The following is a 123090-nucleotide window of genomic DNA, read 5'->3' on the forward strand; positions in this document are numbered from 1 at the left end:
AAGCTTTATCGAGTGATGGAGTCAGTCATGGATTCTCTGTGTGTGCTCACATCGCTATAAAACTCACTTTCCTGTACTTTTCAGCTGCATAAAATTCATGATTCATAGTCATTACGGTTAAGATTTCAAAATATGTGGAGAAATAAGCATGAGCTTGTCAAAAGCCTTGGTGGGCCAAAACAAAAAGGAGCCCCAAATTGGGAAGCCCTGTTCTGGAGGAGCGCCCACCCAGTCCTGCTGGAACATAGTACTGTTTTAAATGTAGCCCCTAAAACATTATTTTGAGTTTCAGGAGCTCTCAAATCTTGGTGTATGCTGTATGATGAATTTAATACTGAAGAGTAATGCTAAAGAAGAAAATCCCTGTTTTTATTGTTCCTTCAAAAAAGGAGAAAAATGTATCTAATAACAAATGATAGAGGTATGTAATTATGATGCTGCTCTAAATAGGGTGATTAAACTAATTTCTGCCATGTAACCCTGTTCCTAGTTTATTCCTGAGCACAGCTGAGGTTATGCATCCTGCCCGTCTGTTTTCTCTGTTGTTTCTGTGGCACGTCACGTAAAGGTCTCATCAGACACTTCAACTCTGACAAGCAACCAGAAAACAAAAAGTCGATTCAACTTTGATGAAATCTCAGTTAAAAAAAAAAAAAAGAAGAAAAGAAAAAAGAAACCCTCAATTTGATCCAGATTGTGTGTGCGTGTGTATATATGTGTGTGTGTGTGTGTGTGTGTGTGTGTGTGTGTGTGTGTGTGTGTGTGTGTGTGTGTGTGTGTGTGTGTGCTTTGACCTTGTGCACGGCTGTGTATTAGCCAGTTAGTCTAGGTGTTTGAACAGTATCTTGATATAGCACAGTTATGCTGAAGATCGACTGGGCACAAACTTCTTGAGTCAAGCCATTGAGCAGATCGATATTTCTTTAGCACAAACACACAAAATGAAAGCACTTTTAAAGGCTGAGGCGACTGCTCTGCCACAGCAATCTGCATCGAATGCAGGATTGACTGTTCCACCGGCTTTAGTATGTGGGTAATCAATGAGGGTAGGGGTTGGGATGTAATGATTAACTCTATATGGGGGTTCCTTAGGCTGCCCAGAGAATGACTGGGGACATTGTGAAGCCGAGGAAGACGAAGGATCCATACCTACATTAGTCGCCTTTTAACATATTAGAATATACCACTAAATGGTCCGCAGTCATTTCATTGCTGTAAGACCTAAACATAAAGATACTGTACTATTAAAGGGGAGTGATGACACACAGAAACACCAGCACACACTGTAAGAAATGATAATAATTCATATAGTGCACATTAGGTTGTGGTATTTTGCAAGATTTTTAACATCAGCTGCACATATTCACCGGTGTGCCCGCTGAGCCTCTTGTCAGGTCTGCAGCATTAATGTGCCACCGGTGGCCTTCTGTTGACAAAAGCTAACTGATGACAGCCAAGGAGACACAGCAGTCAGCCATATTGGGGAAAAAACACTGTTGACCCTGCTTAGATTGGATTTACCGCAAGGCTGGATCCAACCACTGGTAGACATGATGGATTATTGTAATGGCCACCTCAATGGCCTCTTTGTCATGTTTAAATGGCAATACATTTTAGCAGGAAGGAGGAAATTTAACAACTTAAGGCCGGGGAGGCAAATTATCTGTTTGAGGTGTAAATAAAAATGTGTCACATTACTGATGCACAGGTTAACTTTGTGTTGACGTGCTGCAAGGTGGGAGGGTGTACATATCTAACTCAATTCAAGCACACTGGTCCTGCCACTCAGGTCACCACAGGTTACTGCTTCCGATTTCCTTTCATCATTTACATTAATCCAACTCTGACAACCATTCTTTTGGGAGGTCAGGTATTGAAGGACTATATCAGTGATTCTGAATGTTTGGCCCATTTACTACAACTTAGCCACATTTTACATTGCAGCAAGCTGTTTTGCAAATCACACAGGGGTACAAAAGATTTCACAGCATATAATCAAAATCCCTTCATTTTCAAATATGAATTTTTGGTTGAAACAGCCACCTTATAATGTTCTGCTTCTTTGGCTAACAATGTTGTGTCCATTTATAAACCACAGAACTGATACTTCTCTGTGTGAAGCAAATGTTTCCCCTGGGACCATTCTCCAGTGGAGCAAGTGTTTCACTAATTTCAAGTCATCAAAACACAACAGTGCCGCTGCTTTTAGGAAAACTAATATGGACGACTTTATTATAGTGCTGGAATACTGCTGTGAAGAAAGTTTGAAGTCTCAAAAACGTTCATTTTCATATCGTAGCGGAATGAATGGAAACCAATGGCTGGATAAAAGGGTAGGCAAAATGTATAGGAGTTCAGCAGATATTCAGCAGAAAAATTCAGTATATATACATGTTTGGCATTTTCTGTTCCACTTTATCATTTTTTCCACCTTTCCAACACAGTCACCACCTTACTGAGCTTCCTTCAAATGTTAGTTTGGTGAGAAACACTGCACTTGTTGTTGGTAAAGATACAGACTCACTCTCCCCTAATCCAAGCCGTGGGTTTCCAGCTGCATTATCTGCCACCCCTTCTCACCAGCTAGTGATTAAGTGTCTGACTCTTTAAACTCACGGGGCAATCATCACAGCTTTATCATTACAAGCTCTGCCCATGATGTTCAGTTCCCATGCAAAACTTGCACAATGCATAATCGCATGTTCTGCCAAGACACATAACCACCGAGCTGGGTGGTTTTTAGACGTGCTGCCATCTTTTGTTTGCGCAAACCAGCTCATAAACACCTCGCAGCGCCGAGATCCCATTACTTAGGATTGCAACCTCGGATTTAGCACAATAGGATGGTGCAACAGAGAGCTTTGAAGAGTTTTCTTGCAAGGCAAAATGACTAGATGACATGGAAAAGGAGTGAGCAAGACAGGTTCATCTATTTGGAAATAGAAAGAGCTCCCACGCTGGGGCAAACAGTCTATAACAGAATGTAAATGAAGTAGCCTGTGCCAACAAACCAGTACTTTCTCTCTATCATGAATAAATATTAGTGGTTCTCACTCTCCAGCCTGGCCGCTTGTTCTCCCACAAAGCCATGTGTGTGGCGTCACATTCCATGCTTCCTGTTGCTACACCAAGTGTCTTCATTGCAGCAGTGGAAACACAGAGCGAGGAAAGCTGTCTTGTTATCAAAGAGCCCGTTGGATGGTAAACACAAAGTCATTAACCTCCGACCTGGCTGGATCACAGGCCGGGGGATGGTGATCTGACTGTTTGGAGAGGAGATTCCCTTGAGCCTCGGGAGGTGTCAAGCAGAGACGGGCTCATCAAATTGGCTTTACCGTCAGAGCAATGCTGAAAGTCGTTAACCTGTATAAATCTCCATTCATGTTTCTAATGTCCTCTGGAGAGATGGCTCTCGGAGCAAATACAACCAAAACCCAGAGGGAGAAGCACAGGAAATTGGAGAAATTATCAGAATATAGAAGAATATATCAGGTTAATCATAATGACAGATTCCTAGTAATTATAGAGAGGACATGGAGAAAGAGAGGGACGGGGAGCGTGGTGATGTATGGCCTGCAGAGAACAAGGAGAGCGAGGCCCGGTGAAAGTCGGAGCGCCACCACGGCTCAGCGATGTAGCATCTGAAGAGTTGATTTGAGCGGTGTCTCTGGTGACAGACTGCTGTCTCCTTGGCGGTGAGCTTTAAATGGTTTCTCTGTCAGGGAGAATGGAGGGGATAAACTGCACTCTCCAATCCCCAGACCCATTTAGGGAGCAGATGAAAAGGCAGACGGACAGGCTATACATGTTCCTCCACTTTTATTCAGCGCCAGCCGGCTGATAAACAAAACAGCAAATATCCACTGCATTTTTTGACAGCCACTTTTCACCTGCCACTCCACATAAAGAAACCGCTGCCCACTTTGCACGTCTTTTTTTTTCCTTCTCTCTCTCTCTCTCCTTTTCTCTCTCTCTATCGCTGTCAATCACAAAAACTACTCGACGGCTGCCTCGGCGCATGCGTCTGCGGTTCATGCCTCCCTTTTTCACTGTGATTGCACTTTGACAGATGATTAATTCAAATCAGCTGCTGAAAATAATTATTGCATTATGGGAACAGTAGTCATCATTTCGAACATGATTAAATGTATCTGTTTCTATTGACTTAGGCGTGTGTGATTTATGTATTTGTTTAGTCAATAGTGTAGTTGAAATGATGTCATTAATTATGTATGGGGAGACCAGGAGCCGCTGAAAGAGCGAGGCCCTCCTCCTCCACCCCCTCCTGCTGCTCATCGGCTGACAGATGTAAGAGGAGGAATCATCGGAGTTTAGGGAATTCCTCAGTCCCACAATCTATCTCCCGCTCTATCTTTACACTCTTTATCTCCCCTTTGTATTCCCTCTCTCCTCTCCTCTCCCTCTCCGCTCTTTTCTTCCCCCTACCCCTTGTGTAATGAACTTTAAGTCCTCAGCTCCACATTTTCGCTCTTCATTCATCCTGTGTGACTTGTTAATAGGGTAGAAACATGCTTACAAGGTTTGTTAAGACGCTGGAGTGACTTTCTCGTTTAGCAGATGACTTAGCCTCCCGAGTCGGACCCACCACCTGCTCATGTGCCCGCAATGTATTCAAACAAACAGTGTTGCCAGGTAGATATAATCCAGAGAGTGTTATTGCAATCATGAAGCGCACTTTTGCTCTTAATGTTACAGGCTCTTAAGTCTCGATTCATTTGCCGCCCCCGCCCCTTCCTGTCAGCCCATCTCTCTGAGGGATTGCACAGTCAGTCTGTGGTCTTACCGGGAGGTCAAAGGTTGGCCATCGTCCCTTGTCAAGTCTCCCTCAAGTAATTTCCATTTTAATGTCACACTTCTAATCTATCAAAGGTATGATGAACATCATACAAAGGGTTTAAGTGCTCCTCGCCGGCTTTCCGGTGACTGGCAAAACCACGTCTCCCTATTTATTTCATGTCTCACGTTCTGTTGCCTGTGCTGTTGAACTGACAGCCACACAATATTTCCTTTCACTCTTGAAATAGAAAAGCTCTTTGTTTAAGATTTCATTCTTATTCCTTTTCCGAGAAGAGCTCACTTAATCAAGTGTGGTGTTATACATACACTATCCTATCAATATATCTGCAATAAGGTCATCTTCTTATTTCAATCACAAATATAAACCTTCATTTATAAAGCACCTGAATACGACTGAATGCTTCACAAAGTGCTTCACAAACAAGAATAGTAAAACATAGTGAAACATAGTAAAAACAAATAAGACACACTCTTTAATTAAATAGAAAATAATATATTTAAAAAACAAGAGTGAATGGAGATAGATTATGCATGTGACAATGACAAAACATTTTATATATTACAATAGAAGCAGAAAAGGACAGAACAAATACTCCACAGCGTCCCGGCTACTATATATTTTATCATAAATTTGGTATGTAAGTTAATGAGATATCATGCTTATCCACACAAACCCAAATTCTAATATCCTAAAAAACATCAGAGTATAAATTTGCATGTTTGTGGACATGAACAACTAAAAACAAAATTACTAAGCAGTGATGAAGTGATGAGTTTATTCTCAAAGCAGCACTAAAATAGTACTGCAATACTAAAATAGTACTGTTTTGAGCAAGTACAGCACAACAGAAAATATTTCTATGTCTCTGGAGAATAAATTCAGACTCATGGTCACCTTTCCTACTAGTTTCAGGAGGTTCTGTGTGTCTGTTTGACATTACATTCTTTGGTTATAGGAGTATAGCCAATAATGTTGGATAGCACAATAATGGACATCGCAAAAGCATTTTCTGAAATTCAGCTCTTTCCTTCACAAAATAGGATGCAAAACAATAGTTTTGCCCACTTGCTAGACCAACAATTTTCAGCCGCTCTGCCAGCTCTGCTGATAATTTCACTTGATAAAATCAGAAATGTCCATGTGTGATATCTTTATCACAATCATGATGGTAATCAATATTATTTTTTATTTAAGGTCATTAAAATTTTAATTACTTTACATTGGGAATAAGATGAGTCACTCACAGAATGTGTGTGTGTGTGTGTGTGTGTGTGTGTGTGTGTGTATGTTGGAAGGGGTGGGGGCTGTTATGTGCAGCAGTGAGCCCATATGGTCGGCGGTCAGGCTGACTTGCTACCTTCCACAGTGCTTTGTGCTCAGTGTCGGGTGACCTGGTGACTGGTGGTCTGCTCCTGTACGCACCATCATTTTTCCCTGTCACCGTGCCAACTGCAGTGGGGGGGGGGCAACCTTAGCATGTAATGTTGATATTTCACAAACAAAATGATGTTTTCAACATTGTGAGAGATGGGTGGTTCCAGTCGCTGCATTTCCCTCATGCCTGACTTGGGATATTAATGCGCTCCAGTAACTGTTAATTTCACTTTGGAGAAGTGATTTATGGGTAGACGGAGAGGAGAGGCATAATCTAATTGAGATCAGAATGGCTGTTTCTCACATAGTCACGCCTGCACCTTCCAGATGGGGCACAATGATTAATGCATAATGAGCAAATAATCCATGAAATTAATAAAAAACAATTCTTCAACTACTCGGCTCTCTTCATGGGGAGAGGAATAAATACAAATAGTAATGAAAGTGTTTTTGTCATTTTTTCCCCCTGAATACATTTCTCTTTTTTACACACTTCAAGAGAAAGCAGCAGGCAGCACAATCAATGGAGAGAAGCGGCATAATCAATCTGAGATTGGACTGTCTGTCTGTACGCTTGGTTTATAAAACAATAAGGAGGAGGAAAGAGGTTGCTGGACCATTAATGTCTTCATCCAAACACCCGCATCCTTCAAATTATATGACAGAAAAGATCCTCGCAACATATAAAGATGCCAAACACTATCATGAGCTGCCAAATGAGAGCTGCAAATCTAATTTGCAGGTACTGAACAGCCTGGCTGCATGGGAGGATGTTTTTTCCCCCCTTCACTGTGTGAAACAGACTATCAAGTAGACACAACAATCTGTGATTTTCAGTGAGTCTCACCAGCAGACAAATTTTATGAGGCTCACAGATCAATAAACTGGGATGAACCAGAAGACCACCAGATCATCTGTTGCCAACCATTTTTATGGAAAGGCCCAGAGACTGAGAGTGCCTGCTTTCTCTTAGGGGGAGAAAAAGTGGACAACTGCAAAGTGAAGTGGCGTATTAAGGGTATGAAATTGCTTAGATACCCACAATTAGCAAAAAATGGGTGATTGTGATTTAGAATTACCATTAGAATATCTTGGGAATTGGATATAACCCATTTAAGGATACTTAAAAAGATGGATGTTGCATGAAAAGGGAAGATGGTAAAAGAAGTGGCCCGTTTATCGATTGACAAAACTATAACATTTTCGTCTTAAAATAGCTGCCGCTTCACTGTCAAAATGATCCATAACGCTAAACGCTGACACCTTTCTAGAGGATGTATCGATTTTTACATAAGGATTCATCTTTCTGCATTAGAACACAGTGCGGCGCACATTTTGAACAAAGACTAATCAAGTATATTTATCATTATTTGATTTATGCATCATCATGGAGCAGGGGCACAAGGCCATTAGAGTTGTCCATGGGGTTAAAGTGCCCCGGTGGTAATGAACTATGTGTTTAATCCAGAGCTGCAGAAAAAAAGGAGGAGAAAAAAAAAGTATGCCTGCGCTATTACGTCACACTATTTATTTGCTTGGCATGACTCCTGCCCGCGCTGACCTGCATAGCTTACATTTCACACATGACCCATTTACACAGCTGGAGCCGAGGGCCATGAAACCGTGTGCTCCCATCAACTGAATAAGTGTCAACAGTTTTGAAAGGTTGAAAGTCCCTCTTATCAGTCATGTGGGAAGTGTCCCATATCTTCACCAAGTTATCTACCCCTCTGCAGAACACAGGGTCCACAGTGTATCGCCAAATTTATCTGGCCATCCTGCAATAAGACACGCATTTGCTGAAAGGAAAAAATAGGAATACCATCATGGGTGCAGATTTCATGCATGTCATGCATGTACAAAAATGAATAAAAATAAACACATCAGGTTAATCCATTTGCATGTTGTTATTTGATCTATGAGGAATTGTTAAATTAAAAAAATTATATAAAACAAGAAAAGAAATACTGAATGAGTGATGGAACATAAATAGGTCATGTTTTATGCAGCTAACTAGTTAGAAATGATATGATAGTGTACGTTAGAGATGATAAGAGACAGTATTAATATTTATTTGCAAATAGTTCATAAATTGAGTGTAAATCTGTGGGTGAGGCAGCTTCAGATTAAGGTGTCACAGGCACTTCCGGGGCTTGGCGATCACTGGGAATGGACTTTTCAGAAATATTACATTATTATTTGCACTTTCGGAAATAACATTTGCAAGCAAGCCATCGCTAGGAAGATTTTATGGGTGAAAAACAAACACACAATTATATAAAGTCATACTTTGTTGCAATTTGCATTTTATTTGCTATAGTCAGACATGATTTGTCAATTATTAAACTTTAAGAATAGATTAAAGAGATCAAGGAAGGAACAGCGTGGGGCTTTGATTACACTGAAAGCCCTGATTTCCATAATCAGTGATGTATAAATGTGTTCATGTTCAACAATAATAACCGTGATCGTGGCCACTGGGCTTTTCGAGTTGCCTCCATGGCGGCAGATCCAGGTGAAATGAAACCCCCACGGGAGAAGACAGATTTCAATTTACTTAGAGAGCGGGTCTGCACTTCTCTCTCAATAAATACCTGAGGATTGGATTGGACACACTTAAAGTCATTGGCTGTAAATGAGAGAGACCGTGAGGTCAGCGGACTTTATAGACCCATTATAATCTGCCTCAGAGTGACCCAGTGGAGAAATTGCTGGGAAAGTGTGAAGTATCACTTTGCCTGCGGATTGCTTAGCTGTAACAGTGTTCCCAGCGTTGACTGTAAACATATTCACCAAATTGAATTATTTAAGGTTATTGTCACATTATTTATCACGTGGCAGGTCAGTAGTATTGAACCAGCCACCACAGCCTCCTTTTGGCAGCTCTGGATGACCAATTGATGGATTGATCGCTCCAGCTACACAATTCCTTACACATGTTCTACAAACAAGTGTGTGTGTACGTGTGTCTTTGTGTGTGTGCGTATGTATGCTTCCTTATTTGGAAACAGGGCAAAACACTGTAGTAGAGAATTTTCCCCAAAATTTAGTTGCAACATGCCATTTCTCTACTAGGACATGATTGTCAATGTAAATGCTTTGATTATAAAAGGCCATCTTTGTTAGTAAAACTCCATTTTGCATTTCAGTTTAATTTCTCAGATTTAAACGTTAGGAAAAACCAGTGGATCCGGGGATCAACACTAAATGAAACAGGTAAAAACAATTAAAACCATTTCCTAACTTAATTAAGAAGAGCCTAACAACACTGAACCGGGTGTCTGAAAAGTAACTTCCAGACAAGCTGAGAGTCATAAGGGGAGGCTGGTAGGACCCAAACGCAGGAGCAGGGTGTAGAGAAGCAAAATAACGTAATAACTGAAAACCGCAAAAGAACATAAGGAACTCAAGGAGCACTAGGAGTAAACGCAGGGAAACACTGGAAGCACACATGGCAGCAAAGACAACGAACACACAGGGAACAGAACTGAACACAGGACTTAAATACACAAGGCACTAATAAGATAACAAGACACACCTGGGGAAGAGGCTGCAGCACAAGACAGGAGAACACAGAGGAGAGGCTGAGGGAAACACTGGGAGGGAAAAGGACCACCAGGGATAATCACACAGACTCAGGGCAGGTGTGGAACTGGGAGGGGCAAACAAGACGAACCCGACACACACAGGTGAAACTACTGACGGGAGTGACAAAGGAAATGACATCAAAACAAACAGGAGAACAGAGAAACAAGAGTCCAATCCGAAAGTCCAAAAGCACAAGAAACTAACAACCTTGACAGTGAGAGCTAAAAGATTCAATCAAATCTTCTCTGTCAACTCAACATAGCAAAATATAGCAGATGCAGTATGTTTGGCGTTTATTTTGGGGATTAGTTGAATCCAATCCAATCCAATCCTATTTAACTCAATATAGAAACTGATTTTTTTTTTTTAAAGCATCGTGTAATTTCTTAAGAAAATTAATTAAGAGTGATTTCATAATTTAAATATGCTTTCTCAGGCTCAGAGATGTTTTTTTTTTCTTTTTAGTAGTCAAAAACACGTTTTACTCACTTCCCTGGAGCTCGTAGGGATTTTGTGTCTTGCTCATGAGCACTTCGGCAGGACAGATATTAGCAAGCACCGGACTTGAAGACAGAAATTGGGGGCTCTAGCATAATATTTGCAAGCCCTCACAATTTTGAAAAGAATATTGCATTAAGTCTTGCTAAAATACACTGAAAGGACCTGAAAACAGATTTATTGACAAGAAAGATGGAAGTGGAACAATTTGGAAAACACCGGCCAACCCCCTCACCCCACAGCTAAAGCTCAAGATGAAATATTACATCAAAACACAAAAGAAATAAAATAGAAACTCAGTGCCTCTTGTGCATTAATTATATTTTCAAATTTATAAAACACAAAGAAAATATTTCAAATTCTCAAAGTGACAATAACAAGAATAGTTATTTTAAGACATTGTGGACAAATAACTTTATGTTTATACTTAATATAAAACCCTAATATATTTTTTGAAACACAACAAAATGTATAAATTATGTATAAATTATGTATTTCTTTAACGTAGAATGGGTGCTGGAGGTTGGATGGGAGTGATTTTAAATTAGCAAAATTACAAAACTGCAAAACATTAGTTAAGGTCTTCTTATTCAAGGAATCTTTTTCATAACTGAATAAATACTAGGACCAGTTGTGGCCACTACATAACATTATCATTGTCAAATTATGATTTTCAAAGCTCATACGGGGGTTTTCTTATAACTGTACCTCTCATTATCATTTTACATTGTCTAGTTGATTGTTACAAAGCAAACAGATATTTTTATTCCATGTTTAAAAAAAATTTTGAGAAAAAAATGTATCATTAAAAAATAATAATAGTAATTATCATGCTAACATTACTCACAATAACTTTACTTCATATTCTTTTTTGGATTTATAATAATTAAACTGACTACAGTGGTGGTTTAAAACCATAATATTCTTCTGTAAGAACACCACAAACTTTTTATCTGTTTATGAAAATAAATTCTTGATGTCTGCACTGTACTGTTCACCCAGCAATTTTATCAATCAATCAGTCTATTTATATTTTATATAGCACATTTCATGCAGAGGCTGTAGCCTAAAGTGCTGCACATGACCAAAAGACTAAAAACCAAAAAACTAAAGCGAACAGACAATGGTGTTCAAAGGCAAGAAAAGCAAAACAACCAATAAGAGGAATGCAGCAACACCGGAGATTTAGAGGATTTCAGATTTCAGATTTTCCTCCACATGTCACTGGCTGGCAGCTTGGAGTATTTCTGAGGCCCAGAGACCAATGAAAGGCTGTTTATTTCCATGAGTCAGCAGCAGCCGGCTCCTCCAGGCAGCTGCTGTTGGACGCATCGCTCAAACTTTTGATCTTTCCGCTGATCAATAAGTCGACAGCACCGCTCCAATAACACTGGAAAGCTCATTTTGTATTAGATTCTGCACTATTAATTATTTGTGTCCCTTGTGCCTTTATGTGAACCCTGCAGAGCAGTAACTTATGCTCAGTGTGTGTGTGTGTGTGTGTGTGTGTGTGTGCGGGTGTGAGTGACAGGGCAGGAGAGAGAGAGGTAGCCATGTTTGATACTGGGTCGCCTGGAAGGGAGATGGATCGATCTATAAGTATCTAATTCTATAATGGTTTGCTTTAAGAATGTCTAGCTTGTTGCTCTCTGTGCCATTATCATTATAATTTGTTTATCATTATATTATAAATTCCTCATCTGTCCTTAAGATGATCCAGTAATCAAATTTCCTATTCTACAAATGCAGTCCAGCTGTGTGTACTTGGTACTGCAGACCTTTTTCCTGCTGACTTACACTGTGTCCTGTTTCAGAAGACTGCAGTTTAGCGCAGCAAAGAAAACTGGAGGAAAATGCTGTATCACAAAAACAAAAACATGCCTGCCTAAAATTTGAGCTTCACTGTTGTATATTTCTTTTAAACGGCTCCTGATCATTTGTCTGGATATGGACGTGCAGCGGGGACGACGTCCTGCTGGGCTCCTGTCATGGGGCTGGTAAAGAGAGGGGGGGACCACAGTGCTCTTTAACACCAAACACTGCTGTGAGACAAATTGTTACAAATTGGTATTTTTCCACTTTATAGGATTACAAAGGGGCCCCTATGGGGCATCTCCATGGGCCAGAGACAGAAGCAGTGGGAGGGAGACATGGGGCTCTAATGAACAAAGAGGCTCTGGGAATTAGCTGCCAGCCACTGTCAGGGTCAGTCCCAGGCTCTGAACACAAACCCCAGAGCCCTAACATGCAGGAAACAACCGACTCCAGCGCGGCTAAAGGGGGTTCGTGAGTGTTTTGACACTTACTTTTGACACAGACTGTTACACATGGTAAATGGTAGCACCGCAGAAAGACACACAATAATAGTCTGATGCACTGCAAAATTCTCCATTTTAAGAAGTCATTTAGTCTCATAGTCAGGGTTAAAGTCTTGTGTTTCTATAAAAAAAAAAAAAAAAAAAGGAAAAAAAGAGAGGGAAAAAATCTGCTAGTGGGATGTGATAATCCCAGTAGTTCCCAATGCAATTCACATATTTCATGATTTTTTTTTTTTTTTTTTTTTTTTTTTTTGAGGAAATCGTTATGTTCACACCATATTGGAAAGATCACAAGCCTGATTTGACATCTTAAGAGTGTAGGCAGCATGTTTATTCAGACTGTTGCAGAACTGTCAACAACAAGATGGTGTGTAGGCTGATAAAAGTGTCGAGAAGCTTGTCTGAGGAGCTGCAGTATAACAAGTTGAGGATGTCAAGTGACAAAGTGGGAGAAATCATTCTGAAGAACCAAATCCAAAGTTTCCAAATCCCAGTTTTAGGGAAAAGATGTGAATAGTTTCTCTGAGTGTAAGATTGTATTTATAGCTATAGCAATATGGCGTTTGTTTGAGGATTTTTTTTCAGGGAACAAGTATAAATATCTTAAAATAAAGCCGATAAACCCAGAGGCATCAAGAAAATGACACCTAATTTTCTAATTTGCATCAGGAACAAGTTAGATTATTTCATCCTGCTGGCAGATTATTTACCTTGTTTGAAGAAAAACAATAAAAAAAAATAAAAAAAAAACTGACTATGAGACTAAATGACTGGTTAAGATGGAGATTTTGGCACTGTGTTGGTCTGAAATCATGAAACCTGTGAAATGTGCATTTGTACTTTCTAATATGGTTTTGATCTACAGTTGGTGTCCAAGCAAAGAAACACATTCTCAGCACTTTCAGAAATACTCAAGTTGTAAAAACATTTAAACACTATTGCCTATGAAGTACAGCTTTAGATAACGCTATTGTATTATCTCTGTCTTTCTCCTGCGAAGATGTTGACTTCAGTGGGACACGATAGCAGGACATAACAAACAGGGGAAACAAACTAAAAAACAATATACGGGAGAAGGCATTCCTTTGTTTTGGTTTTGTTTTGGTTTGTTTTGTTTTATTAATCTATTTAAATCTTTAGGGAAAGGTCTTTCTTTTTATTCTCAATGGAAAATGTTGAGATGAAATTAAAATGTTACTGTAAATGAAAAAATTAGTTTTAAAAAATCGAAGAGAAGGCAACAAAATGGTTGTGTCCATAAACTCACCATAGTCCCCCTTTCAGCTTTTTATAAATACAAAATGATGCCAGCGATTCTTAAGTGTGTTGGTATCTGTAATTTACTCGCTTGTGTGATTTATTTGTTTGTAATTGGTAATGGACACTGAGCATCATTTGACCCTTAGCAGTAAGTCTAAAGTTTATCAGATATATGCCACAGAGTTGAGAGAGCCGGCCGGGTGTCTGAGAACAGACGGGACCAGTGTCTGCACGCTGCGTCTACCGCGAGAGAGGTGGGAGAGAGGCAAGACCCTGCCACCCTGATTTATGACCTCAGATGCAGGAAAGGGCCCTTTTATGGACCTGATCCTGCCTGGGAAAGTTAGTATACATGATAGAAAGTTGTCAGGTCCATGCAGATAGGGTAGAGACGGGGTGTGCAGCACAAGGCTCAGATTGTGCCTTATTTTCCCGGTCAATTCACTCCAGGACTATAATGCTATTTTCCCATGCTCGGCAAGGCCCTGGCGTTTGTTTAGCGATGTCGCAACTGGCTGTTAATGCCTCTTTAGTTATGTCACCCTAAACAGCTGAGGAGGTGCACAGGCGCCTCTGTCTCTCCACTTAGAACCCAAAGGATCCTGTTAACCCTTGTTGAGCCGTCCAGCATGCAGCAAATGAAAACGCAGCTCAGTCATAAAAGTTATTAGAGCAGCTGTAAATCATCCGTATCTACTCTTATAAATAATAAACAAACCAGTGATGCCAGGTTTGATATGCAGCACCAGTGAGAGCAGGTCTTTAAGGAAAGCGAAGGTGCAAGTAGTACCAAATCCCGATTCCACTCACATACTATGAGGTAAACAGCCCAGTCCCCATTAGTGCAAATTCCTCAGAGAGTGTGATTAGGAGCACGGCCAAGTCAAGTCTTTGGTTTCTCTGTCTATATGAGAGAACAATTCCTATTGTTCTTCATTAATGAAGAACAGAGGGGCAGCAGTTGATTTACAAAAATGTACAAGCTGAATAAACCTCCTCAGTCTCCCTGGCAAGAACACCAGCACACACACACACACATCCTGGAGTACTTTGCATCACTTGTTTGAAGGAAATTAGAATATTAATTATCAAGTATTTATGAAGTCCTTGCTTCATGAGTCAATCCAAAAGTTGCAACAAGCCAAGAGGAGGTCATCCTTGTGGCGTTCACTATAACAAATAACCCATGGAAAGGAAAACATATTGATATTTAAATTGGATTGTTCTTTGTGTCTGTTGAGGCTTTTCGTTCCGATTTCTTCGATGACCTTGTTGTTTCCACTGGAGGCTTGCACAGCCTGATCCGACCTGCCCAGCCTCTTGTTTGGTTTATTGACTGACCGCAGACACACTGCTGCACCTCCATTGGCTTAAATGGGTTTTCATTTTTTATTGGCAGGCCGGTGACGGGGATGTTTTGTTGAGGCTCTTTACTCTTTAACAGCTCAGGGTATCAAAATGTGTTTTACTAGCTCTTGTAAAATCAAACAAAATGAAATAAAATCAAAAGTAGAGGCCCAGAGAAAACAGGCAAAGGAGTGATTTGGAGGAAACGGTGGATATACAATGCTGACATGCTGAGCAAACCAGCGTGTTTCCACTGTTGTACCAAACCTGACCGGACAAGGGCTAAATAACAAGCTTAATGGACCATACCAGTGATTTTACATGTTTAGTTTGATATGAAAAATGTATACACTTCACATTTCTACTAATTGCAGTCATATTTTTGAACTCCCATAACATTTCTCCTACCTTTTATGCAGCAATTGGTTTCCATTCATTCCCCTAGGATATGAAAATGAACTTTCAGAGACTTCAAACTTTCTTCACACCAGTATTCATCACCATAATAAAGTCGTCCACATTAGTTTTCCGAAAAGCAGCAGCACTGTGGTGTTTTGAAGACTTGAAATTGGGCGGAGGGAAATGGTCCCTCCTCAAAAAAATAGTCCCTGGGGAAACATTTGCTTTACACAGCTAATTATTAGTTTTGTGTTTTATGAATGGTGACGTCTTTGTTAGCCACAGAAGCAGAACATTATAAAGTGGGTGTTTCAACCCAGAACTCAAATTTGAAAATGGAGGTATATTGATTACATGTTGTGATATCTTTAGCTCCCCCATATCATTTGCAAAATGGTTTGTTGCAATGCAAAATGTGGCTAGATTGTAGTAAATGGGCCAAACATTGAAAATCACTGCTCTGGTCCTTTAACTTGGGGTTATTAGCGCACCAAACACAATGTTCTTTCTCCTTTTAATGTAAATATGCCTGACCGAGCTGCTGTCTCACTGAAATGGCAGGTCGTACCACTGTGAGGGGGTCACCGATGTGCCCTGACAGACAGGTTCACCACAAGTCCACCAAAAAAAGCATCTGGGTCAGGTCAAGCCAGAACCAAAGTCCGTTGCAGCACCGACCCAACGGTGACCTCCAATGGAAAAGGGCCACACAGACTGAGTGGTTTGACCAGGAAAATGGCACAGCTGAGTGTCCTCTGCTGTAGCTCCTGGGCTCCTGCACTATTTCCACTGTCTGACAGACACCCTGACAATAAATAACTCTATGAAAAATGAGGAGCGAGTGAGAGCACAATAACCCGCTGAACTTGAAAACCTCTTCCCATTGATTATGGAAATCTCTCTGTGGGTGACCTGGGGTATTATGAGTCTTAAGTATTGATTAAATACACAGAGAAAATACTTTGGCAGTTAAATCAGAGTTTCATTTGATTAGCTCTCCCTGTTTGCTGTTCAAAATCAGCCGCTATTTAAAAGGATTTCATTTTTGTGTATAAGCTCTGTTGTCTGAAAATTAAATTAACTCCTTCGCAATGTTAATGCGGAGTGACCTTGGGTGGGTTAATGACCTCCGGCCTCTGACCTTGGGAAGCGTCTGGTCATAAGGGCAGTGAGAGGGAGGAGAGCGAGGGGGTCAGACCCCATGCACTTAAGTCCCTCTCTCTTCTCGGTCCGCTCTGATTTGGCACAGACACATCCAATGATTTGGCATTCAGATCAATAGATTCTCTAAGGTTGACTTCATAAGTAGGTCATAAGAAGCATTTCAGATATTAGCGCTTGGCAAAATGAGGCTGACTGGAGTTCATGCTCATGCCTCTGGATTAAAGGGGAAAAGATGCACTAAAACAGAACTCACATACATTATCGAAATTATTTTGGACAGTTCAATCAATAATTACGAAGGCTGACAACTTTTCTCAAATCTGTTGGGAGAGTTGGGGTGTTGGGAGAAAACCTCAGTATTCCAGTTTTGGTGATTTTGATGTGCAGACTTCATTTGAAGGATTATATGTTTCTCTGTGAGTTTTAATTGATGATAATTCAACAGACCTTTTCAAAACTAATTAGAAAAATTCAAAAAAAAATGGTCACTGGTTGATGTGGAAACAGGGCTGTTTTTCTTAGTTTCGGGAAAAAGTGACATTTTGGGATCAGTAATTACACAAGCAATCTGATTGGCCAGTAACATGATCTTGTCATGCTGATAATAGATCATTTTAACAGCAGCCATTTTGACATGAAACAGCAAGTAAAGACAGGTGTTACTGATGATATTAATTAAGGTTTTGTTCATTGAACTCTAACAGAGCCAGAATCCTGATGTTGTTCATGCAGGTTCAGTAGAAAGACTCTGTTAAACTTAAATGGAACAGAACCTTAATTAATGTCATTAGTAACTCTGTGTTTTACCTGCTGTTTCATGTCACAATGGCTGCTGTGAAAAAGGTCCATTCCTACAAAGTGCAGTCGGCCATCTTGACTAACTTGTAACCAAGAAGCCAATTAGCAGTCTTTCTTTGTTTTCCCCTGAATATATGCCACTTTCCCATATTGCGGAGGACACATTCATTGGAAATACAAGCTATAATCCTCTAGCATGTTCTTTACTGTGCTTACAATGCACAGCAGTAACACTTCCTCTTAGTGCGCTACAAATTTCATGGCAAGTAGGTGATAATTAGTCAGTAAAGTTTTTGAAATTTCTTTGAAATTACCCCCAAATTACATCATCATTTTACCTCAAAAGGCATTGAAAACCAAAATTTTTACCTTTACTGTGTCACCAAACTCATTCTAGATTTCAAATCATGAAAATGAAACCGGGGTTGCCACATGTCACAGGATTTCTGGATCATCATGAAATCATCTGTCTGTCTCTACATGTGCAACTTCCATGCAGCTTCAGTTCTGTGTCTGTGAGTTTGGTGACACAGTAAAAGTAAAAGTTTTGGTTTTCAATGAATTTTGAGGTAAATGTTGATGTAAATATATTACTTGCTTATTACCTGTTCAACATGAAATTCACAGTCCACTAAAATAAGTGTTACTTGTACAGCCAAATAATTATGCCCAAGAAGACCAAGTAGACTAATACAATGCATGTGCTTGGCTCTCAAGATCCTAAAGAGGATACATAAAATGAGTAATATACACAAGATTTTTTCTTAGTCTTGTTCCAGGGTGGATTGTCTATATTTTTCAGCCCAGCCTTCAATAATTTTCAGGCCATTAAACATTGAGTTGTTATGTTTTGATTTGATCCTCTAAAAAGCCTTAAGCCCTTATTAACCCGAAAACTAATTTTCACACTGAGTATGCCAGTGCTATTTTTTTCATTTGCATCATTTCACTGTATTTACCACTCCCTAGAATAAGTACCCTCTGCATAACATCACTCTGAGGACGAATTCAAACTCATTAACTCTCAATGACTCTCAAACTAAATAAACAGGGGCAAGACCGTGTGCTGTCTCGGCATATGTGTGAGATTGTGGGGAAAATTAATCAACTTTGTTATTTTGCTTAAGTGCCCTTTTTAAAATTAGGGAAATGATATCTACAATGGGTCACTAATGTAGTGCAGATGTGTAGTTGCAATTGATGCAATTTCCCCCTGATAGTTGTGATTTATCCCTCACGATAAAAGGGACTATAACACTGAAGAATTTTCTAAAACGAAAGGAAATGAGAGCTAAGTTTTATAAGACGATGTTTTTCTCAATCATTTTGTAAGTAACTGAAATGAACAAGCAGTACGTCAAAAATACACTGAAAATGATATGCGCTTTTTCAACTCAGTGCCTCTTAACGTTGGTTGTTTTTTCCACCCACAGACTACCATGGGTCCCTGTTAAAAGATGTGATATTTCTGTGTGAGATGATGTTCACCTTTACCTCATTTTTCATCTCTGTGTCTAATATTTAATGTTGTTTTCCCCAAATGCACCAACAATCACACCGGAAAGCTTGTCAGTGGTTACATGCGTCATATGGTTGCTACTGAGTGAGCAGTCTCTGTAATGGAGTGACGGGCCTGAGCAGAGACACCCCCTGAAACACATTTGGGTAATGTGACGGGGCACTCCCTGTTTATCATGTGATGCATTCGGCGGTAGGCCGCTGGCAGCCTAAGGAAGCACATTGTGTGCATAATTCACCAGCTGCATTTGTCAAAACAGGGATCTGTATGGAGGCTAATGATCCACATGAAATTAATGACTCCATAAAATAGAAAAATTCACCGTTCACACAAGCATGACAGGATCCTCTGACTTTGATAAACCGTTAAATGACAGATAATCAGGAGGGTGGGGGCTCATCAGTCCCCGCAGCGCTGCAAGTCGTCCCTGCAGCCCCTCAAGAGAAACAGGGGCACCGAGGCTGCGGCTACAGGGGCTGGTTGGCAAAGTGGTTTTAACAGCCACACCATAAGGCCTCTGTTTTAATATTTATACCAAAAAGTTGCCCTCTTGCCCAGATTCTCTCCATGTGGTCATTTCTCTGGTCATACATAAAACCTCCAGGCGAGACTGATTTCTGTATTTTTTACATGTCTGAGTATATTTTTTTCTTTTTAAAATTTGTTTAATAAAAGCTATAGCCTGTTTTATATACACACAAACAGTTAATGACAAGACTTTCTTTGGATGTTCTCCAATAGGTTATTAAAAGGGCACCAATTGCTATAGAGGTTAAATATCAACAAGAGCTCAGTAGAACATCAATAAGCTATAATTTATATTTCAACATGTCTGCAAAGTGTTATTATGGATCCCACAAGAATTCTGAGCAAAACACACCCACCAGCGCTGTGATTGGTCATAAATTTCATTGGCCTGTTGCCTATTCGCTAACACAGAGTTAGCATAAGCCATCAGCCAACCAGAAACCTAACTGTAACCCTGTGGGTGGATCTCACCCAGAACTCTGGTGGGTTTCACAATAATGCAGCAGGCATGCAGCAATACTGTTAACTAGGTGTACATGTTTGTTAAAATTCAGCAGACACATACAACAGAATGTCAATAAATATGTCAATATGTTGTTGACCACCCCACCCCCCATCCTACACACACACACACACACACACACACACACACACACACATCATACACATATATTTTTTACTATTACTGTTCCTACCCTGTTAAAAATCTTTAATGCATAAATTGAAGGAACTGGGAGGATTACATTTAACTGTGATTGTACCTTACATGATTACATGTGCCAGAAAAACCTAGCTAATAGCTGGCTACCACATGGACTAGGCTAGCAACTCAAAATCAGTCCTGAATTTAAAATATCACTATGTATTTCACACATAAGTTAACTTGATTACACTGTCTTTGGATCGCCCCCTACAGACACTCAACAGAGTGCCAACATCTGAATTATATCAAACAAAGAGGCCTAGTTGACATTATTATTGGACACTGGCTGCATTTTTATGAAACCCACCAGAGTTCTGGGCAAGCTCCACCCACAGGGTTTAGGCTAGGGTTCTGGTTGGCTGAGGGCTTCTCTCTGCTTATGCCTGTTTTAGCGAAAGGGCAACAGGCTGATGAATTTTATGGCCAATCACAGCGCTGGCGGGTGTGTTTTGCCCAGAATTCATGTGGGATCCATAATAATGCTTTGCAGATATGTAGTTGAAATGTAATTTATAACTTATTGATATTCTGCTGAGCTCTTGTTGATATGTAACTTATGTATCAATTGATGTTGTGTCAAATATCTATAGGGTATAGCTTCTTTATTTGTTGACTAATGATGGTGCCTTGTCATCCCATGTGGGATGGGCAAAATAACCTGGAATGACACACACACACACACACAAAAAAAAACAAAAAAACATCCATTCATTCACTCATTCATTGGCACTACATCTGTGAATCACACGCTCCAAACACAAAATCTCAGCATTATTGGACAAATGTAGCTATATGTGTAAGATGCTGCAGTCTATATCGCCGTCAGTGAATGAAACTGTCCCTGTTGTTTTAATGTAATTAAAGGCATAATGCAGTTTATCACCTTTTTACTGTCTTCTTAATTCATTACACGGGAAGACTCTTGCGATGGCAGTAATTCCAGCCTGTGGAGTGGGGTGGGGAGGGTGGCGCATCTTGCTGGGGGTCCTGGACCCAAATGAATATATAATCAGGCTTTGATTTCCATGGCAGACCAGGGCTCCTTAGACAGCCAGGGCAGAATCTATTACTTCACTGCCATTTCCTAAGTGTTTGCACCCCACCCTGACCCTGCCACTTTATCTGTTGGTTTTTATTTTCAGAGTGCATGCTGTCCATATGTTACCCTAATAGTTGCTATAATTCTTGTGGAACAGGGCTCGTGTTTTATTAGTCCTGAGTAAAAAGAGAGTGGGGAAGAATGCATTTTAATAAAACCCCTTAGCAACACACTAATGGGCTGACACTGAGGTATTTGCATAGAGATGAATTACGCCGGGCCGACTTGACGTGACTTTTAAAATATGATTGAGGAGGTTATTATTGCTGCACTATGATACGTGTTAACAGGTTATTTTAGCGTGGCTAGTGCTAATAAAATTCAGAACAAAAGACTCGGGTGATGAGGGCAGTTTTTTCATTGCCAGAGTCTACTGAAGGTGCTCATTTTGTCATTACTTAGCGCTGGCCTACCCTTGCCTTCCCCCCTCATTCCCAAGCAGAAGAAATAACAGAGCATTTCACCAGCGTCCATCCTTGAATAAGGCCACGTCAGACCTCAGCCCCCTAATTAATCACAATACTTTGTCTCTTTTTTTTCAGCGACAGATGGAAGAATGATGGAAAAAGGTAAAGCTGTTCTGTAAGCAGTTTGGAGAAACAATGAGCCATGTAACGAGTCATCCATACACCTCCACTGCACTGTCACTTGTGGAGGGATTACCAAAGGTGAAAGTAACTAATTATATTTACTCATGTTACTGTAACTGAGTCGCTTTTTTGAGTGCTTGTACTTTTTCAAAACCAGCAATTTTACCTCTACTTAGGTTTTTGCATAATTGTTTTACAGTTTAAATCCCAGCCATTGCAGGGTACAAATTTTGTAGACTCCCCATAAGCATTAAAAACTGGACCATCACGGATTAATAGATTGTAGAATTATCCACAATGAATGGTCAGTCATCAAAGATGGGAAAATAATATGGTTTTATCTTGTTTCTTTACTTCTGTCATCTCCAAATTCCAAGAAAAGGTGCACAATGAAAAATTGCAGAGAGTCAATGGAAGTGAGGACCCAACCATTATTTTAGCCCTAACCCCTATCCCTCACTTCAATCAACCCTGCCTTGCACAGTGCACCTTTAAAGGACCATCCCAGTGGTTTTGACTGGTTGGCCTGTTTGCTATAATTTACCCACATTTTACATTGCAACAAACCATTTTGCAAATCATGTGGGGAGACTAAAGATTTCACAACAAATCCCTCCATTTCCAAATTTGAATTTTTGGTTGAAAAACCCACTTCATAACATTCTGCCTATGTGGCTAAAAAAAATTCTCCATTCTCCATTCATAAACCACAGAACTGATAATTGGCTGTGTAAAGCAAATGTTTTCACTGGGGGCTATTTTTTGGGCTGGTTAAAAGGTAGGAAAATTATATCAGAGTTCCAAAATATGACTGTTTGCCTCAGGAAAAAACCTTGGCAGAAACATGAAGTCTATACATTTTGTAGATATTACGCAAAATATGCAGGGCCACTCCTTTTAAAAGAATGTAAAATGGACGGAAAAGATCATACCAAGTAATAATTTGGAAAAAGTAACTCAGTATCTTTGACTCTGCATTTTAAATAAGATGCTTTTTACTCTTACTTAACTAGATTTTTGCAGAAGTACATCTACTTCCACTTAAGTAAAATATCAGCATAGTAACAATCCTTCAGCATCAGCAGCACTTTCGAGTATCTTTCCACCACTGGGGATTAGGTATTAATATGTAGTTATGTGTTTACTTATAAGTGGCTGTTCATGCAAGGACACCTGTTCATAAGCCACTACAAGATGAGTTCCTCTGACAGAGGGAGAGAGGTGAAACATCATTAAAGGAGATTATCTCAGAATAAATACATGAATGAGGCTGCCACCCAGGGCTCTGCCTAACACTGAGCTAAGGGACACGGTGATAACACCGCCAAAGGCAAAGGCTCAAGATTATATCTCAACCATCAGATCCACATTCATAAGTATGCGCTCAAACACCAAGACAGCAGGTGAGATCTTCCTCTGGAGGAGCACCTGCTCTAAAATCTCACACACCCTGGGATTCAGTTAATGATTGACATAAGTTGTCATTAACTTGCTCAAGCAGACAGAGCAATTAACATTGACTTTATTTCCATACCCTATGGGCCGGTGATTATTGCGCTCAGTGAGCAGCGTAATGCCAGAGGAATGAATTACATTCTTTTAGAACATGGTACACTTGGAGCGGTGGGTCACACAATGTTTTCACTCAACCATGAATATGCGGTTAAAGGGAAGAAATGAGAGCGGCATCAAAGCAATGAGTGAGGAGGCTGCTGCTGTGTGGCCTGTTAGCTTTTCATAATGGGGGATCCCAAGGCGCTCCTTATCAGAAGGCTCCAAGCGGGGGGTTAGAGGGAGATAAGGCTGCAGGCAAATGTGAGCCACAATTCATGCTATGGGATCCACAGCCCCCCGTGACACATGTCCTTGTGTGTAATCTCTTGTAGTACATGGTCAACTGAGAGCCTGTCAATGGGCTCTTTATAAAGATTGGCTAACACTAACACATTAGTCACACCAGCAAACACACAACGATTTAGCAGCGAGTCAACAGGTAGGGCTGCACAGCAAAACACCGCCATCAGTTTTCATTCAATATCTGTCTCCTGTTTGCCCTACAAATACAACTCACTGGAATAAAAGGCATCTAACCCCTGTGCCCTATTCCTACGTTATTTCGTTACTCTTGAGCTGGGTGTCATTTTCCCCTCCCTTCTTCCTCATCGTCCTCCTGCAGTAGAGGTTAGACTGGTGCAGAAGACTGTGGCAGGCGTGCAAACTCTGCAAGACAGTGGTGGCTGGCTGGCAGAGTGGCATAAGCAGGCAGTGTGAGAGGAGAGTGCAGACAGGCTGGCAGGCTGGCAGAGCAGTCAGTCAACAGATGCTGCAGCCAGTCCCTGAGGGCCAGAGCCCATGTTCACTACACCTGGAACACATAAAACCAATGTTCCCCACACCTGGAGTGAACAGAAACCTTGTTAACTCCACCTGGAGCTCGCAGACGTGGCTTTAGATGGAGGCCACAAAAAAAATCAGCAGAATCAGAATCATGCCTCACGAGGCACCTGAAGGCGTTGGGTTCATCACAAAGGTTAATCTGGGAATACGCTCGATGGGTTAATGGCAAAAACAGAAACTTTAGACAACTGTTGTTCTCACCCGTTCTTAATTTGTCATTCAAAATTCCATTAGATGAGGTGGCCTGTGCCGACTGCTCCTCACACTGATATTAAACACTAATGGTATTAAAAAAGAAAATTGAAATGTAGCGGCAGCAGCGAGAATGACAAGCACCATCCACTGGACTGACCCTGGTGACCGTGAGAGATACCACTGGAGCGCATCTTTTCAATGCCAATAACCTGATCCTGCTTCACACTGAATGTGGACAGGACTTGTTAGATCAGGCTCCATGTTATAGCAACAGACAAGGTACATTAAGTATCATCTTTTCCAACTCATTCGTGGTGGATGCCAGCTTGCAGGTCTCATGAGTTTGGCGGATTTGGTTCTTGTGCATTAAACACTGAACTGGTCCCTCTAGGATCTGATAACAGGTTGAATAAATTCCTCTCCATGGCCAGTGTGAATGGTAAACATCTAGACTCCCATTACTGAATTGTAAAATAATCTTTAGAATTATGCATATGAGGATGTCATGCCATAAAAATTACACTCCGAAAGATAAATTAGTAAATAAAACAGTTGACAAGCTGCGGGAAAAAAACAACAACAACAACATATTTTTGAGTTCATAATCATAGGTCATAAACCAATAATAAGACCAATGGCATTTACTATAATCCCAAATGTCTAATATGCAGCTACTATAAATTAATTGGCCTTGATTTATTTATTAGTTGCAATTTATTCAAATTAAATAAGAATGAAATAGTATTAATATCATTTAATTCTTATTTAATTCTTATTTAATTTTACTTAAATTTTAATTTAATCTTTCCCCTTCTCTTTTTACTAATTAGTAAAAAGAGAAGGGGAAAGATTTGCCATGATTGCATGGTTTGAAATTGAAACCTATTTGCCATTCGGAACCGCCATCTTCTGACACACACGCACACACACAGACACACACCCAAACTCACACACACGTATACACACACACACACACACACACACACACACACACACACAAGCTTTGAGGCCTACCTAAAAACTGACCCTGCACGCTTTTAGGTTCACGACCTGTGACGCTGGAGCTTGTAAACTGACTGTCGGTCCTGCTGCTTACACTCTAATAGTCTGTGTGGGCTGTTGTTCAAATGTTAGTCAAATGGTGGGCAGATGCATGTGCACCTTCTCAACTTGTTGTTTTCACTAAATATTTGAAGATAGAAACTGAGCAGCTAGAGATGCACATGCAACTTTTTTCGATGCACACTGCAGATAATGGCCAGTTAAAGCATCTCAGTTTTGCACAGTCGAGACACAATGTAACTTTTGCACATAAGGTGGTATAATGTGTAGTGTGGCCAGTAGCCTAATTGTTGCCATAGTATCCACTGACATAAGGCAGAGAAATGATAAATGATTGGCCGATGGGGACCTGTCATTAAAAAAAAGAAGAAGTAGAAACAGAAAAAGTAAAGACCTGCAGATATTTATTCTAGCCAGTAATCTGACTGCCATTAGGGTTCATCTTTTCGTTATGTTTTTGCATTGCAGAGTCAATCGCAGCTGGCCTTTCACCTACTTTACGATTAGACACAAATCCTTCAGCAGCAGCAGCGGAGAGAGATCCCGCAGTACTTGGCCGAAATTACATCTGGATCCACAGCTGATAAATTAAATATGACTAAAAACTGCCTGCAAATCGGTTGACTGATTTCCAATTTCGAAGAGGACGAGAGGATGAATCTTGTGAAGCTTAAGGCGCACGTAAAAGAATATCATTGGCCTCTCCCTTAATGCCAATAAAAAAGTAAACATATAGATAGATTTATAGATTTACTGCTAAATATTTAAGCATCAATTAATGTAATTAATGAGAAATTGCCGCTGCACCTGCGTCCTACACTCTAAAATCACCCAAACTTAAAATCTGCCTTGATTAATTTGCTATGATCCAGATCAACAGCATGAATAAATAACACTACACGAAACATTTTACAAACTAACGCGCTACATTAAAAAATCTGTTACATATTTTGCAACATCATCAAATTATTATTATTATCGTTATTATTATTATTATTACTATTATTGTTATTGTTATTATTAAATCACGATATTGCTGTTAAAGTTGCCTGGACAATAATGTGATGAAAGTCAGCAGCGTTGCAATAATGAAACTGAAAATGAAACTGAAAATGAAACTGAAATAAAGGCGTTAAATAATGAAGCAGATTATAAATGCAGAAGAAAATACAGATATGAAAGTATTTATGAAATATTGGAAGGGGTGTGTCGGTTTGTTGCTGACTGATATTAGTCCCTGTATCAATTAGGATGCCTGCCCGGGGTTTAACACGTCAATGGGAGATCATATCTGAAGACCTAGACAACACTCGTGCATTTGAGTTTTTATTAAATAAAAGTGCATTACATTAACCTGCGATACACAACTGTGCAGGATTCAGTCACTGTTACCAACTTAAAACATATAAATAAAGCGTGAGGAGATATTTTGCCATCGGGGAGAAACAACCAGGTGTGAGAGTCTATTACAAATGCACAACTGTGTCACAACCAGTTTCTATGTACAGATAACGTGTGAAAATTTCTCCTCCAAATCTGAGAAATAAAAGATTGGTGTGTGTGTGGGCTACAGGTCGAACTGGAGGTGAGACTTGTTGGGATTCTTCCATTATTTCTGTCTCTCTGTCTTTCTTTCTTTTCTTCTTTTTTTCGTCTTTTTTTCTTTTTTTGGAGGGCATGTTTCAACGAAATGCATAGGCCTAATTATCACAAAAAACATAGCCTACATTTTAAGGTATACTGTCTCTATGTAGGCTGAATTTAATGTTTGTAAAAATTAAAAATATCAATAATAATAATAATAAAATAAAATAAAGGAAATTAAAGGTCGTGTCAGAGCATTTCCAATCTGATCGACTGAAATACTCAGCAGTGCGGTCTATACAAAACATTTTTTTACACATAAATTATTCACAGCAGTATAATTTCTATAGGATACAACTCACGTTTATATTTACAAGTAAGTACCATCTTCTTGTGGAAACTTCAATAATTTGCAGAGTCCGTGTTTTGGCCACAAAATTGCTCTTCTGTTTTTTTCCTCCTCTTATTCTTTCTCCTGTTTCCTCTTCCATCATCGTGCAACAAGAAAAATTTAAAAAAAAATAAAGAAACTTGGAAATTTGGAGGAAAAAAAGTGGAGTATAAGCCTAAAATATGCACGACTCCGAGAGTTCCTTTATTTGATTCGCCCCCCCAGCCCTCCCACACACACACACACCCCACCCCCCCAACCCCAAAATCTATGAGCTGTCATTTTCTGACGTGTGGAGGAGCAGAGAGGAGCCCGGTTTGTGTTTTTTTAGCAGCTGTGTGATTTTCTCGTCATCTGAATTAGGGTCCAAAGGTTTATTATAGTCGTCGTCGTCATCTTCATTCTCCGAGGTCCCCTTCAGCCTCTCCGTCTCTGAGTCCTGTTTCTTTTTGGCAGAGGCCATCTCAGCGGCGTGCCTCTTCCTCCATTTGGTTCTTCTGTTCTGAAACCACACCTGGACAAGACAGAAACCACAGTGTCAGCGGCTGTTTTCATATTTTTGTGTTGGGTTTGCTGCCCCGGGACACCTTTGTGGGTCTAACCCAGGCACTCGACAAAAGGCTGCACATGTTCTGCAGGATAATTTGTATTAAAATAAAACAAACACCCAGGGTTCATGTTAAATGCTCCAAACATAAAAATGGATAATTACTGTCTTAGAAAAAAATACATCCAAGCAGGCTAACCATATATTAAAGCCACAACAGCAGTGCAGCGCATGCACAGGCCGTAATGATGATCAGGGCCTTGAATATTGACAAATCATCCTCTTCAAATTAAACATGTCCATTCTGGAACAGTTTTTATTTTAAATGGGCTTACTAAATAATTATGTCATGTGACAGCTTATTAAATTAATACATAGCCTCGGTCTACTAACAATTTTCCGAAATGTCTGATTATTAAGAAGCTGCAAATAAAATGCTGATACTGTCTTCCAAAATAATCTAAGATAAATTAACAAGAAAAAATACTAGCTTTTTCACTGGAGAGACCATAGAGGAAAAGAAGGAGCACCGACAGAAGTTATTTTGTTCTGCCCACTGAGATATGTGTTGTTGTTTTTATTGTTGTTGTTGTTGTTGTTGTTTTACCTTTACTTGGCTCTCTGTCATTCCCAGCGAGTAAGCCAGCCTCGCTCTCTCCGGCCCAGCGAGATATTTTGTTTGTTCAAAAGTCTTTTCCAATGCAAAAATTTGTTGTCCAGAAAACGTGGGACGAGTGTGCTTTCTTTTGCCATCTTTGTCCAGTAAGACGGAATTCTGATCTGAAATAATAAAGAAATCGACTGCGTGAAAATGCATCAGCAAAATAAAAATAGAGAGGAAGAAGAACAATTACAGCCTAAGTGGTTGGTCAATTTATTAGGCCTGCTTCTATAGCTACTATTTTTATTTTTTAAATAATCAGTAGGGTAATTATTCCATGCAACATTCGCATTGCAGGGAATAGGTGATAATAAGAAAATCACTTGCATTCTCAACAGACCATGCATTTTGTTAAATTATCTTTTAGCCTCTTTAATTTTGTTCTGATAGATTTTGTTTTATTTGTTTAATTAATTATTTTTCCTTCCTTCTCAGAGAGTGTCCAGACAAACTTACGAGGTGAGCACGCAAATCTGGCGTCTCTCCAGTGCGGGCTCTGCATGACTCCCGGCCAGAAGATCGGCGTCCTGCCCGGAAGGTCCGCCAGGGGCTTCGGGTACCGGGCCACCGCCACAGCCGCGGCGCTGGGGCTGAAGTAAAGTCCGGGAGGCGGCGGCGGGCTGAGGCTGCTGAACCGGGGCAGTCCTGACAAAATCCCGGCCGAGGAGGAGGCGGCGACAGCGGCTGCAGCGCCGGAAGCTGAGACGACGCAGGGACGGTTCAGGATGTCGTTTATTCCGTGAGGGGTGGCGGCGGCGCACGACTGGGGGGATCCGAGACCCGACGACAGTCCTGTGGAGGTTTTGACCCCCGGGGAGGACACCGCCATGCCCCCCGGGCTGGGAGAGGTGGTGGCGGGTGAGGTAGACGAGGCCGGGCCGGTGGAAGACAGGGGGTACGCCGGGTAGAGGGGGGTCTTCATCTCGGTCATGCTGTGCAGAGCTGCTAAAGGAGGGGTGCTGAGGAGGAAGGCGCTCTGTCGGGACCCGTCCATCTGACCCACGGCTAACATAACCAACGCCAAATGGATTGTGGAGGCTGGTCTGAATTATCCGGGATGGTCAGCACCCTTTGAAGGTAGATTTCTCTTTGCTTTAGGTGGCCCTGCGCACCTGACAGTGTCCAGATGTCGCAAACAAAAATCCACTACTATTTTGATTCGGTGTCAATGCCCATCACAGGTTAAAATCTGGCAATGAAATTCCAATTTTTCAAATTGCAAAAGAAAAAAAAGAAAAGAAAAAAGAAAGAAAAAAGGCATCAGATATAAGTCGTTCGGCCGAAGCAATATTTCCCACGCCGTCCCCGATCACTTCAGCTTCAAAGAGGTTTGCCTCAAACCCGGACGATAAAAAGACACTTTCTCTGCTGTGTTCAAGAAGCTCTTTGAGATAATAAAACATTATCATCTGTTTCCAGTGTCTATCACCTCAAAAGTCAAAACTTTGAGAGGAGAAAACAGAGCAGGCGGGGGTGGGAGGGGGGGTCTCTGTCGGGATTGGCTGACCTGACGCTGACGTAGACCAGCCGGATTTAGGAGGGCTCTCTGATTGGCTGAGCATCGCAGCTTTGATTTGCCGGAGGGCCCACTATCAAACGTAAAAAATGAATCTATTTCTGTATGAATAATTGTTTGTTTGTTTGTCTCAATAGGGCCTCTGGGCTTCATCCTCTGGACCCACCAGGGAAGTTTAACGGTATTTTGTTAATGAACAGATATCATATTATTATATTATTATGTTATTATATTAGGGTTAAGGTTGCACTGGGAAAAAAGTCCATTAGTTGAGAGGGCTGTTAGGTCTTTAAGTCCTTTTTTTGAACCTGCGAATGGACTGAGAGATCAGCTCTTCTTTGAGAGCAGATCAACTTGTTTCCATCTTGAATGAAATGTTATTTTTTTGATGATAAATGGAGGGATTGCCCTTGTATGAAGATTTGTCTCCAAGATAATTTACTTAACCAGTTGAACCACTAAACAAATGGATTTATCTCACCTCCCACAGACAGAATTACTCACTTGTTTGATTTAAAAAAAAAATAATAATAAATAAATAAAATTAATAATTAAAAAAAATGCAGGCTTAAAAGATTTGTTTAGATGGACATCTTTTGCAGTGTCTTGTGTCATAAAGAGGCTACAGGTGTCAACTTATCCTCCTTTACCTCTGGTCTGGAGGGGGAAAACACTCCGTTCAGTGAAAACACAGAGACGGGGCCTTAATCTCAGTGCCACGTCCTCATGTTGGAGTTTACTGAGCATCATTTGTGCGTACAGGAAAAGTCACTTCAAACACAGTATGTGTTTCTAATCATTTTGCTCTCTGTTAAAATGAAGAATATCTCTATTGTTCATCAGAATCACAATCAAGTTTATTGGCCAGGTGTGCTTATGCATACAAGGAACCTGACTCTGGTTCTTTTAGAACACACATATCACACAAAAACAAAAGAAAAATATGATTAATAAATAAAATGACCGAGGGAAGCATGTATGCACAACAAGGTGTGTCACACCTACACAGAGGTGTTGTTACAGCATGTGTTGTCATATGAATAATAGGCCTTTAGCAAATCTCAAAAGCAACATATATGGACTAGATGGTTAAAAGTAGGCTACATTAAAAATTTACAAGGTTTTTCCATGATTTGTTTTGCAATATTCTAGACAAGCACCCTGGAAAATGAAACCTACAGAACTGTGAGCATCAAAAATACAGGCCCTTTTTGCATTTGTGTAGAGATACTTGTGTGATTTAAGATGAAGAGGAAACACCTCTCAGAAAGCCCAGCTGATGGCCACTGAGACATAAGTGACGTTGCAGTGTGCAGACATCTGACTTTCACAGATAAAGACGTGGCGAGGGGTGCAGCGTCCCCGAGGTTCGGTGGCAAAGCCGTGATGAGGGTCCCGTCTCTGCAAGTCCTCCGCTACAGTCTCCATATGGTCGTCCCAGCAATAATCCCCACTGATGTGAGCCATCTGACTAATATTGACACTTTTGCCTTTGTACAGTTTCTGATGACATGGCAAGGAGCCCGACCCCCCCAAAACACACACACACACACATACATACACACATACATACACACTGTACAGCTGAATTTTCAACCAGGACATGAATGCACAAGCTTGGGGTTATAAATGAATGTCATTGCCTTGCAGGATATCAGAAGAACTAGTCTGGTGTTTTTAAGCCTTTTAAATGCTATAATTTATAATTTGTTTCCAGAAAATGAACTATAGACAGAATTATCTCACTTTGTGAGGTGACATCTTACATTTTAGTAAAATGCATATTGACCACAGGTTACTTGATTCAAATATATCCAAAAATTAGGGAAACATCTTAACACTGGTCGTCCAACTTGTGCAAGGTGCCGGATATACAAGCTCAAATTGACTAATGATGCACTGTCAATATATATTTCAGAGTTAATCAAAGTTAATACACTGGGCTCTATTGATTTTTAAAACTATATATATATATATATATGTGTGTGCGTGTAAAAGAAAATTTCAAAAGCCTATTATAATAATTAAACCTATGAACCTTTACATATTGTGCCATCTTCACTGTAAAGAGAGCACAAAGGTAAGCATTATTAACTGTGCAGTGTTAACAGAAAATAAGACTGTGTTCAACAGAAACATTCAGTTTAATGTCAGGCACCCAGTCTGTCTGACAGAAGCAGAAATACAGTTAGTGTGTGTTGAGAGACTTGATATTTGGCCTCATCAGAGGTGACGAAAGTTAATTAGGGACTCATTCAGGAACTGTGTCATCTGCTACATTTTATATTTTATTGTAAATGTTTATATTATCATTTGTACCATGATTTCATTGCCTTTTGTTATTGTTATCAATATTATTTGTATGTTCTGAAAATGTATATTTAAGAATAGAAGGGATGTTTATTTTCATGGGTGGCTGAATTGTAATAAACACAGGGCCTAAGAAACAGGGATTATGATACACTAGCGCCCCCCGGTGGTCAACTGTATAAATTCATTACATTGACCTGGGTACGTTTTGGGATTTGATTATGATCTGTGTATGGGTGCTTCCTTTTGTTTTAAATCTCATTTTTAGCTCAACATTACCTCATTCTTCTTGTATTTTTTCTCCCAGCTTTCTGAAATTCATTGGCTTTAGAGTCAGGGCCCAGAAATTCCTGAGGTGATTCAAGGGATCCCAAAAAAAAGATGAGGAACTCAATATTGCAATCTTTGGTTTCACCCTCAGTCATAATTATCTCCAATTGTACAGACATTTCTACAATTGAGTACTAAATCACCAAAAAGTGCTTATGTGAATCTTATCAGTTTGGGTGTTTGGCTATTAACATGTCCTGCTTAGGGTTTGTGACATAAACTGCTTTAGAAGTCCTGGTGTAAAGCATATTCTCAGCTCTGCTTTTAGATAAGTGATTTAATCTTATAGTAATTGATGTTTCTGCAAAAAAAATGAAATGCAATAAAAAAAATTTTTAAAAAAATCTTGGTCAGAGAACAGCCTTTTCCCCACCATTAGTTAAGTTACATTTCCTAAGACACACTGTACCCTTGATCAGTAATGTTATTTTACAAATCTGAATTTGATTGTTAAATTAACCTCCACTCAGGAGAAAACAGGTTTAGGACTTTTTTCAGGTTCAGTATTAATGTGTTCTTATAGTTAAATCAATACCAATACCCTCCAACAGTTAAGTGTGGCTGATCAGCATAAAGGCAAAGATCAGAAGTTGCCTGCTGTACATCAGAAATGTTGACTGATGCAGAAACTTAACAAAAGTTGAATAAGTGAAATTAAACTGAAATTTAAACCTTGTAAATTCATGTTCAAGGTTATTATGCACTTCTACCGTTTATGACTGAATTGAAGACATTCAGAGTTTTGGCCAGACCTGCAGACCAACACCATGGGATTTCTCTTCAGTCCTTTAGTCTTTGGAGAAGCTTGTTTTGTCTGACAGCATAACAACTTTGTCCTTTTTCTAAATATGAAGATTTAGTCAAGTTCACAAATCAGGCCATTAACTGTAATTAAGTCTGGGGGTCAACAGTAATGGCTGCCTTGTCTGACCATATTTCAAAATGTTAACAGGCAATGAGCTAAGATGGCTCTGTGCCTGCAGCCCAAAACATGCAGGAGTCAAGAAAACTCAGCCAAACACGAGTGAGTGGGGAAATTTTACTTATGAACCTGTGCCACCAGGTAACTGCTCAGTAATGGTTTGTCAAACCCTCAGACAGTACAGCTATACAGACACTGGAAAACACTGACGGCATTATCCTTAAAGGTGTGTGAGAGCTTCAAAATATAAATAAAACAATATACAAGAGACTTTGTTATCAAGAGGTAACCAACTTTATTTCCATTTTACTCCCGTGCCATGAGTTTCTGCTTCTTCAGCTTCTTCTGTGAAACCTACAAAACAAAAACTCAGTCATTAACCTGTCAATTACAGAACAGTGGTGAGATTTGTCAATATTTGGTAAAATAGAAGAACTGCTGAGAAATCACTGCACCCTGAACTTTGATACAGCAGACCTATGTTAAAGGGTTGGGGAAAACTCATTAATGAAAAAAAAAAAGTCTTTATTAAACTCTAATGTTATACCTTTTTCTTCTGGGCCACTTCCTCCTCTGGTTTGGGGACAATCTGCTCCTTCTCAGTGAGGATCATCTCAATGTGGCAGGGGGAGCTCATGTAAGGGTTGATGCGTCCGTGGGCACGGTAGGTGCGCCTGCGCATTTTAGGGGCCTTGTTCACCTGGATGTGTTCGATGACCAGGGAGTCCACGTCCAGACCCTGTTAAATGTGCACAGCCGACCAAATCAGAAGAAAACAATCAGAAACAGTTTTGCTGTTAACTTCATTTGTTTTCTCTTCACAATCATAAGACAATGGGAAAAAGTCAAAGTGGACCAATCACAGCTCTTGTGGTCTCATATTATCCAACAGTTTGTTTTTTTTTTTTCACAACTTGATAGATTGCTCAGATTTTTAAAAATTCTTTTCATGTGTAATACAAAGGTGTCCTAAATGGTCATCATTGCAATCCATTCATGTTGTATGGCAAAGTGTCAGCACAAACACAGACAATCATCTGCCAGGGAGTTAAAATGGGCGATCAAGAGAACCACCTCCACAGCTGAGTGTTACTAATGACTTTAATTAAGGTTCTGTTTAAATTAGGTCTGAACACAGCCAGGTTCCTGGTGTTGTGCATTCTGAATCAATGAAAAGGCTCTGCTAAACCTGAAATAGGACAGAAGTTTAATTTGTCATCAGTAACACCTGTGTTTGGCTGCTGTTTCTGTCTAAATAGCTGCAGTGAAAATAATCCAATGGCCTCAAAACAAAACCCACTTGTTCAGTTCCAAATCAAGCACCAGTGTAAGCCCCCTTTAACGCACCTTCAGCTCAGCGTTGCTCTCAGCGTTCTTGAGCATATGGAGGAGGAACTCGGCGCTCTTCTTGGGCCAGCGTCCCTGCGTCCAGCCGAACTGCTTGGCCTGAAAACAATTTCACAAAGGTGACTCTCAGAAACAAAGGCAGGACAAACAGGAAGTCTCTCACATTTGGACAATTCCTATAAGTTGCTCAGATTGAATTGGTTTGTTTTCATGTTGAAATCCAAAGGTGTCCTAAGATGGTCATCATTGCAACTTTTGCACAGACACAATCTTCATTTTTTACATGTACTTGTTTTTTTTGCAGTCAAATATTTTGTATGCGAGGCTCACCTGGGCACACCTTCCAACGCCGCCGTTGTAGCGACGGAAAGGGACACACTGGTGCTTGACAATAACATCCCTCAGGTACTTGTTAGCCTTGCGGATGTGCATACCCTTGATGGCCTGGGCTGTCTCACGGGTGTTCTGTTGGTAAACAAGCGTTCACAATTAGTACACAAATCAGAACATGTTCAGTTTCGACATTTTCATCACTGATGCTCATGTTTCTGCTTGGATTTCAACAGTCAGGTTATATCTTTGAACTCATTTGCTTTACGTACAGCCAGCTTTGGACTAGTGTAAATGAACACATCTACAAAACTGGTAAAAAAAGTCAAGACACCAATTTCCATTCAACTATACTAATTCTGCTTTTTATAGCTGTAGTGAAAACAGCCAAAACTGAGAAGGAATCAGCAAGGTAAGCTTGTCATGTAATTACTGGCAAAACTGATTTCACCAATGCCAGCAAATGACTGATTTACTGTGACATTATGATTTTGTCTGTATACAGAAGTATGGAAAGTTGACATTGTACATATGTACATTTTGTTTTAGTACCACTGCAACTATAACACAAGTGGCATTTAGGTACCAAACTGCAATAGAAAGTGCTTTCAAGAGACACATTTTTTTTAAAGCAGCACATTGTTATTATAGTCACCAGTATCCAGCCTATAATCTGAATTAAGACAAATCCAGTGATTTTACAGGTGGACATTATAAACACAGATTGAGGAGCAGCGTGGCATGTTACCTTGAAGTGAACCCGGAGATTGGAGCCCCTCGACTTGCATGCTGCAACACAGGACAGTCTCTTATCAACACCGACTCAAGTATTCAACCAACATGACCTGTACTCATGAATCTGGTGGCTCAGTTATTCTTGAATTCTTTTCATGGGTAATCCAAAGGTGTCCTAAGATGTCATCACTGCAACCAGGCGAGAGCTAGCTGGCTAATTAGCACCGGATAAACAACAAGTTAAACCACATTAAATTACTCACACTTGGTCGGGTTTTCGGGGTCCAGTGAGTAGCGGACCATTTTCGGATATCTGCAAGACAAAAAGAAAAGGGAAAGGATGTTCAGTGCTTATTTAACCATCCATACAAGCGCCTCATGCTTCACCGCCTCTCCCTAGCACGAAGCAAACACAAAAACCACGACGTGTAACTTCCAAATACACGAGTAACACCAAGAGATACACTTTAACAATCAAATCAAAGGCAAACAAGGAATTTAAAGTCAATAAACTGTAGTTGACGGTGCCAGTGGCCGTAAAGAGGCTTGGTTATTTGGCCAGTCGGAACCAATATGGCTGAAAGCTAATGTGATAGCCTCCAAACCGGCTACATCAGATATAACACATTAAATGTAACCTCTACACATCCATATGTGAATTTATGACGCCGTTTTACATCTACTATTGTAATTTAGGAAGAAGAGAGGTTTTAAAAGCAAGATGCTGAAGATTTAGTTAAGATTAAATGACGATTCTCGCTGCGGTAAAATGAGTAGCTCGACTACCTCTCAGGCCGCAGAAGGGAAAAGGAAGTATAAGGGATCCGGCCCGCAGATATCGCGAGAATCTGAGCCCTGCCTTTCTTTTGTGTATGGGGGCAAATTCTCGCGATATCTAACCCCTAATATTTTTTTTCCCCCGCAATGTGGAGACAGTTTTTTTCTTTTTCCAAGTAATCTTTATTGAGAAGCATCTAACGGTAAAGTTTTATTTATTTATTTATTTATTTATTTTTAAATCTCAACGCAAACAGTTGTGAGTGCAGCTATTATGCATTTAAGCTTTAAAAGTATGATTGTCAAATATATATTCTTATTTGACTTATGTCTCATAACTCATTTGGGCTGGTCCCGGGAAGCATTTGCGTCTGGAGCTGTTTTTAAATAGTGCTACTTATGAGTTGGTCTCTGGATGTGTGAGATGACAGCTATGAGGTTATACAGGCTTGTGTGTGCAGGATATATGCTTAAAATATACCAAATTCAGTGAGCTCTTTAGAAAGAGCCATTCTCTCACAAATGTTTGTAAAGGCAGACTGCATGCAGAGCTGCTGGGTTTTATCCACCTGTGGCAATGGGACTGAATGAAACACCTGAATTCACACACATTAAGAAGTGTGTCCCAGTGCTTTCCATATAATGTGTATGTATTGCATTCAGTAACATTTTCCCATCAATTGTTAACCATTGTATGATGACATGTTGAATAAATAACACACAATGACGCAGTTAGTACTAAAACCAGGTATTGGTTTATTTGGTATTTGGTATTTGATGTTGTATTGTGAGATGTTTAAAACCAGCTACTTATAAAACGCTATGTGCACACTCACATTGGCCCAGTGAGTCATGCACAACATTGCACTGTAAATAATGTCAAAGCTATAGTCGTGACATTGTGTCAACATACAAAAATAAAGATATTATGTACAAAAGAAGAAAAAAAAAGTTTCCCTCAATATTTTGACATATTTCAGTATTTTCCAACACCAGTGAAAAACATCCTGAAATGATTTCAACTATTCAAACGAGACAACAAAAAGTGTAACCAAGACGTACAAGCCTGACCCTCGGCGTCCTTTTCTCTTCTTTTTTTTTTTGCTGTACACATCACACCAATCTCTTATTTACATACAAGGAGAGCTTTTGGACAACTGCAAGGAAGTCTTGAACACAAAGGAAACAGGAAATGGCATCACACACGAGGCATGGTTTGGTAAAGGATCAGTGTCGATAAATATCTGTACAAATCCAGCTGATCTTTAATATCCTTGGCATTAAAGGAGCCCGCTGACTTGACTTTAGAGTTACTGCATTTAGCCTCATTTCACACTAAAAAAACCACAGTATAATCTCTGTACAGGGAAGAGTGCATCCTCTCTTGGGACTGCTGCTTTTGTGTGAGTATTTGTGTGTATTTGTGTGTGTGTGTGTTTATCACAGATTGTGGGAATGAACACCCCTCTCTTGTGACAATAAGCTTTAAATGTAGTTTTTTTTTTTATGTAAGCACAGAGAAATCATTACAAATATAAACAGCTGTAAAACCCAATCATTTTTTCCCTGCTCTCCTCAGTGTCAGCCTTTACACACATCATGTGGGAAAACATTAGATTTCAAAATATAGCAGTCAAGTAAATAACATAAAATAGGACAATAAAAAATAAAAAGGTATATGATTTCCACATGGTAAGTGGCATTTTGAAGAACACTGTGTATCTCTTCTTGAATGTAACAGAGGAAGATTTGGTAGAAATCTGCTCTGCTGATTACCAAGCATCTCAGATTGTTAAATATATTGTGTATAATATGTCACACTATTCACATTTTTTTTCTTTGAAGTGCTAATTTTTCCCCCTTAAAAAGCTTGGCGACACATTGTTCAAACACATTTGTCGTTATGGGAGAAACCAATTCAAATGTCACAGTCCCGTTTTGAAGAACTACTCCTTTTTCTTCTTCAGACTTTTATAATTACAATTGGACTAAGATTACATATTCAAATGATTTCCTCAGCTCACACCGTGCATGCTTACCCTCTGATGACCTGTTTCACACCCAGCTGCCATGTATGGAAAGCCAAACGGGCCAAAAACACATGAAACCAATCAACATGGTGGCGTCAACACGTTTGCACGCTGTTAACATGTTGTTAATGTGTTAATTTTTCTTGCACATAAACAACATGCTGTACGATGCAACTGCCGACGTGTAATTTGAGGCGTTGATTTTACAGTTTTGAGCATTTTGAATCATTCTAACTTTCTCTGACCAACAGTTTGCATGTACACAAGTCACTGAATATGTCCTTGAAAAATCCTGGAAAATGATTTCTTTAAAAAGTGTGAGAGCGCTGGTCGACTCCAACGTGTAGGCAAAGACAGCAGACACTTGGCAGCTCCTGCTCGGGTCCAGCGTCGAGCTGCTGCAGCCCAATGACAAGAACAACTCGGAGAGACGTGATGACCAGGGGCTCCGAGGGCAACCACAGGAGTATATGTGTGTGTGTGTGTGTGTGTGTGTGTGTGTGTGTGTGTGGTGGGGGTGGGGGCATCGAGGCTGTTACTTGAGGGCACTACAGTGTGGATCAACCCAGCTTCAAGTTCCTGCTCATCCATCATCCTCTAACACTGTTAAATGTCAATATGGTGAGGCTTTGCAAGAGGAGCTGAACAACCTGAAATGGAAAGAACATGAAAATTAACAGGGATACAAATTCATGCTTTAAAAAAAAACAAAACAAAACAAATAAACAAACAAACAAAAAAAAAACAGAATGTGCACTATATCTTTGAGCTACTAAAAATTACAGACAGGCATTGAAATTCGCATCAAAGGCAAAAGCCTGGTAAAATGTATTTCTCTTGTGATCTGAAATGACATTTAATGATATTTAAATTTGATCTTGTTTTAAGTGTTAAGCTCTATTTCAGTTCGCAGTTCATTAAACGTCCCAGCACTGCTTCCAACAACATCCCGAGAACAAGCCATGAACTTGTTGCATCTAGCTGCAGGTTGTACATGTAGATGGGAAAAAAAGGAAAAGCAACAGCAGAGTTTTCCCAGTTGTGAAAAAAAAATGGCTTCCCTCGTTCAAAACGCATTAGGCCTTCAGGTGCCACTTTTTTTCTGATTTATTGAAGCCAGTGTCAGTGTTGGATAAATCCTCTTCCAAGGATTTGTCCAAGGTTGTTGAACGCTGGTGTTTACAGAAGAGGATCAGGGCTACACAACAATAATAATAATGATAATTAAAAAAAAGAGCAGGGCGATTAATTGCATTGCAATTCTGAGGAAAAACTCAAAAATCTAACCTCAAAATTCTGAAATTAAAGTCTGAATTCTGATTTTATTCCCACAGCTTTCACCTTTCTCTTACAGTTCTGTTTTTATGTCCTCAGAATTCCAAGACTAATCTCAGGAGCCACTTTATTTTTATTTTATTTTATTTTTTTTTTTTTAGCGTGGCCCTAATCCTCTTCTGTAGCTGTTTGATGATGAGTCGAGAAGCTCTTCCTCTTTGATTCTGACAGACTTTATATCGAAACTTGACAAAATTGTTTTTTGATGGCTGAAATATTTCCTGCAGTCAAACTGTATTGTATGATATCTTGCAAATGCTGGAAATATCTTGAGATGATCATCTACATTTCTCCAACCGTCCCCAGAAATACAAAAAATACACCACGCCACGAGGTGAGAAAGCAAAGCACGCTCATCACCCAGAGCTGTTTTGTGTGTTGTTACCAGTATGAAAGCATTTAAGGGTGGATTTATATTTTAACACACAGTACATGATTCTATACCTGAAATTAGCTTTGAAAACAGCTAGGATGACATTCAAATGAAAAATTATTTTGAATAGTGCAAATTATTGACATGAAGAATATTACAGAAAAAGTAGTTTCTGCTCTTATTTGCCAGTTAAATTCCAAAGCTGGTCTATAAATTTTCCATAACCACAAACCAAATTTCCATGACTGTATTTCTGTGCTGTGATAAGTAATGTGACCTTTACAGCTGGGAGGCAGAATCACAAGTCAAATAAAATACGTATTATAGCAACCGCCACATCTGAAATCCCAGATTTAGAGGAAATAAAATTATCTTATTTGTTCTGCCTTCTCAGATCCTAGCTCAATTTTAAGATAATGATTATTATTTAAAAAAAAACTTCAATGACTTTTCCAAAACGTCAGGGATATTTCATAATTCTTCCAAAACATTTCCCACATTTTCATATTCCATGTCTTTTCCAGGATATTCATGAAGCCCTGTTTAGTGTGCCAGGCCTCAGAAGGAGTGTACAAGTGTAAAAGTTAACTTTGGAAACTTTCTGCAGCCGACTTACAAATCAAGCACTCGTCCGCTCAGGTGTCTTCAGCGGAGCGTGGAGTTCAGGGAGTCGCCGCCGGGCTGCAGGCTTTGGAGGGACAGGAACCAGGTCGCAGGTGTCACATGGAGGTGGGAGGCATCAATGAGGCAGACAGAGGGGGAGGACGCCCAGGGGATCCAGTCCGGTTCGTCCAGGGCTTATTTGAGACAGGGGCTGACCACCGTGGGAGTGGGCGGGTAGACCAGTGCCACGTTCACCCGCTCGGTGCCGTTCTTTGGACAGATGATCTCGGTCAGGCCCTCGGGGCGCGGCTGGCTGAGCAGCTCACCTGACAGGAACGAGGAAACACAACAGCCGGATTCATTTTCAAAGCAGGTTAAATCATGGTGTACCATTAAATTATGACGCGCCAAACTTTAAAAGCGGCTCCAAATGAAGGCATAATTTTAAACCTTGTTTTAAATCTCAGTTTATCTTTTTTACGTTTTGTTTTGTTTTGTTTTTTATGCAATTTAAACTATGATGCAGAATTAACTTTAAACTTACACTTAACAACTTTTAAGCTTTTAAAATTTCTTGAGACGGACTGAAATGATCAAGTTTCTCGAGGAAGGAAGTCTGTTTTTTACTAATGGTGCTGCTGTCTATTTTTTTATCATGCATTATTTGTCCATACTGGTTCATTAATTCTGCAAAAAAAAGTTTTTTCTCTAAAGAGGAGAAACATGAACGTGTCTGTCAAGCCCATGAGTCGGCTAACTACATACACACAACAAACAAACAAAAGAATTGTTCGCTTTGTCAACTGATAGAGTTTTTTTTTCTGTAACAGTATTGTCTTTCTTTTTTCTTCTTTAACAGTAATGTTTTTCTTTTTTCAACAGAACAATATTTCTTTGTTAACAGTAATGTACCTTTTTAAGATCTTTTCTTTTTTGAACACAGTAATGTTTTTTTTTTTTTAGAGTCTTTTCTTTTTTTACACAATAAATTTTTTTCTATTCTTTTATTTTAGCAGACTAATGTTTTTTTTTTTTTTTGGCAGAGTAATGTATCCGTTTTTGTTTCTCTCTCTTTTTTTTTTAAACATAACAATTTTTGTCTTTTGCACTTGGAGTATTTAATTTAATTTAACATGACTTCACTTGAATTTACTAAACCAGAATTCATTTTTAGTGGTTTAACAGACATCAGGTTCCCTACGGACAGGTCAGGCAGTGCTGCTTGCAGGATGGTAATTCCCTATTGGTCCACTAGATGGCAGCTTTCACCTCACTGTGCCTTTGAGCTGCACACCACAGTGACCAGTTACTCTGTGTCCCATTAGCAAGTTATTTCATTTGAAGGCTGCATTGCAACTTAAGCCCTGTGTTTCTATGTGCATGTGTGGGTGTGGCCGTCTGCTGTTAGAGCTCATATTTGATAGAAATGGACCCAGACAGGTGGGATGAGGCCGAAGTGCAGGGCAAGGCAGCTGGCAAGGCCTCGTTCTATGTCAGTAGTTACTGGCAGCTGCCCTAATGGAGAAGGTGCATTGCTTTCTTTTTTTTTTTCTTTATTCTTTTTCTTTTTTTTACCGCCAGTGCGATTTGTTTTCTTAACGTGTGAACTGCTGGCGAGGCGTCCACGCTGAGGTCCAGCTATTGTTCTGCGTCCTTGTTATTGCTGAGCATGTCGCTGTTCCCATGTGAATATAAACAAAAGATTCAAATGTGTGTTAGTGTATGTGTATGTGCAAGCCTGCATATGCATGTGTGTGTGTGTGTGTGTGTGTTCAGCAAATCACACTCCCATACTCAAGGACACTTCCTGACTTAATATGCATGGAACAGGCTGACCAGTCACAAGCTTTTCCCTCCAATATAGGGAAGCAAAAACACCCGTCTTAGTAAACGGACATCTGTGGGGTCAACGAGTGCCTTGTGTCTCTTTGCACACATGTGGCCTACTTTCTTTATGAATCGTCACTTCATGTCAAATAATGAGCCCTAAAACAGCTTCAAGTGCCATATTACACACACTTATCAAACAAAAAGCAGCTATTTAAAGTCATTTTATGTGCATCTGTGCCCGTCTGAAGAGGCAACCTTCAAAACTGAGGAAATAAAGCAGAATCTTGCCTTAACTAATACCAACCATACTTACTTTTACATTTTTAGTCAGTTTCAGGAACACATGCAGGTGCACTGAGACAAAGCAGGCAAACAGTGAAAGGCACAAATGACTGTTTTCTGCCTTATCTTCACTCATTCATCTGTTTGGTTCTCACCTAGTCTCACGACAGGAAACACCAGGCCTAAAAATACCCCTCAGCGGCAGAATTCCTCCTAAGCTGTCCTCAAATCTACAGGAAACAGACCATGCTGGAAGTCTGGGTGCACATTTGGCTCTGCACTTCAGGCCTGAGCACTTGTTGTTGTGCTGGGAAATTCAGTCAGATTAATACGATGACTGCCTGGCTAACACAGCTATTTTTAATGAAGACAACATCAGCAAACTTAAGCAATCTAGTTCTGCCTCTGTGTGGCTACGGCCGCTCATCCGTGGAGTGATACAAGAAGTTAAAAGACCATCCAAAATGTTAATAACAGAAGAAAAATAGGTCTAGAAAAAGTAATTTCGGCAAAACCGTCATCCATGTGCATTATGTGCATTTAGTTTCAGAGAGCAGCAGTCTTGTTTTTCTTAAATTTCTTTGTAAGAAAGATTCTAAGGAAAGTCCACAGATTCGTGCCTTAAAGTGCAGGTGTGTTCGCTTTGTTCTTGATGAATCTCACTGCCTGTGCAAACTGAAAGTGCGTGCCAAGTGACCCCAATTAGCAAACAGCAGGTAAACGCCCTGCCAGTCTCCATCAGAGGACATGAGACTGCACAAATCACACACACAACCTGATCAAGTTGAGAGAAGTCAGCAACGCCCAGACACAAGTCTAAAGAGGGTGGAGCACCTGACACCAGACATCAGACAGACGTTTAAAAAAAAAAAAAAACTTTTATAGCTCTGAAATGGATGTACTGCAGCCAGAAGCCAACACTAAACGACCTGTCACATGTTGTGCAAGAAAGTGATTACTAGACAAGTGAGGACAAGTGCAGGGACACATAAACAGATGGAGCCGTCATGCATGCAACGGCACAACAAGGGACGGCGTGACAGGGGCAGTGGCGCAATGGAGCTGAAAACCTCCTGGAGGCAGAAGCCAGAGCTCAGATTTAGTGTCAGTGGTGGATATAAAGTAATAGAAAATATGATGTAAGGGCTGCTGTTACTGTGAATGCAGCATCTGGAGAAGGACGCACAACTAATGGAGTTAAAAAACAAACAAACATGAGATTTGAGCTCAAATCTGTGTTAGTGATGGGTTTATTTTATCGTAATATGAATTAGACCATAATGCTTTGTGAAGTAAGGAAGATAATTATTAGAAGTATTATAAATTATATAAATATTACTGTAATTTAAATCCTTTGATATCATACAACTATAGAATTGAAGAAAACACAGTAGCCAATTTATTTTGCACAAACATGTCGGCACTCAAACATTTGTAAGGGGGCTCTTGAGTGTTGGTAGAAAAAAAAAAAAAATAAGAAAATGTTGGTGAATGACAGAATCTTCTTGGAAACTGCGTCAGTGGGCATAAAGAACAAATTTGTTCTGAAGGACGGTTGGTGAATGAGGCTCATTGAGAGGAAGATAGCACCACTACTGTCCTCCAGAACAACTACGGGCTAAGTGAAATTGTATCAGATTTTTCAAAATGGGTGAACTGTCCCTTTAACCACACTGAGGATGCTTGCAGCACTGACTCTTCAGAGAAAGATGAACTCCATCATGTGCTCACTGGGTTCACTTGGGTGAAGTCACATGAAAACAGCAGTGAATGTCATCAATGAGACGACGTCCAAACTGTCTTACGTTATGTAAAATCAAATGGACTGATCCTGGGAAGGTTAGGAGAAAATGAAAGAACATGCAGCATATGTCAGACAACCTACAGCTGAAACAATTGGTCAAATAATCGATTAGTTGATTAATCAGTTACAATTTTGATAATCATTTTAGGCATTTATCAAGTGAAAATAAACATTTGCTGCTAATTCCCTCACAAATGCTGAGGATCATTTGCTTTTCCAGGTTTCATATCATTACAAAATTCAAACAAACAACAAAACAAACTGAGTCATCTTCATCTACGTGCACAAGAACAAAAACAGATGAAATATAGAAAGCAAGCAGTCCCACACACCGCTGGAACAAATTTTGCACGGATTTTGCACGGTAAATGACAAGGTCTCGTACTGAAACACCGTATAAGACCTTTCATGAATAATGATGGGAGAAATTACGGCAGTGTGCAGGACGACCTCCTTTGTGCATGTCATTGCAAAACAATCTGTTTTGCTGGTCAGGGAGCGATTTGAAGACATCACTCTGGGCTCGGTGAACTTGTGATAAGACATTTGTCATTAGTTTTGTTTGTGAAATGATTCTTCAGAACAATAACTGCTGGATTAATTAACAACAGAAATGTAGCCCTAACACAAACATATATGCATACTATTATACCCCATTTTCTGTATTCTCGAGCATTAATACCTCTTTTCCAGGGCATCTGCTCAGAGCTTACCAATAATGCTCAGTCCAATTCACCACAGAGTCTGATCTGGGTTTATCTGCTGCAAAAGATTGACCTGCTTTTGTTTTCTGCATCTCATATCTTGACCTTCTGTGTCAAGACAACATACAGATTCACCAGCCAAGAAAATATAAAGACCGCCCAGGCAGTCATATCCACGAGGCAGTGACCTCTGTTATTTAGATGACATTACAGTGCTGTTAGTAATATCATGGCATAGCACTTTTATTAGTAAATTTACAAAATGTCGCGAAATAAAATGAACACTTTAAGACTAAAATTATAACACCAGTCATATGGAAGCCAGTGTAAGGTATCTAAAACAGGAGGTAGAGCTAGTTGTCGATACAAATCAAACACAGCTCTTTACATTTGACGCACAAGTCCAAAGAGTGAGAAAGTCAAACTAAACGCTGTGTTTCTGAAGGCAGGTTGGTGATGACGCAGGCCAAACTGCACTGCACATTAAGCACCAGCTGGGCGCTCACCGTCTCCTCGGCAGCGCTGGCCGATGCTCACACTGACCTCAGCAGCACTTAAACCATTAAGCATATCGATTCTTTATTCTCCCATCGACTCTGAGCAGAAGTCCGATTCTGAAGCCGTTTCACCCACTGGACTACAAACCCAATAACGGGTTTAAGAGCACAGTGAAAGCTACAGTCATATTACTCATATTTATCATGTATTGTTCCACTGCAGCCGGTAATGTTCTTCAGTATCTGAGTTTCATGCTTTGGTATTTTGTTGGCAAAGGCTCTGTGAGTGGAAATGAAGGAAGTTCTGCCTTACTGGAAGCAGATGATGAATCATACAGCCAGTTATCTCTGGCCGGGTGTCCTGAATTAGGTCAAAACCTAGTAATACCCCCTCCCGCCCCGCCTCTTACTGAGAGGAGTCACACACTAACCCAGAAGAAGACGTCGTGAAAAAAAAAAAACACTGCTCCCTGACATCAAGTTAGAGGAATGTGCAGATCTCATCTCTCCCCCTCCTTCCTGAAACATCATCAGCAGGTAGAAGAGGAATCAATTACATTCCTGATCCGCTTGGCTAGTTTCCCCACCAGCTTTTCCATTCCAGCTCTCTCGCTCTTATTCTTCCTAAAGCCTCCTCGCCCTCCCATAAAAGGGAAGAGACATTTCTCTGCGAGTAAAAGCCATTTTCCTGCCTCCAAGAAACTCTCAGTGGGATACTGGATGTTTGGAAAAACAGCGAAGGAGTCTAGCTGAGCTTTCAAGGTCTGGTCCATTCAGAAATAGTTTCCAAAGGCCTGAGCCCTCCAATTTCACTTCCTTTTCTATTGTGAGTCTCACATCTCAGCAGTATGGCAGAGGATACAGAGGGCTGAAGGGCTTTGGGGAGACTGTTCAAGCAGACATAACAATGATAGATGAGGGTTTCTTACTGAGAAGGGTGCAAGGGGCGATGCAAAAATAAACACAGAGAACAGGTCTGGGCCTGTTTACCATTTTTGATTATTGCCATGGTGAACAGTAAACAAACTACTCCATTATCACCATCTTTATCTTACAAGACAAATACTTAAAAATGAATAATTGCCGCACTTCCCTGCATGTTGCTCTTCAGCAGGCACATTTTGTATTTAGTTAAATATTTACAATCCCAATCTTAAAATAGACCGTTCCCCATTTTCCTAAGCTTCTAAACATGCAGCTGCACATTAAGCTGTAAAACCTGGTAAGCTATTAACAGGGACAAAAACAATGAAATTGTCTAATGACAGAGGCGGTGCCTTTCTCTGCCTTGTGCCCTTACTACAATGACAAAGCAGGGAGTGTGCTCATACCAGGCTCAAATCCCAGAGGGATGCCAGCTAGCTGTCTCTGCCAAGTCACTCTCACTCCATATTGATGAGGGTGGAGACAGAAGACGGTGGATACTGCCTCTCCTTTCACTAATCGTTTCCTGAGCTAGATACTGACACAAAAAAAGGGACATCAAATATGCTCATCAAGCCCACAGACACAGGGTAAGCCTGGCAAGTCCATAATCATAATAATCACAAACACTACTAAACAGGTCAGGGTGGGGATTGGGCAGAGAACAAAAGATCATATTTGGACCAAAATCAGCTTATGTCAAAGCACGGCGATTTCAGAGAAAATAAAAGTCTAATCCACCTCAGTCAGTCCCATCAGGGATGATCGTGGTCCCAATGATCCCAATAGCTTTACTTCCATGCCCCTCCCTGCAACAGCATTGGGCTATATAGCTACCACAAGATTAAGCAGAATTATCAGCCACCATGCACAAAGGATCCTTGCAACCAGACATCCTCTGCATGCTGCATGCCATCCTTTTTACCACGCCCCCACGTCTGACGAGACTAAGCAGCTTGATTTATAAATAATTGAGAAGGAAATCTAGAAAGAGTGTGTGTGCGGGCATGAATGCATGCAAAGGGCAGGCAATTAGGCCGAGCAGAAAAATAAAGTGAGCGTAGTGGAGGAAAAACCCTCCATCTCCACATTTCTGTAATTTCTCGGAGGCCAAGGGACCAAAGAAAGGTCGTGGTTTTCGTAGTAAAGCTTTATCAGGGTCGTTTCTGCAGCTTTGCACCGCCGCAGCCCCGTCCCGCCTCAGGGCAGGGAGGAGAGGCTCGCATTCGGACAAAGGCGTCACAACTGGAGGGCTGGAGAGGGCTGCTCTGAAAAAAACCCTGACGGCCATGTCCACACGCATTCATTTGCATACATACACATTCAGGGCTACACTGCATGCAGGGTCCTCTGCATGTTTTGCTCGGAGCCGTCGGGCCCACTAGACAGATCAGGCACAGCGCCTAGAGCCCTGTCCTCCTCAGTATAGGGCCCCTACAACGAATTAGATTTTTTTTTTGAAAGCTCATTAACCCATTGAAACCTGCATATATCCACTTGATTTCTTGCAACATGCAAATAAAATAAAATAAAATAAAATAAAATAAAATAAAATAAAATAAAATACCAGAATATTATCAAAACTAGTTAAGAAATTAATATAGGATTTATTTGTAATAATTATAATATATTTCTACAATTATATTACAAGAAAAAAAATGCAATAAAATTACAAAAAAAATCTGCATAAAAAATTATAAAAATAAATTAATGAAATCTGCCAAATTGCCCAACAAATGAAAAAAGATAAAAAAAAAAATAAAAAAAAAAACTAAAGTGAATTTTGTTCAGAGGGTGAAATAAAATCTTTAAGGTTGGTCTATTCATGGTGAAAACACAAGGGCCCCCAAATGAATTTCTGTCAGGGGACGGCACTGGTTTCACATTTAGAGAAACACCAACACTCATCTGAGCTCGGTTGCAAAAGCGAAACACAACTATTTCAACATTTTCCCAGATACCAAGCCAAAGTCCACTTGAAACAATGTGTGAAACATTCCTCACAAATTGCAAACACTGAATCCACACTGAATCACCCTCTTGATTTTCTGCTGGGGCTGAGAAACACCCACAATGTCTGAGAAAGTCTAACAGAAACTATTTTCTTTTTTTCTTCATTTCAAACACGTCAACAAGCTGTATAAAGGGAAATTATAACAACAAACACGACAGTTCTACCTCAGCTGACAAAGAAAAAAAAGGTGTGTAATATCCATTTACAGCATCCAGTCTTCACATTCCACAAAGTTTTAGGTGAGCATCCATGCAAGTGCGTACTCATCACCAACCTGCACGCTGTCGGACTGAAATCTAGGTCAAATGTTCCCAGGAATGTATCTCTGCAGTGTTTTTCAGCAAAATGGCCCTCAATGTGGCCAAAAAAAACCTCCTAAAGACACAAGTGTATTTATACTGCGCAAAATACATAGGTTACAATTCTGTTTTTTTTCCCCCTGGCTCTTTTAGTGCAATATAAAAATATAAAAACACAAATATACTATAACGTACACTGCATTTGGCCACTGATTATCATTTGGTGCTGATGAGCACAGTGGGGAAAAATATGTTTCTCTTATTAAAAGTAAAATGTCTTTTTCTAGATGTGCTCAGAGCCTATCAGCATCCTTATACTTTTCATTAATCTCTCAACAACTTGTCTATACAAGTCAGCTGAAGTCAGTAGTAACCTGCCATTTGTGAAACAGTGCAATGGGTGTAACTGGAGCACCAGCAAAACAACAGTGAGAATGACTGACAAAGATGATATGAGGTTATAAAGTGCTTTGTGTGTGTGTGTGTGTGTGTGTGTGTGTGTATGTGATTTAAATCTTGTTTGTCTCCTAAAATCTTATGCAAAGCACTTTCGATTGCCTTGTGTTTGAAAGGTGCTATACAAATAAACTTGCCTTGCCTAAAAAAAGATATTATTATGCATGCAAAAAAGGCAATAATGCACCACTTGCCTGGAGGAAATTTGCAATGTAAATAAACAGAGTCAGATTTCAGGAAAAAAACAAAGCTGTGTGTCTTTAATCTCACTGCTGTTAAATGTTATGCTCAGTTTCTACATTTATTTGTCAGTTAAATTCCCAAACTCTTCCATGACCTACATTTAAAGGTAGATTTTTCTTTGAACACACTGTATCTGATCCTATATATGAAATAGCTTTTAAAACAGGTAGGATGATATTATGAAAAACGCACTACTTTTGGGAGGGACAAAAAAAATCTGCTATTTTAGGTATTGTATTCACGGTTTCAACACTTATTTGCCAATTTAGTTCTAAAAGGTTTCCGTCACTTTTGATAACCACACACTAAATTTCCATGACTGTTTTTCAGTGGCGTAAGGACAAGCAGGGTGGCATCACAAGACAAGCTCACTATACCTCACAGCAACCAGCAGGTGTCTTTACTCCGACTGGCTGCTGGTTTCCTAGGAACGATACAGGAGCTGATTAAAAGGAAATAAAAGTCCACCGGACTTTTCCAGGATTTCCATCAGTGCAGAAATGCCCAATTATGCATTTTCTGAGGGGTGTCTTCCACAAATGGCAACAAGCAGATGTGAGACAACATTCAGTTTGACCTTTCAAACAAGGTCAGAAACAAGAGCCGTGCCAGTCCCCCAGGTTGTCTGGAAATAGTCCCATCAGCTCAAGTTCCAGGTGCAGACAGGCCTGCTGGCTAAAGCAACTGAGTAATGAGGCTGCCGATGCCAACGTGGTGCTGAGAAACTGACCTTCAGGTGGCTCAAGTAGACTCAACACACGCTCCTATATTAGCCCCTCTGTTAGTTGCACATATTTTATTAATGGATCATACGAGTGAAGTCGTATTTTAGACCTCCCATATCATTTTCCTGTCTTTTATCCAGCCATTGGTTTCCATTCATTTGGCAGAGTGAAACGGTCACTCAGCTAGACAACAGTCCCCGGGGAAACATTTGTTTTGCACAGCCAATTATCAGTTGTGTGGTTTATGAGTGGTGATGACTTTATTAGCCACAGAAGCAGAACATTATAAGGCGGCTGTTTCAACCAAGAATTCCATTTTGAAAATGGAGGGATTTTGATTATATGTTGTGAAATCTTTAGTACCCCAGCATGGTTTGCAAAATGGTTTTTTGCAGCGTGAAATGTGGGAAAATTGTACTAAATGGGCCAAACATGCAAAATCACTGGCACAGTCCTTTAAATTGATATGTATTTTGAAGCTCCATGCAGGCAGATGTTGCGTGGGCGGCAGCACGGTGTCCGTGCGGCAGGGCTGAGCAGTGTGAATGAGTGAGTGAGAGGCAAAAGGCGCTGGCTGCTGATCTAAGATAGACAGAGGCTGTTGGCTCAGCCAGAGGATTAGCACCACAGTGTGTTAAAACAGCACGGCTCAGCCACGTCACAGGGAGCGTCGGGGTCCACACACACACACACACACACACACTACCACACAGTCTACTGAGATAAACTTATAACATTTTCATTTTCTTTTCTTTCTCTGAAACACAATCATACGTGTGCTACTGTGAGTGCATGTGTGTGTTGGGCTGGTGGACCGCTCACATCAACATGCAGGGTTTAGAAACCGTCTGCTGATCACATGCAGGTCAGGCAGGGCTGCAGTGTGTGCTGATGGGATTTCACCCAGCTGAGCTGTGCTGTCTGTTCTGGCCACACACGGCTCGGTGGTGCGCAGTGCAGACCAGGATAGCCGAGCTGCCTTCAAGTTCACGCTAAGCAACACGCCTCCAGCCATTACATAGCTGCAAACCTGATTCCTATCTGCATCCGCTAGAGAACAATGTGGAGTTTAGGCTGTCATGATAGTAAATTAATTAATATCGATATTCAACAGCATTTTTGATGGAGGGGGGGTGGCAGCATATTAAGGGACATAAAAAAGTTTTTCATCTGGGGACAAGAGAAAACAAAAACACATCAGGCACAAAGATTTTTTTTTCCTTTTTGCTAAATTAGGCTTTAAAAGAAAGTTGTTTAACTAGGCAGCCTAATCTTAGATATGTGAAGTAACAGTGTGTATCTGTGTAGCATAGAGTGCATTAGAGTGCATTCTTGTGTTGCAGCAGCTGGTTGCCCAGACACAGCACAAGAACAATAGTAGACGACACAAAATCTACCTCTCAACACTAAAAGAGACATATGTATCTTTAGAAAACACAACAATTAACACAGTCAATAAAGTGGATCAATACAAAGAATACAAGAAAAAAGACAAACCTTTGCATAACCTGTAAGAGTAATAAAAATAAAATATACTGAAATATATCTACAGAATATCTGTACCCCTTTCACCTTGAACCGTTGCATAGGCTATAAGCATAATGAAATATATCTGCAAATATAGAACAGAATATGTATATATAGAATATATATAGTATAATCATAATGTATAGTTTCTAATACATTTTCCATGTGGCAGTGAGGAAGTACAGGGCAGCAGAGACTGTCAGACTTGCTTCAGCCTTTTTGAAGACATTTTTATAATATTTATAACATATTTACTAGTGAATAGCAGTTTTCCAATTAACTCAAAACGGTTAATGTGCTAGGTAACATTACACAGCAACACATTTTAATGGAAAGTGATTCATGCTTGAGGGATGTTGGAACAGGAGCTTTCACCAGTCTCTCCAAAGTCTTTATGTGGACTGGGATGAGAGTCCTTAAGGTGCTTTGTTAGCCCACTTCACTGGTACCACTTTGTAGCATTGTTTGCTTACTGGTCTGCTGACACGCTTCCCTTTCCACATTCATTAGCCTCAAGAAAAAAAAAATATGTCCACACGGTGCTCCACTATTGGAAACCGTTCAAAAGTTTGCATCGATATTTATCAAAGTGCCAAACCTTGTGGAGTTAAAAAAAAAAAAAAAAAAAAAAAAAGTGAACATAGTAGGTCTAATCTGCTCTTGCCGGCGTCTGACAGCAAAACAGGGATGAGACGATCTCTGACAGCACAGACTGAACAGAACGCGCTTTGTTGTTTTTATAATCTCTCCACTGTAGGAGAGACCACGGCCACTACAACAGCCACGACACAGCTGGGCTGGAAGAGAGGAAACACTCTGTGCAACATCAGATCTCGTGCGGGATGAGTACAGGAAACAGGCGATGGAGCAGATGAACCCAGTATGAGGAGCCTTACAACCATCAAAGGCTGGGCTAAATAGCAATTTCATGGTCTGGGATTTTGGATATCATAATAAGTGTTATCTTTTTTCTGGTTTAAAGGCTGCATTACAGCAAAAGGATGCCGTGTTCTCATTTTAGTAGACTGCTGTAGCTGTTCTGTTATGTGCCTCGACCTGCTTAGTCATCATATCCACATTACTCATGATTGTTTATCAAAAATCTCATTGTGTAATTGTGCAAGTCATTACTACAGTACCGTCACAATATCGAGATATTCGGTCAAAAATGTTGTGATATCTGATGTTGTTCATATCAACCAGCCCTGCATCCATCCCTGATGAGCCATGAGTGAGCATCTATAGTAATAAATTGTGATATGCACAATGGCTGCAAGCATAGCCATTTTTTGCGCTGGGTTGCTATTAATAATGTGCCTCTCCAGGTGTCCCTGTGCAAACCCCCAAGTTATTTTTTTTATTAAAGGGGCTGTTCACTCCAATTCTACCCCGAGATTTTTCTGTCACACGTCTTCTCATTGAGTCAGGTGTGGATATAAACTTGGCATTCCTGCGGCCATCTGACACAGATGCTCACGGCCAGTTTGCCTGGGATGCAAGAGAGCTGCTGCATAATAGACACAGGCAGAGTATCGTGACCAGTTTCTTAAAAACATGGCAAATTAGACTAATCCCAATGATCAGCAGCTTCCGACCCAGCCCTGGATCCCCAGGAATGTGTGGCCTACTTCCATACTGGAGGAAATGGACTAAAAATAACCCGTTCTTGCCATTCCGCAGGCAGAGGCTTGCCTGCAAACAGCCAGAGGGCCTGAGGAGGACAGCAGGTTACCTCCTGGCTCCTTAGAGATGCAGAAGGCAAAAGCCACATAAAGCCGAGGCATCTGCGTGTTCGCTCTGTAGCTGTGGCTGTCTGGCAGGATTACGATCCAGAGAGGAGCGCTGATTACAGCAGCATTAGCCTGCACACACAAACATCTGCACTAACGATACGGCAAGGAGGACCAGAATGGAATAAAAGGCCAAGTTCTTGAAAGAGTGAAGTTACTGAAGAACTGTAAGGGACCAAAACCAAATATGTAGGTTTAATATTTAAGTTGAGGCTTTTTATCCCACTTGAGGCACTTTAAACTTTATTATCAGTCTTTATTTGAGCCTCATCTAAATTATTGTAATGTTATATGTTGCAATACTTTTCCTAGTTATCTTGAGAAACTAAAGATTTTACAAAAGAAAGTTATACCTACCATATCATTATGTCTTTTAGCAAGTACAGTCTAATGAAGTTTGCTGAATGTAATATTATATGGTATCATGTAACATTATACTTATGTATATTGTTGTGCATGTGCTGAACAACAGACTGTGATCTTATCAGATTTCACTGTTATATTTTGCACTTGTCTTATTTTTCTGTTTATTTTGATTATCAAGTGTAAGTTTATTTAGAGCCCAAAATCAGTCCCAAAGGCCTTTACAGGCTCGCTTGTAGCCCAAAGCTTTACCCGACATTTTTCAGTCTGATAACAAGAAGTTAGTGAACAAAATGAAAAACCACAATGGAGTAATCAGTTGAAATATTACAGTTTGTGTGTCTGTTTTACAATTTTCACCTGACACAAGGAGTTTGTTGTGGCCAGGAACTTGCTTTGATGTCATATGTTGTTTCTCAGTGAACTGGAGGTTCAGAAATCAGACCCAGGCTCTCCAGAGGGAGTTCCCATTGAGAGGGGCGTTCGAGAGCCCTTCACAGAGACCTGGGACATCTCCCTGTTCCCAGGATGTCTCAAACACAGTTATAAGCCCCATATGTTGGTTTCCTAGTTGCTGGTCTATGTGTTTTTTTTTAAGTGGTAAGAATCATAAGTAGTCTTTCAAAATTACTTTTTAATTTTACAGGGAGGATCATTCGAGTTTCAACTCAAATTGGAGCTTTTGGGTCATAAATTTCCTGTAACACCAACATTGCTACAAAGCCACTGGACTCCCCTGCAAAACTGCATTACAATGTGCCTCATTATAGTGTGAGCAGCTGCTAACAAGGCTCTCACTGTATGTGTGTGTGTGTGTGTGTGTGTGTGTGTGTGTATGTGTGTGTTCCAGCTGTAAACATCTGGTGTCTGATGAGATGAACCACGCTCGTGTAGCTGACCAGAGTTGCTAAGTCTGTATCTGACAGACTCTCAATCTGTCCAAACGTCTTTACACCACAGCCTAAATTTGGACAGACAAGATTAAACTGGGCTTTGACGAACTCTGGTTAAAAACAGGTTAAATAGCACCATCAAAGTTTGAAAGATGTCATGTTTACAAGACATCACAAGCAACATCCAAGCATAGTTGGAAAATGTCATGTTGGAAAATGTTGTTTCTTTTAATTAGCCATTTTAATGTTTTGTTCATTTCTGAAAAAAATAAGACATATGCTCATAATTAAGGACCGCTCATGATGCCTTGTAACTATTTTCAAGTAGCCTTCAGCCACCAAACAATAAAACAAAGTACTACTAACTACCAAAGAAAAGAGGATTTTGTTTTAATGAAAGGTGGCAAACAGATGAGAGGGGGAAAGAACAACATGACAACGTACAGCTCACTTTGCTGAATTTCTGGATTTCTAACCCTAATTCTAAAAAAAAAAAATCATAATATAGAAAAATGTAAAAAACAAGCAGCTGTTAAAGATCTGGGCATTTAAGAGACACTCTGGCAGATGGAGCAGAAAGTTAAGGGAATATTTCACAATTCCCCGAGGAGTCAGCGTTCCCTATTGCCAAGAAAAATAAACACCACTCCAGAGGGATTTTTCTGCCCACCACGCTGGAGTTCCCGAAATAGGGACAGAATGGTGCGACTCTTAAGGTCAACACCCGGGGGTCTCTGTCCACATGAACCGCAGCGTTGCGTAACCATGAAGGTGGCTGGAATGTGTGCGTTTTAATTATCAGCCTAGTTCATGGCCATTAAACAGGCAGTGCATTCGCTGCTCATTAAGCTGCAGAGCCCCCATCCCCAGCGAAGCCTTCGTACCGTATAGACTGTAATGTGCCTGGGCCGGACTGAGAGGACCACAGGCAGCAAGAGGGACTGCAGACAGCTTAACTGCCCCGAGCAGCTGTAATTTCAATCTTGCTGACAGCCACATCACATCCTCACATTCTCGTCTGCTTGTGCCAAGACTGGAAAAGGTGGATTACAGTAACACACGTCTGCAGCACTTCTGTGTGTTCTACCAGATATACAGCGTGCTGTGCTACTTAGTCACGCAGCCAGATTTCCAAAGAAGCTGGGTCAGGGTCTTCCTCAGCTGCGTGTCACATCTACAGCGAGGGAGGAGGCACTGACTGACCAGTGGTCCCTCTCTCACAGGCTGATGACCTTGTCTGGAGAGCCAGTTATGACAGGAAGGAAACCACTAAGAAACTATAAATGGAAGTGCCCTTATTTCATTTCCAGAGAACTCTTTTCCCTGCTGATGCGGAGCTGTGCAAAAGCCAACAAAACTTTCTTCTCTGTAGCCCTGTTTTGAGTCACAACATTTGAAGGATGTTTTTTTTATATATATCTTTTTTATTTACTGGGTTGTCTTCAGGCAACTTGCAGGAGCTTGTGATGGAGGCTGGTTGCGGTAGCCAGACATGCACTCAGAGGCCGTGGCACCAAGCCAAGCACCTAGCAGCGGTCTAGATGCTGTTGAAACTCCAGTATTTGGCTGTCGTGGTTTCAAGCTCAGGGAGCCACTTGACTAATTACAATACTCCTTTTTCAGCCCAGACGACTCTTCCATATATAGGAAGTGACATCGGTCAGGAAGAGACAACAACAGTTAGACCGCTCTTTTTGCTGTGCTCAAACACAAGCCATACAAGAGACTTCTGGGAAAAAAAGGGGGAATTACAAAAGGTCAGGACCATAGAGAAGTCTGCTGCTTAACTTGACACAACTGCGCAAGAGGTGGCCGGTCTAGAGAGAAGTAATTACTGCACGATGAACATTTCCCACTACAGCGTACTAAACAATCAGCAAAAAATGAAAATAAAAGAACTTTATTGCATGAAGCCACAAGGAAATCCCAACTGAGAGATTCCTTACTTTGAAAAACTATCAAACTTTACAGAATCTAATTCATCCACTTGCTATGTGCTTCATTTCCTCACTCTTGATGCTACTTAAACTCTCGTGACAAGGCAGCTCTTCCCCCAAGTCAACAAACTCTGTTTTGATTGAGAAGTTAATAAACACACTATATGTAAATGATGAGGTCATATTTCCAGGTATCCGCTGACATCACTGTGGCAGGAGAGCCCGGGACAACAGCCTAACCCTACCGCCACTGCCTAAGTCACATGTCTGAGATAATGCAGCAGGCTTACTGCAGGGTGATGTAACAGGATTGTCATCCTCTCTAAGAGATTACTCACCGGCCCCACGGACACATTTCATATAGAACAAGAAAAAAGTGCACAAGAAGCTATAATATAAAACACACTACTTTTACAAATGTGACTGCGCCCCTGCTTACAGAGTGAGCCAATCAGCTGATTTTATCCCGGTTATAAAACATCATAGTCGCTGCTGCATGCTATAGGTTTTCTTTTCCAGTCTGAATGATATAAAACAGAGCGCCTATGTTTGACGATACAATTCAGCGCTTGCATAATCTGAGAATAACAAAGACATGTTTGAACTGGCCACTCTGTGCTGATGGATGCCTGGGTGCCGGATTACAGAGTGGCTTTTCGCTGCACTGTCACAGCAGCTCAAATGAGCAAAACATACCTCCAACTCCTTTAATCCTCCTAAAGTTCTTTTAAAATCCACGTACATCATGTGTTGTATCAGTATTCTTGCTTTAGCCATCTTTTTTTTTCTCTCTCTCTCTCTCTTTGTAAACGAGTCAATGATACTGTTTTGTTGAGGCAAGAAGCATATATTGCAGTTGCATTACCCTTTTTCAGTTTCCAGTGTCATAAACATCCCAATTGCTCCCTTAAGAGCAAAATACTAGTTTTATTGACACATTCAGTAGTATGATAAAACAGCCACGCCTATCACTGTGACCTACTGTATTTTCAGTGAATACAGTTACTGAAAATTAGAGTGAAGGCTACATCCTAGTACAGCAGTTCATCACAGTTCAATGCCAATGTTACCCTATCAATAAAATTAAGAGAACAGCCTGTCCACCCCTCAAATCTATGATGTATTACCAAAGCCTAGCACACTGAGAATGAATTTCAGAAGTTGGAAAATATGACTCAGAGCACTACTGTTAGCATAGTTTATCTGAATATAATTTTGAAAACTATTATATTATTTCACTTCCCTCCCCGAGCTGTTATGTAGGACAGTGGTGGTGCTATCTTCCTCTTATTGTTACTGAGTTGCTGGAAACTGGCTGGAGGCTCCAAATGCTAACTGTCAGTATCCAGCATTCAGAAACAATGAGGGGAGGATAGCACCACTACTGTCCTACATAACAGCTCAGCAGAAAGTGAAATGATAATAATTTTCAAAATGGGTGAACTATCCCCTTTAAGGACAAAAGTGTTACACACAAAGCCCTTTGAATGTTGCAGGATTTAGATTATAGGTCAGAGTCCTCAACCACTGGAACAACCTACCTGGAGAAACACAACTTGGAAAATCTGCAGTATTTTCTTTAAAGGACACAACTAAGCACGAGCTGATGCATTGAACTGACAGCTGAAGTCTCATTAAACATGCATAAAGAGACTATATCAAAATGTAAATCATTGTGCAACCACGTGCCTGATCCTCTGCCTCACTCTGCAGACTTTGGACAGAGATTGAAGCGGCGTCATTTCCCAGCATCTCCACCAGCAGAATGTTTTTATGGGCAAAAGCTCACAGCCAAGCACAGAGTTTAGGGCCTTAAGAGCCTCTGTAGTCAGAATGTGAAAGCAGAAGACTAAACTGGCTTCCTTTGACTACAGCTGACCTATGTGCAGAATGGATTCTACAACAAAACACAGCCGGGGCCATTTCCCTTACAAAAACACAGTAGCCATTTAATGAAGATGTGAACAACAATAATGCTGCAAAGAAAAACACACACGTCTAGCTGTTGCAGCATGTGTGGAAAGTGGCAGTATAGAGACTAAAATGTGGGTTTGTCAAGGTGATTTCTGTTGTAAATAAAATGCTGATGAAAAGATTACTTAAGCAGAGAAATGGTCAGCTACATACATAATAGGACCTTTGTTCACCGTTGTTTAGGTCATGTCTGGGCTGTGATGCAGCACAATAAGCATATTTTTGTAAAAGTAGCCATATTTACAGCAAATTATTAACCAAACACTTGTGGTTAGGGTTAGGGTTAGTATGCAATGTACAAACACAAAAATGACAACACATAATAATAATATTTATGCCAAGCCACATCAGCCTTTTACCTATAATCATGGTAAATAAAAATTTATTGTAATGGCAATTATGGCAACTAAATCATAGCTAGATTATAGAGTATATTATTTGTGTGACAGTGATGACAGTTAGACCTTACAGGTCGTTAAGTTGTGTGCATTGGTAGGGCACACCCATGAAATAAAACAACCTCCTCAGGTAATGTTCAAACCTAAGTGCATTCATGCAAGGCTCTCAGGAGCAAGGAAGGAAGCATTCATTCTGGTACAGCAGTTTTCATATCATATGACAATTCCAACTATATGAAATTATTGATTTATGCCCCTGCTGAATTGAATCGTTCAGCACGCTACACCGGATGTGGAGCGAAAAGCAGAAAGGAGCCTTCAGGGCCTGATTCACGGTCACCGTCAGCAGCTCCTTCAAACACAGTGGATGCATTCACATAAAAGAGGAGAGAGCTGACATGTCTCAATCACAACAAGTTCAAACTAATGCTGAGGTGAATTTAATAATTCATCCCTTGTATAATCCTCGCTGGGTTGGGCAGACTCTGGCCCGGAGCTAAAACAAGTTCATGACAAGCAAAACTTGGTAAATGTAAATGTAAAAAGTGGGTGGAGGACGTCTTCAGGTTACACAGACTGAAACGCTTCAGGGCAAGACAGTTCCTTGTCTCTTGTTGTGTCTGAGTGTGTGAATGTACACAGGCCAACTACATATTACACCGTGTCCTGTTTACGAAATAAGCTTTGCTGCATTTGACTGCCTGGCTATTCATCTGAATCTTTAACTTGGCCTAATCCTAACAGATCCCCTAACTGGATTAGGAGGGGCTTGCCCAGCGGCAGTTTGACTAAGCAAAGAGAAATACACCAAGAGTGAAAGTGCTCCAACACTTGAAATGTGCACGCCGAAAAATCAGTTAATTCCTCTGAACAGGTCATTATTATCAACATCACAAACCATTAAGAATGAAAGTCAAAGGGAGCTTTAGACGGTGAATCATAATTCAAAGTGTCAAAACACTTGTTTGCTTCGTTATGAATGCTACAAAGGTCACGCTACTGGTGAATGTCAACATGGCACCGCAAGCAGTGCTGTCTGTAAAGCAGCAGCTGCTTTAGTATTTGGATGGTGTAGTGTAACTACTAGCAATGTAAGTAAGTTCACAGGCTGTTAAGAAGATATTTAGTCCACTGAGTCATTTATATTTACTGCTTCCCTCAGCCAGAGCAGCAGGCAGGTAGCTCAAACATCTCAGCACCTTACTACAGAAGCGCAGGTGGTGATGAGGCTCTGGTTTCTCACACTTCTCCCACTAGGCATCAACCGGCGACAGCTTGCACACCTACTCTGCATTGCTCTGTTTGTCGTGGCTGGTGCAGAATAAAATGGCGATTCTGCTTGTTTGCTATTTTAACAAGTCAGCAGGGCTGGAAAGTGGGCCACACTTGCTGGAGAACTGTGCAGGTATGCTGTGTGTGGCCGTAGCCTGAGAGCAGAAATTGCTAAAAACACTGTAAACATTGGAATTTGTGTGTCCTGGTGTGTTACACAAACTGTTGCACTTTAGCTGGACTTTAATGGAGAAGTGTTTGTTAACTTTAGACTGGACATACTTGTACCACAGCAACAATATATATAAAACAGTCTGCTGCTTCAACCATCCAGGTACGCTCATTTGAATGGGAAATACCGCTCTGCTCTATTCAAGTTCTGTGGCTACAACACATCTTTGCTCACCAGATGACAGAGATATTTATTCACCACAAAAACTCATTTATGTGCCCTCTTGAGATTAACTGCCTACTGTCTGCGCTCAACCTCAGGCATTCAAATAATGACTAATGATGCCACCAGTGAGTGACTTCCTAGAGTCAACATGAACACCACTTTGCCCGGCAGAATGGCTGACTGTGCCGTATAATCTATTTCCGCGTCTGTCATTCTACCTGACACTGCCTTTAAAGCATAAGGAAAGCATTTAGCACGGGCTATTTCGGTGGGACAAAAATATCCACGGCTCCAATAACCTGCAAGCACAAGTAGCACTGATGTGACTACAACTGCACAACATACCTTTTTCACAGCAGCCCTTTTGACATGAAACAGCAGGTAAACACGAGTGTTAATAATGACATTCGTGAAGGTTCAGTTGCATTTAAGTGAAGCAGAGTCTTGAACGACGGCAGGACTCTGGCTCTGTTAGACCTAAATGGACCACAGCCTTCATGCCAGTCATTACTAACACCTGTCTTTACCTGCTATTTCAAGTCAAAATGGCTGCTATGAAAAAAAAAAAAGTCAGTGTGACATTTAGGATTAAGTTTCGAGGCCACACACAGACACACACACACACACAGAGGCATAAGGTTCATAATGGGCCTGGTGAGTTCATGTAACAGGGCCAGAGAAGACCGCCTGGCTTACTGCTCAGAGCCATTGTGAATACCCTGACATGATAAAAAGCGGAAATACCATCGTTCAACAGTTACAAAACAGGACAGGAAACAATGTTAACCCTGAGCTCTTCTCTCTCTAAAATCTAGATTCCACAGAAGAAAGATTGTGTTCAACAATCCGCTGTGTTTAGTCTGCTCGGGACCGTGGAGCCCCAACTCTGCATCAACACGCAGCAGCAGCCAAAAATATCATGTCCATAAAAGGCAGGATGAAACACACTGTTCTGGTGCCCAGACTGTAAGATCACACTGGAAAGGTACCTATAGCCTTAAACGAATGTTACACTCTTAATGAATAAATATTTTATAGTATCTATTCCTTCATAGAGCAAGACTTGTTTTTTGACTGACACACCTCATGCAACCAACCAGACAATTAATGATCTCACCTCAGACTGAATATTGTAGGATTCTTGGCAGAGTCTCTAAAGATACACTGTTATGAGATACATATCAGAAAGGAAGTTTATAATAATTACTGCTGTTGTTATTAAAGGAATTATAACTATGTCTTGTCTTGTTTTTCTTATATATATTTTTTTTAAAAAATAGAAAAAAATCTGGTCAACTGTTTGGACTGGAGTTTTGTAATTCTGATCAGACTCAAAAATGACTTCCTACATTGGCTGCCTTGTTGACAGGTTTTTCTTTCATTTTCAAAAGTTTCACAATTTGGGACACAAATATTACAACATCAGACTCATCATTAATGACTTTAAGATAAAAAAAAAATATCACATAAAAATCACATGACCAAATGGGAGCACATAAATAGCAATACTGAAGCAATATTAAATAACTAACCTAACTGAATAACCTTGAGCTGCTCCACAGCTAAACTGTGCTAAAAAAATAAATAAATAAATAAAAAATACAGAACTGTACAGAATAATAAGAGCCAGGGTCGTGCTATTGTTCATGCTGGCTCACCGGAAAGCCTCTGTTAGATAGAAACTGAACAGAACTTTCATTAATATCATTATCACCTGTGTCTACCTGCTACTTCATGTCAAAATGGCTGCTGTGAAAAGGGTCTGTGGTTGAAAGATGTACTCCATTTCTATTTATTCTTGTCCAGCAGCCAGGGGATGTCTAAATTAACATGGCACATGTGTCAGGGCAGTGTATGCTGCCATTCCTTGCATTCCAGTCACAAACCTACAGCACAATATATCTCCCCCTCTATTGACCACATTTCCACCCACCCTCTTAATCCAACAAAACACATTCCTGACCCCTACACTGTCACTTAACGTTCAAACTATGGCAGCAGCATCAAAGTGGACACAGAGTGAGTCAAAACAGCAGGTAAACACAGGTGTTACCAATGATATTAATTACGGTTTTGTTCCATTTGGGTCTAACACAGACGGGGTCTTGCTATTGTTCATGCTGGCTCTGCTACACAAATGTGGCATGGAACCTTAATTAATGAATATCATTAGTGACACCTGTGTTTACCTGCTATTTCATGTCAAAATGGCTGCTGTGAACAAGGTCCATTGTTATTTTACCGGAGGCATTTGAGAACACAACGGTGAAAACTGCAAAATGCGTCACTCCTCAAAAAGTGAGGAAATTCCTTATCCCCTGCAAACAATGTGTGACTGCAGGCTGAGCTGTTTTCTTTGGTCCAGTGACAGTTTTTTCTTTTCAGCCCACACAAGGCAGCCTAGACTGCATGTCCAGCTCTGCTTCACTGCTCAGGCAGAAAAAAAACACTGTGTGGAATTTCTCACTCCTCTCTAGCAAACTGTGACTATAAAAGCTATGAAAAAGGCCAGTCACCAGTTACTACACTATAATAGTGTTGATCAAGCCACAAGAAAACATAAACACCTTAAGCATCACCTCAAGGATCAAGCCCCATGAGCCACCTGACTGACCCTATTGTGTCCTAGGTCATTTTCCCACAGCCCAGCCCTCTTTGGATCACTTGCAAACACACAACCTGTATTTGCTACTAATAATTTAAGAAATTAAATACTTAAAATATAGGAAGGTTTAGTCTTGCCAGTAACTTCTTAAACGCCTGTGAGTTACTGATGCCGCAAACTATGCGCTTCCACTGACTATTCTGCGTGTCTAAGCCGGAGTGTATTAGTGTAATCACTGGTCCTTGTCCTGGACCAAAGTCAGGCAGCTGTTGCTAAAGCCCAAGCATGCCAGAAGAAAAGCTCTAAAAAACATTGCCTCATGTCTAATGATTCAAACCAGCAAGGCTGCAGACATGAACTAATCCAAAAAAGACTGCCAAAGCCTCTCTGATGCCTGGGCAGAGAGAGAGGCAGAGTGATGGGGAGAGTGAGCAGAGTGAAACGTAACCAAGCAAGAATATATGGAGCTAAGCTGACAAAGGAAACAGGAAAAAAGCTGGATAGCTTTAAACCATGGATGGAAGAATGGTGCACAGCATTATGAGAAATAGCGGAAGGGCGAATACCAGTATCCCGCCGATGGCTAATAAATGACTGGCTGTCTGTCACGCCCGTTATCGGGGCCACGCCCTCAGCGGTATCTGCAGATCTCTGATGTTTAATGCAATCTAAACAAAGATTTTCAACACCATCTTTAAGCAAAAAAGTTTCAGTGTCATGTCAAACCTTCACCCAGCTAGACTAATATCCTGCCCTTAGCCTCAAAAGATGCTCTGTGGTTCTGTGGAAGCAGATTATGAAAGTAAATTTTCATATCGTAGTGGAATGAATGGAATCCAACAGCTGGATAAAAGGTAGGAAAAGTGATATTGGAGCTCTACAATACGACTGCTTGCTTTGGGAAAAGATCAGCAGAAATGTGAAGTTTATACATTTTGTAGATATTATGCTTAACATGCAGAATGAGTCAAGGTATGAGCCTTGAGCAATACACAATTTCTGCTTTCAGTAGCAATATATCCGAAGAATAAAATGAGCAATTATTGTTTTACACCTGCAATTATGCATTTTTGAGACCTTTTTGTGAAGTTATCCTTTTTTCTCACTTTATTAGCTCTAAGAAAGAGAATGAATGCAGTATTTTATGTAAGAGGTGACAATGTTTCTAAATGCAACTGCTACCAGAGGTAATAGTTTTCACAGAGGAATTATCAAAGTGCATCAATCTTACGTTTGGATAGGGCATGTGACCAACATTAAGCCCACACAGAAATCTGGTTAGATACTGATGTCTGTTCTGCCCGTTATACCACTGATGTCATTTAACAGACAGACCCCAAGAGAGGATGGCTTTGATGCATTATCTTCAGGGGGGCTGCTTCACATCTGACTGCATTACAGGCCAGCTGACTCTTGCATAGCACCTGATTCGCTGCCACTACATTCCAGGACATAAAAGCAGGTTAACACTGCCATGAAAACTTTGTCCATCACCAAGTCTCAACATGCCCCTTGACCTTTATACATAGTTTGATCTACATTCCTCACTACAGCGTCTTGTATTTTGGCATATTTGTATGTAGCGTTACTTTTTCTACAGTAAAGGTCACCTATACATCTGTTCCCTTTATCTATTTCTGGAATTTTTGTCTCTTTTTTAATTTGTTGATGAAAATGCCATTACATTTCAACAAAGATTCATTTTTTCACTTTTCAACAACACAAACAACAATCTGAGAAGACTGTTGGGAGGAAAATGTGATTTTGTTATTTCTATATACTGCAAAGAAGATAGAAGAGGAAAGTTTTAGGACAAGAGGCACAGGTGGGATCGAGGAAGAGCTAGGAGAGACAGAGACAGTCAGAGGAGGTGTGAGTTAATATAGTTGGGGTTTAGGATGTTTACCTGGAAAGGCGTGTGGGTTGGGTGACCCTCTTTTGAGGCACTTGGAGCACAGAATATGTACAGAGTAGTGGAGCCCAGGCCACTCCTGTAGCAGCACATTCAACTCTTCGACAAGCGGCGTGATGGCTTGCCATGCAGTCCAGATATTTGGCAGGGAAGCGTGGCTGGCGATGGAGAGGGTGTCTGCCTGCAGTTTGCCCCTGGAGGGCTGGCAGCTGATCACCACTGGGACTTTACCGCGGTAGGCAAAGATCTGATGCCTACCATCTGACCGCTGAACAACATGGCTGTTATCTGCACACTGAATCGTGGTAAACAGTCCAGGAGGAAAAGGAAAGGGAAGCTGTACTCAATTTGCAGCTGCTCCACTGAGAAGAACTGACACAGAGACAAAGAGCTCCCGCTCGCACAGGCCTCTGCGTGGGGCTCTTCGTCGCTGACATAGCTGGGGAACGTGTACCAAGCCGTGGCTCCGTTTAACGGCTTGCTGCGGGGTTTGTTGATGCAATAGCAGATCCCCATCTTCTCCAGCAGTTCCATGATGAGATGCAGGTCTTGCTGGGTCTGGATGAGGGGTCTCAGGAGAAGGCGGATGACATTGGAGGGCAAAAGGCCATGTTGGAGAAAGCCCTCCACATGGTGCTGCAGATGGGTAACCCTGAGGTTCTCTCCCTTCTCTCCTTCTATAACCAGACTCACCCTCCCCTTGTCCCCCCTTTCCCCCTCAGACAGTAGCCTGTCCAAAAGTGTTGATTCGTCCCTCTGAAAGAACACATTGAGAATAGCAATGAACCGCGGTAGATTGTGAAAAACATACTCCTTGAGCGTGAGACTGTCCTCAAAGTAGAGTAATTTCCCACTCTCATGTAGGTAGGATAAGGCGCTCTGCAGACGGTCTTCTGTAAGCCCAGCCTGGAGGCCCAAGCGGGCGGATCCACCACGAGAGCCACAGGTCTTTGGGCTTAAAGTGAAGCCTCCTCAAGCATCTGCCAGGACTTTGGCAGCACACGGTGGAGGTTGGGGAAGATCTCCCTGTGGTCTGCAACAGACATAAGCTTCTCCCTCAGCCTCTGGATGTTCCTTTGGCTCTCGGTGCAGCTGACACACAGGACAGGAGAAAGAATCTGCAGCCTGTGGTTGAGCATGAACTGCAGCTGGGCTTTCTTCCGTCTCAGGTTCTTGTCAGAAACACCGTAGAAAAGAATGTGGGGGCTGGAAGTGCGGAGGTTATAGCCCTGCTCCAGCGCCTGGTCCACCTGCCTAGCCAGGCTCCTCAGGCACTGCGTGTCTCTCTTCTCCTGCAGGGCAATCTGTCTGTGAATATCCAGACTCTTCTCCTCCACCTCCATGTCTCCGCATAGGTCTGTGTGCGTGCCCACCAAGCACACCACAGCATGGGGGACTTTGGCACTAAGGAGGTGGAGGAAATACCCGACATGGGCATAAAGTTCTTGGGCGAATACGTTTTGAGATTCACAACCAGAATGTACAGAGCACCAGGGGAGAGAAAAAAGGGTTTGATGAGGTCATAGTTTTTGCTTCCCTGACAAATCATACACCAGAAATGTAAGACTGCGTTCGGCGTCCTGCTACCCAGTTTTGGTCACTTCGATGCCTTTGTTTCCCTGGAAACCTTAGCATCCTGCTGTTTGCTAACCACACTCTGCCTGAGCAGTGTCTTCCCAGCGCCTTTTTCATTCCCATCAAGACCAGTTTTAGCCTTGGCTTCACAGCAAGCTGGGAATGGTGCAAGTTCCTTTTGATAGGCAGCAATGTAAGGTATCCCCTTCATGCACACCTCATAGGAGGCTGGATAAGGGGGTTATCCTTAACCTTCCAAATGTTGACTTTGGAGAGTTTTCCAAAATTATCTGGAAGTATGGCTATTTGATTACCCTGTAAAACAAGCTCCTCCAATTTCTCCAGCTCCACGATAGAATCTGGCAGATATGTAATGTGGTTATTGTCCAACCACAAGGTTTGCCAACTTGACCAGCTGCCCAATTTCCTCAGGAACAAAGCCTAGTTTATTCCTGCTCAGGTAAAGCTCCTCTAATCCCGTGATACTTAAAACAACCTGGGGAAAGTTCTCGAAATCATTTGAGGACAAATTGATCATTTCAGTTTTTGCAGACTGCCAAAGGAAGGAGGCAGCGCTGTGAGGCTGTTGCCGTCCAGCATGGCTTTCAAGATTGTGCAGGTGACAGAACGTGTCCTGGTAACTGTAGAGATGTGAAGACTACTGAGCCAAAAGATTTTGATGGACTGCAGCTTCATATATCTCCTGTAGTGCCTCAAACTTATTCCCAGTGCAGTCAAGTTCCTCCAGGTCACCGAGGGCAAGGATCTCGGGGGGAAACTGGTTTAGTTTGTTGTGATCTGCATCCAGTGTGCGCAGCCTCTTGAGGTTCGAGAAGGATCTGGGTAAATCCCGCAGGTCATTGAAGCTGATGTCCAGCTCCTCCAAAAACTGAAGCGCTCCAATCTGAGACGGCAGATACTGGATTTTGTTATGACTTATGCATAGTTTTTTCAGACCCTTCAGTTGACCTACATCCTCCGAAAGGCTCCTCAGGCAGTTGTGGCTAATGTCAAGCTCCACAAGCTGCCAAGCTCAAAACCACACAAGGAACAGCCGTGAACTTATTCCTGCGGAGGACGAGGATCGCAGATTGTTGAGGCTGGACCCCAGACCCTCTGGCAGCTCCTGAAGGGAGTTGTTGCCCAAATTGAGCACCTCTATCTCCCCTATATCCTCAGGTAGTATGATCTTCTGGTTGTTTTTGGAGCGAGAGGGTGAGCTTGGCGGAGGTTGCTGCGGCAGCTTCCTCGATCGGAGGGCAGCAGCCCTCCCCAACCTGGCAGTTTTGAGGTTGTTCTCCTGTCCTCCATGGTGTTGCAGCCCAACCCCTCCTCCTTGTTTTCATTGAGAGTTTATCATCAATTACACTGAGCTGGCAGCATGGGTGGACGGTGTCCTTTATCAATCAGCGCACTCCCAGCAGCACAACCTTCATCAGAGGTATATTCCACAGGAAATGGAAACGGAGGAGCAGCTCAAGGCGAGAAATTAACACCTACTTTTCAATCGTATCAGGACGACTGGAGCTGGCTGCGGCGGCGCTCCACGCATCCTTTTCTTATGCGCCACACACTACACAATAAAAACAAACCTGCCACAGCTACAGCTCCGATGTTGATCCCACAGGGAGACGCTTGTGCCGCCGGTGCATTTTCCCATTCAGAGACGTCCTCGCCGCCGCAAGAATAGGCGTCTGAATCGCTCGCTGGCTTTCTCTGTGTTTTCGAGCTGCAGCTCTTTCAGCTGTCTCCGCTCATGATATGGGAAATGGAAATGGAGCAGCAGCGACGCCCGTCCCACACACACTGCGTCAGATTTCTGAGCCCACCTTCCTTCCGCCTTCCTTCCTGGTGTGTGAAAAGGAGGGGAACAAGGGAAAGTGATTCCCCCTGCCGATGCACATTCCTGGAAAATATTAGGGGGTAAAAAAAAAATAATAATATGTACGTAATAACTACATAATCAAAACCCGTAGGCTATCGCAATGAAATTCACAAAGTGCTACGTGTCATCTCCAAAATCATTTAGCCAAACAATAGGGCTGCAGGCGGTGTGCGCTGATGAAAACATGAACGGGATGCATTTGTGGTCCTAAGAAGTGTTACATGAAAACGAGGGATGTGCAGGATCATGTTAAGCCTAAAACGAAGCAGCACGATTTCACGTAAACTATTTTGTCTGCAATGGATCACGCTGTCCGTCAGCCGTCAGAAAGTGAGAACTCTGACGCCATCTGCTGGACAAGAGGCGCACTGAGGAACACGGGGAAACATTCAACATTCCAGCCGTCCACTGACAGGCACAGTCATGTGGTGTGAGTGGTTCAGCTGGAATAAACTAATCAGAGTAGAGCAATGATATTGGACCCGTCAGTGTATACTCGCTGGTCAGTCCGAGGTGATGAGCAGTTGTTATTTTGGAGCTGTGGTGGTTAACTGTTGTGGTTTAAAGTGGCTTTATCAGGGCACCATTCACTGTAGAGCCACAATACGTGTGCTTCAACTGGGCTGGGTAAATGTAAAAAGGATGGCATTTAAATTGTCTTTGCATTGTGCCCGTGGTGAATAACCATTGCTTAATGAATGTAAGAATATCTTGTTGGCTCCTCTCCAGCTTCAAAGTGCAGGACTGCCAGTGTGTTACATAACTGAACTTGGGGATATCTGCAAAACAAACAAAAATACAGAACAAGAGACAAGTGAAGGACAGTCCAAATCCAGGTTAACAGGACACAGCCTTATTTCAGTCCTATATTCACGGGGTCATACAAGTTGAGAGCACACTTGCTGTACAAAAAACAGATTAGTAACCGGTTTTCCTATTGAAGAAATTCAAATAGTCCAAACAAAAGATGAGCATGAATCACAAAACACAGTATCATGTCAAATTTACAGCACTTTTCTTGTCATAAAATTGCAGCATTACTTATAACACTTTGTTTGCTAAAAGTATGTAAATACATAGGTGACCACCCATTAAAATACTAATGAAGCCCTGTAAGGTGATCCTTGCCCAGAGTTTGATTGACTTAGCAACAAGCAGGAATCAGACCAAACATCACAGTTGTCCCCGATGGAAATTTCCCGCTGATGAAGAGAAAAATACGTCACAAGCAAGGCTCATAAGGGGCATTGGACCGTAGCCGTCCAGCACATAAAGAAACAGGCCAATGCTCCAACTATTTCATATGGAGTCATCGGTTCTAGGTCAGCTCCACCCAAAAGCGTCAGCATGATGCAGGACAGATGGTCTGACTGTTTAGTTTGTCATCACTGAGGGAGCCAGTGCAGCAGTGGCCCCGCTGGTGAAGCTTTTTGATGACCACAACAGTGATTTGAATTGTTGGCCCATTTACTACAATTTACCCACGTTTTACATTGTACAAGCCATTTTGCAAATCATGGGGTTTTAAGAGATTTCACACCATGTAATCAAAATGACTTGATTGTCAAATATGAATTTTTGGTTGCAAACAGCCATGTTATAATGTTCTGCTTCTGGTGGCAACAAAGTCGTCACCATTCATAACCACAAGACTGGTACTGGCTGTGGAAAGCAGACGTTTTCCACAAGTCCCCCTAAGTTCAGGTGAATCGTCTGGACTACAGGGAAATCTATGGCCAATGGTGTTGCTGGACATAGCAAAGGCAAGTGATCCTAACCAAACTGTCAGACCTGGACAAAGATTATGACCACGATGCCAGTGGTCTCTGTGGCACGTCTTAGCAGCTCCCCAGGCTCGAAGAGAAGCCTGTCTCCCATGGACAACCTAACCCACTGCTCCAATGGTGCCACTGTTGAAAACTGCAGAATGCTCCTCAACAGTGGGTGCATTGGCATGGGAGGGCATGCAGTGTCCTGTTGGACAGGTGTCTCTCAGTGAAGTGAGGAGGGCTGCACCTGCAGGCCTGAGATCAGCAGCGCTCAGTGTCAGGGTGAAAGGACTTCAGATGGAACAGGGTGGTCTGACTTCAAGGTGCTGATCCCACTCTTCTATTAAAAAAACATATTCAAATATATTCATAATTTCTCAGTCGAGATGCTGCTCTTGTTTTTGCATCCAGTGTTTTTTCCTCATTTTAATTACTGCATTACAAGTTTGTCTCAAGCAAATGTGAGCACTATCAAGCCTTTCCACTCTTTTACAAGAAAGCTTTGAAAATTTAAGACAGAAAAACACCAACATTATCACAAGTGTAATATTCTTTCAAAATATAACTTGCTTAGCGTTGAATCAATCTGATGCTAAAAAGCTGGCTGAAACTAAATCAAGCCTAAACTCATAAAATGTGACCATCTCATAAATATTTCATGGAGCAACGGAACATCTTATTTTATATGTGCTGTTTTAAATGGAAAACCTTTGTACAGATCACAAGCACCACTTCTTACCTGTCCAATCACTGTTAAAATGTATGTTTTTTTTAACTGTATGTGGCCACAGTGATTCCAAAATAAATAAGGGACCGAGCATCAGGTCTGTTAGTGCTGCATTAACGTGTCTGTCGACAGAAAACTGGATTAGAAAAGAATAATTGCACTATATACAAAAAAAGGGCCATGGCAGGCCATTCTTCAGGAGGCTCAGGTTTTTCCGTGTGTGCCAACAGTCCCACAGTCCTTAAATGTTTAAGGCTCGGGCTGAACAGGACCAGCTCATTTCATTGGCTAAGCCTGGACAGACTAGATGGTAAACTGTCCGTTATCACACACACACACCACACACACACACACACACACACCCACACACACACACACACACACACACACACACACACACACTCCCTCCATGCTGTGCTGTCAGTGCTGGGGTCCATTTTCTGACAGCTGCCTTTTCACCTGCATTCCTGCATCAGCAGCAGCAACATCAGCCTGAAGTCACTCTGGAGGTTCCCTTACCAGAAATTTATATGGTCTCTTCAGGTTTTATGGAGATAAGCTTCGTTTTACTAGCACTTTATGGTTGTGATTTACTATATTCCTAGTCCATAGTACTACCACAGTTTTACTATGACACTGCCTGATCACTAAAATAAGCAAAAAAGTATTGAAATTCTTTTAAAGTAATATTAGCAAAATATTTTTTAAAATATGATGAATTAACCCCCTCCCACCCCCCATCATTTATCTAATATTTATAAACAAAAGCAAAAATTGCTTTACTATTTGGAACCATGGTTATACTTTCCGCCAAAAAATAGTTGCCATAGTTATCATAGTTTGTTTACTATAATAAAACTATGGTTACTGATGTGTCTGGGAATGTCTGGGTGTGTATGATTTTTTTTCCCCCTGTCAGTGCAGCCCTCATCAGCAAAGAACTCGGGCTCTGATTCCGCAGCTCTAATCTGTAAATCCGGTGTACAGGTGTGTGTGTGTGTTGTATGTGTGTGTTTTCATTTTCATATTTTTTTAAAATGTCATGTTATTTCTTAACCATTTACCAGAGTTGTATGTTTAAATATTACCTTGCTGTGTGAAAAGAAAACGACAGAAAAAAGTTCCAGCATGGCAGCTTTATTGCTGCCCTGCCCAACCTGTTCAGTTACTGACAGGCACTGTGGGCATTATGCAACAAGTAGCCTAATTGTGCACCAGCAGAAAGTGGGTCAATACACAACTTGCACAAAGAGTCCATTTTAAAACTACAAGTTAATATAATATCAGTCTCTTGATAAAAAGTCATTCTCATTGAGTTTTCAGGGTGAGTACTCACTGACATTTTTCCCCTTATGTTTCCCTTCACTAATGAATCATCACTCAAAGCCTCAAGTCAGGGCTCGCTCCAAGACACAGCTCCCGACAGCTTTTTACATTCCTGTCTGAATCAGGAGTGACTGATCTGTTCATTGTCATTCAACTATTATGTCAGGAGGAGAGCCTCCAAGCAGAGATTCGTTTGATTTTGGTTATGCACTGTACATATTCAAGTAGCGTGCTTGCGTCTTCTATAACAGCCTCATCTAATGATGTGAATCATGGGATTATTACTGTCTTCACTGAGTTATTCAGACTATACTCTCTATTGTTGGAGACTACATCCTAGGGCTTTTCTGGAAATTATGGATAACACTGTGAAAGATCCATTCATTCTAATGCCACTAAAACTATTCTTTGCAAATAAAAAGCTAAGAGCCTGGAAACGTTTTAAGATCACCTTTAAATTTGTCGTTTTATTTTCTGTGATTTCCTGTGAGATTCTAGCCTTCATATGTCATCCACAAAAACCCTGAGAGTGTAGGTCAGCCTATGACCAAGCTCACATGCTGTGAACATAAAATTCATGTACAATACACATAAAAACACTACAAAAACTTTGATGTCTTTGCATTTTTTTTCCCAAGAATACACTTAAGGGAGTTCAAGTCCATTTCTTAATTGAGCAGCATTATCCTTTATTAACTTAAATATTAAAATTGCAGTCCCAAACACCTGTTTACAGATGCATTACATCCCATGAAAGCATTAATCCTAAAAACTGTACATACAAGACATGTGAGAACTGGTTGTTTAAAAAAGAAGAAAGAAAGAAATAAGAAAGGAAAGAAAAAAGAAAAGACGGAAAGAAAAAAAGGAAAAAAAAAATCATTACAATCAATATTATAAAATCCCCTTGGAAGCAGAGTGACTGACAAATAGAAACTGTAGCGTCACATGTATAAACAGACCACTCACACTAGCAAATACTATTTCTTCTTCTTGATCTTCCAGTGTGCAAAAAGGACCGATGTGCTGCCATGTTCTCATGTAAACTTTTAGAACATGCAACACCATTTCATGATCATACCATCGCCAATAACATAATACACCACAAGATCATACAACCTGCACAGTGTATGTACCTTTCAGCTTTACATACCAATGTCCTGTGTACTGTATCAGCGAATTTTTAAAATCGTGGTAGACATATGTGGTAGTTAAAGTCAAAATATTCTGCCAAGTCTTTTTAAATTATATATTTTTCATCACAAGACATTTAACTACTTACTCCCATGGGTGCCTTTTTGAATATTGTCAGGTACTGATGTTGGACCACATTTTGAGTATCTTTATGTTTAAGGTCCCACGATATTGTGAAGAGAAATGAGTAATGACTGCGATTCTGCAAAGTTGAGAAACTGTGTCATCCCACACACCTTGTGAAATAAAAAAAAAAAACTATCCCTTTGGGTGAGCCTATATGGCACCATCGTTACAGGAGCCAACTTTCAACCTTTGTATGTTTGATTTCCAGCCCTGACACATTTTAAAGCAATCCAGGCTTTATTGTTGCCAAGAAAACAAAGACAGCAGGTTACTCTCGTAAAAACAGAAGTCAGAAGCCCTTGGTTTAGCGAACATTCACTGTAAAATGTACATACAATAATGGACACAGCAAATAATGACACATGATGGTGGATAGAGCTCGTAAGCAAGGGTGCCAAATGATTGTGATTACAAGAAAAAAAATGTGCATTTCACTCTTTCAGTAGTGTCTGTGAATGTTAAAACATGTTCAGTAGTAAGGGCCAATATTCTCATATGCAGCATAACTTGGCCAATCAGGGAAGATCCCATGGGAGCATGTTGGGCTCCCGTAACGGTCAAAGTGAATTCCCAGGTCATGGGAGTGTCTCCCCTGGTTGCAGAGGTCCTGCCCGCCTCCTCTTTAGTGAGGACCAAACAATCCTGTAGTTATTTCCCTGGTTGCTGTCCCAGTAATCCGGCCATCAACTCATAACAGATGGCAAAATTCAATGTGCTCATGAGGCCTCAGCTGATCAGGTAGCACAACCTCAAAGGAGAAAGTAGCATGGCGTGAGCCTGGATAGGTGTCTTTCACATACAGCAATCCACATCTTTATGGCTTTTCCAGGTGTCACAGGTCACCCGCAACTTTCACAGACTTTTCAAACGACAGATTTTTACTTTAATAGTTCCCGCCAGCGCCTTTTCTTTCAACATGCAGTGCTATCCAGCAGACATAGTTGCTCTCCAGCACTGACGAAACAGCAGGTAATCTGCAAGACGGCTGGGGTGAAATCCAGCACAATTGGTCCTTCTCAGCCGCCCTCAGTGTGAGGGCAGAGTTGAGCAGCTCTTGGATGTTCAAAGGAATACCTATGGATCATTAAATTCAGAGAAGATCTTCACCTTGGTTAGAGACAGGCCTTTGTGGTCAGCAAAAGTCCACCTGCTTTTTGCCTTTTTTAGCAGCTTCTTTGAAATTCTCCATCCCTGGACTGAATCTGATCAACAGACTGTGTGTGTTCAAACCTCAGGCAAGAACTCAGGCTTGGTTTGCGAGGTTTCAGAGTCTTTCTGTAGCCAAAATCCTCTTTGAGGAGGTAGAGAGGTATCGCCAGATCATCGGCATGGGTGGACTCAGGAGGGGAGCAAGCCGATACACTAAAACAGAGAGGAAAACGGATTAACAGGTTGCTAATGTTAACAGATCCGGAAACGGACAAAAACCTTCCCCCGCACACCACACACCAACACTTCAAAGGAATACACTGGAGTAAAGCAATGCCTTAAGCATTATCTAAAACAAACTCCTAATTAAAAACTTCTAAGTAAACCACTTTGCATCCATCTGTTTTATAATTTAGTGTCAACCCCTGGAACTATGAATTTTCACTAAATTTCTCCTTAAGCAGCCTCAAACTTACACTGGGCTAGATGCAGCAACTTTCTCTTCAATTTCCCTCATATTTTCTCTCATTTTCTGTTAGAAAAAAGGAGTCAACTCCAGATGCACCAAACATCCAAAAATCCATTCATCCAACCTCCAAATCTGATGTTACCCTGGTGTGCTAGATGATGATGGATCCCACCTGTCTGTAACTGGAGTTGCGTGTTCAAGCACTTGCTATTAGCATGAGGTAACATCCCTACACACTACACAAGTGCAGCTGCTGTGGCTAGGGCAAATTTATTTCCAAAGCGTCAGTGCTGCTGTGCGCAGGGAAGTCAACAAGCCAACAACGGCAAAAAAAAAAAAAAATCTGTGAGTGCTGTGAAAATCATCTCAGCAGAGGGGATGTACAGTTACTTAAATAAAGATGAAAATAGTTTTAGCAGTAAAATGCAGGCCAAAAAAATACCCACCCAGGAGCTGCATGATGATGATGGAAGGAGGACAGGCTGGCTGGGCTGCACCCCAGTCCTCACAGCAACTCAGGTACAAATGCCCTTTTTTCATGCACATGGACAATAATTTGACTGAAGCTGCTGTAAATTCTTGTAGCTTTCGCCCACAAAACAACTGGTTGAGGTTAGATATAGGTTCGTCGTCATAGTTAATGTTATGCAACATAACATAACGAAACGGTCTCAGGAATCAGACGCTGATCTTCTGAGGTAAAGTTTTGTTGACTGATCCATCCACACCCCGCCTTCCTCCTAACGTGGACGTTGTCAGTCTTTATACGAAGTCACGGCACATGGTACAGGCACCAACATACTTCGAACTGAAATACTTTGAAAGTTGTGCAGGTCACAAAAAAATGGACATTCATGGTCTATGAGATGAATCTATAGATTAAAATTTCATTCTGAAGCCCCGACACCAGCAGCGACGGGGTTCTTCTGTACAGACACACTAAAATTGATTTAAGATCAAATCGTTACGAACAAAAACGAGAAAAAAGTTGTTCGTACAATCGCTTCGTGCATGTGGCTCAGTGTGTATCAGCTGGTTGCAGAATCACTGAGGCTTCATCACACTGACACTGAGTCAAATACTCAGACCCAATAATGCCACTGTTTTCCGGATACACCATTAAAACCAAACAGAAAACATCTCGATGGTCTTGTGCGTGGTTTTACACACATTTCACTACAGTTGACAAAGACATGTTTGGTATCTTGGAGACCTCGGGACCTCCGCTAGAATTTCAAATACTTTCCTGAGGGTTTGAACAAAGCTCCGCCACACAGCAGTGACAACGCACCCACGGTGGCAGCGGAGTTATAAAGAGGTTCACTTCCTCACACGGTTGTGAGCCGGAGAGGAGCGGAGAGGAGCCGTGAACGCTGGCACATTTACCTTCACACTAAGCAGAGCACCAGGCTCACCGCTTGACTATGAGCATTATGCAGGAAAATACACTCGTCAAGTTAACCCGACATCACACACACCCGTCTCTCTACACTGTAGCACACACTCTGTCGCCTGTGTCGGTCTTACCTTGAGCAGCTACTTTGAAACACTTCTCTTTTGCTGTAACGCCGCGCGACTAGCTCGAGCTCATGGCAGACGCTTGGTTAGGTGGAGCGAGCCTTCCTCATGTAAAGTTACTGTAACAAGCCCTCGAGATGTGTTCTAGTCGCGAGACTCCTCTGCACACTATTAAGTTCTGGCAAGGCTTCCCCAACAGCTTCAAAGCCCACTCATGGTTCACGTGAACACCTCCCCGCAGCCAATCAGAGCGAGCCCTGGAGGAGTGATCGACTGGTCCCAGCATGGGCTGTACCAGGTGCCACCTCCGGCCTGCTCAGATGGACTTAAAATATTACTGCTTCAAATACACGTTTTACTAAATATGGACAAATTCATTATCTTTTGGTTCACGGTTTTTAATTAATTTCTATAGTGCTGCTGGTTTGTGTGCCCTGAAACTAATTCATTCATTCTTCGACTGTGCTTCAGAGAGTACTAGAAGTTACAGCTCAAGCAAAAGTAATTGTGACTAGAAAGAAGTATTCCTGTTGGAATCTACTTTAGTAAAGGTATTAAAAAGTATCAAACGTAAATGTAGGCTACTTAGTAAAGGAAAAGTCATAGTTACAGTTTGGAAACTAACTTGGTGTGAGCCATTAACTCTAAAAAGGCCAGAGTACAAGGTTCAGGTAGATTCTTTCAAATCTAAATTTGGGAAATTACAAAGAGCTGCACCAACAAGCCTGATTACTTTCTCTTCACACTTTAGTAAAAATGTGCACCAAGTGAAGAAAAAGTACTAATTAAAATGTGTGGAACAGTTCAAGAAAACTGTAATTTGTAATGTAAAGTGACAGATGAAGAGAAAATTAAATAAAATTATAATAAACCAGTCAAAAAGAAATCATTAATAGTATTTGTCAAATACTGCCCTGATAAATGGGCTTCAAATTTCCCTTAAATTCATTTTCATATATACAATGCATTTTAATAAGCTAATTAACTTTTAGGGGATGTTATTTTATAATCTGGCTGTTTTTTTTTTTTTTTTTCAACCTCTCCTGCACAATATTGTTTTTTTTTCCAAGTTAATATTCTATGTATTGCTATGTTTATCATTTAACTGCACAAATAATAAACATAGAAGCAGTTACTGAGTTCAAAAAACACTCAAAAGTACAAATACACATAAAAAAAAATCTACAAATTTACAGTAATATGAAGAAATGTAGGCTACTTAAATACTGAAAACCACTGACTTTACATTATTAAAGTTATCATTAATGCATTCCTGTGTTGTAATTGTTGATTCAGTAATGTTTCATTCTGTCTTTGTTTCCTGTTTGCCCACAGGGCTAATTTAATAAGTTTCATCCTAATAATTTTGTTGATGAGAACAATCCTTCCTTTTGGACAATTGAATTGATTGACGCTGAAGAATTTTTGTGAAATATGAAATTATATGAGATCTAAAATAAATTGGAATATTAAGATGGTAGACTGTTTAGGCTTAAATTTGACATTAAAACAGTCACCAGTACAAATTTGGCTAAAATATTGCCTAAATGTCCATCAAAACGTGCCATTATGTATCACATTCATCAAAATAAAAAAAATTAATTGATTAATTAAATTGGGTTAAAAAAATAAACAACAAGTGACACTTTGTCCCAATGAAAAGTTGTTTCAGGTGCAATCTTACTGGTGCATCCATTCTGCATTTTTTGCAGCCAGTATGGGGTGTGGCTCTTTTGGCATGGCCTCCAGAAAAACTGTTATCATGATATCTGTCTGTTCCCCAGTGTTTCCCTCTGTGTCCCAGTGTGTGGAGTGGGTGTGTCTCCTGGCACACCTGCAGAGCGGTGGTGAGGAGCAGTCCCCTCTCAGACGCCCTGCACCGGCCGCTCTGTTCTCTGCCATGCAGCCTTCAGCCACACCAGCCGGTCACACCAGCCGGTCACGCCAACCAATCACGCCACCTCAGCCAGCCACCCACCTTCCTCACATTGCCACTCTGTTTATAAACCTCTGTGTTTCACCACGCCTGCCTGCCTGCCTGACTCTGCATCTGGGTTCAGTCAGCCCAGCCATGTGACAGTAACACTACAAACATTTCACAACTGAAACGTCAATAATCTTCAGGACAGGTGCTTGTTTTCAAGGTTATGTAAGAGTGATGAATGCTGTAATCATTGATGTAGTGGTAAATAAAAAAAAAAAAAAAAATTGGATCAACTATGACTGTGATTGTGAGGCCTGACCATTCATTACATCTGGCTAACTCAGAGTTTGCATTTTTTTTTCTTGACATAGCCACCTTCAGGACCTCCTTCAGCCGAGGTGAGAAACAGTTAGATTGGTAAAGCAGAGGATTTCTTGGGCTTGGTCTCAGCAGCAGCACACATGGTGTAGTGGTAGTAGTGAAACTAACGGTGTCTTGGTGGCCCATCACCCACCGCCCAATCCTAGCCTGACTCTTTGTTTCCATTCTGTAACAACAGCTGCAAGCACCTCATGACCTCAGGACTGACAAAGCAAACCGAGACGCTTTATAGCACCATCTTCACCAGGGACGGGGACCAGCATGGGATGACAAAAGTCAGACAGAGGTGTGCAAGCTGTAAAAAATCAGTGCCACATTTACAATTTCAGATGGCCCAATCGCAAATCCCTCAGGGAGCCCCCTTGGGAAGGGTCAGCATAATGGTATCTTCAAGTTCTATATGCAAATCAAAGTAAAGATAATTATCAAAAGGTGACCATGGTGTAGAATAGACTAAATATCTGCTATTCAGTTAAAGAGACAGTTCAAAGATTTTTTTTGCCTACTTTCCCAGAGTCCCAAACTAACAGTCTGCAGTCAGTCAGACTTTTTGAAGTATTTTTATGAATTTGCCTGTGGATTGAAGTTATGTCAAACAGCCACACTAGGCTTTACCCAGATATTTAATTCCCCAGTGCCTATGGGATCATAGAGCTGCTATTGGCCAGGGGTGGGGAGAGAGGGGTGGGGCTAGGCTGTGTCTGATGAGAGACAGTATAAATTAATAAATAAATAAATATAGGGCTGTCTTTCTCAGTTCTCCATTCTCAAACAGCACAATAGGTGACTAGCAAACATGGAGCTATGAATAGTGAAATGCAACAAAATGAAAAAATAAACTCCAAAGATAATCTCCAAAGGTTTCCTACACCCTCAGCCTGACTGTATCTCCAGCCCTAACTACACATAGAAGTCAGAGGTCAGAGGTGTAGAGGCTCAACAAAAATCGTCACAGTGTCATCACATCTGACTAGCAGCCTGGCTGCCTGATGTACTGTGTGGCCTGTCAGTGAGATGGTCTGTGTTGGTCGGTGTTGGAAGCACAAGAGAAATCAAAGAACATGAGCTTTACAGTGCCTCGTGGCCTCTCTAGGTGTGTATAATAATAATAATAATAAGTCCACTTAATGAATAACATACTAATAATAGTAACTAATAATAGGTATGCGTACATCAAATCTACCCAGCTGACCAGCTGGCATGCTGACATCTGTTATCGCTGGTTTACACATGTGTAAAGTTTCAGGGTGCACCTTGTGCCCAAACACAGAAATCGATCACATTTGATACTATGTGCATAAACAGCAAGTCCAAAAAACAATACATGAATTGAATATGAAAAAAGTCAAAGCTAAGTGGCAGTATAAATGTACCTATTAATCAGATTTCAGTGATAGGTTTGTTTATGCCCAAACTCAGGTGAGACTCAGGTGTAGTAGCCCCTGCACACAAAAAAGAAACACCAAAGAATATCACCTTAAAAACATTAAAAGTATTAAAAGTGTGTCAGTATACCCTGAGCGTAGCCTACTTTGTGCAACCAGTCTGGCTCCAGAGAGCAGATTCAGGCGCTCCAAGCAAATCAAAGTGCTGTCCGTCTTGCCTTATATGCACATTTGCAAACATTACAACCGGCAGCTTTACGGTCACTGGCTGGAGTCTCCAACTTTCTCCTGAAGTTTGTGATAATGTACATTGCCGTAGAGCGGGTCACAGCAACAGGGAGAGGCCAAGCTGTTACATTATAGTATGCAGATAGACTGGACTGATTGGATGTCACAACAGATTGCAAAACAACATCAAATACTGCGGCTCAATTTGGCTTGTATTGACCTTGTTAGCAATGTGGAACAGAGTTATGAAATAACCCGAAGGTTTTTGGCAGGATGATCATGTAAATATTTGTTTAGGGATAAACCCACGGCATGATGGAGTTCAAGAGGAGAAGGATCAGGTTTACATTACGTGACCCTAAAATAGACTTGCTGCCTTCGTCGTCTGAGTGAATCATTAATTGCAGATTGACCGAACGTGCACACTTGCATGTTTTGAAATGACTTGAGTGAATTCTGATTTAGGACATGCTGCAGTGACCAGTGTTGTGGTGGTAAATAAAAATGTTAGTTTTCATACAGCAAACAACCACTTGTCAATTTTCCCTCTTTCTACAGTTATATCTTTGGGTTGCTGTGGTGGCTCATTTTGCTGACTTGTGTTCAGTATAACCACGAGTTAAAATCTACATACTAATTTCTACATGGGACATATTCTACTTATGGTTAGTCCAGCCACTAAATAGTTAGCCCCTATCACATTGTTCATCTCTATTGCCTGTCACAAGCTATTTAAACCTCTGAAAGCTGATCATATTGGCATGATTTCTTTCAAAAACATGGGGAAAAGCCAACATGCAGTATCAACATGCAATATCAGTAAGAAATTAGCTAAAAAGAATAAAACAAAGCAATCACCAAAACAAGCAAAATATTAGGAAGTTAAAAGAAGGCTATTTATAACTATTTTAAATATAGTGTATATATCATAATAAGATAAAGATATTATCACAAATTTATCCCCAACAACTGAATTAAGAAAACAAACAAACATGAAAAACAAAAAGAATAAAGTTAATTTATTAGGAGGGTGAAATAAAACTTTCAAAAAGCTCCTGGGTTTCAAAGGGTTTGTATATACACACAATAAGACTGATATCAACCTGTTGATTTACTTTTATGTGAAAGAAAAAATAAAATCCGCCCCCTGACTTTTGACTTGGTGGCTCCGGCCCTGTGATTACGATAATCTAATAAGGTGGGAAACAGCAAAGTCCTGACAATTAAATGCCCATACTGATGTTGCACTATTGAATTTTACTCATGCACTTAAAATCATGAAGTTTGTCAAAGCAGTATGCAGTAAAGTACATTAAATAAAATAAATGTGACATTTAGAGAATATTTACACAATTACCACAAGCCACAAGCATCCACTCTTTACACTTTCACATAGCATGAAAAAATGTTTGGAAAATGGATGAAATGCCCTTTTATTGTCCCCAGGTGTTTTTTTTTTTCTTTCTCATTGTTATTCTGGTTTGCTTTGCAGCTAAAACTGCAGTTCTTCTTCTCAACAGCAGATGGCACAATGATCATTTTTATCCTTACAGACAGTCACGTTTATTTCACACAACTGTACTAATTCTATGGTTACTTTTATTGGTATTTGTATTGTTGATAGTATCATTATCAGTATGCACAATGATAAGTAATATAACATTTAGAGAGAGAAAGAATTTAAAAAAAAAAAAAATTATTTTAAACATCCAGATTATAATTATGTGCAAGGAAATAGGTCTACAGGGCAAAAAAGACAGGCATGCAGCAACACACAAACAAACATCTTTTTCCCAGTAAAACACCAAATTTTGTGATGTTCTGAAATTTATTAATTGTAGGCTATATCCTGAAATCTCAACACAAGTTGGAATATTACAAGAAAAGGGAGAAAAAACATAGCACTTGTAATATGAGGAGAATAAAACTGAAACATCCTCTTTGGGATCATCAGAGAACGACACTGGCTCATGACCCCATATTGCTTTCATGCTAATACAAATAGGTCTTTCTCATGAAATTGATATGGCAGCAGCACAAATGTTATGCAAACCAGATCTTTATGGCTAAAAATCTATCATCTAAATCAGCATTTGGTGCCTTCAGTCACGGTATGGTCCTGCTTTCTACAATTCTCCATCACATCACTACAACCATGTCTTCTCTTCAAACATATCTCTTTTTTTGCAGGTTTTATTTAGGTTTGAGTGTATGCTTAACTTTTAAGACTTTTATTTGAATATGAGCATTGTTGTCATTCAATTTAATAATATTATTATCTTATTCCATTTTTATTATAACAGCTCATTATATTATGCTTTAATCTTATCTTATACCTTCTTGTCTTTTATGTTTTCGTACGGAAGGTGCGATATACATAATATTGACTTGACTTCACTACAGCACATGACTTTTTTTTATTTATTTATTTATTTATTTTTATTTATTTATTTCTACAAAAAAGACACCATCATTTCCCTTCAGCCTGCTTACGCCTCCATAGAGCAGCTGATCTCTCATGACACCGCGCATGCGCAGAGCATTCCTCGGGCTGTCCTGTTCTGACGTCATCGCCTCCTTCCTCCTCGTAGAAAACCAGGATGTGACTGCTGCCAGCTCGCCAGCCAGGAAGCTGATGCACTTCATAGTAAACACAGTGGAAACCGCACACTAAACCTCAGCCTGGGACTTTTTGCTTTCTCCTGGAAGGTGCCATAACAAAAAGAAACGACGGTAAGAGGCCACACGGCTGCGCTGCCTCTGTTATCACCGCTGATATTTTGCTTGTCAGTGCGAACAAGCGTTAGCTGTCATGTTAGCTACTTGACAGGTTAATGGGGCGTAGACTGGATATCTATCCCTTGAAACAGGCAAAATATAAATGATTTGAATGAATAAAGTGTTATTAAAGCATCAGTGTACTGTTGTGGAAGTGTAAATATACTGCCGAGTCAGCCCAGTTGGTTTGTCTGTCCGTCCATCTGCCAGCTGCTGCCTGTCCCAGCCGTCATGTCTGATAAAGGCAAAGCAAAGCCTAGCTAAGTTGCCACTGTTCACTGTAGCAATATAAGTTCTACATGTAAACATACCAAACAGCAATTAAAATTATTCTAGGATGTGGCAAACAATATTGTGTCTTGTCGTCATCACATGCTGGACTGGACTTTGGCTAATATTCTTGGTCTGGTTTGCAGTTGTTTTGTTGCAGGATGGCTGCTGCTCCCCAGTCTGTCCCCTTGTTTGATATAATGTGGTTTGATATGTCCTGTTATGCTAATGAATTGGTCATAACAATGCAAGCATTATGCGTCTTCATTTTGGAGCTACATATAGAGCACAATCATGTTCCCACCCCTGTTGTGCTTCAAAGGAATAACACAAAAGAGCCTTTCAGGGTGGACAGGTCAGCACCCCTTTGTTGCACACCCCCATGTCTCTGGGAATCCTGTGAGAGCATGAAAAGGCACACATTATTAGCAGCCATAATTGAAGAATGTGTTTGTGTCTGTTGCGCCCATTATCAGTGCGGTTGTGTCAGAGGCAGCAGTAATGAAACTTTAACAGCATAAAACAAAAATGTGTGAAATGGGTTACATTTTGACGATACCAATTGCAGGTTGGGCTGTTGAGAGGAGCGCAGCGGGATGAGTGGGGCTGCACTGGGCATCGAGATAGTGGTGGTGTTTTTCCTGGCACTGTTCCTGCTGCATCGCTATGGGGACTTCCGTAAGCAGCAGCGCATGGTGCTGTTTGGCACGCTGCTGGCCTGGTACCTGTGTTTCCTCATCGTCTTTATCTTGCCCCTGGATGTCAGCACGGTTAGTGCACTGTGGAAGCCTTACTCTCTAATCTGAAGGCTCTTCAAGAACAATGTAACAGTGTGTGTTTGTCTTTATGCTCTTCTTACAGACCATCTACAAGCAGTGCATTATAGATCATGAGGAGCATGCATCTCTTTCCACTGTCAGTCCAGCACTGTCCAATCAGACAGCAGGAAACCTGTCTGTCACACCAACTAAAAGGTTAGCATGTGATCTGCGCCTCACAGCAAAGACTGGTAGGACGCAGTAACTTGAATTAGGGTTATCTTAGTATTGCAAATAGGCTTTAACTTGGACACTGGACAACATTGGCCACATTGGTTCCCAGATACCTGGAAACTCTTCCTCAAAGTGAACAAAGACAGCTGAAAATGAAAGCTTAACACAGCTTTCCTTCATCAAACAATGGAAGCTGTGCTGGGGAAAATGTCTGCAGAGATCACAGGACAAGTTCTTCTTGTTGCCTGTCATAGAGGTTAATTAGACATGAGTAGCTGCAGGTTAAACCGTTAAAGGTGCAGTCACATCAAGACTTTCCTATTCAAGACGACCATTTTTACTTGGGTCATTGCCATTGCAAAGAACTTTCTCTGGTTGCACCGGGCTGACTTGCGGTTCCAGTTGGTTGTAGCTATTAAAATTTAATTACTACTTTGCTGAAAGAGCCACAGCACGACGTATCTCCTCAGTTCTCAAGAAGGCGTGGCACACTTTACTGCCCTATGCATGCATTGTAACTATAGCAACACTTTTTTTTGTACTACCCAAATGACCATGGCAAACAGTTCAGTAAGTGTCCTACTCCATTCAAGTTCTGTGGTTTTATTTCAGCTCTGGAGAATGTACCCCCTCATTTGGCCAGTGTTGTTCAAATGCCATTAAAACCTTGGTGGCACATAATATTCATACTGAGAAAGGTGGAAATGTGAATCCAAGAGGACTGTGTGGCATTGTTCATTAGGAGTGAGTACAAAATCTCAACCTTGTGTTTTCGTTGGAAACACCCCAAAAACACAAGGTTTTATAGAGTTGAAGTTAACGACTTTGTTAGCAGCAGAAGCAGAACATTATAAGGTGGATGCTTCAGTCAAATATTCAGAATTGAAAATGAAGGATTTTGATTCTGTGTTGTGAAATCTTCAGCACCCACTCTCTTCACAATCACTGGTAACCAGTGTAGACAGCAGACATGCAGACAAACCTGTCATCTTAAAGTTAAAGGGACTGGAATAAGATCTGTTAGACCTCATTCAATCAAAGTAACAAATCACTTATGAACTCCACATTCCTGTTTCCTAGTTAGAGGGCTGTGAGTAAATAGACCAAATCCAATAATGGAATAAAATGATCTTTTTTTTACTCTAGGGGTCAGACTTAAGAAAACTATTTGCAGGTGTGACTGCACCATCACACCCTTTGTGAACGTCTTTCTACAGTAATAACAAAACACACCATTTTGTTTTCTCACGTGCAAATGTTCTGTAAACTATTACTACTCATGCCATTGTTCTTCTTTTACATTCCTTGCCTATAATAGTTCTCAAAAGTCATGCCACAAGCCATGGAGCTACATTCCTGATGGGATTATGCCTGTGTTCTGGAGAGTGGTGTACTGGACATCCCAGTGTCTGACATGGTCGGTGTTATTATGCCCTGGAAACACTGAAGTTATGTGACTGTATTTAGTTAAAATATAATTAACCCTAGAAATCATTACCCCATTCAGGTTCGATCTTTCTTAACTGTGTTGAATGACTTGTGTTTTCAGGCTGCTGCTGCCTTTCATGCAGTCGTATGCCCGCTCTGGCGGCTTCTCCATCACTGGGAAAATTAAAACGGCGCTGATAGAGAATGCAATATATTATGGAACCTACTTGCTCATCTTCGGCTCCCTGCTGATATACGTGGCCATCCACCCCAAGTGGCATCTGTCCTGGTGAGTGCACCATCAAGAATCTCTTGACTGTTGATTTTTAGCAAAACATCAGCCAGAAATCTACCAGCAGCCAAATCCTATGAAGAATTTGTTGTGTCTATATAATGGCCAAATTTGCAACAACTGTGCTCCTGAAAAATGCGAGCTGTGTGTGTGAGGGTCTGTGTAAGTGAAGGATGAGATAAAAATATATCTGACTGACTTAACAGACTGTCTTATCATCAGCCCCTGTTCCTGCTCCTGCACAATCTGAGTTGTAGCTGTAGATCAGTCAGCTTGGTTAAACCAAATAAAGTGCTGGGGCTTTATCCTTATTAGCTAACTAACCCACTCATTCAATTCATGTTAATTTAACAAAGCAACTAAGATTAACTAAGATTAATTACTTCTGCCAGTGGGTGTTATGTTTTCTCCTCATTCAATCTGTTTGTTTGTCTTTGTTTGACTTGATTTTGTTTGACTTGACTTGACTTGACTTGGCTTTGTTTGGAGGATAAGAGGAAAGAGTCTTGTGCATTAGATTTGCAAACATTTTTTTTTGCAAAGGTTAGTCATGGGCCAAGAGTGCTGATAAACTTTTCATGACGATTGGCCAAAGTGGGGCATGGCAGTGGGTTTGGCCTGTCATGAAAAGGTGCATAACTTCCAAACGGATTCACAAAACATTGCAAAACTTTGTGAAAAACTTGGCCACAGGGCAAGGAAGAGAAATATTCCTTAAATGAACCACACACACACGGTTTAATGTTTGAATTTATTAAACAAAAACACTACCTTCAATTAAAAAGTAAGAAATGACAGAAGTTTAATTTGGTCACCCATGTGAAGTGCATATGGCACATTGTGAGGATCGCATAGCTTTGGTGGAGGGTATGAACTCTAATAAGCTTTTGGGAACACCAGCTGGTGGGAAATCAGGCGTGTTTACAAGACAGTGATGGTCAGCTAACTAACAAGCTGGCATGTGATCTTGGAACTGGTGAGATGTATCAGTGATGAAACAATCAGTCAAAAATAGAGCAGAAATCAATTGTGTCTATTCTGTCTAATCATGTCTGTTATCTGAAAGCTGCCTGCTACTCCACACAGGGCAGATTATTGACTGTAAGGAGAAAGGAAACTATTAGCAGTATGGTTTGATCTGTCTGCTGTGTCTCTCAGGTATGAGCTCCAGACCATCGGCATCACAGCAGCAAACACCTGGGGTCTTTTTCTGCTGGTGCTGTTGCTTGGCTACGGACTGGTGGAAATCCCCCGCTCCTACTGGAACGCATCACGGCGCGGACACCTGCTCATCAAGACGTACTTCAAAGCTGCCAAACTGATGACCGAGAAAGCTGATGCTGAGGAGAACCTCGAGGACGTCATGGAGGTGATCAGGCCCTCCTCTCTTTGGCCACCGTGACATCGGACACTTATCGTAACGTGCTGTAAGCTTAGTCATCACAGTGTGTTTCTGCAAATTGAGCAAGTGTTTGTTTATCTGTTTTGCATCAGGAAGTGAGAAAAGTCAGTGAATCCATCAAGTACAACCACCCACTGAGGAAGTACATCGACACCATTCTCAGAAAAGTAAGTGAGATGCCACTTAAAACGGAAAAGGCTGAAGTGCAGTGTTTGTTTTGTTGACTAAAACTGTGACAGGAAGTATTTATCAACACTTTCTAGGGCAAAAATGAGACAAAAACTAAACAAAAATGTACCTTTTGGTGACAAAAACTGTGACGAAATGTCATGATATTTTTGTCATCAAAGGAAAAAGAGATGAAATTTCCAGAAATAGAAGAAAGAAAACACACCTTGGAAGGGAACAGATATGTGTGCAAATTTTCAGTCCAGTATAAAAACAAAACCTAGATACAAAATACCAGAAGCTATAATGAGGAATGTGGATCAATTTATGTATACAGGTTACTAACAAATAATTTAATAAGAAATTTACAAAAAAAAATGTGAAATATAATTCAGTAGAATTAAGTAAAGCTAACAAAATTCAAATGACTGAAAGCAAAATGCATTCTAGTGGAAAGACTAAGACGGACACTAAATAGAAATTAGCTGCAAACATCAAGACTGTTGAAGTGTTATAGATTATGTATTGTAAATTAGATAGACTGAACTGATGTGATGTTGAACTGATATGATGTTCCTCCACAGTGTCCCGTGGATTACCAAGAGAAGATGGGCAGGAACATGGACGACTACGAAGACTTTGATGACAAACAAAACACTTACCCGAGTGAGAAGAGCCTGGTGAAGCTTCACAAACAGGTGAGACGATAATTCAGGAAGCAAAGAAGTTATTCATCCTCCTCGTCACCCTTATATGATGATTGCACCAGAGCTTTTTATCGCTCGTTTTGGTTGGTCAGGGTGATATGTTTGTCTCAGACTGTGAATAGTAGAGGATGGAGTTGGAACCAACAGTGATCTCACAATTCAATTTAATCACAATTCTTTGATTAATCAGGATTCAGTTATAAGCTGCAGTTTGTGGTTTTTGTTTACAGTCATAAAGACCAAAATTACACCAGCCATCATTTAAAAAAAAAAAAAAAAAAATGCAGAAATCAATGAACATGTAGCCTATGTCATACATGTTTCAACTTCCAGTGCAATGTCTAGACAGGGATCTGTGAGCTTTCCAAGTCTGTCAGATTTGACTGACAAAACATAAGTCACATGTTTTTTTTTACACCTTAAAAGATTTTTATTTCACCCTCTTTTTATTTTTATATTTTCTGGGTGAATTGTTTTTGTAATTTTGTTAATTTTGTTATTTTATGCAACAGAATACCAGGGATTAAAATACGGTTTTAATAAATGGTTTTAATTTTCAATTTCCCAGTTTTGAGAGTTAAGCACTCGGGAGTATATTTATTGGGTATAAAATATATTATAGACTTATCAGTGGACATAGGGTTACATTTTAAAAATTCATGAAAAAATGCAGAACTTTATAAATTTCATGCCAGTGGGTTTTAGAATACCAAAATCAATACAGTGATTAAAATGACAAAGGACTGATATGACCAAAGATGCCAGAAGGGGTAAAAAAAAAAAAAAAGTAAGTTCTTGTTGAAAACTTGCTGTAATTTATGATTATGATGATGATGCAGACTGTTGGTTGTGAGCGGCTTCAGCACTCACAAGTCGTTTTGGCTGCTTGGTTTGCACATCCAGGTGATCTATGCAGTGCAGAGGCACAACAGGACCCGTGTCCAGTGGCAGATCCTCCTGCAGCAGGCCATCCATCTGGAGGACGTGGCCAAGAACGAGACCAGTTCAACCCACCAGTTTGTCCACAGCTTCCCCTCCGCAGAGCCTCCTGGCTGGTTCAGCAGATATCTGTACACGCCGACTGTAGGTGGGTTCGAGCACAGTCCTTAAGATCTGTTGGATTCACTTCAGCACCTGTCAACATCTATTCTGCCATCGACAAACATAAACATACCTTTCCTGCCTACAGACGTAGTCTGCGCCTCTAACCTTGCATGAAAAAATAACAAGTCATAGTTTATCTGTCAATAATCTGCAGAGAGAAAATAAGATTCCTTGAAATAGCCTTCCACCTTTAACAAAGATGAGGCAAAATATATTTTATCACAGAATGCAAAGAGAGCTGATTGATGACTGTTTGTCCACAAAAGCTTTCTTAAGTACTTCTAATGATGGATCAAGTTCAACCCGTATTGCTGATATATCTGCATTTTTATTGCAATATGGCAATGGTAATACAACCACAAACTGCAATAACTATATTGTCTTTAAATATAGCCAACTTTTTGGTTAGTGAATGACATAAAATTTGATAATTAGATAATAAACTTCTCTTTCTAATTAAAAGTGCTACCTCTTCACTGTAGAAATTTTCCTGATTGTGGTCTTGCAGCACTATGCCCTTGTGTTATGGGCCTTTGTGTTTGACCATGAATAGATCAGCGTAGGTCCAAAAGATGAAAAACCTGAAAGGTGTGATTTCGCTCTCTGAACAAAAATCACTTTAGTTCTTTTTATATTTCATTTTTGGGGTCTTTTTTTGGTCATTTTTCTTGTAATAGAAATTTAAATATATAATTTCAATAAATATGAACACAGTTTAACCTCCTTTTTTACCTGTTTTGATCATTTTCTGGTCATTTTTGGCTAATATTCTAATAATTTTCTGTAATTTCTAACTGATCTTATGGCTAGTTTTCTGTTTTCTTGTAATTTTTAGCCTTTTTTTTTTTTGTGCTAATTTTCAGATCATGTCTTGCTAATTGGCTCATCAACGTGGTGTTCCCATGTTGTTTCAAGCAAAACTAAATTAACTTAAGTGAAACATGATAAGCAAGGAAACTACCACAAAGTGAACTGGGGAAAAATAGTCACAATAATTAAAATGATGTATTTAAACGTCAGGTCAGTGATGCTGGATCAATTTCAAATTGCCCAGCAGAGGTGGGAAGTGACAACCACTGAAGGAGGAACCTGGGTTCGAAGTCAGCCTGGGTGACAACAAGACAAATCTCAGTCGGCATCCAGTGACCTCTGCTGTAAAAGCAGTCAATGGCAAACTGCAGTGTGTTCTGCATGAGTTTCTGCATTTATCTGGGACTCTAGTATTTTTTATTTCTGTGGCACAGCATATTGACCTATTTAGTGCAGAAAATTCCATGACCACACAAATGCACATCGTTGTTCCTTGTGTTTGTGTCTCATTGCACAGAGTGGTACTGGGAATGCCTCCTGAAGCAGTGGTTTTACCGCGTGCTGTCTATGGTCCTGACTCTGTTCAGCGTGGCCGTGGTTTGGTCTGAGTGCACCTTCTTCAGCACCCGGCCGGTCCTCTCACTGTTTGCTGTGTTCATCCAGCTCGCTGAAAGAGACTACAACTACCTGTACATCGAGGTAAGACAGACATGAACGTGATATTGCAACTGTGTGAATCTGAATTTGACGTTCTATGTGTTGAAGATTGTTTATTTATCCAGAAAGATCCAATTGAGATACAGTATCTCTTCTTCCAGGCAATCCTGGTCATGAGAGCAACAAAAGCTAAACAAGTAAAAGAGGGAAGTGCAAATTGATCTGGAATATCAAAGGTCAAAACACAGCGTCGGCATCACATCACCCTTAAAATACCTTTTAAAGAGATTTCTAAATGTATTTAAAAAGGGGGCAATCTTTCCAGATTTATTTTGCAATTCATTCCACGCCCAAGGAGCAAGGAAAGAAAGGGCAGTTTTACCAAGCTCTGATTGTAATTTTTGAAGATTTGGAAGAATCAGTCAGAAGGATCATGCCTGTATTTATCTGAATAAGGCAACAGGTTGGAATTGTAAAAAGGAAATTTGCCTGACAATGTCATAAAATAAACACCAGCATATGGATTTTTCTCCTGGTATAAAGTGAGGGCCAGCCAAGAGTTTCATGCAAAGTGCAGTAGTGGCTATGTGAACCAGCACCTGCTGTATGTTACAAAACACATTTTCTCTAGCTTTTGCATATTTTCAATAGTTTTCACTTGCTAGTACAAGTTTCTGTGTTGTTTTGCTTAACTAGCACCAGCTATTTTTCAGTCAGAAACACACTGAAGTACAAAAACACATCAGAATTAACATCTGAAATAGGCCACAGTGGCAGGTGAAAACAGCGGACACTGAGATTCGATCGTTGCTTGTTTGTTTTTCCAAAGTCCCCAGATGTTTGTCTCACAGAGCTCTGTGACAGCTGAGAGCTCAGTCTGGTCGGGAAACAGACTTTGTTACAGTTCAGTTAAACTGTAAAGCCCTTTGCAGTGATTAAGGCCTCTCAATAAACTTGAATGTGAAATGCAGTAATATTAATTACAGTCAACTTCATATTGTTCCTCATGAATTACATTATTGATTCAGTTTATTAAAATTCCTGTAATTTTATATGAGCAGGACACATTTACATTTCGGCAGATCAAAATTAACTTCCGCTGGCATTAATCTCTTTCCATAGAATCCTACTCTTTCATTGTTTACTCATGGTGTGGCGTGTGGTGTCACCCACTTCCCTTGGAAGCCTAGTTCCTTGTTTGTCACATGGTTGTTTGGAGTATACCTGTTTTCAGTCCAGCAACTACATTTTTGTTGATACTGGACTTTAAAATCAATCTTTACTTTTTGCAATCCAAAAATGAAATGTGAATCTTGAGTTTTGATGAATAAATATCAAATCTCTCGTCGCCAGGTCTCACAGTGAGGAATAATAGCTGCAAGACAATGGTTCTTGAATCTTTTAAATCCCCATTTGATAAGATTTTGTCCAACAGACTCATACAGACAGATTTTTGTTGTTGATGAATTGGTATTGAATTATAAAACAGTCCACACTGTACAGGCAGAGATAATAGTCATGATACCCAGGATTACAATAGTCAGTCTTATACATTCTTTCTATCTGTGATCATTTTCCAGTTAATTAAATTATCAGATACATTAAGATATTCCCCATATTGCTGAGGATCCAATGGGATAACCTCAAGATGTGCTGGGGATCTCTGGACTCCTGTTTAAGAACCACAGCTGGACAAGATGTTCTAGTTTTACTTATTCAGTGGTGTCACCTCTGTCCACCAGATGGCGTGCTTCGTCACAATCTTCTTCCTGTGTACCTGCGTTTACTCCACTGTGTTCCGCATCCGGGTTTTCAACTACTACTACCTGGCTTCCCACCATCAAACTGATGCTTACAGCCTCCAGTTCAGTGGCATGTAAGTGACGGGACGTTAAAGTGTCTGCTTTTTAGATACAGATACATAGATATGTACATCCTACTTGTATAGATACAAACAAGTAGGATGTTTTACAGTTTTTCTTGGGATTTCATTTGATAGTCTGTGCTGGAAACCACATATAAAGAACATTACCTTAAAATTAGTAAAAAAAAAAAAAAGAAAGAAAATTGACATCCTAACTACAATTTGAAATACACTTCATATCAAAACTGCAATAACCTTACATTATTCTATGATTTATCCATATTTAAGTTATTTACAATGTTATTTTGGCCAGTGCTTATCAGGCTAAATTACATTTTTCCTTTGTCAGTTTTATCTTGCATGCTCATTATACAGTCCATGCAAAACCACTCTCGCAGAACCTATAAATAACTCAGTCTTCATCAAATTACAGCTGTGCAGTAGTTGTGCAGTTTGTCCAGTGTGCCATTAATAATAATTTGCCCTCTACTTTTAAAGGTTATTCCTCTAAAAAATGAAAACCATCACAGCTACAACACAAGACACAGGAGTCAAGTTCATTTTCCAGCTGTTTGCACATCAGTGTCTCAGTTCAGCTTCAGAGGTGCTGAGGCTGGCAATGAATGTCTTTTCTTGATCGTTCCCTTTGATTTTCTATTTGTCAAAATACTTGTCGTCTCTTCTCTTTTTTGTGAGTTTTCTTTCGCCTTAAATAGCATAAATTCTGATTCTGTTTTAGGGAGCCACATGATCAGCATCTTGTGTGTTTTTTTTTTTTTTTTTTGTCTCCATTGCACTTTTTTTTTTAAACTGCCCTTTATTTTGTCTAGTCCAGTTTTATTGTTTGAAATTGCACAAAAATTAGGTTGTGTAATGTTTTGTCTTTCCCTTGATTTACAGGTTGTTCTGTCGTTTGACCCCTCCTCTGTGTCTGAACTTCCTGGGTCTGATCCACATGGACTCTGCCATCTCCCACCAGAAGAAGGAACAGACTGCTTACACCTCTGTAAATCACATGAAATAAGATTCAAAAACATCATATAAGCACATGAAGTGTTAGCACCTAGAAGCATCCCTGAAAAAATGTCTTCCTGTCTGTTTTTTTTTTCTGCACAGATCATGGGGTCGATGCGTGTCCTCTCGTTTATTGCGAATGGCTTCTACATCTACTACCCCATGCTCATTGTCATCCTCTGTATTGCTACATATTTCAGGTGAGTGACATTTAAAACCCCCTCTCAGTCTCACATTCCTCTTTCATTGACATATCTGATGAGAGTTAATACATGTTTTAGATCTAAGATGTAAAAAACTCTTTTCTCAGCTTGGGGACCCGCTGCCTGAACCTGCTGGGCTTCCAGCAGTTCGTGGGTGACAGCGAGATGACCTCTGACCTGATTGATGAGGGCAAGGAGCTGATCCGACGAGGTCAGTCCCTGAGAAAGTAGATAACAGCTGCAACAGGGCAGGGCAGCAAAAAAGCAAAAAACAGCGAAATGCTGAACTGTTTACCTCTAAATGTGCACTCAGGGAATCTCTCTTTCTTTGCAGAGAAAAGAAAACGGCAAAGAATTGAAGATGGTGAGAACAGACGAAGAGTGAGTATTCAAGTATCTCTGACATTTTTTATTCATGAAAATCCTGGAAAAGTCACTGAATTTGAGAATGTTTTGTAAAATGGTGAAATATCCCCAAAATTTTGGAAAAGTCAGGGACATTTTTATTCATGCTTGTAAGGTTGAGAGGTTAAGCTACAATCTAAGAAGAGAGAACATTTAAGATATATTTTATTTCCTCTAAATCAGATCTTGTATCATTCTTGGAAACCGGCAGCCAATCAGAGTCAAGAGACGTAGCTGTTGGTTGCTATGAGACATATTTTATTTGTCTTGCATGTCTACACGCTAGTTGTAAAGATCGCTTTTCTCTTTATGCTGCGCAAATACAGTTTGGTTTGTGGTTATGGGAAAGTGATGGAAATGTTTTGGAATTTAATTGGCAAAATTTAGAAACCTTATCCTAATCTTCCAAAACATCAAGCATGAAAGAGGCACAATTCTAGGTAACAAAAACAAACAAAAAAACAACAGCACCACTGAAATTCAAATTGAATTGTTATGCAATGAGAAGTTAAAAATTTGCTTGCAGTTTTTGGATGTTTTCCCTTGAGGTGGTCATAAAATATGGCCAGAGTGACCGGCAGAATAGCAGTGTACCCCTCTCAAAATGCAAACATGCCAATGTGCTGTCTGTGTTGCAGGAGTGGAAGGAACGCTACGGCAACCCACGGGATGATTACGCAGCCAGGAACAGAGGTACTCATGCTGAAATGAAGGAGACCAGCTACTCTGATACTGCGAACCCCACTGCTAACAGACGTGAGTGAATGAAAGACATACAGTTACAGTAGTGCAAGTGAATTGTTGTAGTTTTACCTCATATCACTGATCAAATATTTACAGCTGCACAGAGCTGTGTGTTCAGTGATATCAGGTCAGGCATGCCAAAATTATGCCAAAATTATTTCAAATTACGCAGATTACATTTGCCAGCAGCAACATGTATTTCTAACTATATGTTTACCAATAGACAATCCTTTGAAAAATAGTGCAACACAAACTTAGAGGACCACAGTATTGACAAAATGTAGATACTTCACGTTTCTCCAAAGTGTATTTTAGAACTTTTTTTCTAATTTTGCTGACCAAAACTAGTGTAGGAGATGAAGCAAAAGACCCATTTGATCAAGAAATTATCTGTCTTATTTTTCATTTTATAAAACTGTATATTTGGAGAAATTAAAGCAGGGGGCTTTGTAGAGGTTATCTTCATCTGTATTCTAAGGTGCAATAATTACAAATTATGTGGCTCAAGCTGATCTTATTATAGTTATATAGTAGTTTCTTATACTTGAGCTAAAGGGCACAGCGGTCTACATCCTTATCAGCAGTCATCTTGTGTGGTGTGTTGTGGTTGTTTGGCTCTTTGAAGAGTTTGACACTGGCTTAAACCTGTGAGTTTTGCAGTGAAATAACAGCCAGTTGACTCTGTTACTGATTATTCAGAGGCAAAATATTCTCGGGGTGGGAGTCGAGCAGAGAGAGACTGCATCGAGCTGCTCCAGGACGCAGAGCCATTAGACTTCAACGCCGACTCTTTGACGGACGACCCTCTCGAGGCAGACTCCAGCAGGTAACTATGACCTGTGCCCTTTCATTCATAAAACGCACTTGTTCTAGTGTATTACAAAAAAAGTCTCAAATTCAAGCCTCATATTCCAAAAATGCCATCTACCTCTGATTCACTAGAAAAAAATTGGATCTGTAATTTTATGATTTTCCAACTGCAAAATGCTACCAAAAGCTACCAAAAATAAAAGAGGAACAAACAAGTTTAAAACAAGTCTAAAAAAATTTTCAAACTCCTTGGAAATGTCAGAGTTGTCACTTTGTGGCCAAGCAATAAAGCCAGACTTTCTAACAGTTTTCAACTAAGGAACTGGTTACTGCAAAGAACAATTTGGGCTTCAGTGTGGACGGGGTCGCCAAGAAAAGGACACACAGCGTCTGACAGCTGTGTGCCACGTAAAATGCTGCAGGCTCTGCACATCAGCTTCAGAGCAGAGGTTACCACAGTAATCTCATCCCTTGGAACTTACTCGTTAAACCTGTTTTCTGAAATATCCCTCTGGTCTTTGTTCTGCAGGCACACAGGAGGAAGGTACCTGTCCATGTCCTCTTCTCGGAGCCGCATCTTTGATGATGTCTGATGGGAGAAAAAACAAAAAGAAGAGATGGAGACCTGAAGCATCTGGGATAAGCTGGAAAGCACATGTTGTATCACTGTCCTCACATCCACCTCGCAGAGACGGCCATAAGCAGGAAGAGATACTCGAGCAACTCCCGTGAATGTAGCACATACAACTCCCATCTCACGTTACACTGTAAAGCTTCCCCTCGTCTCACAGGATGCACGATCACGGAAAAAAACTCAACAGTCATGACTTTTGAACATTGTTTTTGAAGCCTTGAAAATGCAGTTACAAATGAGTTTTTTTTTTTTTTTTTTCAGTATGTATCACTGGAAATTTAGATAAAGAGCTGTGTGCATTTCTCATGTCAAGCTTGGCTGCAGGTAGATGTAGGCTCTTTGAAGGAATAATAATACAAAAAATTGTATTATCAGTATTTTTGTTATTTTTTAATTCCCTGTTAAGCCCCAGGTGCTGGTTGTAGCCAAAGCAGGGCTGCAACATACAGATTAGCCATTTATAGAAATACCCTGTGAACAACATCTGAATGTAGACCGTGATAAATGTTGGTCATACATTACAGATTAATTCATAGGGAAAATATTTTAGGAAATCCACGAAGGAACAAAGCTGTCTCCTAACAAGTCGTGTCGGTATCAACTCAAGATTCCTCCCTGAGTTTTTCCCCGTCTGTGCTTTTTGTTCGAGCTGCATGTCAGGACTGGCCGAAGTCATCAGCACAGTTTTTAGCTTCATAATTTCAGCTATCATATGCACACTAATGTCTCCTTACAGAATCTGTATCTATACAACAGATGCATGTGTGAAATGTATTTGATAAGGCGGTTTTGATCAGTTCGATGGAAAGGTCAGTGAAGGTCCTTATTTGTGTTTTATTTTCTATTATTCTTGCAGCTTTATTAATCTGTGTATCACTGTTATTATTATTATTATTATCATCATCATCATTATCATTATAGAACTAACCATAGGACTAAGGTTCACTCTTACTGTCAGTTAGTTTTTATGTTGCCAGTCATCTTTTCAGTCTGATTTATAGATGATCAGTGGATCTAATGTTATTTCTGCTGCTGTAAGAATTAATATGGAAGAGAAGTCACCGCTCACAGTTTCATGTGATGCCAATGTAGTCCATCTTCTCTGAGTCTGATCTGAAATATTCATGCATAACTTTATTCTTTTCTTACATCCTGTATGAAGGACACATTTGTAGAAAATATTTGAATCAAAGAAGTGGCGCTCAAGCGAGATTTGATCATGAATTACTGTGGCTGTAACTCTTAAGGTGTACAGATTTAGATAGTGGAGTTTCTTTTGTATCAGACACAAATAGGTTGTTCCTACCTTACATGTTTCGGCAGCAATACTTCCGCCTTCAAACATGTAAAGTAGGAACAACCTATTTGTGTCTGATACAAAAGAAACTCCACTATCTATGTCAAGTATAGACACTGAATCTCTTTGGTGTACAGATTTGTTCAGAGGTGATTACTCTGTTTATTTAAACATCAAAACGGTGCTCATTTAGATGAAGAAGTACTATCTGAGCTTTGTGATCTTGAAACTTCTTATTTGGTGTTGCTTAAGTTGTTCCATACCATTTGTGTATATGATATTTAAAGGTTCAAATGTTTGGTTCAAATCGTGCCATGTTTTGTTTTGTTTTGTTTTTCACTGCCATGTATTTTCGCTATACTGTGAAAATGGCAGATGTTTTGTTTTCCCATCCACGGTTTGAGTTACTTTGAAGAATTGTAAATACTTTTCGCACAAAAATAGGGGTCAGAAACAAACAGAAAAAAGTGACCTTTTAAATATCTGTTGCATTTTAAATTTCCACTCGGTCAAGAGATCCTGCTGGCAGGAGCAGCTGAGCATCAGGTCAGTCAGTGAGTTTCTGGAGGAGAATCTCAGAACGGGCTTCACTGTGTCCAAATGTTTGAATTTCATGCCGTCAGCAGGAGGAAATTGTGAGCACAGTCTGCGGGATACTTGTGGTATTCGTGTGGAGTGCTTTTTGTCACTGGCATGTGCACTGAATGTGTTTATCTCCCTTTGTCATCTGCCAGAGACCCTGATCTCCCCGTGTTCATCCATCATACACTCTTGTAAATATTGTTTGATATATTTTGTAATATATGGGCTTACTATTAATAATATACAGACTGTCAAATGTCACTTTCTATTTATTACATTTCCCTGCGCCTGTTAACTCCCAGTAAATGACAGTGTACAGCTCTATCTGTTCAGTCTGAGTTGGCTGCTCCCTCTGAGGATGTATTTGTAAAACAGCACTACAAACCTTGAAGATATTTCCTGCTCATACTGGTGACTCTGGTGATGAAGTATTTTGTTTTGGTTGTATGTTCTGAATATAGCCTATGAATATTTATTGTGTTTGAACATCTCCATGCATTTTTTTTTCTGATCCTGGAAATAGAGAGTAGTTCTGATTTGTCAACCCCTACCAGTCCTGTGTTTTAGTGTACTATCAGCAGAAAAGATATATTGTATGGTTTATGATGCCCGTGTTGTGTAATTAAATAAAACTTACTGAGGTATGAGCTGCTCTGTGGTTGTGTGTTTTGTCTAAAAGTGGAATTAACTAGAAATCTGATAAATGGACATGGACATATTTTGACACAAAGATGATTTAAAACATGTTTTGACGGATTAATGTGCAATTTCAATTTTATGATTAAAAAGGTATCTAAACAATTTCAATTTGTGGAAACAAGAGGGAAACTTGTACATTTGTTAATGTAGATTTATCTCAGATTACATTTTAGACTTTCACTTTTACACAAAAAAAATTATATTTTTAAATTACATTGGTGGATTTACAGATTAACAAAATAACATTTGCAGATGACATTAAAAATTAGGAAAATGTTTTAGTATCTTCTAAATTAAATTTAAACCAATTATCAATTCCAGTCAGTAACTTCATATTTCAAAACAATCTTTGTTTCAGGGACTCACATCAATATCACAAAACAGCTGTATATTTATCCAGCTAACTCTGTTTTGTCAGTTCTCCTTTGGCTGTCCAAAAACAATAAAAAAAAAAAATGTGCAATTCATTTTACAATATCTTTTTCTGGAATAATCATGTCCAGACAGAACTCATGGCTATGAAAAACATAAAACATCAAAGGCCTTGAAGTAGCAGCCTCAGTGCTGCTGACTGAAACATTTCTTGCAAGTCAAACTGTACATCTTCTTGGCTTTTGGCTGCAAAAGTCAATTCAATTAGATTACATTGCAACATTTTGTAAATAACTTTTTACAAATAACATGGAGGATCAGCTACAGGCCAGACTTCATTATGGGGAAATATAATTTTTGTTTCAAAACTGAAACAAGTGTGAGGTCCCACTCACGCTTATCTGACTTCATCACAGGAGGAAATAAAACATCGTTGACATTGTGTTGCATGTAATGTCTGTCTGGACCCACAGGAAGACACTTTTTGTTGACTTTTATATATGTTTGTCTGTTTCTCTCTCTTTATATCTATATACATACTCACACATATATACACATACACACATTTGCTGCGCTCTTAGCAGCATCACTAGAGAGGGATGAGTAAACATCAACATAAAACAATATTTTGGGACCAAAATAAATTGAGGTGAATTTTCTCTTTTTTCTGATTTGCTGCTTTGTTGGGGTTTTGGTTTGTTTCTTTAGTTTTGTTTTTATTTTGACGTCTACAACACACCTAAATAAAAGAGAAATACCCCACAGTCAGATGTATCACTAGCCTGACAAAACAAATGACTGGACTGCACCATCAAATTGAGTGTGAATAGCGCATTGTCCTACTTTTACTTAGTTATAGCAGCCTACATTTGATTAAAAGTGTTGAATGACAAAGAGCTATTAAAGGTCAGACTCTCATACGAAACTCAATTGGCTTAAACGGGTTTTTCCTTTTACCAGTAAAATTACAGGACCCATACTTGTTTGAGCAACACAGTAGGAAACCGCCTGATCTTAGAGACGTTGCGGCATGTTTAACTCACACTGTCACTCTGTACATCTTTTTAAATTTCACATTTTAACCACCTCCAGGCGCGATTTCACGACTTAATCCTGTGGTGTTGGGACCACCGAGTGAGTACACACTTTGGTTCAAAGCTGTTTCCTGTTTCATGTATGAAATAGATGCATTTTCTTGTCAGAATAGCAATGCACCGTATGTATATAACATTTCGGCTCGTTTAAGACATAAAAAGTAAATGAATTATACCCACAGTGGACATAATTCTCTCATTCATCTCTACCTGAGTCACACCTCCCACTCACCTGTCCTCTTCGGCTAATGCTAAGGCTAACATGTCACGTTTACGCTCTTTGGCTGAGGAGCCATTCACGGAAGAGAACGTCACGTTTCCATAACAACCGTAGTACGCTTGGAGAAGGGCAGAGCTGTTGTTTGTTCCTGCTGGAGGAGCTGCAGGTTTACTTTGTAAACTCATACTGTTCTTCACTTCTCTTGGTAAGTTCATCCTGATCTGACTAGATCAGACAGAGGGCATTTGTAAAAATAATAATGATAATAATAAAATGAAATTATATGGAAGGCTGTTGGTCTGTTTTATGGATGAGCAAGCAGCCTCTTCTCGTACTTCCACGTTTAGCTTTTCCTGCTTCACCGCCCCGGTTAAAGCTGAGGCTACACCCCCGGACAGCTGTCTTCACTTTTTAGTTTTTATATCTTCTGAAATGGTGAAAAGCTTACATATCACACAAATGATACTTATGACTGCGACTGGTTTTCATTCCGCCTGTTTGTCAGTCTGTCTGTCTGTCAGTCTGTCTGTCTGTCTGTCTGTATATATATATATATCTACTTAGGCTATGTATTCTTTAGGCTTTTTATCTACATGAAAAAAAATAGATATAGATAGATAGATAGATAGATAGATAGATAGATAGATAGATAGATAGATAGATAGATAGATAATTTTATACATTTAGCTACCCTACTACATACAGTAACAGTTAAATTTTGACTTTTTTTTTTTTTTTTTTAAACAGGCTAAATAAATTCCCAGAGCCTGGCAGCTGTAATAACCCCAGTTGCCAGCTTGTGGCACTGTTATCAAAAATAAATTCATATTGCTCAGCTCATAAGAGCAAAGCAGAATGTTTGTAAACAAACAGGTATCATCACTTCCACATCCACAGAGAGCCTGAAGAGCTGTGTCTCCTGGTGGCTGTACCATGTACCTGCAGCTGTCATCCCATGCAGTTCGTATATCAAATACAGGCAAAAAAATTAAATAAAAATCATTTTTTAATGTATGGAGAAATTAAATGCACTCAAAACAATTTTAATGCTATTGTTTCTGCATTGGATTTCATCTTGTAATTTCACAAGCTATGTCCCTCAGTTGCAGTGGACTAAACTAGTTTGGTTAAATATGTGTCAAGAAACTACAAATAATGATTTTGGTTATTGGTTATTCGGTTATATGATTATACTATCTTTCATAGTATAACAAACTTTACAAACCCAATCCAACAGCTATGTGTAAAACTTTTTGAAATACATATGACAAAAAATGTCTGTGACTCTTTTCAACAAATATTCATTGCACATTTTGTTATACTCCATAAGCTCAAATGCTGGTCAAAATATGAATTTTGTTGCAAATAGGTTACGTTTTGTTTATATTTATGACAACACATTATGGCTTACAAACAAAGCTGGTTCAGAGTTGTATTTGGTTCTTAATTTTTGTCAAAAATCCACTAAAGCGGGGCTTGGTAGGACAACTAACATGTTGTTGTAACTGTGAAATAAGCTGCATACCAAAACCAATGTCAAAAATTTAAAACCTTCCCCTGCAGCTGAGAGTGGAGACAATCCTGAGTGCTCTTATTCATGGCCTCATCTTTGCACCGTTCATTTTTCAATAGCAATTTTTCAATAACTTCATTTTGCAGTGATGGCGGGGACATCGAGGCACGACCGAGAGATGGCGATGAACGCCAAACGTCAGCTGTCTGTGTGCTCAGACCCCGTGGAGAGGCTGAGGCTGCAATGCCTGGCCAGGGGCTCCTCCGGCATCAAGGGCCTGGGCAGGTGAGCGGGTGTGGGCAGGTGAGCTGGTGTGGGCAGGTGAGGTGCTGGTGTGGGCAGGTGAGCTGGTGTGAGCAGGTGAGGTGCTGGTCAGGCTTGGTCATCAGCAGCCACAGGTTTCACTCTAGTCTCCCAGCATGGCTCAAATTAAACCTGGGACAGTCTAAATCCCACGAGCCCATGAGCAAGCTTTTTTTTTTTTTAAATTTCACCCTCTAAGCAAAGTTCACTTTAATTCTTTTTCTTTTAATTTTTTTTTTTTTTTTCACATATTTAAAAAAACATTTTCTGGTTATTTTCTTGTAAAGGTTATTTTTATGTTATGTTTATAGTCACTGTATTTTTTTTTTTTAACCTTTTTTCTTAAATTGCTCATCTTTTTTGCAAATTTGTCTGGATGTGTTCTTGGAATCATTTGAACTTTTGAAAAAAATTCTGGTAATTTTCTTGTAGTTTTTTAAAAACACATTTTCTGGTTATTTTGTGGTAATTTTCTTGTAAACGGTACTTTTATGCTATGTTTCATTTTATTGTTGTTGTTGTTTTTTTTTTACTTTTTTTTTTTTAAATTTCTCATCTTTTTTTGCAAACTTGCCTGGATGTTTTCTTGGAATTATTTGAATTTTTTTTCTAATTTTCTGTTAACGTTTTTGGTAATGATTTTTTTTTTTTTTTTTTTTTTTTTTTTTTTACGTTTTTTTGGGGGGGCGGAGGGGGGGGGTCATTTTGTGGTAATTTGATGGTAATAGTCTTGTAATTTTAATTTGTTTTTGAGAGAAATCAAGTGGATTTGTTCAGGTTTGAAAGGGTTAAAAACCAGTGATTCTGTGGCTCTTGAATGGTTCATCTAAAACCCATCCTGAGACATCTTGTCAGTGTTGTGTGGTCAGCTTCGTTCACCATCTTTATCCAGTCCAATCAGGCTGTAGCAGCATAATGTGCTCCAGATTGCTCAGGCCTGTAACTTCACTCAGATGTGACACGTGTCATAAAAAGTAAGCGTTGCTGGCGTGCTCTTTCCTTTAGACTGTGGAGACTGTACGTCCAACCACCTGTCCATCAAACTACTCACGGTCATGTTTTATGGATGACACCACTCGGGTGTACATGCACAGGAGAAAGGGGATCCTCGCACTTAAAACCTTAGACATTTGGAGGAGCTTGTGTTTTGCTATGAATTCATCTTATTTTAAGCAGAAATATGGACACAGCCACTTCATTTTTGTGTGTGCGTGTGTGTCAAACTTCCAGTCATGCACTTCTGGTCACTGGCTTGCTAACTCAGTTTTCACCAGAGCCAATGACACAACAAATAATTGATTTTTGGAAGTACTGCCACAACATCATCAAATGAGCTAGTCAAGCTTTTTGGCTGATTCTTAGGTCATTTTTGCTCATTTCCTCATTGCATCTGTTTCCATGGTTTTTGAAAGAAATCATGTGAATTTTCTCAGGTTTCTTAGGGTTAATTGATGTGATTGGTTGTGGAATATGGGGCCCTAAGGACTGCACCTGATCTGCCTAGTGTGCATGATGGCTCTGCTTGTACTGCAGTGACAGCTGGTTTTCCGGGCTGTTGATAATAAGTTTGGCTTCCAGAGGAACCCACCTTCTCATTTATCCCTGGAGATCAACGCCTCATATGAGACACAGAGCAATTACAGTTTGCTAGGGAAAATGACACAACACTGCTCTTCATAAGAAGTTCTTCAAGTGACACAACCAGACCTGGTCCCTTTTTATAGATAATGTAAACTAACCTGACATCATCAGTCACAGTCTGGTTCAGTATGATGTTAGGATGAAGAAGAGGGCAAGAGGGCTTTCCATTGGCACTGCCCATGAAGAAGGCCTCTGTTGTTAAAGCATCCTCTAGGCACCAGTTTGTAGTTTGACCAAGACTACCTGCCACCTCAGCACTTTCTTCCCCAGAACTGTTTTTGAGACCCACACCTGGCACACCTCCACACCCTCTGGACCTCTCCCTCACATCCACTACAACTATCGGGAAAACCTTGATTCAAAATAGCTTTTTGGCTGTTTAATTATGTCTGACAAATGATGTCTCTAAGTCTTGGGTGTGTTTGTTTTCTCTCTTGTCTCATGTGTCTCGTGATATTCAGAATAACTTCCTGATGTTATGATCTTATGATCTTATGCTGGGCCAGTGCCCTATTTGTCACTTACCACACTTCCCTCCACAGTGTCAACCATACTGTGTGTCGTGCTGTTTGAATGCACACTGCTGGAGGTTGTTGTTTGCTCACACTGTAGCAGTGTGATATAGTATGCAATATAAATAGAGAGATATGTGAGTTTGTGTGTGTGTGTGTGTATATATATATATATATATATATAAATAGAGAGAGAGAGAGAGAGAGAGAGAGAGCATTTATATATTATATAGATTTTTTTATATATTTATATACGAAATGGACTGCATTTCTATAGTGCTGTTCTAATCTAATCTACCAACTGCTCAAAGCACTTCACAGTGTTTGCCTCACATTCACCCACTCACAGCCTGATGGCCCTGATGCAGGTGTCAAGCTGCCCATCAGGAGAGGTTAGGGGTTCAGTGTCATACTCAAGGACACTTTGACATTTCTTATTTATAATTACTATAATTTAAAATTATATTAAAAAGGAAAATTACCATATCCATCTATCAAATATATATCTATATCTACCTATATCTATGTATCATCTATATCTATATATATATATGATATATAGGGAGAGAGAGAGAGAGAGAGAGGGAGAGAGAGAGAGAGAGAGAGAGAGAGAGAGAGAGAGAGAGATGGATACATAGATTCATTTTTAAATAAAATTCATTTTTAAATGGAATAATATCATGTAAAATATCATTCACCCAAGTTGTTAGTGCTTTTATGCAGATAATATTGCTAAGTTTTTACATTGGTGTAGCTTTGATGTCTTCTACCTTCTTAATTTATTCATTCATTTATTTTCATCTGTAAAAATGCACATACTTGAAAGTTGCTGTTTTATAGTCTTAAAAATATCACGACTCAGTTCTCATAATCGCTGTTTGCCAGAATCTTTAAAATAATGGATGACAACAACAACCGCACCCTGGATTTCAAGGAGTTCCTGAAGGGCTTAAACGACTACGGCATCCTCATTGAGAAAGAGGAGGCCACGGCGCTCTTCAAGCACTTTGACCGGGACGGCAGCGGGACCATCGACTTTGATGAGTTCCTCATCACCCTCAGGGTAAATACACATTCACTGCACCAACGCTGACTGCTTCAAGTGAAGGCCATGATAACAAAAATCTGGGATGCTTTGTTGTGTTCACTTCCAGCCCCCAATGTCCAACGCCAGGAAAGAGGTGGTCATGCAAGCGTTTCGAAAGCTGGATAAGACTGGAGACGGGGTGATCACCATTGAAGACCTCAGGGGTGTTTATAATGCCAAGTACCACCCCAAGTATCAAAACGGGGAGTGGACAGAAGACCAAGTTTTCCGGAAATTCTTGGACAACTTTGACTCTCCTTACGAAAAGGATGGAAAGGTAATTTTTAATGCTTCTTGTCTGCCTTATTCCATTGTTGGTGTTACTAACATGCTCCTAGATTTATAAGTAAAGTTTAAAAGTAATATTTTTTAAGTAAAGTTTATTATTTATTAGTCTTAAGGAGAAAGATACTCGTATATACAGAACTTGTCTATTTATCCCAGTACAGAAAGCATTACTCTAGTTCAAGGCTCTCTCACAATCTTTTATCTGCAAGCCCAAGGACTGAATATGGTGTGTGTCTTCTACAGTTCAATATTTCTGTTATTGATTTTTTTATTAATACCTGAGTAAGTTAGGATGTTTATATTTTGGATATTTGTAACATAACAATTTTTTTTTTTTTTGCTGGCATTATTTTCTAAATGCAATAGGTAACCCAGGAGGAATTTATGAATTATTATGCAGGCGTGAGTGCATCCATCGATAGAGATGTCTACTTTATTGTCATGATGAGAAATGCCTGGAAACTTTGACTCATTCCATCTAGACTCATTATGGTAAACAAGCTGAGTGTGCGGGGATTAGGAGGACAGCAGATTTTTCCACTCTCTATGCTTTTCACGGTGCTCCTTTTTCAAAAAGTCTCTTTTAGCTGCATAGGAGGAGTCGTGTATTAACTAGACCCTGGAGATTCACTCTGGAGATGTGATTTCAAAGTATGTTGTATGGTTTCTCATTTAAAAATGTGTTAAGAAGAGATCATTTGTCCAGATAATAAGTTAAGAATGCAATATAGCCTATACACCATAAAATGAAATGTGATATAATTTGTTCACATAAAAACCATACAAGATATGAACTTCAGTAGTAATCCTTTGCATTTGGTGGTTGGAGCTACTTTGTGGCAGCAAGCACAGGGGCGTGGCGGACAAATGGGGATATGGAGCGGGGCGGGGCAGAGCGGGATAGGGCAGGGCGGGCGGCATGTTCCCATCACTTCTGGAGCCGGGCCGCTCTGCACCCTGCAATTTATTCCACCTACGAATCATTAAGCATTTGTCCAGTCATTAAATAGTTCATTCACTGTCCCACCTCACCCGCATCGCCTTATTGCATCTTTATGTTTTTGTTAAATGTTTGTGAAAGCTGCATTCAGATGCCTTTCCCAAACATTTGACCATTTTGAAAACTGAGCAAATTCACTTCATTTCTTTCAAAAACATCGGGAGAAAAGTGATGGTGATGAACAAATTATCAAGAAATAACCAGAAAAATACCACAAAAAAGCAAAAGAAAAGACCAGAAAATTAGTGCAACATAGCCTATCTGAAAAATTTGAAAAGAAGGGCTGCAAAATAAATAAATAAAAATGTGATACAACTATTTATAATTATTATTCATGTGTATTTTAAATGAAATTACAAGAAAACAACAAAATTATCCTGTACGAATTTGTAATCAATCAATCAGTAAACAAATAAGTAAATGTACCACAAAATCCCCCCAAAAATTGAAACTAAAGAAAAACAGACACCATGTGTATAAATACAGTGAATTTACATATTTTGGCATAAATGTAATGGTGATTTTCTGGTAATTTAATTTTAGATTTCAGTCGTTTTTGAAAGTAATCAAGCGCATTTGCTCGTCCTCCAAAGGGTTTGTATGATAAAAGATAAAAAAAATGTATTTGTAGGGTAAAAAAAAGAAAAAGAAAAAAAGAAAGTCTTTCCTTACTTTTGAAACGATGGCCACGCCCCTGAGCAAGCAGGTGCCTCTCCTTCTCCTCCATGGTCTTCTGTTTTCTCTTTCTGCAGCTTAAGCTTCATATAGATCTTGTTTGTATGTTCACACCACGCTGACTGAGAGCACGTTCTTGTTTTGATATTTCTGAACAATTACAGCGTCTTTGTTTCCATATGACTGTGAGGCACACTGTGACGTCTCAGGCACAACTGAATTGAGATGCTGCCGAGTCCCTTTCTGTGATCAAACTCAATTCTGGCATCAGGTTTGGTCACAGGCGGGACATTTTCTCCACACGCTGGAGATGAGGCATCAAAAGCTTACAAAGGCAAAACAGAAACCTCTCCTCCCCACCCCACCACACACTAAGAACATGACATGAGGTTTACTGACGTCAGCCTGCAGGATTTCTGACTGATGAATTCCTCTACAGTCTCTGCCTTTTGCTTTTCCTTTTAAGAGAACTTTTCTCCCCTGACAAAATGTGATGTGCAGCAGAGCCTCCATCAGCTGGGTGTGAGTGCACTACCAGGTCTCAGAAAACACACCGAGCAGAAACATGCCAACGTCTTTCAGGAATCCATCAATATTGATTTGTTGTTATTTGTCTGCTGTGTAGTGCTGAGGAGACATCATGCATTTAAACACAAGGAATCTGACAGCAGACCAGCATGAATGATCTGACAGATAAATATATAATTTTAATACTTAAAAGTATAGTTTTTTGTGTTTTTTGTGTGCCTGCCAATTTTCAGGGTTTTTTTTTTTTTTTGGCAAATTTTCTTTTCTGGTTTCTTTTAATTTTCTTATTATAAAACCCTTTAACTGCTTGAAACATGGAGAAGAAAAAGGCAATGAGCAAATGAGGACAAAAATATATTGTATATTTTTTCAAATTTTTACAGCATATATTTTAACATTAGATCAGTGATATATATAAATATTATAAAATTACACGAAAATTATTAGAAAATTAGCCAAAAGTAGCCCCCAAAAAAATCATCTTTCCTTATGTAGCAACAGCTACCCCCACCACCACACACACACACACACACACACACACACACACACACACACAATATATATATATAAATAAATAGAAAAAGAACTAAAGTGAATTTTGTTTGAGGGTGAATAAAAGCTTTCAGGCTGCTCATCATCTGGACCTTCATTGATCTATTCATGATCAACGAGGCCCCCAAATTATTTTCTGTCTGGGGCCCCCATACGTCTTCCTGACATTTTGAAAAGCCTTGTCGGAAGATAGATAGTGCAAATTTTTCATCATCATCATTTATTTTATTTTATTATTTTATTTTATTTATTTTGCCAGAAATTCTTCATCCAAAAGACCTTTTCCACACCCGCAGAGTGTAAAAGCTCTTTTGCTGGACTGAGGAAATTTTGCCGTTTCCACCTCAGCCTTTAATAAATCATAATTCCTACATGAACTCAGCGCCTGTCTCACTCTCTGCACTTAGGGGTTAGTAATCGCCTTCTGCCATGATAACCTTTGTCCCACTTCAAATTTCAGCAAATTTTCCACTTGATTTGCAGTGTCGATGACAAGGCCTTTGTCATGCCGTGGGTGGATTGTGAAGCTCGCTCTCTTTTTCCTCATCTGCAGGTCACCAAAGAGGAGTTTCTCAACTATTACTGTGGAGTCAGCGCCTCCATTGACAGGGACGTCTACTTTATTTTAATGATGAAAAATGCATGGAAACTATGAATGACAACCCCATGCTACCAAATCAAAGGACTTTTACTTCAAACGCCTAACATTTCATATTTCATGAATTGTGCTGATGTAACATTTTTACATATTATTATGATCTGTGGCGGCTTTCATGAAGCTGATTTTGTGATTCCCTCAGATGAGTCATTCTTTACCAAAACTTTGTAATATCTACAACCTCTTCTTTCCATATAAATGTAGCCAGTGGTCTGCGTATTAGTTTTGAGATTCCATTTTCAAGTGCTGTGCTTCTCTTTTCTACCATCATATTGTATAAAACTACTCTGCTGTTTATACTTTTTTAAGCAAAAATCACAAAACAATAATAGAATGCTATGTAAAACTAACAGATGCTATATATTTCAGGTTACCATGTACAAAGAGAGATGGAAACAAGACTGTTTTAACAAAATGTACTTTATTTAATATTGATATACAAAATTATAAACTTCATTTAAATACAATAACTTGAAAATATGCCTTATGTGGCTGGCAACAGAGTACCACAACGAGTACAGTAAGACATTATGAAATATACTGTATATATAGTGCACAGTCGGACACATTGAGAAACATACAGAGTCTGAGAAAGTGAAACATTCATTCTGTGTATCCATTCCAGCTGTTGCTACATTGGGAAAGATGAGATGAAGTGCATGATATTTGAGAAAGCAGCATTATGTTTGGCATCTCCTCGACCCTTTTTTTAACCAGGCAGATCGCAAAAACATACATATTCTTAGAATAAATCTGGTGCTGTTGGTTGTTGGAAGAGTTTGGGGTTGACTGCCTCGTCTGACTTGACTAGCTGTAGTCCTGTCCCCCTGCACAACGAAGCAAGAATTATATTGTTCCAACAGCACAAGTGCAAACTAGACCAGACGTGGTAAAGGCAGCTTTGTTTTGTTTCAGTTTACTCCTTGTGATTTGTCAGTACGGCATGTATGAGACATGTTAAAGGATCGCACCAGTGCTTTTGAATGTTTTGCTCGTTTACCACAATTTCCCCTCATTTTACATTGCAACAAACCATTTTGCAAATCATGTGGGAGTGCTGAAGATTTCACAACATATAATCAAAATCCTTCATTTTCAATTTTGAATATTTGACTGAAACCTCCACCATACAATGTTCTGCTTCTGTGGCTAACAAAATCGTCACCATTCATAAACCACAAAACTGATAACTGGCTGTGGAAAGCACATGTTTCCCTGTGGACTATTTTCCCTGGTGGAGGGACTGTTTCACTCCGGCCAATTTCAAGGCATCAAAACACAACAGTTCTGCTGCTCTTAGGAAAACTAATGTGGACGACTTTATTATGGTGATGAAATACTGGTGTGAAGAAAGTTGAAGTCTCTGAAAGTTCATTTTCTTATCATCGTGGAATTAATGGAAACTAATGGCTGGATAAAAGGGAGGACAAATGATATGGGAGTTCTAAAAAATATGACCAAAAGATTGGGAAAAGATTACAAGAATTGTGTATATACAGTAAATCCATTTTGTAGATATTACGCTAAACATGCAAATCCACTGGTACGGTCCTTTAAAAATACATAATTGTATACAATCTTGTCAAATAAAAAGCAATTTATAAAACCAAGCAGCTACATCCAAAAGGCTCTCGTCCTTTGTCATTGCATCCTTCTGTCCCCTTGACCTACTTGATCTGATAGAAACTGGACATGGTGACGTAAGCCTCATCCTTGCCCTGCTGCGTGACTCCATACATCTCAGGGTAATTTTTTCCAGTGTTGTGCGCAGGGTCGGCTCTGTCCTGTCCTTGTCCCGGCTGCAGGACGCCCACAGGGGATGGACTTCTGCTCTGCAGGTCGTCTTCCCCCCCTGAGGAGCTCTGGCTCAGCAGCGTGGACACCTCTGACTCCTCTGTGGTGACGCTAGTGTTGCTTCTGGAGCTGTCGGAGGTCTGCCCGCTGGACTCCTCGCTGGAGCAGGGATCCTTCGAATTTGGAATATCATCAGCAGCAACGTTCAGCTCTGCTTCACCGTGATGCTGCTCCTCGATTTTGTCCACCGGGTAGATTTCAAGGTCACCAAACGTCTCGGGGTTGAAGGTCCCTGGGAGGCCCTATAGAATCAGAGCAGAGCCACTGTCAAGTTTGGATGAGCTAACAAGTCACTCTGAACCGGCTCCTGTCATGTCCAGTAGCTGTAATGAGCAACAACAAAGGATGTGAACTTTGATGTGTTGAGCAAAGGGACTTACTTTAATCGGCTTGTACATCTGCACAAGAGTGTGTTTAGGATGTGGAATGCTTGGCCACATATAGGTGTATATTCTGTGGGGATAAAACAAGACATTAGGGGATACGTAATGCCTAATTTTTGTGTCACATACTCACAGTGTGCTGTCTTCAATCCCTGGCAAAGAAAGTTTTACTCACAAGCCTTCATGTTAAAAACACAAACGCAAACAATCTCTGATCCAATTTTATAACAGCAAAACACAAACACATTTGCTTGTGCATGAAAGGATTTTGCAGAAGTGGTCTTTGCAGCAAGATTTGAGCAAAAATACATGTATTTGAGGAGTCCTGAGCATACGACTTGGATTATACAGCATGACGAGTGTGAGCTCAAACATAACTTTTGATGGTGTGTTGGCTGTAAAATTACAGATGTAATTTCCTCAGAGATGGCTGGTGTTGCTGGAATACAAGTTTACCATGAAGGCTTGAGAGTAAAACTGGGTTGTCAGGGATTGTCATGATTTTGGAAACACATGCAAAGCAATGATAGCATTTTCTGTCAGTAAAGGAGAGGTGGCCTACTTTTTCTTCCAGAAGAAAACAATGCTCCAAACAACCAGGAACAACGCAACAAGAGCCGCCATCAAGTTGTACATCAGCACAGGGGTGTCTTTGGGTTCTTTTTGGTCATTTCAGTCCAAAAGAGTTGGGATAAGAAAGAGAAGATGGTAATAAACACATGACCTTGGACATTGAGACGCATTAAAGTGTAAAAGTGACTTGTTCTCACCAATGTGGGTTGAGAAACTGAGAGTGGCACTCCACTCACTCCACGTGCCCTGGAAAAGGCTGTTTGGTATCGTCCGCGCTTTGACATGATACTCTGTGTTTTTTTGCAGATGCTCCCCTTCGATGATCAAAGGCTCTGACGTGATGTTACGCATCTGTGCACAGGAAAAAACAGAAACATACAAAATGTAAAACTCATCCGCTGCTAAATCCAGTTCACAAGTTTAAAGAGAGAGATGGAAATGGACGTGGAAATCAAGTGATTGTACCATCACGTCGCGGGGACTCCAGATGTGAAGCTGATGCAGCAGATCTTTCGCTTTAAGGTAGTCATTGTGGTATGGACTTTTAATGAGAATCTCCGCCCGGTCTGCCTTTGGGTAAAATGTGGCGTTCAACACCTGAGGACTTTTTGGTTTAACTGCAGAGGCACCAAAGGACAGCAATCAGCAGAACAAACAGGAAGGTACAGTCTGTCTCCACATAATGCATATGATCATTAACAATCCTTATATCAACCTTTCAATCCCAGGAGCCCATGAGCAGGCTTTTTTATTTATTTATTTATTTATTTAGGTAAATTTCTTGTAAGTCTTACAGGCTCTGTGGTCATTTTGCAGTATTTTTTAAGGGTAATTTTTTTAAATATATATTTAAATTTATTTTAAGTAGTTCTTTAAATGTTTTTGTGTCACATTTCTAGTAATGTTTTACTAATTTTCTGATTATTTTTTGTCTTATTTTCTGCTTGTATTTTGAAATTTTTGTCTAATTTTCTGGTCATTTTTCTTTTAACATTTTACTAATTTCTTTCTAATTTTTGTGTCACCTCCAGTCTCCCTCCTTGCCATGTTGTCGAGGTGAATTTGCTCAGGTTTCAGGGGGTTAAAGGTGCGAGATGATGCATTTTCGGCATCAGCCTCTTCTTGTCAAACTGCCTGTGACACCTCATTCCCGTTACCACAATTACCATAACCAAGCCAAGCCAAGCCAAGCCTCCACACCTCTGTGGGGACCTAGACCCTGTTGCTCTGGGGAGTTTCCATCCCTCAGACTCTGAAAAATGACAGTCGACTTGCAGTAAAGGTCGCTGAACTGATCTGAATCCAGGATGTCACAGTCATTCAACCCTGAGTCACAGAGGGTCAGCAGGTTCCTACTGTAACCACACACTACACACACACACACACACACACACACACACGCACGCACACAAACACACACACACATACACACTCACACACAGTGATTGTAGCTGCTATCGTTTTTGGTTGAAATGAGCACCTGCACATTCTTGACCCTCCATGGCACACACGGGACAATCCCTACTAACAACTAACACAACTAACACCATGTCTGCACTCAGCCAGGTAAACCAAATTCACCTTCTTGTTTGACAGTAATTATTTGATTAAAATATATATATGTATATATATTTTTTGGTTAATGTCATGGTAAGTTTCTATTTGATTATAATAATTAAAAATATAGCGTTTCTCACAATTGTTTTGTAAAATTTACAAATTTTGTGGGAGGTTTTCTGTTCATTTTCTTGTCATTTGTATTTTAGTATTATTATTATTTGCACATTTTCTGATAATTTTCTATTTTAATGATAATTTTGTATTTTTGTGCTAATTTATTTATTTATTTGTTTGTTTATTTTGCTACTTTTGCTATTTTTCTTGCTCATCACCATTATCTCATGTTTTTGGAAGAAATCAACAGCTGAACTCCTCTGTGTGCCAAACACCACGCACACTGCAGCTCCACAGCCCGATAATCATCTGATTCTCTTTCTCCCACCATGAAAATTTCAGAGAAAGGAGGGTTCACCATCTGTGACTAAGGATGCTGCATAAACGTAATCATTTGTGACATTTGACTGGTAGGGGCATGTCTGACATTTACAAATCATAAAAATATGAATTTAATGACATTTCACCAGGGTTTTCAGTATTGTGAATCAGATGAATTCACAAAGAAATAGAAGTCATAGCCAGCATCTGTTATCAGTTAGAGGGCTTTTACCACTCAGTAATCATAATACTGCTCAGTTTGCCAGATATGTCCCGCCTCCAGGTCCACTACTCTGGAGAAGCAGCACGTCACACACAAACAGCTTCCCGAGAACAACTTTAAAAACAGGTAAGTCTGAGTTGCCATTAAGGTCTCATCTCAGCAGAGCAAAAACAACAGGTAAAAAAAAGTATGTACTTATTTTCCTTGGGTCCAGTGTTTTCATTATTTTGCCTCCTCCTTTTAACTGGACAGTCAGGGTGAAAGGAGCAGTGAGAGGAGTCAGATCCATTGAGATGACGGTATTCCCAATACTCCCCACACAAAAGAATTTGTTGTCGATCATTTTAGAGACGCTGTGAACAGAATGACATCATTTAATCTGAAATTTTGTCAAGGGACAGACACGCAGAGAAATAAAAAGGTGCCAATGGGAGCCGAACATGGTTCTAGACTGAGAATGCAGGAGAACATTTTGCCATAAAAACAGTTCCCTGCAGAACCATCAATAGTTACTTCAAAAGGAGACAAAAGAAGAGAAACAGATACATGGAAAAGGCTGTAAATTCTCATTTCTTAAAGGAAAAAGTTTGAGCTGGAACCACAAATAGTTCTTCATAGTGCTGCGGCAGGAGAACCATTTCTAATTCCACAACAAACCTGTCAGACCACGGTTCTTTAAGTAACCGTTTCTCTGAGTGGGTCTCCAGAGAATCCCCAAAGAGGCTCCAAAAACCCACCAAAAAAAGATATTTGAGCAACCAGATATAGTTCCTCTAAAAACATTAACCAACAAAAAGCTCACTAAAGAATCTTTTTCAAAACAGCTCTTGGGGGTGCTAGTTGGTTCAGTGAAGGACCATATTAAATTGTTTTTTTGTTTGTTTGTTTGTTTTTTTAACATGAGGAACCATCCACTGAATAAAGTGCATCATTCATGGTTCTTCATGAAAGCAGTTCTTTAGAAGAACCATTTGAGAATGCTCATTTCCCTGTGTGTGGGCCAATTTAACATTAAAAGGTTTGAACCTTACCACACAGTCATGTTCTTTATATCATCCCCCACATCATCCTCATCATCCTCGCCGTCAGTTTCGACAGCAGCGAGGTTGCAGGTTATACTGTTTCCCTTTGTCCGACTGATGTGAGACACACAGTTAATTCTGGGCTCTGCAGGGGAAACAGAACACACAGCAAAGACGATGCAATCATTCATTTGCAGCGGACTTTGGAAAACATCTTGTGAAGCCTAAGTCCCTGCATCTGACATCAGTTTCAATTCAGCTCAAGTCAAATGGGCTTTAGTGGCATGAAATACAAATGTACTCACTGCCAAAATATTAATATAATACAAATGCAGGTTAAAAGATAGTGACAACACAAATAAAACAGAGAGAAAAGCATTTCTCAAAGCAATAATAAATATTCAGTCAAACATAATTTGTCAAATATCAAATATAATTTATATCATTATTATTACCACCCAAATTTCTGCTTATATTGTCAGTGTTTCCAGGCTAAAGATTAGATAATATTATTTGGTCAATATGATATGCCAGACTATGTCACACCTATTTGAGCTCCATGTACACAGCAGTCTTTCTTATAAAATAATATCACTCTGAGATTAATGCCATAATGTTGAGCTTGTGTTATAGCCTTTCCCTACATCTGGCATCTCTGCCACTCCATACCACAGACGCCGTGCACCGACAATGTACTAATGATGGTGAAATAACTTGATTTTATCCATAATGAACTGCACTATTTTATTCAGTTTACGTTACCGCCAGTTAATTGTGGCCAGAGCCAGTTATTATAACTGTTAACATATTCCGATCACTGTCATACCAGATTATAATGCATTTATTTTCTGATGTGGAGGTAATGCTGCCGTGTTCACCACACACCAAAACCTTTTAAATAGTGACATACTATTTTATTTGAGCGTATCCGGGAACTTTAAAAGGCTCTCCTCCACAGCCACCGTGATGCAGCTGATCAAGCAGGCGACTTAAGTTGGTGATGGTAAGACCGTGATGCAGTCTGGGACACCAGCTGACCAAAAGGTGTTTGTTACAAAGACAACGTCAACAAAGGAAGTCCTCCTGTTGCTGATGTTGTCATTGTTTTAAGCATTTTGTGTGGGTTTTGCTCAAGGAATTACTCAGCTGAACACTTTGCCTATAAAGCCTAAAGGCAGACTGTGCAGTTTGAAAGGTGCGGGCAGCCCGTCTGGTGATGCTGTGGTGAACAATGATGAGTGAGTTTTATAAAGAATAGATCTTAGAAATGAGGCTGTGGGCAACTCTTTTACCTCATCATAACCCAAAATATAAGAGCACTTTGCTCAATTTTAGGTTTTTGTGTACATTTATCATCAAAACTTCAGATTCAAGTCAGACATTTAAAAGTGTTAAATTAATTCTCTGGGTCTTGACATGAACCTGCAGGGTTTTATCCATAACATTAATATAATATTAGTTTTTCTAAAAAAAAAAAAAAAAAAAAAAAAAAAGGGTGCCCTCTCTTTTCAAACTGCATAAAAATTGTAAAAAAAAAGTTTTTTTTTCCTAAGCCTTACCAATGTCACTGTCCACATCTCCACTCTGAGCCTGTGTCCCTGCTGGCACCAGCAGCAGGACCATCCACAAGCTGAATAACGGCATCTCGTCGCCTTGTCTGTCCTCCGGCTGCACACATAGACTCACCTGTTTGACTCCACACACACACACAACACACACACAAACACACACTGAAGGCGCTTCACTCTGGCGGATCAGCTGTGAACTATTCTCGTCAGCATCGAGAGAGGAAGAGGGAGTGGCAAACGTTAAGTGCTCGCTTACAGGATGTTTTTCAAGTGAGAGAGAAAAAAATCCACCTTTGGTTAGGACAGGCTCTGTGCCGTAACTATAAAGCCATAGAGCTGAACAAATAGCTAAAATGTCCAGGTGGATGATTGGACATTTAACTAGATTAGTTAAAAGGCCTCTGGAGCTTTCATTCATTCCTCAAGACTATGGGAACATTATCCAGTTACTTAGGTCAACCAAAGGCCTTCTCAAAAGCTGGACATTTTGGAAACAGTCAATGAGGGGCCTGTTACTCATAAAAAGTTTTAAAACAGTCATAATAGAAATAATGCGATAGAAAATAGTGCACTAAAAAGGAGTGCCCTATTTCTGTGCAAGATTTTAGAAAGTCCAATGTATTTATAGGAAATAGTTTGTTGAGGGTCTGGGAATTCCCTTACAACGTTAGTAATCCATTTAGCTTCCTTTTGCCCAGACAGCTGGCGTGTCTGAGTCTGGAGCTGTGTTCAGTCCAAGGGTTTAGGACCAAGTGCTCACCTGCAAATGCTTGAACCCAATAGATTCAGAGACAAGAAACACAAAAATCCATTCATTTTTGTGGATTAAGTGTTCAGTTCTGTAACCTGTCTGCAGTTGTGAAAGAGAAACGATTGTAAATAAGTCAAGTTAGTACACTAATGTCAAAAAACCCCTACACACACACACAGTGGATCTTCACTTGCAGCCTTGACTTGCAGAGACAAGAGAGTCTTCCTCTGTGTAAAACAACAACCATGAAGCAGAAACTAACCAGTAACCTACAAACCACTTCCTGCCTATTCAAGTGATCTGGTTTGTTTTAAAATGAGGCCAGGACTTACAGATCTATTTCAGCATAGCGCAAAAATAAAGTATTAACCCGTTCCAGTGGCCCCCGGCCCCCAAAACCACGGTATGCGGCTCAGTGTAAAAGAATATTAACACCTGCACCACTTCTCATAAGGCGATCAAGATGAAGAGTCATAAGAATTTAACATTACACAGTTAACACGGACTAAAATAGAGAAGAAAACCACTGTCCATGCCAGTTTATTGTGTTGGGTTTAGATGGCTCACGTTACTTTCTTTTTTTTTGGCCTTTGTAAGTTTCAGCTTTTTTTCCTGAATATTGTGCTGTGTTTTAAGCTGGAACTTGAGTGAGAAGTACCTTTGGGCCTCTCTGACGTCACTGTTTTCCTTTCCTCTTCTGCTCCTATTCATTACTTTCTGTACACGAAGATCAGAAACCAGCACTTCTCTGTTTGACAGAAATCGTTGTAAACCCCCCAGTCGTCAGTGTGCATCTGTTTCACTGACGTCGCTGCTCTGCTGTGGTGCTCGGCGCCTCGGTCAGCTGAAGATAAATGTGCTGAAATGGGCAGAGTGGGAAAATGTGGCTGTATAAAGTGGTGTGATATCAGTTTCTTTGGTTTAAGTTGATGCTGCCTTACTACAGCAAGCAGTCTGACGGAGTGCAGGTCAGAGTGCAGGCCAGGTCTGAGGCATTTCATTTGCAAAAAAAAATGACCACAAACTGCACTAAATAACACAAAGCCATAACAGTTCTGATTGTAGGATCCTTAGGAGAGAAAAATGGACTGTGTTGCAAGGACAAGGCCATGCATTTGTGCACAGTTCATTGTATTCCTGCTGTGTAGTTTTGTAGGTGATGTCAAAATCCTGTAACGAGTGCTTCGAGACATGAAGGGATGTGCATGAGAAAAGTATAGTGAAGTTCATAGGGAGCCGTGGGTGGAGAGGAGGCTCAGTGGGTAGGAGGGGTGGAGGTGAAGTGGTGGTGGTGGGGGGGTTGAGTTTTCGAATGCGTCTGTGGGTGGCAGCTGTGGTTAACATGCTATGTTTTGAGCATTCAAGAAATAAAGTGAGAAAATCAGTGAGGGGAAAAAAGCGGGAAAAAGCTGTTGCCTCTTTCAACTTTCCAGAGGAGAAAAATCTTGTCTGTCTGTCCCTCAGCTGGGAGGGTGGGATGGAGAGGGGTTGGAAAAAGAAAGAAAAGAAAAATCACCTTGCAACTCAAGGTTTTTAGTGTCTGGATAGCACTCTGCTCATGCTGCACCTTATCTGGGAGGAGAAGCAGCACACCTCCACACCCCCAAACCACACGATTGAGGTTCCTATCTCTGCACTCATCACCAAACATCATCTGCATGTGGTTCAAACTTAATGGCTGCCTGCCCTCTCCTGCACCGCCAGGAATCTGAGGCGCCACCTGTTTACGCTCTTTGCTGCGGTTTAGATCCCCAACTCTGCCGTGACGGGGGCGCTGGGAGAGGAGTGGGACCGGGTATCACATGGTGTGTCATATGCATGTAGTGCTTACTATAGAAACCAAGAGCTATATGCACTGCGTGTGCTGCACGCCCAGCAGAGTGAGATTGTATGTTGAAATTGAAATTTGGCTGTTTGTGTCTCAGGGGATTGATTTAAAAAAAAAAAAAAAAAAAACACTGAATAGTTGAGAGTTTGCTTCCTGTGGTCATGGTCTTTTAAATCAAAGCTGTCGGTGCCTTTTATTGAATACATAACACACTGTGTAAATAAGACCATTTCAGAGTGGCTTAAAGGTTTATTTTTTCATTTTGATGGAGCTAAGCTAACGACTCCCATAGACCTTAAGTCTTTATGCTAAGCTAACACGAAATGCTACCCATAGTAACTGAACCACTAGAGGTGAAAATGGTGTCAAACATCTCGTCTCAGTCTGGTTAACTTGGAAAAAGGGGAGTTTGCTTACAATGTTGGAGTATTCCACTCAAACTGTTTGTTAGTGCCTTTTATTATAATGCACTGTTTGTTTTCTCATTTTATCTAATTTATCTAATTTTTCTGATTTTCCCTTCCATCTAATGTGTCATTTAAACCTTGTTTTGGTGGCAGGGCAGCCCACCTTGTTCACTGATGTTAAGCCCTCAGGTTCATGCCAAGACTAATAACCAAAAGAATACATGTGACACTTTTCGATGCCTGTCTTGAATCTGATATTCTGATTTACAAATTTACACAAAACATAAAAAATGTAGTGAAATGCTTGTAAACTTTGGGTGATGATGGAGTAAAAGAGTTGTCCCAAACTCCTGAGGCAAATCTAAGCTCTTGTTTTGAGTGTCAGTCATCGTTCTTCACTACATCATAACTAGGCGGGCCGCCCTCCCCGGGTATAGTCTGCCTTTAAATATAACGCACTTTGAATTTCCGTGTGTTTGAAAGGTGATATACAAATAAACTTGCCTTGCCATTTGGTTGCAAACAGAAAACAACAGAGACCGCAGCATGTCTCTACTGAGTAGATGTGCCTCTGCTCATGAACCTTGGACATAAACAATACCTATAGAGGTGGCATGTCTGTGCTTCTCACCCATATAGCATATACCATATGGAGAAAAAAAACCTATTGCACCTAGACCCATACCATGAAACCACAGTGCAAAATCTCATGGCAATGAATTTCAGTGAAGCCACACCAAAATGAGCGGCTCTTTGAAGCCCAGGCTACAACAGCCACATGAATGTCTTCTCAATACACATTTTCTAAAGGGCGGCTTCCTGCTTCTCCTCAGGCTTTTTTCTTTCTTTTAAAACATTGTAGTTCACATCATCAAATAGATTCTGCAGTATTTTCAGAGACATGGCTTCAGCGTGACGTTTCTGACAAAACCGTTTTTTACCAGCAAGGTGCAAGTGAATTTCTGTAGAAAGGTGTTGCAAAATGTGCAAACTGAGGCAGCAGGGACTGGTTCAGAAATTACTCGTCACCACATCCTCTTCCTTCAGTCGTAATTTGTGTTCATCCTTTAAATACACAACAATCTGCAGCCTCAGCTGCGACCATGTGAGAGAGATGTGTTATAAGCCTGGGGTTAATTTGCCAAAGAGACTTGGATGATGTAAAAACAGAAATTAAAGGTGTTGTGCTAATGCTGCCTTCACCAAAGGAGACAGGGAACTTGGATTATAAT

The 123090-nt window shown here is 40.3% G+C and overlaps 7 protein-coding genes, 2 long non-coding RNA genes and 3 other non-coding genes across 13 annotated transcripts; 2 read left to right on the forward strand and 10 right to left on the reverse strand.

Moving 5' to 3' along the window:
* Positions 1-27901: 27901 nt before the first annotated feature.
* On the reverse strand, positions 27902-29853 carry nkx6.1 (NK6 homeobox 1). Of its 2 annotated transcripts, XM_030065696.1 has the most exons (4): positions 29665-29853; positions 29298-29604; positions 28788-28960; positions 27902-28147 (listed from the first exon to the last, which is right to left on the reverse strand). In XM_030065696.1, exons 1-4 carry the CDS (start codon positions 29851-29853, stop codon positions 27902-27904), a joined length of 915 nt encoding a protein of 304 aa, XP_029921556.1. The 2 variants fall into 2 exon arrangements, with proteins under 2 accessions (XP_029921556.1, XP_029921555.1); XM_030065695.1 differs by having other exon boundaries at positions 29298-29853.
* Positions 29854-34190: 4337 nt separating this feature from the next.
* On the reverse strand, positions 34191-37184 carry rpl17 (ribosomal protein L17). Its single transcript, XM_030064882.1, has 7 exons — positions 37118-37184; positions 36595-36644; positions 36345-36385; positions 35597-35731; positions 35267-35365; positions 34467-34658; positions 34191-34273 (listed from the first exon to the last, which is right to left on the reverse strand). The coding sequence occupies exons 2-7, from the start codon at positions 36632-36634 to the stop codon at positions 34226-34228; spliced, it is 555 nt and encodes a 184-aa protein (XP_029920742.1). The 5' UTR covers positions 36635-36644; positions 37118-37184; the 3' UTR covers positions 34191-34225.
* Positions 34841-34908, reverse strand: LOC115369567 (small nucleolar RNA SNORD58). Its single transcript, XR_003929175.1, has one exon. It is a non-coding gene; the product is annotated as a small nucleolar RNA SNORD58 (small nucleolar RNA).
* LOC115369565 (small nucleolar RNA SNORD58) lies at positions 35449-35518 on the reverse strand. The gene has a single exon (XR_003929173.1). It is a non-coding gene; the product is annotated as a small nucleolar RNA SNORD58 (small nucleolar RNA).
* Positions 36459-36526, reverse strand: LOC115369566 (small nucleolar RNA SNORD58). Its single transcript, XR_003929174.1, has one exon. It is a non-coding gene; the product is annotated as a small nucleolar RNA SNORD58 (small nucleolar RNA).
* Positions 37185-37844: 660 nt separating the features above from the next.
* LOC115369277 (multifunctional ROCO family signaling regulator 1) lies at positions 37845-69223 on the reverse strand (the record flags this gene model as incomplete). The annotated part of the gene is given in 20 exon segments (XM_030065849.1): positions 37845-39788; positions 41463-41775; positions 66290-66622; positions 66625-67223; positions 67225-67262; positions 67264-67736; positions 67739-67826; positions 67828-67917; positions 67920-67982; positions 67985-68035; positions 68037-68095; positions 68098-68266; positions 68268-68410; positions 68413-68471; positions 68473-68507; positions 68510-68570; positions 68572-68898; positions 68900-68954; positions 68957-69172; positions 69175-69223. Coding segments are annotated over 19 exon segments (3039 nt in total), but the record flags the coding sequence as incomplete, so codon positions are not given.
* Positions 55503-58098, reverse strand: LOC115368654 (uncharacterized). The gene is made up of 2 exons (XR_003929056.1): positions 57747-58098; positions 55503-57529 (listed from the first exon to the last, which is right to left on the reverse strand). It is a non-coding gene; the product is annotated as an uncharacterized LOC115368654 (long non-coding RNA).
* Positions 69224-74249: 5026 nt separating the features above from the next.
* ppp1r3b (protein phosphatase 1, regulatory subunit 3B) lies at positions 74250-76563 on the reverse strand. Its single transcript, XM_030065852.1, is given in 8 exon segments — positions 74250-75513; positions 75515-75576; positions 75579-75698; positions 75701-75875; positions 75877-75974; positions 75977-76079; positions 76082-76259; positions 76523-76563. Coding segments are annotated over 8 exon segments (924 nt in total). The 3' UTR covers positions 74250-75366.
* A 7984-nt stretch (positions 76564-84547) lies between these two features.
* Positions 84548-100759, forward strand: lmbrd2b (LMBR1 domain containing 2b). Its single transcript, XM_030065488.1, has 18 exons — positions 84548-84684; positions 85568-85769; positions 85861-85973; positions 87310-87408; positions 87541-87708; positions 88870-89080; positions 89206-89280; positions 89866-89979; positions 90892-91075; positions 92420-92601; positions 94302-94435; positions 95324-95429; positions 95540-95637; positions 95748-95851; positions 95975-96021; positions 96684-96801; positions 97489-97615; positions 98129-100759. Exons 2-18 carry the CDS (start codon positions 85596-85598, stop codon positions 98190-98192), a joined length of 2118 nt encoding a protein of 705 aa, XP_029921348.1. The 5' UTR covers positions 84548-84684; positions 85568-85595; the 3' UTR covers positions 98193-100759.
* On the reverse strand, positions 95190-98203 carry LOC115368999 (uncharacterized). Its single transcript, XR_003929097.1, has 2 exons — positions 98082-98203; positions 95190-95427 (listed from the first exon to the last, which is right to left on the reverse strand). It is a non-coding gene; the product is annotated as an uncharacterized LOC115368999 (long non-coding RNA).
* A 3399-nt stretch (positions 100760-104158) lies between the features above and the next one.
* Positions 104159-108309, forward strand: capslb (calcyphosine-like b). The gene is made up of 4 exons (XM_030065623.1): positions 104159-104295; positions 107352-107529; positions 107621-107830; positions 108208-108309. Exons 1-4 carry the CDS (start codon positions 104159-104161, stop codon positions 108307-108309), a joined length of 627 nt encoding a protein of 208 aa, XP_029921483.1.
* A 4297-nt stretch (positions 108310-112606) lies between these two features.
* Positions 112607-119037, reverse strand: il7r (interleukin 7 receptor). The gene is made up of 8 exons (XM_030065460.1): positions 118864-119037; positions 117314-117449; positions 116478-116635; positions 114530-114681; positions 114262-114415; positions 114054-114150; positions 113489-113561; positions 112607-113350 (listed from the first exon to the last, which is right to left on the reverse strand). The coding sequence occupies exons 1-8, from the start codon at positions 118946-118948 to the stop codon at positions 112922-112924; spliced, it is 1284 nt and encodes a 427-aa protein (XP_029921320.1). The 5' UTR covers positions 118949-119037; the 3' UTR covers positions 112607-112921.
* Between the last annotated feature and the right edge of the window lie 4053 nt (positions 119038-123090).

The sequence above is a fragment of the Myripristis murdjan genome, chromosome 12 (genome assembly GCF_902150065.1).
Source record: "Myripristis murdjan chromosome 12, fMyrMur1.1, whole genome shotgun sequence".
Taxonomy (NCBI): Eukaryota; Metazoa; Chordata; class Actinopteri; order Holocentriformes; family Holocentridae; genus Myripristis; species Myripristis murdjan.

Bases quoted from the DNA above. Each gene is read 5' to 3' on its own strand.
- rpl17 (XM_030064882.1), bottom strand. From the start codon at position 36,634: ATGGTCCGCTACTCACTGGACCCCGAAAACCCGACCAAGT. The intron at 34,659-35,266 runs GTGCGTTAAAGG...CACATTTAACAG, and splicing joins AGAGCAACGCTGAGCTGAAG to GGTCTGGACGTGGACTCCCT. The intron at 34,274-34,466 runs GTATAACATTAG...TTTGTTTTGTAG, and splicing joins AAGTGGCCCAGAAGAAAAAG to GTTTCACAGAAGAAGCTGAA.
- capslb (XM_030065623.1), top strand. From the start codon at position 104,159: ATGGCGGGGACATCGAGGCACGACCGAGAGATGGCGATGAACGCCAAA. The intron at 107,530-107,620 runs GTAAATACACAT...GTTCACTTCCAG, and splicing joins AGTTCCTCATCACCCTCAGG to CCCCCAATGTCCAACGCCAG. The intron at 107,831-108,207 runs GTAATTTTTAAT...TAAATGCAATAG, and splicing joins CTTACGAAAAGGATGGAAAG to GTAACCCAGGAGGAATTTAT.
- il7r (XM_030065460.1), bottom strand. From the start codon at position 118,948: ATGCCGTTATTCAGCTTGTGGATGGTCCTGCTGCTGGTGCCAGCAGGG. The intron at 114,416-114,529 runs GTACAATCACTT...TCCTGTGCACAG, and splicing joins GGAGTCCCCGCGACGTGATG to ATGCGTAACATCACGTCAGA. The intron at 114,151-114,261 runs GTGAGAACAAGT...ATGACCAAAAAG, and splicing joins CAGTTTCTCAACCCACATTG to AACCCAAAGACACCCCTGTG.
- nkx6.1 (XM_030065695.1), bottom strand. From the start codon at position 29,853: ATGTTAGCCGTGGGTCAGATGGACGGGTCCCGACAGAGCGCCTTCCTC. The intron at 28,961-29,297 runs GTAAGTTTGTCT...TTATTATTTCAG, and splicing joins CAGATTTGCGTGCTCACCTC to ATCAGAATTCCGTCTTACTG. The intron at 28,148-28,787 runs GTAAAACAACAA...TGTCTTGTCCAG, and splicing joins TGACAGAGAGCCAAGTAAAG to GTGTGGTTTCAGAACAGAAG.
- lmbrd2b (XM_030065488.1), top strand. From the start codon at position 85,596: ATGAGTGGGGCTGCACTGGGCATCGAGATAGTGGTGGTGTTTTTCCTG. The intron at 96,022-96,683 runs GTGAGTATTCAA...TCTGTGTTGCAG, and splicing joins ATGGTGAGAACAGACGAAGA to GAGTGGAAGGAACGCTACGG. The intron at 96,802-97,488 runs GTGAGTGAATGA...CTGATTATTCAG, and splicing joins GAACCCCACTGCTAACAGAC to AGGCAAAATATTCTCGGGGT.